The following is a 144,179-nucleotide window of genomic DNA, read 5'->3' as shown; positions in this document are numbered from 1 at the left end:
AAGGTAACAGATATGGAGTGAGTGAATCAGAGGATGAAGTGCTGGAGGACATGTTCTATAACAACCCACCCCCATATCAACAGGATTCTGCAATGGTGACGCCAAGTGCACCGCCAAAGGAAACTGTAACAAATAAAAGGTTTGAACTAATGCCGAATCATTTTCAGAAAAATAATCCATTTAATGATTCAGAAATGTCACAGACGGTAAGATCTGAAAATGAAAAGTCTGCTGAATTAGCTAGAACAACACTAGAATTAACTGAAAAGATTAGGGAATTAACAAAGAATATGGAAGCAGTGACTGTGCCTGTAACTATAGGACCAGTGATACCCGTTTTTGATAAACAAAAAGATAATGAGCATTGTTTAACAGTCCCATATAATTGTGGTATGCAAAAGAAGAAAGAAAGGAGTAGTTCAGGAGAAAATGAATGGAAGGTTACTGCGGGAATATCAGGATTAAGTACACCTAAAAATGTAACTGTAAATCAAAGTCTAGCAAGTAAGATACCTATGGCAACATAATCAGCAATGGAAACCCCAGAAAAAATGGCAGATAAAATGAGAAAAGCGACAACCCCTATAGGACCAACATCTGAAGAATTAAGTGATTGGTTAAGACGTTTACAGAAAAAGGATACAGAACCACAACCTTTAGATGTGGCAAAATTAAAAGTAACTTTAGAAGAGTTAATCATAGGAACAATTCCAACTGAGAAATTAAAAGCATATCAAGATGAGGAATTAATGTTTTTATGTAAAAGCATTACTTGGAGAGCAAGGAAGTTGCATGAAAAGTTAGAAGAGACAGCGAGTGAAATGGGAATAGATTTTGAAAAAATAAGGTCATTGTAGCAGCCATACAGAGTAGATTTTACTGAGAAAGACATTGAAAACTTGAATACGGCAGGAAGGTTGACCCAAATTAAATAATTAATTGCATTATTAAGAAAATGGGGTGATGTGGATCGATGGAAGAGTAGAAGGTTTAGAAGGAGAGAGGAAACTACAGACAAAGCCTCTCTAGCTTTCCCAATGAGAGAAAATGAGCCAGTGGTATCAGAATGTTCCATGAGAGAAATTCCTGGAGGAGGATATGTACATGTTTCATGGACTAGGCAGGATATTTTTCATTTACAAATGATTTTCCAAGGTTGAGAGAAAAACCAGTTGAATGGTATATACAGGTAAATAGGTTTTTCAAACGTTTAAAGGTAGTGTGGATAGATCTGAATGGTCTTTTTGATATAATAGTGCCTGCAGATTTATGGGCAGAATGTCAGATTACTATAGATTGGCCAACACAAGAGTATCCTAGGGATCCCAAGACGGGAGCCCCAGATCCAGAAGTAATGAAAATATATGATCAGGTAATTACTTTTTTGAAAAATAAAGTACCTCTGAAAGAAACTGATTGGTAAAGATTGACAGAACTCACCAGGAGGCTAAGGAATCAGTGCATGCATATTACGAAAGGTTACTGTTAGCTTTTAAACAATATAGTGGAGACGAGAAATTAAGTGAAAAGGATTTGAGTCATTTAGTTTACAGATTTGTTTATGGTTTAAGGCAGTGATTCCCAAACTGTGCGCCGCGGCGCCCCGGTGCGCCGTTATCAGTAGCCAGGGGCGCCGCACACGATGTGGGAAAGATAGCGTCTGGCCGTTTGTAGACAGTAAAATATGATGTGTCTTTTAGAGGCCCTACCATGGCCTGAATGCAGGATGAACGTATTCCAGCTTAGCGCAAGATACGCAAAGTATGGGGGAGTTACAAATGCCACCTGCATAATGTGGGTACAATGGTTTGGCCCAAGAGCGTTCGTACGTGCGTACGTACGTGTTTCCGCAGACGTAGCCTCCGCGCCATTACTGGCATACGCAGCTCGCCCTCCCTGTTCTGCCGTGCCTCGTGGGACCCTCTTCAGAAGTTACAAATAGGTATGCGGTCAAGTCAGAGAAAAAAAAAGTTTATAAATAAGTGTGTTAATACCTTTACGCTAGCCTTCCTCTGTCTGACCAAAGAGACCTGGTTTTTACATCCGGGCACCTCCGCCATCGTACACTGCTAACATGCTGCCCGTGCGCCCCCCCACCCCCATCACGACCTACAATCCATGGATGTTCTCCGAGAGCCCTTGCCAAGTGCTTTTGACATTTTAGACTGTCCTCCTCCCCCTCTTGCTTTCATTTCTCTTTTTCATTTTTGCATCTATTTCTTTGTTTTCCGCCTCACTGCATTCTTCACATATCGGTCCGATGTTTCCCGCTTTTTATACACTCTTCTCTTTGACTCAGTTTCACTCTTCCCCTTTTTTACTCCCTCACTTCTTACCTTTGGCTCTCCTCCTTCAAAGATTTCAAATGGGTCCTGGTCAGGTCTAAGTAGCTCACCTATTCCTTGCTTTTCTTTTAGGGGAGTGCACTTTTCTACATAGAACTGAAAATGCAAAGGAATGCTGCATGAATTAAATAACTATTCACACCAATGACATGGGGCAATTTCACCAAGTGATAATAAGCCAAAATCACATTGAGGATCAAAAGGAGAGCTGAAACCCACCGCATTGAGTAGGCTTGCAGCTCGTTTTTGGAGCCTCTGCACAGCCGATGTTCATTAGGGGGGAGGGTGCAAACACCGACATAAGCGGCAGACTTACAATCGTTTGTGAGGCGCTGGAGAAATACGCATTGTTTGGCACAAAGTCTCCTACCTAAGACCGCCCCTTCCCTCACATGGCGAAAAATGATTCAAAATTGGCAAATCAACAAAATAAAGTGGCAGATAGGCAGGGGCACTGCGCAACACTGGGCCTGCATATGAACGGCACATCAGTGGTGGCACTTGAATGACACTCCATAGAGAGCAGGTGCTCTGTAGGCACTTAAAGCATTCTAATGCTTGACACGGGTAGTCGTATTCTGCCATTTGGTTATTGTCAGCGATTAATGATCTCTCCCTGCACACCTGCAATATTTCTTATTTTTGCGATTTGTGCTGCAGTTCTCGCTCCTCTTCTTGCAACATCTATTGCTAACACCCCATGTGTAGTTCTTGGCACAACACACCCAGCTGCAGCTTCTGCTTCAGGTCCTGTTACACTCATTGCTGAAACCCTACTATAGTTTGTTTTTGTTGAGTTCCTCCAGCTGCATGGTCTATTGCTGCATTCCTGCTGCATCTCTTGCTTCAGCTCGTCTGCTAGCAGTCCTGTAATTCTTGACTTAGCAGCTTCTCCAGCTTCAGTCAATAACTAGCCTTCTATTGGATTTAAAGCTGTACCGTTGGTTTGTTTGCTCCAGCCCTCTTCCTGCAATTCCTGGCCCTACTGTCTGTTCATCTTGCTTGTGACCTCTCCTGCTGCACAACTTTTGTATTTCTTTTGTTCCGCCCTTCATACCCCCACATCTGTAGCATCCACCGATGCTCCTCGGCTATTGCATTTATTTGTTACAAATAGCAGCCAGACTCGGCTTTCATGTGTGAAAGTTTGAAAATGATTAGACCAGTGGGCTCTGCCAATATTTATCAGAGTCTTTGGCATGGTCCAGCAGGTAAAATGCAAATCTTGAATAAAACATAAAAAAAGAAACTTGCTGCATTGAGGATAGAAAAACAAAAAGGATTGCTTTGACCACAAAATGCATGTATTATGTTATGAAGTACAGATTATTAATCTGTGTGCTATGGAGATTTAAAATGATCCCTCCTACATTCCAGTGCACAAACTCCATATATAAGGTGAAATGCCAATGGCATGAGGTGGGAGAATGTGCTCTGGGTGGGCCACCATGTCAAGTCAACCCAACAAATACGTGAACCACCGCAATGACTAAAGGTCTGCTGGTAGTTTGTGAATAGATAGCTGCTATCCTTTTTATCCCCTTTCCATTGCAATGCTATTTTCTTCTTGGTTAAAAGCAGTGTAGAATGTTAAAATCCTAACATGAGCTAATAACTGTCATTCAAGAGCTGCATGCAAACAGTCAATGTATGGATTATTAGAGCACTATGATGTCTTCCTCCATCTTTCATTGTAATCTGTTTCAAAAAGGGTTCATTTCAGTAACAAAAATTCCTAATTATTAAATGGAACCCCCAACCCAGTTTAAATTCTGAGTCTGTGCCTCTCCAGACTAAGCACACTTACTGTCTACCTACCAGTATGGATGACATGTGACTTACCTTGTAGTCCTCTGGCTTATGAAACATTTCCTATACACTAATTTACACACATATGATTGATTGTCTCTGCTCTGTGTAATGTGTGTGTGATAAGTGCCCTGACACCTTACACTGGTATAGGTGGCACTATATAACTGATTCAATATATCTGAGAGAGAGTGGTCATGGAGACTTGAGGGGGCACTGCTAAAGGGTTTTCTATTGTTGGTTCCAACCGCTGGGCTAAATTGCAGCAAACTTACAATTTGCCATTTTATTTGACCTTAGACTTCATTAGAAAACTGAATGCTCTTTCTGTCTGTGCGGGGTACCAATAAGAATAATAAGTCCAAATGGTCAGTATCATCATGGGCTACTATTGCAAACTAACAGAAATAATAGATCCATCATTAGGCAGAGAATAACTTTAGTTCTACTTATACTTGTCTTACCTGGATGTTTTGTACTTCAGGCTTATTATTCCGTGGAGACTGTGGATGACACCTGGAAGAAACCTGGAAATACTTCAGCAAAGGAAAAGAAACGACGACCAGGGACTTTACAGATAGAAAGACGAGAGGAACTGATTCCCATCTTTGTGATTGACAATGAAGAGATTTCTAATGCCAAGTTCAAGTTCGTCTGAGCAAAGTGAAGTTGCAGGTTCTTCTGACAAAAAAGACGACGGGAAACGAAAGGCCAAGTACAGAAAGTACGATGACAGGTATTTGGATTATGGTTTCACGTGTGTTCGGGTTAATAACGAGGACCGTCCTCAATGTGCAATCTGTTTAAAAGTTTTGGCTCTGGAATCCATGCTTCCAAGTAAACTTAAGCGACATCTTGAAAGTCTTCACCCAAATGTGGTCGGAAAGCCAAGGGATTTTTTTGAAAGAAAAGTTGCAGAAGCCAAACTACAAAAGTCCACTTTCTCAAAACAAACCAAAACTAATAGTAACGCCCTCCTGTCTTCATATAAAGTGGCCTATCTAGTTGCACAAAGTAAAAAACCCCACACAATTGCAGAAGAGCTGATTTTGCCTGCTGCTGTTGAGATGGTAACAATCATGATCGGCGAAGATGCGGGTAAACAGCTGCTGAAAGTGCCTCTTTCTAATAATACTATCAGCCGGAGGATAAATGATATGGCTGAAGATATTAACGATCAGCTCATCTGTAATCTAAGAGGCAAAGACTTTGCACTCCAGTTGGATGAGGCAACAGACAACCACAAAGACACCCATCTTATTTGCTATGTCAGGTTTCTATACGAAAAACAAATTGTTGAGGATTTGTTGTTCTGTAAAGAAATCAAAGGTGGAACCACAGGTCAAGACTTTTATGCGGTTGTGGATGATTTCATGCAACTGAATCAAATTGACTGGGAGAGATGTGTTGGAGTTTGTACAGATGGGGGCCGTTCAATGGCAGGATGCTACCAAGGACTTCAAGCTCGCATACGATCTAAAGCTCCTAATGCTGTTTGGACACACTGCATAATTCACAGAGAAGCACTGGCAGCAGGAAACCTCAGTGAAGAACTGCATGGTATTCTGAAAATTGTCATCAAAGTGGTAAATTATATTAAAACAAGACCATTGAAAGCAAGATGTTTTGCTAAACTGTGTGAGGACATGGGTGCGGAACACTCATGTCTCTTGTTCTATAGCAGTTCTCGGTGGCTGTCTCTAGGTAACTCCCTGCTTAGGGTGTATGAACTGAGGAATGAAATCTACTCATATCTACATGGTGATGAACATTGTTTTGCTGACAAGTTTATTGATGCAGACTTTCTAATACAAATGGCTTTTCTTTCTGATCTATTTGAAAAACTGAATGCACTGAACAAGTCCTTGCAAGGCAATAATACTAACATCTTGCAACTGTCAGACAAAGTTTCAGGCTTTAAGAAGAAAGTGATCCTTTGGAAAAGCATCTAAGCAAAGGTGACTATAAATGTTTTCCTTCATTGGACCAGTTCCTGCAGGAGAATGAGATGGCGTTAAAGGAGGAACTGAGGACAGTTTTTGTTCTGTATTTGTCTCAACTGCGTTTTTACCTTGATAAATATTTTCCAGAGGATGAAGTGGAGCCAATAAAATGGGTGAGAGACCCCTTCAACGCTGAGATACCTCAGCATTTCAACAATGAGGAAGCAGAACAGCTTATTGATGTTTCAAGTGACTCAACATTGAAAGTAAGGTTCCAGTCTCAGTCACTGCTTGAGTTCTGGTGCCAAGCTGGAGATGAATATCCAATGATTAGCAAGAGAGCCCTGCATGTTTTGATCCCTTTTGCAACTTCGTACCTTTGTGAAGCAGGTTTTTCAGCAGTTGCAGTGATAAAGTCTAAATATAGGGCAAAAATTCACCTTGAAAAAGAAATGCGTGTTGCAATCTCAAAAATAACTCCAAGATTTCAGGAGTTATGTAAGGAAAAACAAGCACATCCATCTCACTAGGATTTGTAAGGTAAATTTCGGACTCTGTTTTACCTGTTCATTGAAAAGATATTTTATTATATAGAAATTTGCGAACTATTGTTGTGTGGTTAGTAAAAGTTGCATGGAAACATATTTGGCTATTAATCTTGTATCGTTTCACACTTAACAAAGTTTTATTAAACAGCTGTTATCTTCGTATTTTGTTACAAATATGATTATACTACCTTCATTGCATCCCAATTAATTTAAGGAAGACAACAGGAAGTACTCCCGAGGTCGGGCTTACATCCCCGCCCACCCGTAAAAAAATGTTGGGGAGCCACGGCCAACTGCCAATTAGGTCAAGGGAGCCATGGGTCAAAAAAGTTTGGGAACCACTGGTTCAAGACCTGAAGTTAGTGAAATGATTAAACAACATACAGTAGATTGGCAAAACAAAAAGATAGACGAAGTGTTACGACATGCAAAATATTTTAGTGATGAAATTGAAGCCAAACAGCGTAAGTTGAAAGAAAAGGCAATGTGGGCACAGGTTAAGGTAGCGGAGCGACAAGAAACCCAGTTAATCGAACAAGCCAATGGAATAGGGCAAGCAAGACCAAAACCTAATATTGGAAAAGGAAAAGGACAGATTAGCATAGATGAAGCTAAAAAGAAATGGCCATGTCATAGTTGCGGAAAATTAGGGAATTGGAAATCCGAGTGTAAATTGCCACCGAAAGCTAATGGTGATAATTCATCATTGAATCCACAGGTGCAGAATGAGGTGAGTTGCCAACCGCCGCAACAGCAGAAGGTTGTTACCCAACAGTGTCAGGTGCCAAAGCCACTTTTTCCACAGAACGTAAATCCTCAAAGATACAGTAATGAGACAGGATTCTACAACGAAGAACAGGTAACAAAGCTACCGTGCGCTGGTGCCATTTCGCAGTATTGGCTGCAACGCGATGAAAATGAGTCAGAAGAGTTATTGACGGTGCCTAGGAGAGGATGAGGAGTGCGTACTTGGCGCAACTCTGGAGGTAGACCAGACGGGTCCCTTTGTGGATGGAAAGGTGAATGAAGTAAACGTTACTTTCCTAGTGGATACTGGTCCTACTCGTTCAACTGTTAGATCAGCTAAAGTGCAAAATCTTCCTCTCTCGGGTGAGACAATCCAAGTGGTTGGAGTTTCTAATAAACAGATAAAAGCTTATCTTACTGATCCTGTAAAGGTTAGAATAGGGAAATTTGCTGATATGCATCATTTTGTAGTGTGTGACACTAGTCCTGTAAATCTGTTAGGAAGGGACTTACTTTGTAATATGAACTGCACCATCTTTTGTACACCTGATGGTTTAGCCTTTGAAACTCCAGACGATGATGTACTGTATAGAATGACAATGGCTAACGTAGAACCAGAAATTACTGAAGCATTTGTTGTATTTGATCCAGAGGGATTACCTCAGGAGTTAAAAGAAACAGTGAAAACAGAAGTGTGGGATTTCACAGGAGAAGATGTTGAATTAATGATAAGAGTAGATCCTGTCAAAATAACTGTAAAAGAAGGAGTAAATTACCCGAACATTCCTCAGTATAAATTAACACCAGAAATAGTTGCAGGAGTAATGCCTATAATCGACAGAATGATTGAACAAGGAATCTTGAGAGAGATAATGAGCCGTCCATGTAACTCTCCGATCATGGGTTTGAAAAAGCCAAATGGGAGTAGTGCAGGATTTGAGAAAGGTGAATAAAATTGTTGCTCCTTGCTGTCCCATTGTACCAAACCCTTCAGTAATTCTATATCAGATTCCCCATGATGCAGAATGGTACACAGTCATTGATTTGTGTCATGCTTTCTTTTCTATTCCATTGCACCCTGATAGGCAACAAATTTTTGCGTTCTGGTTCGGCGAACGTATTTTGGCATGGTGCCGTATCCCTCAATGGTATACAGAGAGTCCTTCAATATTTAATCAGATCTTAAAGAAATCGCTGGAAGATTTAAAGATGCCAGAAAGTTCAGTGCTTGTTCAATATATCGATGACCTACTAGTGGCATTGAAGACGCAAGAAGCATGTGTGGTTGACACAGTGGCTTTGTTAAATCATTTGTCAGATGGAGGACTTAAGGTATCACCATCAAAATTGCAGTTTTGCCAGAAAGAAGTACAATACTTAGGTCATAAGATTGAAAAAAGCCTGAGAAAAGTAACAATGGACAGAATTAAAATCATTAAGGGAATGAGAGCCCCAATGACACAGAGAGAAGTCGGAATGTTTCTTGGAATGGTGGGATACTGTCATCAGTGGATCAGCAATTTCTCGTTGATCGCAAAACCATTGGTACGTTTGACAAAGAGTGATGTGAAAGATCCACTTGAGCTGAATAAAGAAGAGATTTAGGGCCTTATGTAGGTGGGCTGGCATTTACCACTTCATAAATACCGAATCATACCGATTCGGTATTTATGAAGTGGTAAATGCTATGTAGGTAATTGGTCGGTAAATATTACCGATTCGGAATAATTCGGTAATTACCGAATCGGTATTTACCGAATCGGTAATGAGGCATACCTTCCCATTGATGGGAAGGTATGCCTCATTACTGAATCGGTAAATACCGATTCGGTAATGGGGGAGCACATGCAAGGGTGGCAGGGTGTCACATTGACACCCTGTTGCACCCCTGATTCGGCCATGTGTGCACATGTGGCACACATACATGCCCTGAGGGCATGTGTGTCTGCCACATTGCACACATCTACGGGCAAAATAATGCATTTACACACATATTCGTCATTTACCACCAACTATTAGTTGGTGGTAAATAACGAATCCCCACACACACCACACAGTCCCCCTACATCTGATTTCTGTATTCGGAATTTACCGAATCGGTAAAATTACCGAATCGGTAATTTTACCGATTCGGTAAATTCCGAATACAGAAATTCTCCCCCTACATCTCAAAAGCCAAAATACCGGTCGGTAACGGTATAATTACCGAAAATCGGCCGTTACCGACCGGTATTTGGCTACCTACATGAGGCCCTAAATCTTTTAAACAATCGAGAGACAGCTTGTGTGAAGCACCGGCTCTTGGAATGCCTGATTATGAAAAAGAATTTGAGCTCTATTGCAGTGAGAGAGATGGATGTGCTCTTTCTGTGTTAGTACAGAGACAAGGAAGATTGAGATGACCGATTGCTTATTTTTCAGCGATACTAGATCCAGTGGCTGTAGCATTGCCTGGATGTTTGAAAGCAGTAGCTGCTACATGCAAAGGTTTAGAACAAAGTGAAGGAATTGTAATGGGATATCCTGTGGGAGTGTTTGTTCCCCATGATATGGCGATCCTTTTGACAAGAAGTAAAACACAGTTCATGATGCATAGTCGTCTAACTAAATATGAAAAGGTGATTTTGGGTGCTACAAATGTGAGTCTAGTAAGATGCACTAATGTGAACCCATCGACATTACTGCCTGATGCTGTGAATGCAGAAGTGAAAGATGATGTTGATCATGATTGTTTGGAAGTGCTTGAATTTGCACCAAACCGCGTCCAGATATAAAAGATGTGCCTCTGAAAGAGAGTGACAATGTGATGTTTGTGGATGGGTCGTGCCTAAGAACTGGAGAAGGGATTTTGAGTGGTGCATATGCTGTGTGCACCGTAGCTACTGTTTTGGAAGCATCTTGTTTGAGAGGAGTATGATCTGCTCAAGTTGCTGAGTTATTTGCATTGATTAGAGCATGCAAGTTGGGAAATAATTTGCGAGTCACTGTGGTTACTGACAGCCAGTATGAGTTTGGAGTGGTGCATGATTTGGGGCAAATTTGGTCCCAACGAGGTTTCTTGACGTCGAGTGGAACTCCAATTAGAAATGCGGAAATAGTTGGCAAATTACTTGAGGCGATACAGCTGCCTAAACAGATCACTGTTATAAAATGTAGCGCACACAGGAAAGGGGCAGATTATGTGTCAGCAGGCAATGAATTTGCCAATGACCTAGCTCAACACTGTGCACGAAATCAGACTTCATTAAATCGTAACAGGAAGAAGGAAATGGATTTATGTCCCTTGCTTTTTACTAACACCGTAAGTACATGGGATGAAGTGAGACAGTTACAGGAAGAAGGAGGGGAAGAGGAGAAGAAACAGTGGATAAAATCAGGATGTACACAACGAGAAGCAGACAGAATTTGGGTTTACAGAGATGGAAAACCAGTAATGCCTGATAGTATGATCTCTACCATGGCACGGATGTACCATGGGCAGGCCCACATAAGAAGGGATGCCATGATTAGACTTTTCAAACAAACTTGGTATACTGCCAAGTTCCGGCTTATAGCTGAGAGCCTTTGTCAAAGATGTCTCATATGCCAGCAATTTAATCCAGGAAGGAAAAATGTGGTGAGCTTGGGAACCATAGGACGGAAGGGAGGCCTTTTCACTCGTATGCAGCTTGATTTCATTGAAATGCCCTCATGCAACAGGTTAAGATATGTGTTGGTGATTGTTTGTCTGTCTTCTCGTTGGGTTGAGGCTTACCCGACCAGAAGGAATGATGGAGTTACTGTAGCGAAACTCCTACTGAGGGAGTTCATTCCTAGATTTGGTTTTCCAGTAACAATTGAAACAGATAGAGGGACACATTTCCAGAATTAAATTATACAATGGATTTGTGAAGCATTAAATGTACAACAAAAATTGCACTGTGCCTACCGACCAGAGGCTTCTGGAGTGGTAGAACAAATGAATGGCACCATAAAGAACAGATTGGGAAAAATGTGTTTGGCCACAGGTCTCAAATGGCCAGATGTCTTGCCTCTTGTCTTAATGAGCATTAGATCAATTCCTGATAGGAAGACTGGTCTGAGCCCCCATGAAATTATCATGGGCAGGGCAATGAGACATATTTTCATTCCTGTCAACAAACTGCTGCCTATATCTGATGACTTCGTCTTGGATTATTGCAAAGGATTGGCTGATATGGTACATTCTGTGTTTCATCAGGTTGGACCAGATGCGACCACTCTTAAAAAGAAGCCAGCTCATGACTTGAGTCCTGGAGAATGGGTTCACGCAAAAGTACACCGAAGAAGAAATTGACTGGTTCCACGCTGGGGAAAACCACATCAAGTGATTCTGACAACAACAACTGCTGTGAAGTGTGCAGGAGTGAAGAACTGGATTCATGCCAGTCACACTCTTCGAGTTCCAAATCCGGAAGATTAATCTGAAGAAGAACATCGAGAAGTATCAGATACCAGTTCAGAATCAGAATCAGAAGAAACGAGAACAAGACAAGAACCAGAAGCAGATGAACAAGGTCCAAGTCAAATTGCGCGACAGGAAAATGTACCACTAAGAAGACGTCCTGAAATTTCTGATACTAGCTCTGAATCTGAGACAGAACAAGCAGGAATACGAGAAAGAACAAATCATGAAACTGAAAAAACTGAACAAGTAATCTTTGGAAAAGAAATCCCGAGTACAAGCACAAGAGAAATTCCCCCCAATGTTATAGAGATAGAAGGTGAGGAATTAGATGCAGAGAGTGAGGATGAAGTAATTGCAGAAGACCCCAGAGGAGGTTTAGGGACACAACACACACAGGTAGAAAAAGGGTCAGATAGACAGAAGGAAGATTGTGTGGAAGAAACACGAGGAGGGAGAGATACAGATAGTGAACCCGAAATATTGAGGATAAAATTAAAAGAAGGTGAAATCCAGATGGAGACAGAATCAGAAGAAAGTGAAGCAGAAAATAAAGGTGGAAGAATTTTGAGGCAAACCAAGCGAGAAGGGAAAGGATCTAAATTGAAAAGCCCTTTGAAAGAAGATATTTGGCCCAACAAAATCAGGAGGTTGAGATACCGACTGACCAGAATAAAGCATGATAATGCTGAATAAGTGAATGAAGTGTCTAGTCAAGAGAAACAAAAGGACACAGATCAGAAGCACTTGCAAAGCACAAAGAGGATAAAGAGACCAAATCCGAAGTACAAGTTACCGGAATGGACATATGTGTCACTTCCTGATATATACGAGGAAGCTGATAGCCAAGAAAGTCTAAGAGTGACTGTGCAGGAGGTGGACAAGGAAGAAGAAGATTCGGAAATCCTGAGAGTTATCTTGTCTGACATTAGAGAAGAAACGGATGATCAGGAACTTCTGAACAAAGACTGTGAACCTTTGGACAAGGATGATTCACACATGAATTAAGAGACAAAAGAACTCGGAAAGAATTGAAAGCCCGGTCAAGACACATGACCAGAAAAGAACCAAGTAGGCAACTAGAGCCTTAGGTTTAGACAAAGATAAATTGTTGAAGAGGCTAAGTCAAAAGACACTGATCATTTACAAAATGGCAAACAATGGAAATAGAAATCCAACATGTGGATTTCTCCGGAGATGGTGTAAAATGTGTTTTTGTTGTACAGGATTATTAATGCTTGTTTGGATTATATTAGCAATAACAGTTTCATTTAGAGTAACGTTTGAAAATGTAGGTGGAAACACAATAAATGGAACTAATAATGAAAACTCTGATGACAGTCATGTCACAAAATTAGTCGATAGAACAGAATTTCACAAAGATAAGTCCAAAAATGATTTTTCTAAGAATGTTTTTCCACAGTTATTATATGCGTACATAAAAACAATGGATGTTAGAGATTGTTATGTATGCATGCAGTTAACTGCATCTGTATCAGAAGGGGTCACTTATCATCAACTTCCTTTGACATATGGGATAACTTGTAGTGTCCTAGCCAGTTTGTTTTATGAAACAGGAAAATTGTAATACTATTACACTGATATAGATAATATTTTCTCACAGATTCCTGTAGTTCCTGAAATAAACAAGGTGATTCCTGGTAAACCTCTTGGTGAATTTTTCCTGGAAACAAGAGAATTAACTTTACAAGAAGTATTTAAGAATAACCTTACTTGTAGTTTAAGAAAAGAAGAGAAAACGTTCCTGAACATGGTAGAGGAGAGGAGAATTAAAATGCAAAAGAAGGTGTCTGGGGAAAAGATGGAAACAACATTTTGGGATGCTGGGAAGGAAAATCATTTAAAGGGAAAAACAAACCTGGCAATGGCTTTAGATTGGCTCCAGAAAGGGAAGTAATGCATAAGTAGAGATAATACTGTATATGATAATTATTTTGTAGGTGCAAGTGAGTGCCATGATTTATACAAAATCATGGGAGGATGGGGATTTAAAGGAGGAAAAGATTCGGTATTCCCTGGAATATATTACATCTGTGGGAACAGAGCTTATTACAGGTTGCCGGACCATTGGTACGGGACTTGCTACTTAGGCCTGGTCTTTCCAAAAATATTTCATGTGGAAAGGGGAGATGACGGATTGCACGAAATAGGTAGACAGGTAACACGTAGAAGAAGGGAGAGTTGGTCAGAAATTATTGGTGATATTTTTGAAACACTGATACCAGCAGTTGGAATATCTCTGAATGCACATAAAATTAGAAAATTGTCTACAGTTGTGGATCGTTTATCAACAAGCACAGCTGGAGGGTTCTTAATGGTAAATACTGAAATGGTTGCCATAAGAGCTATGGTAATGCAAAATCGACTTGCCCTTGACATTATATTGGCAAAAGAGGGAGGAGTCTGTGGAATGCTGAAAGTACAACATTGCTGTACTTACATTCCTGATGAAAGTCAGAACATAAATAAATATATTAAGAATATAACTGAATTGCATGAAGAAATTGTTCCAATGGAGGTTGAAGGTGTATGGGAGAAATTTGGTAAGGGTTTTTCCACTATTAAGAATTTATTAACAGAATTAGGTAGCTCCTTTGTGGGAAAAATACTGATACCTGTGACTTTTGTGATTATTTTAGTGTTAATATTTAGATTAGGATGTTTGTGCATAAAAAGAAGAAAATTACAAAATAAGATAAAATAGAGAAAACAAGAAAAATAATGAGAAAGAAATAAGAGAAAGAGAGATAGAAGAAATAGAAGTAGAAGAATTTCAAGAAAATATGTACAAGAAAACAAAAGAGAACAGTATGGAGAACACTATGATTTAAACTAACAAATGCAAAGCGGATTCGAATAAAACCATTTCCTTAGTTAAATTTAATGAAATTAGTGAGTAGTGGTGATGTTTAAAATCACCAAAGGGGGGATTGATGGAGCTGGTAAAACAAAATGTTGTATACCTCCTCTAATTGCATGAAATAAATTATGTAATCATACTAAAATTAATTTACATAACTTGTTTGAAGTGGAAGTAATACTAATTAACGTTTGCACCTTGATAAACACAAATATACAGGGGACTAAAGTGCGAATTGCATGGCCAAATTAATTAATTAACTATGGTACGCAGACTAACCTTAGATTGTGGTGAAATAGTAAAATTGCATGATTTATGTTGCTTTGTGATTGTTTTGTGCTTTAAAACTTATCAAGTGGTAAGTATTATTGCTTTAAATGTTGCTACAGCTAGGAAAATACTAATATATATTGGGATTAGTAGGGGTTTGAACATCAGAACTTTCATTTCTATATTTTAATTGCTGTTATGTCTATTTCTGCTTAAGTTGACATTCGGGCCTATTAAGCCGCAGTACCCAAGATGGCGTGTTCTGAAGCAGATGCTACCATGTGCGCGCGATGACTTCTGCGCATGCCCAGATGGCTCTTGAAATCACGAGGTAGCTTTAACTCCTGACATCGTGTTCTTTGCCAAGGACAGAGAGTTGGGAACTTGACCGCAAGCCAGAAGATGACAAAATGAGAGTCAAGGAAAGGACAAAGAGAGAACCTGTCAGTAGGACTCTTTTTACCTTGAAAAAGATACAAATACTGTTTCCCCGCCTGGGAACTGAAAGGATAGTGACAATTTGAGAACTTTGTGAAAAGTCACTATGGAGAACCAGTTTGTACTGGGAAAAATTCAATGAACTATTGATAACCCTGAACTGTCCAATCAGAACATTTGGTGTGCCCCTAAAGTTGCCATATCTAAAATGAAGTAAGGCGGAAAAGGGTATAAAACCCTCTCATCAATCATTACGTGTTAAGAGGAAGGGTTGGTTGCAGCAGCGTTCGTTCGTTCGTTGGTTCATTTGTTCGTTGGGTTGGAGTTGTGGCTGCATTTGTCTGTGGGTTATTACTTTGTGCTTCCAAAATTCTATGCTAATCAGGCTGAGTGTGGAATTGGTCCATGCTCCGGATTGATGTTCGGACTTTGCTGAAATTCTGAACTTTATTACGCTGCATCCTGTATTTCGCACGACGGTTTGATGCTTTGGTGAGCGTTGGACTGCCTGTTTCAGGGAGCCTTCATCTGAGAATGCAGATAACTCCCTATTTGATCTGAAGCTATCGTCATCTGTCAATTGGTAATGATTCAATGTATTTTCCGTAAATCTATGTCTAAGAGTAATTTCTGAATGTTTATATTTTTCTCTTTAAAAACCTAAAGATTAAATAATGAGCTGTAGACAATAAATGCAAGATTTAAAAAAATATATATATATATATTTTATTGAAATTAAAATTAAAGACAATCATATAAACATTGCCGATTAATAAGTTGACTGGTTACTCATATTGTTAATACATTTTACAGGGGTCATAAAAACAACTATGTTAATTGTGTACATCTCTGTTGTGTACATATCTCTACGCAATTCCAACTTTACCATTGGGGATATACAAATGTCACCACGATAAGCATTCCATTTGGACCATTTCCAGTCCCATTTTTTGGGGCATCCCCGGGATATGAAAACTTCTTTCTCAGCTACCCTGCATTTGTCTAATTCTTTCGCCCACCGAGCAGTGGAAGGTGGAGTCTTTCTCCCCCATCCCTTCGCCAGTTCCCATTTTACCAATGTGTATCCTAATGTCACTAGCTGTTGTTCAATTTCTGTAAGGTTAGTTGCGGCCCATATGTTCAGTAATCCCATTTTCGTGTCAGTATCATCTCCTTACCCAGTGCAGTCTGTATGTGATTGGTGGCTTCTTCCCAGAGATGTTGAATCGCCAGGCAATCCCAGATAGTATGATAAAAAGTGGCTGGCTGTCGGCAACCCTTCATACAGAGGTCGTCTGATCTTGCGCCTATTTTAGCCAAGGTTATCCCTGTCATATAAGACCTGTGTAGAATCCTAAATTGTATTAATCTAAATCGGAGTGTGATGGCTGCTTCTCTAGACATAAGAGCCGATCGCCAAACTTCCTCATCCATTGATCTCAAGTCTCTCTCCCACTGTTCCCTGAGTTTACCAAAGCTATCTGGCAAATTGTTGCTAAGTTTTTTATATGTTAAAGATATGGCCTTGGAGTATAGTGGTCCATCTAGTAAGCAATCCTCTAGCGGTGATGATTCCGGTATGTCCTCGAAGTTAGGGAATGCCGCTTGCAAGGCATGTCTTATTTGCATGTATCGGAATATTTCCCCTCGGGCCATTTGGTGGTGCCTCTGGAGCTCCTCAAATTTGACAATCGAACCCTTTTTAACCAGATCCTTTACTATTGAGATCCCAATCACGTCCCACTTGTCGAACCCTGGTTGATAACACAGCATGCCTAATTTTGGGGTGTACCATAGTGGCGTTACTTTGGTAAGGGTGTTAGTCCAGCCCAGCCTGGAATTCACCTGGCGCCAAATCCCTATTGTGTGCGAGGTGGGTCCAACGTATCTCTTTTCCCTAGTATGTGAGTACAAGGCCCCCAAGTAGCTCGAGCTGTCTGGTATCTGTCTAGGGCATAAGCCGGGTCTGTGGTATATCCAATGATTCACCGCCACTAGTTGCGAGGCCCAGTAATAAAGCTTGAGGTCCGGTAATGCTAAACCTCCGTCATACCAACTTTTTGTCGGTTTTTTCAGTGCCACTCTAGGGGCCTTACCATCCCATAACAAGGCACGGACCTCACTCTCCACTGCTGCGAAATAAGTATCAGGAATGCGGTTTGAGCAGTTTTGAAGAATATATAAAAAATGCGGAAGCGCCAGCATTTTAAAAAGGGCAGCTCGGCCCACCAAGGACAAAGGCAATGACCTCCAGTGTTTTACGTCTGATCGCAGCCTAGCCAACGGGGGTGTCAAGTTAAGATTATAGAAAAGGGCGGGGTCTAACATAATAAAAACTCCCAAATCCCGGAATCCCTCCCTAGCTATTTCTATCGGACAGTTTGCAGGAAGACGGGGGAGCTGTCCTTGAAGCACGGACAACACTGACTTGCCCCAATTGATCGCATACCCAGAGTATTTCACGAAGTTTGTAAATATGTTCAGAACCGCATGGATTGATTTAAAGGGGGAGGAGAGATATAATAGTATGTCATCGGCATACAGAGATATTCGATCCTCATGATCCCTCGTCCATCGCAAGCCTCGTATCATTGCGTCCCTACGTATCCACGCCGCCAGGGGTTCCAACATCAGAGAGAATATCAGTGGGGACAGAGGACACCCCTGTCTAGTGCCCCTCCGTAACTTGAACGCGCGAGACGTATAGTTGTTCACTCTGACTTGTCCCTGGATATCCGTATATAACAGTTTCACCCAACCGATACATTTGGGACCCAGTCCTGCTCTTGTAAGGACTTCAAATATGTATGGCCATTCTATGGAATCAAATGCCTTAGAAGCATCCAGGGATAATATAACTGCGTCTTCCTCCAAAAAGTCTCTGTGTGCCAGTACATTATGGAGACGGCGTATGTTAAGAGCCGTATTTCTCCCGGGCACAAATCCAGATTGATCAGGGTGCACTAGGGATGAGATCATGTCATGAGCCGTATGGCGAGAACCTTTGCTATGATTTTAGCTTCGCCGTTGATCAGTGAAATTGGCCTATACGAGCCACATCTGTCTGCCGGTTTCCTGGGCTTACAGATAACAGCAATAGTAGCTAGACGTTGATCTGCTGGCAACAGTCCCGTCTCATAGCTCTCCTCATACATGGCTCGTAGATGCGGGGTTACTTGGGAGGTAACAACTTTACAAAATTCGATGGGGGTGCCATTTGACCCCATCGCCTTCCCTGAATTAATTTGACCAATGGCCCGTTGAATCTCCTCATCTGTCAAGTCCCTATCCAGGGAGTCTCTGTCAGAGTCCGAGAGAGTCGGTACATCACTGTCCGCGAGGAGCTGACGTGAGTCTTCCGCCGTGTAAGTGGTGGAAGGAGAATATATCTTCTCTAGATGGTCTGCGAATGCCTCCGCAATGTCCCTAGGGTGTATCTTTCCCTCCGGTAGTTGCACTCTGGGTACCCATCTCGTGCCCTGTTCTCTTTTTTCCAATCACGCCAGGGTCTTGCCAGCCCTGTCACCTAGTTCATATAATCTGTGTGGAGGAATAGCGATGTTTGGCCATCATGTGTTCTCGAGCTTTAATTCTATACTCGTCTTGTTTTAGGGTCAATCTGTGATGTGTGTCGATCGAGGGGTTGCGTGCTTGATCCTCCTCTAACTTTTGGAGGTCTTCTTCTATCTGAACTAATAACTGTCGCCGCTTTTTGATATACCCAGTTTTTAAGGACAAGGCCTGTTCCTTTAAGACCACTTTATATGCTTCCCATATCGTTTGGGCAGAGTCCACCGATCCTACATTTTCTTTAAAGTAGTTCCCTGTTTGTGTGCGCAGTTCCTCTTTAATATCAGGTATGGTCAGCAGCCATGGGCTAAGGATGATGGTGGTGCGTGTCTGTTGTTCCCAGTGTGTGAACTCGATCCTGACTGGGGAGTGATCTGAGATAGCTCTGGGCAAGACCTGGAAGTTCCTAAAACTGCCTACCGAGGCTGTGTATGTTAGAAAGTAATCGATAGGGGATAAACTGTTGTGAACGCTAGAGAAATACGTGTACTGTGCATCAGCCGGTTGTAGTTCTCGCCCCACGTCTGTAAGCCCTAGTGCCGTGGTGAATTCTGCCATACGTTCATTCGGTCTAGCTCCAGGTCGCTGTGGGTGCCTGTCCGTCCTTTCGTCCATTGTCATGTTATAATCCCCACCCATAATTAAAGTGCCTTCCGGGAGGCCAGTAAATACGTTGCCAAGGTCCACCAGGGCTGTCTTACCCAGTGCTGGCGGTAAGTATAGTGAGATAACATTAAGTGCTCTCCCCTCCCCTCCCACTGGGCTTCCACTACGGCAAATCATCCTCCAGGGTCTGCCCATGTCTTGAATACAATAAGGGGTGTACTTCTTTTCACCAAAATCCCTGTACCCCTAGAACCAGTGGTGTAGTCTGCATGTACCAGGAGTTTGTATCCCCACCGAGTGAGGGATTTACTTTTGCGACCCACCAAGTGAGTTTCTTGAAGTAGTACAAGGTCCGGAGAATGCCTTTTCAGGTATTGTTGGATAATTCCCCTCTTTATTTTATCGCCCATGCCATTTACATGCCAAGATAGGACTGATAATACTTGCTCTCTATCAGCCCCCATCGCATAAAATGTTGTAACACACAATGCAGTAGATTAATGGTAGTAGATACTTGTCGCATAATACCAGTTTAACATGAGTACTTTCTCTCTGCGTGTTTTCCCCGCTTCTGAGACTAATGTAGAAATCGGCATATACCAACTCACAGTTAATACCTTTCAAATCAACAAAACAATGGGTAAATGAACACCCCTCCCCCTTCCCTTCCCCCCTCCCTGCCTGTGGATGTAAAACTACCCATTCCCCAACTAGGCAGAGTGCCTTGCTCCCCCCAACATGCTGAAAGAGCGCAGGCTTAGCTAGTCCCATCCCCACAAGTTTCACTTTACATTTTGCCTGTCGCATTTCAACCTTTGTCCGTAACTATTGAGTGTTCCAAGAGGGTCTCCCACAGTGAGGTGTGAAATAGATAAGCATACATTAATCAAATTTCAACCAAAGATGCGTATAAGTCCTGATAACATATTCCCCCCCCTTTAGCAATACTTGCGCTTCTGCAGAGCTTCCGTCCGATATTCAGTATCTCCAAAGTCTATTCAGACTCCGTTGTCTTCTCACTTCTATCTGCTGAGCCACTCACCGGTGATTTGTCCATGATCCCCCTCTGCTGTCTAGGTCCATTGGTACAATCTCTTCTCTGGCCACCAACCCTTCTCCATCCCTCCAACCAGTCCCACGCTTCCTCCGGCGATGTGAAGAACCACGTTCTACCATCAGATTCCACTCTTAGTTTAGCCGGAAAGAGCATTGTGTATTTCACTTCTCTGTCTCGGAGTTCCTTCTTTACTGCCTGGAAGCTGCGGCGCTGGGCCTGTACTTTCGCCGTGAAATCCGGGAAAAAGGTAATCTCGCTATTGTCGACCTTTAGTGGCGGGCTGGATCTTGGCGTCTGCAGTATTATATCCCTGTCACGATAGTTGAAGACACGGGCGATGAGGGGTCTCGGGGGGGAGGGGGGGAGGACTTCATCCTACCCCCTGGCACCCTATGCACTCTTTCTATTAAGTATCACAAAAGGGTCTTGGGTCGCAAATGTGTAGTTATCAACTCTTCTGCGTACAAGTCAGTTGCTGGCCCCTCAGCTCGCTCCGCTGGTACCTCCGCCTTTTCCATTGTATGTGTGTCTCTCTCCCCTCCCGCCTTGTTCCAGGCACATTTTGCAAGTTTGTTCTGTGCGTTGGCCTTAGGGCCCCTGCCCGATGCCATGTGTGCACCTCGACGTCTTACAGGTCAATGTTCGAATCCAGGAAGATCCGAGGTAGCCCCCGCCGCCTACCCAGCGAGCCGAAAGGACTCGTCGTCGGCCTGTCGGTTTTCCCTCAGTTCCTTATCTCCAATTGTCGCCAAATCTGGACTTCTCTCCGCCCGGTGATCTCCGCTGCAGTTGAGCGATGCATGAAAACTGGGGAAGGGCCACAGCCGTCTGTGCTATATTCACCTACTTTTCCGAACGAGCTTCGGTGTGCAAGTTTGTTCAGCTAAATCCTCAGTCCCGCCACTCCATCCTCATGTGCACATCAGACGTCCCTGGGTGATCTCGTTGGCGAGGGCAGGGGGCGGGCAGGGCCCCACTTCTATCCGCTACAAAGGCTGCTGCAGGTGATGGCACTCTGCTATACCCGCCTCTCCAAGTTACAATCTACTACCTGCCCCGAGTCACCGCCAGCTTGTAAGACTCAACTCCCCGGTCTGCTGTGTACACCCGTGTGCCCAATCACAGCCAGAGAGACCACACTGCGCACTTATTCTCCAGTGGGTGACCTAGTGCCCGTGGCGACAGGGTGACACTTAATCATGACGCAGCCGATTTATTCAATGGCCCCCTGTGGTTGCGTAGGTGCCCAGAGTCGATGTCTTTCCCGATCCGAAGTGGGGAGAGGTGCCTGGTTGTCCCCCCCCAGTGGCCTCGGTCTGCACCTTTATCGCCTTATGAGTTCATGCCCCCACCTCCGTTCCTCGCCTTGCCTTGGAAACTTGCCAACCTTTAGGTTGAGTGGGGCCTAGTAGGCCTTCATCAGCCGGGGCCTCAATTTGTACTGGCCTCCCCGAGGCGCCCGCCCCAACTTCTCCAGGTCCACACCACTATGTCCAGCGTGCCAGGATATTTCTCTGCTGGGGCCTATGACCTGCGACTGTGTCCTTACGGAGATCCAGGCCCCTCCTCCGCTCTCTGCCTCCTACCTTGGCTTTATTGCCGCCGTAGTCCGGGTGGGGCCTGGCTGATCTGTAGAAGCCGAGGCCTTGATTAGGCGGAGCCGCCCCGGGACATTCACCTCGTCACCCCAGGGCTTGCTCCGGACCGGTCACCACGATTGCCTCCTTTCTCGTCCCCGCCGCAGTCCCGCGCCTCCTTCCGCAGCCCGCTCCCACAGGAAGACCGCTCCGTCAAATTACAAGGCGCCGGACGCGATCTGTGGGTCCTTGGGATGCCGCCATGTTTGGAGCCACCATCGTCGGTCCGCCCTTCGCTCAGGAACCACCGTTTGGGCTCAATTTCCTTGCATTCGCCCTCCACTGGGTCCCCACTCCTGCTGCACTCTCGGACCCGATATTTTAGGTAGTGATGGCACAGGATTGTTTCAGGATAGCAGGCTGGGATGCGGGAGCTCACTCAGGCTGCGGCCAAACTTGTCGGCTGCTAGCCAGGCTCCCAATAAATGCAAGATTTAAGAGTTTAATTAACGCTAAGATAAACAAAATTTAAATAAAAAGAAATGGGTTTGTGGTTCTTAAATTAATTACAGAAAATATCAAAGGTTTCCTAGGCTTTAATTGTGTCTTAGCTGGTTCTAATTCACCATCAACCAGTCCAACTAGTTGGTCCATCGACCAAACAGTGGAGTGCCTTGATGATAAAGTCAGGATTCTCGAAGTTGTATAAAATGTGTACATGAAGTAGTGAGAAGTTAATCCTGATAGGTAATAAGGTACCCACTTGGTCCAGCAGCCTTTCTCCTGTGTACAGATTCGAGAGAGTGTGTATGAATGAGCAGCGTGTTGGTGTTATGGGCCCCACCAATGAATGAGTGTATGAATGAGCTGTTGTGAATAAGAATCTGTGACATAAGGAGAATATGTAAATGTTGTCCTCTGCGCTGGATCAGCAGTCAAGGGGAAGAATATAGTTGGGTGAAAGGACCAAGCAAAGATGAGACTGTATTTGGTACCGGGTGATGACGAACCTATAAAGATACTGGAACTATCTGTGTGTAGTGTGGATGAAGTTGTAAAGGGGGTTAACCAACTATTAACAGATTTTAATATGGTATTGAGAAATCAAGTAAATAAATAATAAATAAATACCAGCATTTGTAAAGTGCACAGCTACCTCCGGAGAGGAGTCCCGCCGCTGGGGGCCATCGGGAAGATTAAGCGAGTTATTGCCCAGAGACACAAGGTGCTGGGCTAACCTGCTGCCGGCACCGGGGATCGAACCGTGAGCCCCTGTGTTCCGGAGACAGCTGCCCTGGCCGGTGCACCACACCTCTTCCAGAGTAGATCTAGTGAAGGGAGTGGAGCACAGGATCAAGCTGTTACCGAATGCACATCCGGTGGCACACAAGGTATGACCGGTTCCATTGAGTGTAAGAGAGGAGTTAAAGGCTACACTTCAGGGATTATTTACTTAGGGCACTATTCAACCTATCGAGTTGTCACAGTGGGTGGCACCCATTATGGTGGGTCAAACAAAACCAGGAGAGATTAGACTGTGTGCAGACCTTCGTGGCCGTAACAAAAATATTGTTGTGCACTGCCACCCCCTGCCTAGGATCCAGGAGCTTTTAGCAAACATTGGGGGAGCTAAGTGATACTCGTTAATAGATTTAAGATCAGTCTATCACCAGGTGCCGCTATCGAAGGATTCTCAGGAGTTGATGACGTTCGTAACACCTTTTAGGATATATAAATTCCTGAGACTTCCATTCGGTCTGGCCTCAGCGGCCAGTGTGTTTCAGAGGCTCATGGACTTGTTATTTCGAGACACTAAGGGGGTGCAGGCATATTTGGATAATATCTTGATTTTTGCACAGAGTTTGGAAGAACATAAATTTTTGAGGAAGGTGTTATCTTCACTGTGTGACTGAAGGATGCCCATAAGGGCTGATAAATGTAAATTTGCGGTGAGAGAGTTGGAGTATTTGCGACATACTGTGTTGGAGGAGGGAATCAGACCTACGTTCTCTGTGATTAGAGCTATAAAGGATGCAAAGGCTCCACAGGACAGAGATACCCTCTGTTAATTTTTGGGTCTAGCAGAATTTTATGCTATATTTGTAGAGAATTATGCGCAAACTGTAGAGCAATTATGTGCACTTCTTAAAAAGGGACAAAGGTTTAACTGGTCTGAGGAACTTGGAGAGGTGTTTGTGAAGGTGAAAGAGCTAATTATATCGGCACAAGCTCTTTAAGCTTTCCAGGACTGCACCTCAATTATAACGGTGTATGCAATCATGCATGGGTTAGGGGCGGTGCTCAGCCAAAGGGTGGATGGAAGGGAGCAAACAGTGGCATTTGCATTGAGATCGTTGAAGCAGTTTGAATGTCAGTACAGCACAATCGAAAGGGAGGCAATGGCTTGCGTTTGGGAAACTCAGATATTCTAAATATATATTTGGGGTCGCAAGTTCGAAATATGTACGGATTACAAACCGTTAATCTTCATTTTTAGTAATGTTAATAGTAATAACATGTCAACCAGACTCACTAGACTTGTAAAGGTTACAGAACAATTTCGAAATAAGGCACATCGCAGGTGGGAAACATTTCCTGGCGGATTGCTTATCAAGGATGCTGATGGAATAAGATGATGATAAGGATCTTTTGAGGAGGAGGTGGAATATGTAGCAATGGTGGATGCTGTCGCAAAATGTAGTTATGTTGGAAAACGATTGGAGGGAGGCGTCCAGAAAAGATATCACCATGACTAAAGTTAGAGAATATACTACGCATAAATGGCCAGAAGTGAGATGTTTGCATAGGGACTTGAGAAACTTTGCACAAGTGGCAGATGAGTTGTCAGTGAAAGATGACATGGTGATGAGAAGGGATCGATTCATTCCTCCGGCAGATTTACGGGAATCTATCATAAGGGTTGTTGTAGTATCCTCCCATCTCTTCTTTTCCTTTATGTTCCTCCTTTCTCGCTATACCTTTTGTCCTTCGTCTCTTTCTATCCTTTCTCTTTCATTCTATCTACTAGAATCCTTCTACGCTCTGACTATTCTATTCTTTGGCTTCGCTCTGAACTGATGACTTTGCTGTGGGTCCTGTTACATTGTATTCTGTTTGAGTCCTGCTACCGAGTAAAGAAACCACAGGACTGCTACTAAGTCTGCCTCGTCTTCTTTCCATCGCTACATATTTTGGTAGCAGGAGCGGGGGAAAGAGAAAACAAGAAAATCCTGTTTCGTTTTCCAACCGCCATCTGCCACCCACGTTACACCTCCTGCGACGCCAGCGATTTTACTGCCAAGTGATTTTCTGGACTCTGCCGCATCTTTCTTCATAAGGACCCACATGCGTTCAGGTATGTTTACTTCATTTCAACTTTTATCCTTACGGCCTTCTCCGCAGGCCTCAACCGTCTTTGCCTACTTGCTTGAGTCAGCGCATTTTTCAACCTCTGCTCGCGAGTTATTTATGACGCTTCAGTCTTCCCTGTGTCAGCGTCTCCAAGGCAACCAGCACGGCCCTACGTCTTCAAAGGAACCAGCACGGCTTTGCTTCCATGGCAACATTCTGACAGGCGCTTCTTCTCGCTTTTCATTGTGACGTTTCTTTCATTGTGATGCTGCCTACATTCCTTGCATCCTAAGGATTCTCCTTTGGGTTCTCCTGACTGTGACGCACTCATTGTTGCTTTCACTCTTCCTGGAGCCTGGCTGTGCTGTTCATCAATCTACTTTTTTTGTCATAAAGTAAATAACACTCAGCTAACCAAAGTGTTTTTTTTTTGTTTTCTTCAGCCATTCTACGCTGATTATCACTAAAGCTCTTTTGAAGCATTCCTGTTTGCTGCATTCTACCATTATTTTTGGGCTGTGGGAGCTTCGCTCCAGCCGTGTTTTACCTCTTCTTACAAAGTTGTTGTATTTCTCAAATAGTTGTGGGAGTTCCACTCCAACTATATAATTATTATTCTTTTTTTTTTAATTGTACAGCCCTTGTACGAAGGCGAATGTTGTATTTAAGTTGTTGTGGGAGCTCCGCTCCAATTACACCTTTACTTCTTCCTGATTCATTTTGTGAGAGCTTCTTTACCTTTTCGTCATGTCGTCTACCGACAATGCTTTGCATCCTCCTCCATTTCTACCAACTCCAGGCAAGCCTGAGATTCTTTGGAAACAATGGATCCATATTTTTTAAAACTACCTTATCGGTATTGATGGCTCAGAATATTCTTCAGCAAGAAAGAATGCTCTACTCTACAATCATCTGGGTGTTGGTGCACAAAAAATCTTCGATAACTTACCTAATTTTCCACGATCCGCTGGTGATGGCTCTTGGAATGTTTATCTTGAAGCCAAAGAAAGACTTAAAAAACAATTCTCTGAAGAACCAAACGTCCTTTCAGAAAGACACAGTTTCTTCAAACGCAAACAGGGCAGCGATGAATCAGTCGAAGAATATGTTGCTGCTCTACGTGTTCTTGCTTCTACCTGCGATTTCTTAGATTCCACAGACATTTGCATCAGAGACCAATTCGTCTTTAACTGCTTTTCTAAAAAATGCAAAAACGTCTTCTGACTTGTCGTAACCCTTCTTTCAGAAGGTGTTGATATTGGTAAGTGTATTGAACGTTCTATCATTTCTTCCCAAGCATTATCAGGTCAAGAAGGCCATTCTCCCATATCCTATGTTTCGGAAAATTCAGATTTTTCTTCTCCCATTTCTGCCATCAGAGTTAACAAAGAAAGTGTTAACAAAAAAGCATCTAAACACTTTTGCTATCGCTGTGCCTCTAAAAACCATATCGGTAATTTTCCTTCTTGCCCTGCCTCGGGAACAAAATGCACTAAATGTAAAAAAAAACAGGGCATTTTCAAGGAGTTTGCAGGTCTCGACGCACTCTTCAAACTGTTAGATTTCATAATGTTGAACTGCAGAATCCAGACTACAATTCCTGTCTCTGACTGCACCAATAATTTTTCCAATCTCCTTCACTCCATTGACGAACCTTTGAGTTCCATAGAAATTGAGCGTCCCCTTTGCCGAGCTCTTATTAACGATAAACCCTTAGAAGTCATGGCTGACTCGGGAGCTCCCATTACTGTATTGGCTGACACCACCTTTAATACCTTATGGGGTCATTACATTCCCCTTTAAGCTCCCTACATATCTCCCAAAGCTTTTGGTGAGAAGGATATTGATCTTCTTGGTTTCTTCGTTGGTTCTTTGCAAGTTTTGGGAAGGTCCACCCAAACCAAGGTATACGTAACAGTCAGGGGCAGAGATTTAGTAGGTTGGAAAGATCTTGCCAAATTGGGTATAATTTTAAAACCAAGTCATAAGAATCCTATTGTTTCCATTGACAACGGCAATCTTAATGATACTGACCTTCTGACCTTGCTCAAAAACAAATTTCCTTCTGTTTTTAGCAACAACATTGGCACCATCAAAGGATCTGAGTATGTCATTAGACTTAAGACTAATGCTACACCTGTCACTCACAAGGTCAGATCTGTTCCCATAAATGTCAAACCTGATCTTAAAAAACTATTAGAGTCTTTGACTAAAGATGGCATTATTGCTACTACTGACTCTTCTGAATGGGTTTCTCCCATTGTTCTTGCAAAGAAAAAGAATGGAGACTTTCGGCTCTGTGTTGACCTCAGGTATTTAAACTGCAATATTATTGTTGATTGCCATCCCCTTCCCCATATTCAAGAAATGCTTTCCAACATTGGCCATTCTAAATACTTTTCCACCATTGATCTACATTAAGCCTACCATCAGATAGCTTTGAGTACCGAGTCTTAAGAACTCACCACTTTTGTCACTCCCTTTGGAGCGTACAAGTACTTAAGGCTACCTTTTGGTTTGGCTTCCGCTGCCTCAGTGTTTCAGAAGGCCATGGATGTTCTTTTAAGGACATTTCCCACGTTCAAGCTTTTCAAGATGATATTCTTGTATTTACTGAAACTAAAGAAGCTCATTTAGACACCTTACATGACGTTTTTTCCATTCTCATTGCCAGAGGTATTACTATTCAACCAGAAAAATGTAAATTTTTGGTTGAACAAATCGATTATTTAGGACATACTATCACCCCGGAGGGTATTAAGCCATCATTAAAGCACATCCTCCTCCGGACAAAGATGCTCTAAGGTCCTTTTTGGGTCTATGCGAATATTATGCTCGCTTTGTACCTGACTACTCTTCTTATGTTCAACCTTTGAGATCACTTCTCAAAAAAGGCACTATTTTTGTTTGTACTGATGATAACACTGCTTTCACACATATCAAAACATTGGTTATCAATGCTCCTGCATTAAGTCATTTTGTTCCAGGGCACCAGTGTGTTGTTACAGTTGATGCCGGCCTTAAAGGTCTTGGTGCTGTTTTTGGTCAGTAGATTCACAACAAGGATCAGACTATCGCGTTCGCTTCAAGGAGTTTATCCGATGCGGAGTCCAAATACAGCACGATAGAGAGGGAAGGTTTAGCTTGTGTCTGGGCTGTTACCAAATTTAAAACCAACCTTTGGGGCAGCCATTTTGTTATCTACACAGATCATAAACCCCTTGTCTACCTATTGCAGGGTGACGGTTTAGGCAAAGCTTCTGCCCACTTGGTACGTCTTCTCTCCAAGCTACAAGAATACAATTTTGTCATTAAATACATTCAAGGCGGCAGAAATTTCAGAGCGGATTGCCTTTCTCGTTTGCCATTGCCTTCAACTGATGATTCTATTGATGATTTTGATTATGTTGTAGCTACCATCGATGCCTCTTCTTCCTCCAATGGTATTATCTCCGAGAAAGAATGGCTCGATGCTTCTGCTTGATCCCACTTTGAAAAAAGTATGTAAATTTATTGTCAAAGGTTGGCCTCCCATTCTCAATTTGTCTCAAGATCTGAAACCTTTTGCACAAATTTCCTCTGAGTTATCTATCGAAAATGATCTCTGCATCAGAAATGGCTGTTTTATTCCTCCTCTTTCTCTAAGAAATAAACTCATTTCCATTGCTCGTGATGTACACTTAGAAGTCACAGCTACATGTAAAAAGCTTAGAAAAAATTATTGGTGGCCCTCTTTGAATTCTCAAGTCTCCTCTTTTATTGATTTGTGTCCTGAATGCATTGTGTCTGATAAACATTGGAGAACGACACAGAATCCTCTTCACCATGTCCCTCTACCAGATGGTCCCTGGATGAAAGTTGCCTTGGATTTCTCTGGCCCTTTCAATCTTTTGCCCAACTCTTCAAAGTTTTTATTGGTACTAATTGACTACTACTCCAAATGGATTTACTTTTCATTTGTGGATTCTGCTTCCACCCTTTCTGTTCTACAATTTCTTAAAAATGTTTTCTCCCTAGAAGGTCCTCCAAGGGAGTTGGTCACTGACAACGGCACTCATTTTGTCTCCACCACTATGAATAACTTTTTGGCAAGTTTTGATATCAAACATGCAAGTTGCTTTGTATAGCCCATCTGCCAATGGTTTAGTAGAAAGAGCTAATAACTTTCTCAAGGAAGGCATCCAAACTGCTCTTTCCTCACATTTAGATTACAAGCTCTTTCTAAAAGACAAAGTGAATGCCTACCATAATTCATCACATTCTACCACTGGTTACACTCCTTTTGAATTGTTGAGGGGTAGAAAATGTTGTTCCAAACTCCTACCCTCTTGGTTGGAGCAACATTCTGTTTCTCCTGGCACATCCAATCTCAATCGAGATTCCATTCTACGACACACAGTCTCCTCAGCACAAAATAGACAGAAATGTCATTATGATAATCTCAAACATGTTCACGACAAAGAATTCACTGTTGGTGCTTGGGTTCTTATCAAGAAACCCTTTGGAGTAAAAAAAAAAAGGGGGGGTCCTCTTTTACTTCTCCTTGTAAAATTGAAAGGGTTAATCTAAGTGCTTGTTTGTTGCAAGATAGGGGTTGGTGGAACAAGGGAAGACTTGTTCCCATTTCTGACTTGCAAGCTGACATTCACAGGAAAACTGATGTACCTTGTTTTTCTGATGATTCCATTTAGTTTGAGAATACTGTAGTACCATCTGTTGTTACATCTCATGCTTCTGTCTCACAATCTGATGTTCATTCTCGCATAAGTGATCTTCATTCTCAATTGAATGTTTTTAATGCATCTTCTTCCATTGTTATTGCTCCTTCGTCTGTTTCTTCTGTATCACCAGCAAGAAGAATTTGCAGATTACCATTACGTTATAAGGATTTTATTATGTCTTAATTTGTTTGTAAAGAAAGGGAGGTGTGTAGTATCCTCCCATCTCTTCTTTTCCTTTTCTTCCTCCTTTCTCTCTATACCTTTTGCCCTTCGTCTCTTTCTATCCTTTCTTTTTCCTTTTATGTTCTAGAATCCTTTTACGCTCTGACTATTCTATTCTTTGGCTTCGCTCTGAACTGATGACTTCGCTGTGGGTCCTGTTACATTGTATCCTGTTTGAGTCCTGCTACTGAATAAAGAAACCACAGGACTACTACTAAGTCTGCCTCGCCTTCATTCAGTCGCTACAGTGGCACATCAGGGACACATGGGGGTTACTAAGACTAACATGAAAGTGAAACAGCACTATTGGTGGCCGGTGGTGGATGCTCAGGTTAGGAAGTTGATAGCTGAAAAATCATTAAAAATGCACTAGACCTGCAGGTCTAGTAACCTACAAAATCTCCTTGACCCAACTGAAATGCACTTGACCTCTAATCTGAAAGCTGAGCAAATGTGACATGTTAACAAGATTTAAAAGCATTTTTATTGCTCATTTACTTTGTGAGCAATAAAGATGCCTTTACATCTTGCTATCTTGTCACATTTCCCCTGTTTTCAGAGGCAGAGGTCAAGTGTCAGTTTGTATTCCTACTCGCCAGTAAGGGCGAGTAGGGCATAAAAATACCTCGTCCTGATTTAATCTAACGCGCAAATGCGAGCGGTCGAGTGAATTTGTCGAGCCCTGTGTCCTGAGTGCTTGGTGTCAGATAAACACTGGAGTATTGTCCAGACACCATCGCATCCCACTAATTTTCCTGAGGTTGCCTGGGAAAAAGTTGGTTTGTATTTCTCAGAGCCATATGCCATTTTACCAGCAGAAATTAAGTATTTGATTCTGGCCATGGATTATCATTTAAAATGGATGTATTACAAATTTGGGGAAGCACCCGATACGAATAATACCATTGAGTTTTTAAAAAGGTTATTTTGGTTGGAAGGGTCTCCTTCAGCTGTAGTCACTGACAATGAGACACACTGTGTGTCCAATAAAATGTGCAAATTCATAGAGGGACGAAATATTAAGCTACTTAAAGTGGCAATATATTCGCCCAGTTCGAAAGGTTTGGGGGAGCGAGGTAACAAGGTCTTAAAAGAAGGGATTCAAACGGCGATTGCAGCAGGACTGGATGTGGAGAAGTTTCTTGAGCAGAAGGTGTGGAGTTATAACACGTCACCACACTGTTCCATAGGTGGGGCACCTTTTACACTGCTGAGAGGGCTAGCACACACAACTTTATTTCCATCTTGGTGGGAGTAGTGAAGAGTGAGAGAGTAGGTGCAGAGTTAAGTGAAGATAGTGTGGCAACCAGGGTGAGAAGCAGTAATTGATGAAGAAAAAAATTTGACATGAAAGATTATCCTACGAACAAGAATGTGTCAGTAGGTGATTGGGTGATAATTAGGAAACCTCTTAAGGTAAAAAAAAAAAAAGAGGACTCGATATTTTCGATACCAGGGCAAGCTAGCAGGGTCAGTAAAGGACCAGCTTTTGTAGATGGTAAGAGTAGGTGGAACAAGCAGCAGCTGGTGAAAGTAAAGCAGGAGCATGCTAAGTTTATTAAGCACAGGAAGGGCAGGTGATGGATCAGGAGTGGACACATTGGCTGCAAGATGGGGCGGCGGGTGAAGCTGTGACATAAGGAGGTTTGGATGTAGGACCTCAGGGGTCAGACTCTAGGACCTATGGGTCCGAGGTGGGGTCTGCTTCCTTGAGGGAAAGGCCTACCGGCTGTGTCAGAAGGGTTCCTATTAGGCTCAAGGATTTTGTTAGGTATTAGTTTTTTTTCCTTCTGTTTTTCCTTCTGTCTATAAGGTTTCTCTCGAATATAGAGGGGGGAGACAAGTATTGGTGAAGAAGTTTATAGGTTATATTATCTTCGTTTTGAACAATTATTTGTATTTGCGGATGTACATGCACATCAGGCACTCCAGGAATTTTTATTTGGGTGGGCCAAGGGTGCATTTGGGTGGGCCACTGCGGGCTCGATTTGTCGCATATATGTCTAGGCAGGCCTGCTTCAAGGCCCTCCTTTATCTCTTCTTAGTCTTACAAGACCCAGTAAAACGCACTTTTACAAATCTCTCTCTAAATATTATCACTCTCAAAAAGTGTTTTTTCCATGTAATGTTCCTTTGATGGGAAGAGGAGGTTTCTGAGGTAGGAGTATCAGGCAAGGGACACTTCTCTGGCTCCCTCTGTGCGAGCCTTCAGGGAGAATCCCTCTTCATTACTACCTCCTTCTGACCCCAGACTCTGCATCGCACTCCCTTACAGGCTTGATTATCCACTACTCCTCTCCAGTGCACCTTATCTCACAGCTGAACTAGGGCCCTAGCCCCATATCAGGCACCATCGGGCTCCACTTTAATTTTTCCTGGTAAAAACATTAGTAAAATCACCTTCAAACTTAAAACATTGAATATAGCAGTAAATATAATTAGCGGGGGGCGTGGCCAGGCGCCGAACGTAATGGCCGCCTGATTCCAGAGCTCCGCCGGGACCGTCGGTGTCCTTTAACATCCGCCATCAATTCGAGCTGTGGGGCTGGCCAGTGAATGCCCCCCGGCTCCCCCAAGGCCCAGTGATCCAGCGGAGCGTTTTTGCGGCCCACGAGGACCCCCGGACGGCTCGACGCGGCTGCCGCGACTGAAGGCGGCGGCCGAGTGTCTCGCTCCGGAGCTGCGGGGCCGCCTCTGTGCTACCTGAGGCCCCGGCTTCGGCCTGACGCGCGCGGCGTGCGGAGGGGCGCCGCCGAGGACGGCGCTGTTCACCTGCGGAGCCGAGGGGCCGTTGGCCTCCAGCTGCCTGCCATCGTTGGCCGAAGGCCCCCACAGCCACTGGGGGCCGGACAGAGAGGAGCGGAGTGCGGCGGCGAGGCCCTGCTTTTCCGGCGCTGCGACAGGAGGCCCAGTGATCCCAGAGGTGGGCCGGCTGCCTTCCGGACTGCTTCAGCAGGGGCTAGGACAGGAGACCAGCCGGGGCTGCTGCTGTGGTGTGACCGGTGTGGCCCGCCGACTTGGGCCCTTGCTTCACGGCCGTTGGTGCGGCCTGGGCGAATCATAACCGGCGGCGGGAGGCGACTGAGGCTCCGTACCATACAGCGGACGCGCAAGGTTCGATTGGGGGGGCCCCCCCGCCCTGAACTTCGACCAAGAGAGTGCCGGCGGTGCCAGGGTTGCGCCCGACTACACGTGGGCTGCCGGAGCTGTCGCGGCCCCCTGCGGGCGCTTCCGAGCGAGGGAGGAAGAGGGGACACTGTCCCCAGAGGTACTGGCGGCGCCATGCGGCCTAAAGGAGGAGCCGCGACCCAGTCGAACAAACTTGACAACTACACGGTGGCCAAATCAGCGGCGCAGCCTGGAGGGACGGCGAAGGAGGCGGCAGGCCAGGCGGAACCCTCCCTGACGTCCATAATGGCCGCAATTCAAACCCTGGGCACCAACCTGGAGACGAAAATGGATAAGATCACAATAGAAGTTAACTTGCTCCGGGCGGACTTAGGGACCACCACCGACCGCTCTAAAACCAATGCAGCTGACATCGTGACCCTGCAGGAATCCGAGAAGCGGCTCGCCGGGAGGGTCAACTAACTCATGCACCAACAGAGGCTGATGGCCTTGCGGCTCGATGAGCAGGAAGGCCGGGCCCGGAGAAGTAACATCCGTGTGGTAGGTGTGGCGGAAGGACTTGAGGGGGACTGTGTGGAGCTCTTCATTGAGGATTTGATCCTTCAACACCTCAAACCCAAGAGACTGTCTAAGCTGTTCACGGTCGAGCGGGCGCACAGGGCCCCGATCCCGAAACCTAAACCAGGGGCCTTCCCGCGAACAATCATTGCTAAAATACTAAACTATCGAGACCGCGATGCAATTCTCCAGGCTGCTAGACAACACAGTGATTTGAAGTACGAGGGCGCCACGGTTCGCTTCTTCCCGGACTTCACGCTCCAGGTTCAGCAGGAGCGGCGCTCCTTTCAGGGGGTGAAGGCGGCGCTCCGGAACCGTGGGATTCGGTACATGATGTTCTTTCCCGCCAAATTGAAGGTCATAGCCGGTGGCAAATCCCATTTCTTCACATCGCCTGCGGCAGTGCAGGAGTGGCTGGACTCAGAGGATACGTCGGGGGACCCACGGCGAGATGGTGTGCAGTGGAGAAGCGCGGGGAACTCCTCCCCGGGGTCAGCGACAGGGCGAGTGGACAGGGGCGAGCAGAGCCAGCGGTCTTGGCGGTCAAGATCCAATAGTCCCCGTTGGGACACACCAAGAGACGACGACGTTAGATGAGCCACGGACGCTTGACAGAGAAGCCATCGGACAGTAATGTATTAAAGTTGTTCACTGTGAGACTGGCTTGGTCCATGAGGTGCTTAGACTTTATGCCCGCGGTTGCTGAGCCGGGCTCCTTATGTAGCAGATGTATCGTGGGCCTGGGGGCTGCGTTAACTGGGCACCACGGGCGGGCGGTCAGGATGGGGCTGGCCCACGCACTTCCCACGTAGGGTTCCTCGGTGGACTCTCATCGGGGTAGGGTTGGGCGACAGGCGCTCTGCTAATTGGGGCGGTGGGTAGTTTTGAACCCACGGAGCAGGGGGCAGGGAGGGGGGGGGGTCTGTTGGGCAAGGGGTGGCGGGGATGTTGGGGGTTGTTGAGGTTGGGGGGGGGGGAGGGGGGAGGGTGAGGGTGGCTAGGTCCCGGATTGCGGGTGTTGAGGGCCCTGGCGGGGTGGAGATCGGGGAGGGGCGGGGAGTTGGGGTTTATTTATGGTCGCACGAACTAGGTCATCACTGCACCAGCCGGAACATTGGGGTGGTGGGACGAGGCACCCTGCGGAGCACAGGCAATGGATAGCCGCTGGGAGAAGAGTCTAAAAGTCCTAAGTTGGAATGTTAACGGGTTGGGGGACAGGCTTAAGCGCACAATAGTCCTGCAATTCCTCAAACGGCACCAGCCGGACGTGGTGCTGCTGCAAGAGACTCACTTGATGGGTAATGTCTGTCAGGCCCTCAACAGGTATGGCTTCACGCTGGCGGCGCACTCTGGCTTTACGTCTGGGTCCCGGGGAGTGGGGATCCTCCTGCGGCGCTCACTGCCCTTCCATATAGACCTTATCAAAACTGATCCGCAGGGCCGCTTCACGGCAGTCTCTGGACGGTGGGAGGGACGTACACTTACCCTGCTTTCTATATACATCCCGCCTGGCCTCCAGGCCCGGGCCTTCGCGGACCTGGGTGGGCTGCTCCTTTCCCTTCCCGGGGGTCAGTTGCTGCTGGGTGGGGACTTTAACGCCGTGGTGTCGGGAACCAGAGATAGGCAGCCCCCCCGCGACCTCCCTCGAGGGCAGGGGTGGTTGGCGGAATTTCTTGACAACTTCGGTCTCACAGACGTTTGGCGACTGCTCCACCCTACAGACACCCACTTTACCTTCTTCTCGGGGTCGCACCACTCATTCTCAAGGCTAGATTATATCCTCACCCTCCTGCACCCGGATATGACAGTCCGGGAGACAGAGCTCCTGCCTAGGGGTATCTCCGACCACTCACCTGTCCGTACACACATCGTATTTGGTGCTCACCGGGAGGGAGGTATAGTACCCGTGGACGCTTGGCAATTGAAACATGAGGACACCAGGAAACATGTGTCCGACGCGATCTCCCAGTACTTTGATGACAATTTGGGCTCCGTAGACTCCCCGGTCACCTTATGGGAGGCATTTAAACCCGTGATTAGAGGGGAGGCGCTCTCGGTCATAGCGGCCAGGCGTCGGGAGCGGCGCCTGCAGGTTACTACGATTGAGGCGGAATTGGAGGTTCTGGAGAGGGAGGCGACTGAGGGTGGGGACCGTGAGGCTAGGCACAAATTGCAGATGAAGGCGGCGGAATATAGGGCTCTGGTTACCCAGGAGGCTCAGACAGCGGCTCAACACAAGCTCGGCACGATCTATGACCAAGGCGATAAAGCCGGGAAATTGATCGCCTGGCTGGAAAGGAAACAACAAGCCAGTAAGGTGGTGCCTGAAATACGCACCGAGTCTGGGACTGTAGTGACAGAACCCCGGGAAATAGTTGGCCAATTCGCGAGACACTTCCAGCGGGTCTACCGGAGTGAGTCGGACCGGCCGGAGGAGGACTCCAGGGTCCTCTTAACGGATATTCGCTTGCCTTCCCTCTCTGAAGAAGATCGTGAAACTCTTGATAGCCCGATCACCGAGGCCGAACTGCAGCGTGCAATAGGGGAACTTCGCCCTGGAAAGGCTCTCGGACCCAATGGCCTCCCGATAGAGCTCTACAAACTCCGCCCGGACGTCACTAGCAAATACTTGAAACTCATGTTCGATCGAAGCAAGGAGAAGGGGGTCCTGCCCCGCGACCAGCGCATCGCGACTATAGTGGCACTCCCTAAAGAAGGGAGACCCAAAGACTCCTGTGCCTCCTACAGGCCAATCTCGCTCCTCAACGCGGAGCCCAAAATACTGGCAAAGACGCTTGCCAACAGGCTCAAGGCAGTGCTTCCTTCGTTGGTCCATCCGGACCAATCAGGCTTCATGCCCCATCGTAACACGGCCCTTAACATCAGACGGTTGCACGGCGTTCTGGGGCAGCGCCACAGACTGCAGGATGATGCGGTGGTGGTCTCCCTAGACGCCACAATGGCCTTCGACACCTTGGAGTGGCCTTACATGTTCGCGGTCCTGCATAAATTCGGATTTGGCCCTCACTTCATAGCCTGGGTGCGTCTCTTGTACACCGAGCCCCTAGCGCAGGCACTGGTCAACAACAAATTGTCCGAGGTGTTCCCGCTTGCCAGAGGGACTAGGCAGGGCTGCCCCCTCTCTCCTCTTCTCTTTGCCCTCTCCCTTGAGCCGCTCGCGGCCTGGATAAGGCAGGACGTAGATCTCCGGGGTATAGCGTGGACGGAGGGGTGGGAGGACAGAATATCCCTTTATGCCGACGACATTCTCTTATACCTTTGCAGGCCGCGCAGGTCACTCATTGTGGCACTCGACATATTTGCGAGTTTCGGGCGTAACTCTGGCTTCCGGATCAATTGGGCCAAATCACATCTTTACGTCTTGCGGGGCGACCCCCCGAGGCTCCCTGATGCGTGCCCTATCAGGGTGGCGGAAGACGGTTTTCGGTACCTGGGAATATTCATCACGACTGACAAGACCCTGATGTACGAGCGCAACCTCAAGCCACCGTTGGTTCGGTTGCAGAGGGAGGCCAAGGCCTGGCAGCGCCTGCCACTGTCTTTGTTGGGCCGGGCAGCCTTATTCAAGATGCTGGGGTTGCCACGGTTCCTGTATGCGCTACAAAACTATCCCGACTTAGTCCCTAACACCTACTTTGCGGCGATTGATGCAGCGCTGCGGGACCTCATATGGGCGGGGTCGCCCCGAATCTCGTTGACTAAACTCACATTGGGGTGGTACGATGGTGGTATAGCCCTCCCCGACATTCGTAAGTATTACTGGGCGGCCCATCTCACAGCGATCAACCACGGGACATACGGCGACGGAAACGACCCAGCGTTCGGTATGGATAGATGGCTGCTTCCCGGCGGGAACTAAGAGAGAGCACTCTACTCCAAACGAGGTACACATGGCCTCACGGGTCCTACCCTTCATTCGGTACAAGTCTGGCGCATGGCCCAAAGGAAGCTCGGATGGGCGGGAGTCCTAACGCTAGCCACACCACTCTGGGCGTCTGAACAACTTGGCAATCTTGGACGCACGAAGGGCTTCCGCAACTGGGACTTGATAGGCATCTCCCAAATCAGAGACATCTGGGGCCCCACGGGGATCCGCACGTTCGCCCAACTGCAGGACACATATGAGCTGGCACACACTGAATACTTTCGATACCTGCAGGTGCGGCACTCCTTACAGGCCAACATTACACCCGAAACTAAGCCACCGCCAGCCTCCCCGTTGGAAGATAGGTTACTGGATGGGTATCTCCCAGAACACGCCATCTCCCTCAAATACAAAAAACTAATTAACAACCCCCCCGATCTGCTGCTGCCCCTCAGAGAAAAGTGGGTCGCTGACGGGCTTGAGATAGACGACGAGGAATGGCTCTATGCGTTAGCCTCCCCTAGGGAGGTCGCGATATCTGCCCGGCTGCGCCTGATCCAACTCAAGCTTTTACACAGAATTTATTTCTCCTGTACTAGGCTACACAAAATGGGTAGGGCGGACACAGTTCTTTGTAGGAGGGGATGTGGGGGTACGGGTACCTTTTTCCATGTGTTGTGGGACTGCCCTCAGATTCAACGTTATTGGAGAAGGGTGGTAAAGTGTATGGAAGAGGTATGGGAGGTGGAAATTCGCCCGGAGGCCAAGAGGTGTCTCCTTAACATATGGGAGCCAACGGACCTGCCACCGAAGGGAAGGCTTTGGGTGACGCTTGGTCAAATGGTGGCAAAAAGGAACATTGCCAGACTCTGGGGAAGCCCTACTCCACCAAAACTCTCGGACTGGCAAGGCGACATGGATTGGTGCATGCTGCGAGAAAAGACTGTATATATGGCAAGAGGGTGCCCCAGGAAATGGGGGGAAGTATGGTCCAAATGGAATGACTTTAGGGGTGGCATTTGCGAGCCGCCTGCCGTCGAGCAGGATGACGCAGGGGCTATATAGGACTCACACGATGTTGTTGCTCCTGGTGCTGAAAGCGGGTGCCGCGGGCGCCCATGGGTACGGAGTGTTTATGCGGTTCGAGTGGTGACTGGTTTTAGGGAGTTTGGGGGGGAGGGGGGGATTAGTTGATCGTTAGGCGCTGGCGCCATTGGGGGTTCTCCGCTTGTTTATGGCTGCACACAGAAAAATGAGGCCTGCATTCTCCTTCCCTAACTGGTGATACTAATGCACCTGCTAGCGCCGCCGTACCCCCGGGTTGACGGCAATGGGCTGTGTTAAGATGAGACAACGTACATGTATGCAACTACGCGGCCGACCCGAGGGGTTGTAGGCCAAAGCTGTGTATTGGCAATCACAACAATAAAGGTCTTTTAAAAAAAAAAAAATATATATATATATATATATATAATTAGCACTGATTTTAAAGTATGTTCCACAGTAGCCCTTACGACCCGACTGCTAATTAAATAAACAAAAACAGAAAGGCCATGACAGGGCCTGCTTCAGCGCTGATGCGAAAGTCTTTTTTGGCGCCACACCAATAACCTCTTTCTCCGTAAATACCTTTACTACCACCTTCCAACGGTGCCCCTCATCCCTCCATGGCCCCCCCTATTGACCTCCTCAGATTTCCTCACTTCCACCCTCCACCAGTGCACCTCATCTCTCTGTAGCTCATCCCCCTCATGACCTCCTCCTCAGACTCCCTCACTACCACCCTCCAGCAGTGCCCCTCATCTCTCCCTAGCTCCCCCCTCCACCCCATGACCTCTTCCTCGGATTCCCTCACTGCCACCCTCCAACAGTGCCCCTCATCGCTCCATAGCCCCTTCCCTTATTGACCTCCTCCTCGGATTCCCTCACTGCCACCCTCCAACAGTGCCACTCATCTTTACGTAGCCCCACTCTCAAATGCATTTCATTTTTTTTCCAGCGCTACTCATATCAGTGTAGTGTGTGTCAGTACTGTACACCACGCACACATTATACAGAGACAATGAATCATACAAGTATGTAAATCAATCTACAGGGAATGTCACATAAGCCAATTAAGATTACAAGGTGTATGAATCACATGTCATCCATACTGGTGGGCAGTATATTTTAAGAGGGTTTGGTCTGGGGAAACACAACCTTAGGATTTCAAGAGTATTCCATGGGGGTCAGCTTTACTGATAAAAATGTATATCTGCCCAAACATACTCATTTTAGCAACATTAGAATAATGAACGACTGGGGAAGTTCTAACTATATCACAAAAAAAGAAAACGAAGTTCTAACTATACCATTCGGGTTTGCATACTGCTCTTTGATGACAGTTCATTGGTTACGGTCCTATGTTAGGATTGTATTGTTGTCCTGCATCGGCCATGATAATGACAAAAACTGTTTAAATGAAGCGCACACAAAGTATGTGTCCTGCTGGGCCTGTGCAGATTTTAAAAAGAAAAACGAAAAACAAATAGTAACACATTCTCTTACCTACTCCATTAGTCAAACTTAGTGTCACAGCCTGATGTGATAAGCAGCTGCAGGGGTCAGGAAAGGTGAATAGGAGTAAACAAACTTATTTTCTCCTGCACTGCATAGAAAAAGAAATATCCACGCAGCAGGACAGTAGGCAAAGTTTACCCTTGTCAAAGAATGCCGCTGCCCGCGTCCCACGCAGTGGGACATCAGCAGGGCAGCTCTCTAGTGGCCGCCCGTCGCAGCCTTCCCCCTCCTTCTGCCTCGCGCGCGAGGCCACGCCCAGGGAGGAGATCTCCCAATGAGTGTGTAGGTGGAGGCGGGCCGTTAGGGGGGGCGAGGCTAGCCCCCCCTACATAGGCGTCCCTCTCGCCCAGTTCCTCCTCTGCTTCCTGCGCGGACACGCGTATTTACTGTCGTCTGCACCACGTTGCTGCGATCGGCCGCCCCCCCTCGACGTCGTCGTGCTCTTCGGGATACTCGGGATACCAGCAATTCGGTGAGTCTTGCTAACCTCCCCCACCCCGGCCCTGTCCCTGGGCATGACCAGGTGGACGGGGCCCTGTGGCCTGGATGGCCATGGGTGTGGGGGGCGCAAGCAGCGCCCGCATTCCTGCGGGGCGATGCGGGTGTCGCTGGGGGGGCATCTTTCGTGGTGCGACTGCGGGGTGGCAGGGTAGCGGGGCGGTCCTTTGCAGGACGGGGCGGCAGTGTGCGAGTGTGTCCTTCGGGCCGTTGTACGGGTGTTGCGGCCATCTTGTCTAGGCTTTGTGTTTAGGGTCCAATGTTAGTCTTTCGTTCCCCGGCGCGCAACAGTTAGCGCTTCACCAGGCGGGCGGAGCCTCGGAAATGTGTCCCCCAGTATCGCATTGTTGAGAAGGTTTCGAGTCGGGCCCCTGCAGGGCCGCAGGAGGACTCTGGGGTCGAGTGCGGGCTGGGAGAGGAATGTAATCCGCCGGCTTCAAAAACTTCAGACTTTGGCGCAGGGAAACAGGTTCGTGCCCTCGAGGTCGCGGCCACATTACGGTGCGCATGTAAGCGCTCCAATACCTCCGGGTCGAGTTCGCGTCATAATAGATATGCAAACATTTGCCCCCGCTTTACGGTGCTCATGCAAGCGCTCCATTATCTCTGGGTTAAGTTCGCGGCATAATAAATATGCTAACATTTGCCCCGCTTTTCGGTGCTCAGTTCAGCGCTCAATACCTTCGGGTCGAGTCCGCGCCTAATAAATATGCAAACATTTGCCCCCGCTTTACGGTGCTCATGCAAGCGCTCCAATATTCCGGGTCAAGTTCGCGGCATAATAAATATGCTAACATTTGCCCCGCTTTTCGGTGCTCAGTTCAGCGCTCAATACCTTCGGGTCGAGTCCGCGCCAGATAAAGATGAAAACATTTTCCCACCCTTTACGGTGCTCATGCAAGCGCTCCAATATTCCGGGTCAAGTTCGCGGCATAATAAATTTGCTAACATTTGCCCCGCTTTTCGGTGCTCAGTTCAGCGCTCAATACCTTCGGGTCGAGCCCGCGCCAGATAAAGATGAAAACATTTTCCCCCTGCTTTACGGTGCTCGTGTAAAGCGCCCCAATACCTTCGGGTTGAGTTCGCGCTATATAAATACCAATCAATTTTGTCCGGCTGGCGCGCAAATTCCTACCGCCCCCTGCATCCTCTCCTGACGTGCAGTACACCCACGGTAGGTCCGCGCGTCCTTGCTGCCCACCTCTCCCCGTCAGCTCCTGCGAACCGATGCTGCTTCGGGGCCCCCTGACACGTGTGTTCGCGCCTGCTGCCGCCTAAATACTGTTCTCTTTCTGCTGCTGTTTCTGGGCCCCCTGACTCGTGTGTTCAAGTCTGCAGTCGCCTAAATACTGTTCTCTTCATGCCGGGTGTATTAGGTGGCAAAGGCTTCTCCAGTGGCGTTAACGCACCGAGGCTGCCGGGCAGCGCTCCTCGCATTCACCCGATAGTTAAGGAACGGGTCTTTAGAGAACTGCGCGGTTCAAACCGGATTGCATGGACACTACTGACATGCATGGCGGGCACATTACTAATTCGCGTGCTCGCACACACAGCTGCCCCAAATACGCAGACACCTCGGAGGCGCGCGCACAGTTCCCAAACATGTACTACTGCCCTGCGCGCACAGTACTAGCACACAATGCTGCCCCCAATATATAGACACCACTAATACGCGCGCACTGTGAAGGTATATTGCTGCCAGCCTCACACATTATTGCACAGTTGCAGGCTGTAATAATTGGATTTATAAAGCACTTGGGGGCGATACGGGTATTCGTCTTTTGCCCATTAAGCACCAGCCATGTCCGGCCCGAGACCGCGCGCTGCTTTCGCTCCACTCCTGATTTCCGCTGATGTTTACAACGTTATTGATACATAGTTGAGGTAGCAGAGAACGTGCCTGACACATCATAAAGGCGCAACATATGTGCTGTGTTCGATACCCTCCGATCCTTCCTGAGTTCAAGCACAAGGTTTTCCTGGCTGTGCCAGGGCAAGGGGCTGGGGTAGGTCATTTACGTTGATTACCTGGCCCTTCACAGATGCTGTTATCGTTGTGCCATAAGAGGGCAGATTTCCAACTTGGTTGGACACAGGCAACGCGGCGCATGAGTGTGTCGGGTTACCAGCTGTGTAGTTATGGGTATATTTAGTGCATTGCTTCTCCCATCGTTCTAACTCCGCTCCTTTCCCCATCTACAGATCCGGTGAGGGACAGCCCGCAAACGTAGTGCCAGGAACCAAGGAGAAGGCGCAAGGGGGACGCGCGCTAGCTGTGATTTCGGAGTAGCCCACCCGCAATGGAGAATATCGGGACACCGGGTCCACTGTTCTCCCAAGAGACGTCGGTCGAGGAGACGCAGTCGAGCGCACCGCAAGAAGGGGTGTGGGCGGACTTTATGGCGTTCGCCCGTGAGAAGGGCACGGCGTGGGCCCAAGGTTTCCTTGAGGGTCGCAGGGTGGAGGATTCGGGCGTGGTCGTAACCCCCCCCCCCCCATCCGAGGGCGTCCAAGGCCTTTCGGGGTCAGAGCCCTGGAGGTCCACCAGGGTGCGTAAGCCCAAATCTAAAGACATGCCCGAGGCCCTGCCGGCCAGGAAACGACAAGCGACCGCACCACGTACCGTCCTCCCGGCAGTTGCAACACCACCGCTGCACGACTCTGCCACAGGAATCACTGACATGGCCCAGATGGGCAAAGCCATGGACCACATGCTTAGCCTCATGTCCGTCTTTCAGAGCCGCTTGGACGCATTAGCTGCACCGCCACAGTTGCCCACAGCGTCGGGGCCCGCACCAGCCCAGGCACCCGTGCTCCAAGTCTGGGCCGGGCAGAGTACGGCCGTGGAACAGCGTGATGGTGAGCCTGGGGAGCCCCGGGGTTCTCACCTCCAGGGAACACAGGTCCCACCGCAAGTACTGCAGCGAGTACATCCAGTGGCCAGGAAGAGGATCAGGTATATAAGGGGCAAGGGGAGGCAGTCGACAGAAAGAGGGATCAGTTTCCCAGGCGCCCCTTTAAGCAGCCTTTTCGGGGTGGCAGAGGGCGGGGGCAGCGGCAGGGCAAGCGCTTCAATTCAGGCACATGCCGCCTTTACAACAGGGGAAACTGCACCTGGGGGAGGTCATGCAAATTCTCACACAGCTGCAGCAAGTACGGCGCACAACACCCTGCTACTGCTTGCCCCCCCAGCCAGGGCGCGCCACAGCCTGCTGCACCCAACAGGACAGACTCCCAACGGCAATGAGACCACACATGTACCACCCCCCCGTCATTCCTCCCCACCAACTCCACCGCCCCCTGCGTTCCTGGGTTCACCGCAAAGCGCCCCAGCCCCGCGAAGGGTCCTTTCCCCATCATCCTGGAAAATATCCTCCCGCTAATTAGGTGTTATCCACTGGTGCAGGACAGGGCCCTACTGGCGGGTGGGTTCATTGATGGTTTTAGGATTCCCTACAAGGGGCCGCTGGAGTCCAGGGATGCACAGAACCTGAAGTCAGCTAGGGACATGCCCGGGGTGGTGGACCAAAAGGTACGAAAGGAGTTGTCAGCAGGAAGGGTAGCTGGGCCGTTTAGTAGCCCACCCATGGACCATTTCCTGGTGTCACCGCTGGGAGTGGTACCGAAAAAACAACAGGGCGCCTACCGCTTAATTCACCACCTATCGTACCCCGAGGGAAATTCTGTGAACCACTGGCTGGACGAGGGGATTTGTTCCATGGCATACTGCTCCCTGGACATGGCCATTGACTTGGTCAGGAGAGTAGGGAAGGGGGCGTGGTTGGCAAAGGCGGACATTGAATCCGCGTTCCGCCTGCTGCCGGTGCATCCAGCTAGTCAGCATCTGCTAGGCTTTAAGTGGGCGGGACAGTTCTTCTATGATCGCTGCATGCCGATGGGTTGCGCTGTCTCCTGCGCCTACTTCGAAGCCTTCAGCTCGTTCCTTCAGTGGGCCTTGGGGGACCTTCACGGGATCACGCAGGTGACCCACTACCTGGATGACTTCCTATTCTTCGGTCCGGGTGGGACAGATGAGTGTGCGGTAGGCTTGAGTCGCTTTGAGGAGCTGGCAGAGTTTCTAGGAGTTCCCCTTGCCCCGGGTAAGACCGAGGGGCCGGCGCAGGTCTTGACCTTTTTAGGCGTGGAGCTAGATACGGTAAAAGGCGAATTGAGGCTCCCCGCCGATAAGGTACTGGGCTTGTTGCAGGACATCCAGGCGCTGTTGGGCAAGGACAAAGCGACCCTAGGGGCTGTCCAGAGCTTGATTGGCAAATTGAACTTTGCAGCAAGAGTGATTCCAGCGGGCAGGGTATTCTCAAGGAGGCTGGCAGGGGCCACGGCAAATGTAACTCAGAAGCACCATTTTGTACGATTGACCGCCGGCTTGAAGGCTGATCTCGCAATGTGGGCAGAATTCCTCATTCGTTTTAATGGGACGGTGATTTGGAGGGCCCCGTGGATAGCCAGCCAGGAGCTTTGCTTGTTTTCTGATGCGTCTGGAAGGGAAGGTTTTGGGGTGATCCTGGGGGAAGAGTGGTGCGCAGAACATTGCGGTGTTGGAACTCTTTCCAATTCTTGTAGCGCTGCATCTCTGGCGGGCCACACTGAGCAACATGAAGGTGGTCTTCTGGTCAGACAACATGGCGGTGGTGCACGCCATCAACGGCCTTACTGCCTCGTGCCCGCTAGTCCTGAGTCTGCTGAGGGAGTTAGTCAAAGAGGGTCTGCGCAGCAACATTGAGTTTAGGGCGCGGCACATCGCGGGTGTACGGAATGTGGCAGCTGACGCTCTTTCTCGCTTTCAGTGGCTCCGGTTTCGAGAGGCCTGGCCGCGGGCAAGGGCGGAGATGACACCATTCCCGGACCACCTGTGGCGCTTGCTTCAGTGGGGGAAAGACTGAGGAAGATGGGGGAGAGGTCCCTGGCGCCAGCGACGCGGAGGAAGTACGACTCACAGTTAGCAACGTTCAGAGCAGTAGTGGAGGCGCTGGGTTGCTTAGCCTTGGGGACCGAGGATCAGGTAGAGGCCTTTGTGGTGTGGGCCAAGGAGAACGGCAGATCACACTCATGGATTTGTGGTCACCTGGCAGCCGTGCGCCATGACGCCAGGTTAGATGGGAGTGTCGACCCAACGGGGTCATCCAAGATTAGGGCGGCCCTGAAGGGCTGGGCCAGGGAGGAGGTTAGACAACCTGACACCAGGGCACCCATTGAATTCATGGACCTTCAGCTCCTCCTGGACACGGTACCTCTGATTACTTTCTCCCCGTTCGAAGCTAGGCTGTTTTCAACGGCATTCTGCCTGGCATTCTTTGGCGCATTTAGGGTTAGCGAGCTAGTGGCAAAATCTAAGGCTGACCTGTCTGACACAGCGCTGGGGATTGCGGATGTGGCCCTCAATGTATCGCTGGAGCTCCGGATTCGCAGATCCAAGACAGACCAGGCGGGGAGGGGGAAGACAGTTGTTCTACAGACCCTAGGGGACAACAGGTACTGCCCGGTTCACATGGTCAGGGAATACCTGGCCTTACGCCCAGCGTCCCCGGGTCCCTTCCTGATTCATGCAGATGGATCCCCCCTCACCAAGTTTCAGTTCGACCGTATTCTGGGTGCCACCCTGTCCAAGGCTGGCCTATCGGGGAGTGGGCGCAGATTCTCCTCGCACTCCTTCAGAATTGGCGCTGCCACTTCAGCGGCGAAAGCCGGCCTGGGCCCAGAGAGGGTGAAAGGGGTGAGGCGTTGGGAGTCCGATTGTTTTAAGAGGTATGTTCGCCCTTGATGCTGCATGTGCAGCTCCGACTTTTCCCGCCCTGGGTTTGTTCCTTTTGGATGAATGTATCTAATTTTGTGTGTAATAAAGATACAACTACCTAAAAGCTGCTTCATCGTTTCATTGACAGGTCACCAGGTTTGGTTGATGGGACACTCCTACATCACCAGGCTGGAACGCTGGGCAGCACACAGGAACTGGTCGCAGAATTTTGCTAACACACAGTTCGTGTGGTTGGGCTCCCCGGGGATGAAGTGGAGTGAAGCCCGGGGCATAATTGAACAGCGTCTGGCTGTTGTGGGGGTTCAGCCCTCGATTATTATCTTACACCTAGGGGGTAATGACCTGGTTTCCAGGGGAAGGAGGGCCCTGCTCATGTCCATGCAAACTGACTTGCCAGCCATTAGCCAGGCTGGGGGGTCATGCGAAGTCTGGTGGTCGGAAATTGTGCCCCGCAGGATTTGGAGGGGGGCCAGGTCCCCGGCAGCAGTAGAGTGGTCACGTAGAAGGGTCAATAGGTCCATGCAAAAATTCATGGAGCGCAGGGGCATGGGCTTCATCAGACATGCATTGATCCAAGAGAAGGTTGAGGGGTACTACGAGAAGGATGGGGTGCACTTGTCCAGGGTAGGGATGGACATGTTCCTGCTCGACGTGCAAGAGGCGCTAGCTAGCAAAGGACATCAGTAACACCTATGGAGGGAAGGGGGGGCTCTGGCAGCGACAGTAGCCTCCCCAGAGCTGTGACGGAGTTACAGGGCGATCTGGAGGCAGACGGGTACAGTAAGGGTACCTCTGCGACAGGCGGTACAGTAAGGGTACCCCTGTCCGGCACAGTAAGGGTGCCCGAGCCAAGGTCCAGGAGCCGAAGGGGGTTCTGGGAAGACCGCGACGGCGCCCCGTTAGTCCTTCGGGCGGTTGGGGGGCCTGACCAACCGGGGGTGTGCCACAACACGCTCCGCCCCTGTCAGAAGGGGCGGGAGTAGGAGACAGATCACGTGACCCAGTGGATGATCTGAAAATAAATATGTGCCGCACTGCCGGGCATCGACCCACCGTGCGTGCTGGCTCACCAGGCAGGCGGAGCAGCGAGGGGCTGCTTGCCCTGGATCGCCCGTAAGATAACCCATTTATCGTCATACTTATGTTGTATGAAATAAACCTGCAGCAGTTCTTCACCCACAATGAAAGTGTCAGTGTAATCCTTGGGTGACGTCTGTGCATGCGTGTTGAATGAAGCGGATGACGGTGTGGTCACTATGCCGCTGCCCGCGTCCCACGCAGTGGGACATCAGCAGGGCAGCTCTCTAGTGGCCGCCCGTCGCAGCCTTCCCCCTCCCCCTTCTTCTGCCTCGCACGCGAGGCCACGCCCAGGGAGGAGATCTCCCAATGAGTGTGTAGGTGAAGGCGGGCCGTTAGGGGGGGCGAGGCTAGCCCCCCTACATAGGCGTCCCTCTCGCCCAGTTCCTCCTCTGCTTCCTGCGCGCCGCTCCTGCCCGGACACGCGTATTCCCACCCATTCCGCTTACCCTGCGTGGCAGAGACAGCGCGTTATTGGAATGTTTTAATGTTTTTCTTTTGCGTTGCAGGCGGAGTTACAGGGCGATCTGGAGGCAGACGGGTACAGTAAGGGTACCTCTGCGACAGGCAGTACAGTAAGGGTACCCCTGTCCGGCACAGTAAGGGTGCCCGAGCCAAGGTCCAGGAGCCGAAGGGGGTTCTGGGAAGACCGCGACGGCGCCCCGTTAGTCCTTCGGGCGGTTGGGGGGCCTGACCAACCGGGGGTGTGCCACAACACGCTCCGCCCCTGTCAGAAGGGGCGGGAGTAGGAGACAGATCACGTGACCCAGTGGATGATCTGAAAATAAATGTGTGCCGCACTGCCGGGCATCGACCCACCGTGCGTGCTAGCTCACCAGGCGGGCGGAGCAGCGAGGGGCTGCTTGCCCTGGATCGCCCGTAAGATAACCCATTTATCGTCATACTTATGTTGTATGAAATAAACCTGCAGCAGTTCTTCACCCACAATGAAAGTGTCAGTGTAATCCTTGGGTGACGTCTGTGCATGCGTGTTGAATGAAGCGGATGACGGTGTGGTCACTAAGGATTTGTCGCCTTTGCCTTGTGGAGATGAAGGGGTGGAAAAATAAACAAAGCCTCGTTCACATGTAAATGGTATTTTAAAGACCTGTGAAGTACTCGGGTGCGGCTGCGATAATCTCTAAAACTCTGTGTGTGCACCCGGGAATCTGTCTCAGCCTGGGCTGACACACGACGGGGTGGGGAGGGGGGGCGGGGGTTGAAGCACTTTGAGCCGCATGGCGTTGCGCGCCTGCCTTAAAGCCCTCACTGCGAGGGCCAAGGCTCCTGTTTGGGTGGATCAGGCTCATGTTTGGGTGGGCCTGGCCCACCCGCTAGAACCGGGCCTGATGCCAGGCGCGCAACACCCATTGGACTCAAAGGGCTTCAGCCCCCCCCCCCCCCGTCGTGTGTGGCAGCCCGGGATGAGACACCTTCCCGGGCAAAAAAGCAGCCTCACCCGAGCACTTCACAGGTCTTTAAAAGACCATTTGCATGTTAATGAGGCCTTGCTGTTGTTTCACCCCTTCTAAGAGCCCCTGCAGCTCCACTCTGCCTATTGCTTAAAGTTCAGCCCCCCCCCGAAATTTTTGCTCAGCCCCCCCCCTCTAGTTGCGCCTCTGCCTGATGCACATATATTTCGAATGTGATGAGGGTGTTTTGCGTTTATGTTGTGTAAGGCGGGAGGTGTTGTACTATATGTATAATGTGGGAAGTCAGTGGTGCTTTCCCGTGCATGGGGAGAGGATGCTGGAGAGAAAGTTCGATGCGCAGTGGCGGTTCGACCTCCTGTCCAGAGTCGCTCCATACCGTGGGTGAAGTTATTGAAGAATCCAGACGGAATCGAAGTTGTGTTGTTTCCTTTCACTAACCACAAAACGACGACTACCCGCGCCTACCCTCGACCCGAGCACTCTTACTCCCTATCATCACGGGTACCGTTTCCAATTATACCCTAAGACTGAAAGGCGAGAGACGAAAGCATCCACCGTTTCAGTGTTACTCGCCGAGTTGGAAAACGCCACCTCACGCGCACCAGTTACCACGGAAACAGCCTATCACACCTGTTACGGAAGCCGGAAGTTACGTCAGAAAGCTTTCTAGTCGATGTTCTGCTCTCTATGGTATCCCCTCCCTCTAATTCTTCGCCTCACGTGTACATGATTGGAGCACGTGACTCATGACGTGAGGTTGTCCTAGTGTCGCTCAGAACAGCAGGCTTCAGATAACGGATGGTGTAAACTGGAGGTAAGCGCCGGTCAGGTATGGGGGACGCGGGACCACGCAGGTAACAGAGCCACATCACGTGTGTGGACGGATCGTGTTAAAGCAAGGAAGAGAACGAAGTGATGAAACACAGGAAGGGTCGCAGTAGGTTCGAGGTGGGCTTGAGCTAAGAGAGTGTGCAGGGAGCCCACGGGAGTACGAGTGGTTGCGGGTAACAGCCGGAAGATTGCAGAGGTATCGCGGACGGTATTGTTCTAGAAGGTCGTTCCTTCCTTGTACACAGAGGTTGAGGCAAGCTGTCAGGTCGTTATTGAGACGTCTGCGACCATGTCAAATGACTCAATGCTGCTTGGACGCATTCGGACGCCCTGCCTTTTTAACTTACACCCATTACATTTGGGGGTTTTACGTTTCGCTTTTGACTTTGATAGTATGTACTGCAACATCCCAGTATGCATAATGCTATGGACTGAAAACTCGGGCTGTCTGGAGCACTCAGACATGGTATAGATGCCCAGGGTAGCTATGGAGTTTCAGCAGTCATTTGAGACGGTGTTTTCACTACAGCTGTAGCAAAAAGTAGACTGTTGTTGGGAGCAGTAAGTGTTCAAAAAACGTTTGTTCCAGCCAGAGTGCAACGAATGCTTTGACAGGTTCAATGGGATTTTCGTCATTGAGGACACAAATACGATGGCATAGCGACCAAGGACTCCCACGCAATAGTAGGCGCTGAAACACATCAGTCAGTAGTTATATAAAGTTATTGACGTTTGTATAGCGTACAGTCTACCATTCGATGGCCTTCTAGCGCTATTTATTAGTTTTCTCGTTTACCCTCTACGCAGCACTATTATTTTCTTCTCAGGTCGTGCCTGAAACTCCCTGTGATAACGACTCTTATGAGATTATGGTCGCTGGATTAGTATGTGAAGTATCACCCAGTGAGTATGCAAGAAGCATGTTGTCAAATGTTGGGCAATTGTTCGTGTTAAAAAAACACGACTTTAGAAGATATTGGGTTCTGGACTATAAAGAGTATGAAAAATGGTCACAAATCGTAAGTGTGCCAAATAACCTGCCTATCTTGTAGTGTGCACTAGACAACAGGCTGTAAAAGGGCACTACCAAGTTTGCTGAGTTGAGATGTGAGAAGAGGTTCGGCTCAATGTTATGGTTCTTGTAATAATGTTTCAAAGCAGTTATACCATCATGATACACAGGGCTATGTTGGCATCGAACATCTGTGTTACAAAATGTTGTGAGTATACTTCTGTACTGCCCCTGATGTCTGTTGTATGACCAGTGTACCTATAAAAAAGCCTCAATATGGATGGTTTAACTTTTATTTTTAAAGTGTGCAGAGTAGGTGTTGCCAGCTTTGAGTATCTACGTAGGAGAGATGTGTAAAAGGGTCATTGTCAACAGTGACTGCTTTAAGGCGATATGGAGAGCAGTGAATGTGCCACAGACATTGGCTTTGATATGTTGGTAAATAAGACCTTTGTAGCCTTGATATTGAATAGCATATGACATCAGTGAAGAATGAGACTATGGATAATAAGGGGTGTCCAGTGCCGCCATATTCTGGGTGGACTGGTTTATAGGGCAGTGCCCGATGGGCTGGTCTAACATATCAGTGTGAGGGCAGGTTTTTAGCAGTTTTGGGCCAGATTTATGGCCCTGTGGGCCGTTTTTTACTGCTTCCCATATATTTCCACTTTTTTAACTATATCCTTCGCTAATGTGGGCCACTTTTATTTTGATGCCCGGGCCTATTTTATGTCCCAGTCCGACCCTGTCCATAGTGTGTTACAGTGGCAACAGTTATTGTCTGATGGATTGGCAGAATTGAGTGTCCAGTGGTAGCATGTGCTAACATGACTGTACAGAGGAGAGACGGGCAAAAAGGGAATGTACAAATTGGCCCGGGGTTGCAGTGGATTGAGCATGGGTAGTGTTACATCTGTGCCAAGAGTTGTGAATGTGAATACACTTGTTCAGGAGAAGATGGAGCATTCTTGGCCTTCTTACTACTATTTTTGCTTCTGACTTCTACTTTGGTCTTTTGAATATTCTTGTATGGCTCTTTCTTGATGTAGGAGAGAATTTGATGCCTTTCTAGCAGCTTTGGGATTAATCTTCCTCTTCAACCAAGACCTACAATGTTTCTACGGAAGTAGAAAGTCTTATTTTGGATCATACAGAAATGATCTTTTGAATTATTGCCTCTCCCAATTACACTTCTGATTTGTGGAATTCCTTGGAGAAAGAGACCTAATCTGTGTGTCACTTTGTCTACTGAAACAATATCTTTGTTGTCACAGATTTGTCATGCTATTTGTTATATTTCAGGATGGGTTTAAATCGCCACATGATGAGTTAAGACAGCCAATTTAATTGTTGCTAATCTTACTCTGTGCCATTGCACTACTATGCTTTTTCTCCATTTGTTCTAACATTAAAGTTTGATCGCTTCCCTAGTAAAGTAATTTTGATTGCACAAAACCAACCAAACCTAATACTGTTGTTCCTTTTGGACATATTTATTATTCAGCTGTACAAGAGAATTGTCCAAGTTTTTTGATTGTACCATCTCCATCACTTGCTGGAACATCCTTGTTTTATGTACCCAAGAGAGAGCAATGTTTTAACATTGTATAGTCTTTAATCGGATCACAAGGATTGATGTACTTTGCTTCTTATAACTGACTATTTGGAGTATTTACTAAACTTGATTTTTAAGGTGCTTTTCATGTATTGTGCTCAAAGAATCCAACAGATGGAAACTGACTTTCCCTGCACCATTTAGGTATTATGAATATCTTATAATGCTATTTGGGATGTGCACTGCTCCTGTAATTTTCAACATTTTGTAAACTCAATATTTTTTAATGTCTTGTATATTTTAATGGTTTTTAAATACTTTCGCATAACATCAAGAACGTGTGAGTTTGATGCTTTCAAGACTTAAGTTACATCATTGGTCTTTCAAACCTTAAAAACGTGAATTTGAGAAGGAAGACATTGAGAATATTGGATTTCGAATGATTCCTTCTGGCCTTTCAGTGGAATGAAGGTTTCCATTGTTTTGGACTGACCTTCACCTAATACTGTTAGAGACCCAACCTTTCCTGTATTTATAATCTTTTATCATAAACTTAACTACATTTTTGCATCACTCGTTTTTAAAAAGGAGAGTAGGAAGAGGTGTATTTACTGGGATGAGCACATTGGAAGAGCTTTTGATATGCAAACAGATGTTTGCTCAAGAACCAATCTTCTGCCATCCTGATGTTTCAAAAAAAGTATTATGGAAATAGACACCTATGAAAGAGCGCATGGGGTATTTCGGTTATAAAAGCAAGATGATGATGACCAAGAACATCATGTCTCTTGTTTATTTCCTGGCTTGTCATTCTGAATAGAACAGCTCAGTTTTTGAAAGATAATTTTTAGCCATAAAGATGGCGTGTACTGAACAGTCCTCTTTTGATGTGCAGTAGAAAACTATTAGAAACCTGAACTGATAATCTGAATGTGGAGTGTTCATGAAATCTTAAATCTGGGAATAGTTGTCAATTGAGATGGGTGTTTTTTTTGTTGTTGCATAGTATCATTTCGCTATCCCCTGATTCAAAAAAGTGTCGTCTATTGCTCTGACCCATCGTTATCCTATGTCTTTACTTATGATCAACCTTTAATTCACTCTCATCATCGTATTGGGATCATTCAGTCTTTTTAGACTATCAAGATGGCCCAGGAGCAATGGGGTCCAAAGGATTTTGAAGATTTTCATCTAAAGGCCCTGTAGTTTGATGAAATTAATTTTATTGCAGCCAACAAGCTGTTTTTGTGCCAACTAAAGAATTACAATTGCATGCACTGAAAATGTCACGATTCAGCCATTTCTGGCCATTGAGGAGTTAAGACTACATTGGTTTTAGTTTTACAATAGTATTTGGGTGATTTTTGTTGGCCAATTGCTCATTCTGATGTTCTTTGCCTGCCCTTTTTGTGCCCAGCATAAATTTAGTTTTATGATTATTTTGTTAGCCAGTTGTTCATTCTGATGTTCCAGTGGCTCCTGTACATTCCCATATCATTTATACAGATTTGATAATGGATCTTGTGCCTTCAGAGAGATATAGTAGTTACACTTCAAGAGACACAATAGAATCAGAGTGGCTGCGGCTTCCGTGCATGTTCAAAGGCACGTGCAGCTATGGAAAGTCAACATGGACAGAAGAAGTATACTTTTTAGGTGATACAGTGAGTTCAGGTGATATTTGGGTAGCACTAAATAAACCCTGAAGAATTTGGTAGTATTAAGTCTTCACTAGTGCATGTTAGCAGTCAGCATGCAAAAAGATAGGTGTTGTGTATGTAAAAGGGCAATATCCAGCAGTACATGTGCAGAATAGAACAGGCAGTTGTAAGTGTGGAATTAGGACATGAGCTGTGGTGTTACATTTTATTGTAAAGAACTTTCAGCACTCTTTGCGAATTGGTGAGTAAGTAATTACCCTTTATCATTTATTTAGCACGCTGTAAGTATATGTGAAAATATGGCACAGACAGCAGGGTTTTGTTGAATCCAACTGACTATTGCCTGAGGCTCAGTTGGGTTTTCATAGAGGCTTATGCACCAAAACTGACTTGGCCAAAGCAACCGAAGATATTAGAAACATTAGGGACAACAGTGGAGTGGTTGCCTTGGTTTTTTTAGGCCTACCTGCAGCCTTCAATACCATCTCACTCACCCCGCTTGGCAGGCGGCTAGTGGAAGCTGGGATCTCAGGCAAAGTACTTGATTAGACCTCATTTAATGGGTTGGGCCCAAACTGTGGCCATTTCTGTCTATAGATCCTTGTCCGGAGTCTGTCAGGGCTCTGTACTGAGCCCAATCTGTACGTGGATACCTTCGCCTCATTAATTGAATCGTTTGTCATTTCATTCTTGAATTATGCCAATGACACCCAGATGATGATCGTCAGACTAAATGAGGAATCTGCTGAGGGCGCTAAGAATTCCAGACATTGTCTCCAGGATGTTGCCAGCTGGGTGAGCCTTCACTCCATATCCCTAAATGGGGACAAAACTGAAAATATAGTATTCATTCCAGCCACGAATTGGACCGCCGACTGGTGGCTTGAGTTTCTGGAAACCTCGCTATCTCCCTCGCTTAATGCTTTCAGTTTGGGAGTAGTGATTGGCAAAAATCTGATTTTTGCAGAACATGTCCAATCCATCTGTTCCACAGGTTTCCACCTCCTAAATATAATTAGGCAGATCCTCCATTTTATACCATTATCCGTTAGGAAGGACCTGGTACAAACGCTTAAAATCCAGAATGTATTCAATGGCTTGTTTTTTGGCCTACCTAACCATTTCGCCCAAGGCTTGCAACTAATTCAAAATGCTGTTGGGAATTTTGGTGTTAAGGAGAAGCGTACCTACTACCCAGCATATGTAAACACTAGATGGTCTGCTAGTGCATAAAATATGTTACTTCAAAGCTCTGTGTCACAAGACCATTTATAATTGGGATCAACATCCGTACAAAATTATATTGGGTACACACCAAGTGCAGTCAGTCATGCTGAACTCGCTGGTTCCCCATGGAGAGATTAGAGTTAGTTCTTGTTCGTTGCAAGAACCCCTTGCTGTTAATGTCTAAAATGTACCCAACGGGGACACAGACTATTAAACGTTTTTTCAGAGGAAATAGCCTGACATCGCCTGCAATGCGGGTGAACAATCCTCACTGCTTACCGTTACTATAAAAAAAAAAGTGGAGGGTGGTTTTAGGGTGCAAAATAAGATAATGATCTCACAGCCTTAGGTCCGTACCTGGGGAGGGAATGAACCGACTACGAATGCATGAGGACTACAAGGATCAGGAACTAAGAAGCGTGTTTCTCGTGCTTGGGTGAATTGAGAGGGGTGATGTTCAGTGGGATGACGATCCTGAGGAGGGTAAAAAAAACATAGGTTCCCTCACAGGGGCCTGTGATCTGTTTTAGCTGTCAGCCGTTCCCAAGTATATGTCCCATGTGTCACGTTGTGGTAGGTCCCTCTTTTGTGTACTTAACAAGTGCTGCGTTGTGCCTTATGCTGTCGCCTACTTAAACGGATCTCGAGCCTAAGCTGCCCGGAAGGTGAATCGTGGGATTTCCAGGCTATGTTGATTGTTTTGCTAACCCATACACCAAGTTGAGAAATGTAATGGTATACTTGTGCGTGCGCGATGTGATCCCTAGTTAACACGTTGAAGGGTCAGCGGGCAATGTATGTCCAGTAATGTCCAAGAGCATAGATATTACCACTCCCCACAAGTGCCCAATGACTAGGCAGGTCCACACCAATTGGTTAAAGTCTGCCTCTTGATGGGGGCATGGTGGGCACCCAGAGATTGTAGTTGGGAGCATGTAATGGATAGGCATGGGTTTAAGGTAGGTCTGACAAAGGTAATTGAATTCAGTGTACTTCATTTGGGCTTTCCTATTTAACAGTATTTTTATTGGGATTTATAATTATACACTTGAACAGTTACATAAATTCGAGATGTACTGGCTATTGTACACATTATAAGTAACCCTGGGCGTAGTTTGCTTAGTAGCACTACATGTAGCTACGCGAAGTACACTTTGAACTATGCTCAGCTACTCAAACTGCGTAGTGCGTAGCTGATAGCACTGTGTGCTTGTCTGCTCCGAGCAATAATTGCAAACAGCATCTTGCACAGTGAAAGTTATGATAAAATAAGTATGTCTTTATATGCTAAAATGCATATAGTCATTTCAGAAAAGTGAAAATGATAAATTAGCAAGCAGTGAGAGAGGTGGTGATTTTGGAATCCTCCCTAACCTAGGGAGAAAACCAACCAGATGCCTTGAAAACAAAAAGCACATCTTCTTGAACGATTCAGTTGTGGTCCCATCCTCTTAGGACCACCCCAAGCACAGTTATTGGCAAAAATACAATCCCAACCAAAGGCCCTGCAAAGCATTATGGGATGAGATTAGCAGTGGGCAGTGAATATTATAGTATCCAATATCAAAATAATTCTACAAAGAGCTGCAGTTCAACTAGTCGTTACTAGATGTCCCTCACAAGTCAAATGCAAAAGCTTCATGAAAGGGTTTCAATGCTTTTGCATTTGACTCGGGAGGGACATCTAGTAACAACTAGTTGAACTGCAGCTCTTCGTAGAATTATTTTGATATTGAACACTATAATATTCACTGCCCACTGCTAATCTCGTTCCATAATGCTTTGTAGGGCCTTTGGTTGGGATTGTATTTTTGCCCATAACTGTGCTTGGGGTGGTCCTAGGAGGAAGGGACCACCACTGAATCGTTCACCAGCATGATATGCTCTTTGTGTTCAAGGCATGTCCTCCCCCTAGGTTAGGGGGGACCCCAAAATCATCACATTTCTCATTGCCTAATATTTACATTCACAGTTCACTTTTGTGAATTGGTTATATGCTTTTTAGCATGTAAAATTGCTTTATCATAGCATTTGTGGCTATTGTTGATACTGCTGCTACGCTACGTGTTGTAGCACAGTTTTTGCACTGTGCTACGTGCATTTTGCGTAGTAGTGCAAACTACGCATTGTCCGTGAGCAAAGCGTAGTACTATGCCCAGGGTTAATTATAAGTAATTTCTGTCCGTTCGAACAGTGGGCCTAGGACTGACAACGTTCCATATAATACAGAGGTAATCAGGTGATCAAACGATACAATCAAATGTTACACATGTTGGACTGTGCACCCCACCACAGTATGCGGATGGGCCAAGTCCATTCCATCTATTGGTTCAGTCACGCCTATACCAAGTCTTTTCGCAATCCCTGGGGCCTGACCAGCATCTATTTGTAATGTGCCATCTTTAACCATTCTCATTTAACGCCAAGTTGTGTGCGCCATTACATAAGAAACCTATTAAACTGTAACATGGAAAAAACAAAAGCAGTCTACCTATACTTAGTCTCTTTTACTACTATTCTCAATGCGGTGGCCTACGACCCATCATGGTCCAAACAGGGTGAGGCAGTCTGTGACATCAGGGCCATCCTCAAGTTCGGTCAATAGTCCACGTCTGCAGGGGGGGGGGGGCAGGCAAGGAGCCAGGAAGGGCCTCCACAGGGGAAGAGCGCAGCGCAAGCATGTCTGGGACGATCCATGTATATGCCAGGAGTTGTGGCGTTGCCTCTCCAGCGATCTTCCCGCCCACCTCCCTGCGCAATCCAGTAATGAATTCCCCTTTACTGGGGCCGTCTCGCCCTCCTCACTGTTTGGGCAGCTCGGGTGTTCCCAGTTGAATAGGACCTCGTTCCAAGCTTCGGAGATTGGGTGCTTATGTAATCACTTCAGGTACTCCCTATGCAGAGCCCTGCCCTCGGCCTCCGGCCAGCGTGGCACATCCAGGGTCCAAGCCCCAATCTGTGGCCACATGGCTGATTTTCATGAGATCGTAATTCGCCTCTTGGCCTGGGCCATGGACAGATCAATAAAACTGCTCCTGGCTTTGTGCTTAGGCGGTCTGGGATATAGCCCCAGGAGACAAACCTCCACTGAGCGGGCCAGCGTGCTGCCCAATATGTCATTAAGTTTATTCTCCACCGCCTCCCAAAACCGTTGTAATGTTGTATAGTTCCTCATCATGTGGAGGAAGTCCGCATCCAATTGCCGACACCTTAAGCATTCCCTGGGCTCACCTCCAAATGCAGCCTGTATGCTGTGTGGGGTCATATGTCATATGGACATAGTTAAATGTAAAGTATTTGAGGCGGGAACTGCAGGAGATCTTCTTGGGAGACTCTAAAACACGCTTCCGTTCTGCATCAGTGAGCGTCTTGTTGAGAGATCTCTCCTATTTCCCCCGAAAATCTAACAACGGGGACAGAGATGCCTCCAGTAGCGATGCGTAGAACCACTTAATTTGATGCTCGGCTGTGCCCAGCATAAGCACGGAATGGAGAACCCATGCATCGTCTGTTCGTCTCGACCTGCACCCCACAGTTGTTTAAACATCCTCAGCCGCCTCTCATACAAGAGGAACTGGCCAGGCGGGAGTCCATAGCCCCCCACAAGCTCTACAAAGGGAAGAAAGTATTGGTCCTGGAAACAGTCCCCGGTCGTTTCGATCCCTGCAGACGTTCAAGCGGACAACTGCTCTGTTCCCAGAATCGCCTGGGGAACTACATGTGGCAGCCCTATTAGTGGCAGCGCCAGTCTGTATCTCGGGCCTGCCGGTAGCCGAACCATACGTCTTCTGCAGCACTGTAAGGCTGTGATCTGCAAAGTCGATGCATAGGGCACTTTTGTGGCCCTGTTCAGCAATTTGGCCAATAATAATCGTGGGTATTGTCCTGGCTCTACTAAGTATGTTCTTTCCCGATAGACTCCTTCCAACCACTGCGCCAGCCACTGCAATTGCGCAGCCAGTTGATAAAATTCTAAATCTCGCACTCCCAATCCTCCCTCTCTCATAGGACGCTGCAGTGTCCGCAACGCAACTCTGCATCTCCTATCTGCCCATATAAGGTCACGCACTAACGCGTCCAGTGGCTTAAACCAGCCCGCAGGCATCATAACCGGTAAGTTGGCGAAGAAGTCTAACCAGCGAGGCAGAATGACTATCTTCGTCAAGGAAATTCTGGTCATCAAGGGTAACTGCAACGAGCTCCAAAAGACCACACAAGACCGCGATGAAATACTGCCCTCCCCAGGTTACCCTCCCTCATATCCTCCAGAGAGTAGTAGATCTGAATACCCAAATACCGAAAGGAGTCCGACGTCAAGTTGTGCTTGTCCGGAAGATCCTCCGGTCTAGGGGAAGATCCGGGAACAAGTATGTCTTGCAGCGGTTCACCTGTAAGCCGGACAGGCTACCAAATCCCTCAAGTACAGCAAAAGCGGAATCTGCCCCCTTATCAGCATCATTAAGATAGATCAACAGATCATCGGCATACAGAGAAATTATATATGTTCTCCCGTTCAACAGTTTACCCAGCCCCTCGCCTCCTGTACGCAAAAGTGCAGCCAACGGCTCCACTGCCAATGCAAATAGCAGCGGGGACAAGGGGCATCCTTGTTGGATCCCGCAGGTTATTGCGTACTCTGGGGAAATGGTGCCGCCCGTCTTGACCCAGCGCCGTTGGGGATGTATATAACAGCTGGACCCACTTCTGCCAACCCACACCCAGTCCCATCTTCTGCATTACCTCCATTAGTCCCAATTGATGGTATCAAACGCTTTTTCCAGGTTCACTGGGAGAAGCGTAGCTTGGGTCAGGTTTTTTGCCTCAGTGGTACAGAACCGAATACAACCGATGTAGATTATACGATGTGTTATGGGAGGGTACAAACCCGTTCTGATCCAAGTGAATCAGATTTTTCGTGTAGGGGAGCAGTCTGAGCGCCAGGATTTTACTAAGTACCTTAAAGTTGGTGTTGAGCATAGTCAGAGGTGTTACAGTTGCGGATCGTGTAGAGGGCGGCAAGTGTCCCATCCGAAGGGCTTAATTATACATGGTTACCAGGCGAGTGGCCAACACGATTCCATATTCTGCATAAAACTCAGCAGTCCGGCCATCTGGGCCTGGAGTTTTGCCTCCAGCCAGCAGAGATATGGCTCCCCTGACCTCCTGAAGAGTGATTGGACACCCAGTTCTTCCACAGTGTCTTCAACCTCCGTCAGGGCCAAGACAGAAGCAATCTTCTCCCGCGAGGGTCCCAGCGGTGCCATGTACAGTGTTTCATAGTACGCCTGAAAGGCACTGTTTATCTTATCCGGGTCGTACTCAGTCTTATCCTCCAACATTGATCTGGGCAATGTGGGACCCCCTAGATTCCGGCCAAATGAGCCACCCCAAAAACCGCCCGCTTTCCCTTCCTCGCTCTGCACTTTGTCTATATATACTCTGTAATCGCGTGATCGGAGCCTTTCCAAAGCCTCATCATGCTGCTTCCGCTTAGCCAATAATTGATCCCGGGCTCAGGGATCCAGCCCCTGCATATTTCCAGGGTCTGCAATTCCCCCTCAATCTCTGTGAGCTCTTTATGGAGTTCCCTCTGTATTCCAGTGGTTTGCCCCATGCAGTCCCCCAGCACCACTGCCGTTAAAAGCCTCCCACTCAACTAAGGCCGTAGATGCGGTGTCCACATTCTCGTTAAAATATGTGTCTAGTACAGTGCTCATCAACTCCGCAAACGGCACATCCTCCACAGGGCTGAGTCGCCATGCAGGTATCTGGGGTCTATGCCTTTGGGGCCGGAGAGTCAGCAGCAAAGGGCTGTGGGCCGAGTACATGCGGCCCAGGTATTCGGTAAAGTGGGTGAGAGCCAATAATTTGTGAGCACCAAAATGTGTCGATTCTCATGTGGAGGTGGGGCAAGTGCGAGTAATAAGAGTATTCCCTGTCCGCACTGTTGCAGGTGCCATATGTCGTGCAAATCCCAATGTGCCATCCACTCCCGCAACCCCGCTGCAGTCCGGTGCGTCTGTGCTCCCGCCAGGGGTGGGCGAAAATGGTCCAGTTGTACATCCACTATACAGTTAAAATTTCCTCCCACCACCAACTGCCCCACCGCTATGTGCGCAGAAAGGGATATCGAGTATGTCAATTGGTTGTGATTGGGAGCGTAGCAGCAACAGTGTTAACTCCTGCCCCAGCAGTCGTCCACCCTGCACATACCGACCGTCCGTATCCACTAAGGTGCAGGTCACTGCGAAGGGGACCCCTGGACGTGCCCATATCAACATCCCCCCCCCCCCCCCCCCCCCCCCGGGCAAAGGCAGAGTATTTAGTGGCATAAACCTGCCCCCCCTCCGCAACCGACCCACCTCGTACTATGTCAAATTCACTCGGGCTTTCCTAGATACATTGCGTGTTGTATGACCGGTATTGTTGCTCTTCCAGTGATATGAAATTCCTATAGCCCAACGCCCAGGACATATTGTTTGGGGTCAAGGACAAAAGGTTTTTATGTTTATTTTGTGCCATGGGACAAGTAGGCCCAACGCCCTGCAGCACAAACCATTTGGCTGCCAGTTTACAGTAACACATTATGGATCAGAAACCGCTGTATGGGTGGAAAGTTCTGGACTTATGGCGCTACAGTTGTCAGGGCCCAAATTTACATGTGGCACAGTCCTCGTGAATGGCTACACCCAAGAGCCATTGAAAGGGTAAGGTTGAGAAATGGTGGAGGGTAGTGCCTTCTTAATTGGTCCACGTCAGTGGAGAATCCACGTCAAAAACTTTGTTCCAATTGAAAATGCTTGTGATGTTTTTATTACTAGTAGACAATGCAAATCTAAATTGCGAAAGAAACAGCAAACAAGCCGATACGTGTTTCGCCCATTGGCCTTGGGCTTTTTCAAGGTGGTTTTCAGTAAAGAGCAAGGTCTGCCTGCTAGTGGATAAATCGGTCTCTGCGGTCTCGGAGAACAAAGCTGTCAGAACCCTTCTGACAGCTTTGTTCTCCGAGACTTAATTATTAAGGTGAGCACTCAGAGGAAATGTTGTAAGCTCGTTTTGCACTACTGACAGTGGTTCCAGTATAAAAATGAGCACACGTTTGCCAAGTTTAACAATATGAAGCTACGTGTAATGCTCCCAAAATGCTCTCTGATAAGATGCAAATATCTGTAGAAGCATGGTTGTGAATTTAATAAAATATCTTCTTAAATCTACTTGTCCTGCAACAAAATCCACTTGTCCCTTTGGTGCCATATCATAGCAGCAATCTCATTATATAAGAGCACTGCTAATAGCCTCTCTGATTGTGTCATAAGGTCTGAATAGTAGCAATTGCATTATTTTGCCCCCTTTCCGCAGATCTGCATACTGGGATTTTATGTAGCGGTAAGCAATAGTTCCAGGGTTGGAGTGCCCTTTTGAGGCCGTTCAAACCTACTAATTTGCATGTTTTGGGGTTCTCTGCAGCTCTTCTCAAATCTTCTCCCACACTGAGAACGGTTGGAAATTTACTACTTGACAAGGTAAGAAGTAAACCTTCTTCCAGGGTTGGAAAAAAAGTGGTTGGAGGGAAAGTGAACTTGTAAATGCTCAACAGATTTTTGCATGAGCAAATCTACACATGCATATTTGCTCGCGCTAACCTAAATATTTTCCAGGAGTATGATATCCAGGCCTACTTGCGTAAATTTGTGTGAATCCATGAAAGCTGTAAATTGCACTAATGCAGGGCACATACCGTGGATGCACCTTTGTGATTTTTCATTAAGAATTGGGCCTCTAAGTAGGTCTGGTGCTAACCAAGCTCTTTTGTTTTTATTGAAAGTTTATCTCTTTCTCTATTGGCTGGCTTCACTGTGACAGCATTCTGCGCTTTTGCAAGAAGCATATAGTCACACAAACTTTTATTCACTGCCGGGAACTGCTGTCGCAATCTGTGCTTTTTCAGACCCAAAAATATTTTTGTATTTTGCCAATGTTTGTTATTATGGCAAGGGCCCAGCAGCTCCTACAATCATAAAGTATTACAAAATTCATGTCAAAACAAGACTAGCATTGCAAAACCAAAAGGCTGACCACCAAGGCCAGGTCTATTGGTGTTACCAACGCTTGTTTATTTACATGTTTCCTATAATCCTGTTGAAACTGATTATACTAATTTTACATTATGAATATGTTTTTGGGAAATACTAGCATGTATCAACACATTTTACTAACTGATGCTTTAAGGAAATCGTACCTAACATTTTCAGTTATTTTCTGCATTTGTTTGCGAATATTTTATTTTGAAAGCAAAGAATCATCAATCTTGCTTTCAAGCTTCTGCAGATATTTGCATCTTATCAGAGAGCATCCTGGGAGCATTATATGTAGCTTCATATTTGTAAACTTTGCAAATGTGTACACATTTGTATACTGAAACCACTGTCAGTAGTACAGACTGAGCTTACAACAATGTCTGAGTGCTCACCCTAATAATAAAGGCTTTTGTATTAATGAACCATGAATGCAAGTTTGAATAGCATTAACATAGGGGTACAATTCCCTGATCCATAATGTTACTGTAAACTGGCAGCCAAATGGTTTGTACTGCAAGGGGTAGGGCCTAATTGTCCTGAGGACAAACTAAACATAAAAACCTTTTGTCCTTGACCCCAAACAATATGTTCTGGTCGTTTATAGGAATTCCACACACCAATCAGTAATCCGTATTTAGGAGGGATAGCTGTCTATAGAAGCGCATCTCCAATTGGGTCCTTAACCTGCTTTGGTAGGATTACTATCATTGCTTCCCCAAAGGCTGCTGGGAGGACACCCATGTTATGGGGTGAGGTGGACTAGATCTCTGCTGGGAGCCGGTCTATCCCACAAGTTTAGTTTCATGCTTTTTGGTCAATCGTGGATTTTCTCCACAGACAGCGCCCCATCTACGGTATGGTGCTGTAGTCTGTCCAACTACTCCCATAGTGTGGGGGCCTCATAGTCCGCCTCTGCTTTGTAGAACAAAGTGTAGTAATCAAAGAAGACCCTGTTAATGTTGGCCTGTGTATTCAACACAAGGCCCGCCAGGGATCGAATAGCATTCACGGTGGCTCTGGGTACCTAAAACCTCAAGAGCCATGCCAGTACTCATCCAGCCCTATCCCCTTCTGCATGTTGCCTAGCCAGGCATTCCGCATAGTCAAACTTCCTGACTCTAGCAACCACTGCCCTGTTCCCTTCTGAGGGGGAGGGGGTCACTCCTAGTTTTTCCATGTGTCAGTTCCTGCCCATATCCCTGCCTCCCATATGGCTTGTTTGAGTATCTGAGTTTGCAGTACTGTTTACCTAATATGAGGTTCTGATGCACAGACCCCGTGTGACCGCTTTAAAAGTATCCCACTGAATCCCTGTCACAGTGGCAGTCCCCTCATTGTCAATAAAATAATTGATGTGTGCGCCCAAGGTGTCTCTAAAATCCATGTCTTGTAGTGCTGGACTGTACACTTTCCAGGTGGATATCGGTGCTTTCCATCTGCCCCACTCTATTGTCATTTTGAGGGGGGTTGTGATCCTAAAGTGTTTGGCCCTGGTACTCCGTGGCTGCGTCTGGGATACCATATGGGAGTTGCACAATAGCAAGTCTGTTCTGGTATGTAAAGGGTGGACTGGGGAGAAGAACAAATACCCTCTTGTACTGGGATACATGGAGCACCACATCTCAATCAGTTGCCCGTTTGTAAGCCAGTTCTATAGGGCATACCTGTTCCTGACGTCGATCCTCCTTGCAGGGGAGGTAATGACCTGTCTAAGGTGATAAAGTGAACAGTATTGAAATCCCCTCCATCGTATTCTAGTTGCTGTCAAGCTGTGTATCAACTTGAAGGTGAGGTTTGCTAAAACTGTTGTGGATTATTGTTGGGTACATAAAGCGTCAGCAGGGCGATCTGAGCCCCATTCAGTGTCCCCTCTACAACCACAAATCTGCGTTCAGGATCCACCCCTCTGTGCGTCAATGTTTGCAGTACTCCTGGAGCCATCCAGACGAGGACTTCGCTAGTGTATCCAGAGTAAGCGGTGCCAAAAATGTGGCCTCTCTTTCTACTCTGCAGTTTTTGAAGTTCTGTGGCACTCGTGCGTTTCTTGCAGGCATGAGATGTGGGTCTGCCTATGCCGCAGGTAGGAATATATCAGATGGAGCCCTCTAGGGATAGCCCATCCCCAGACATTAAAGGTGATAACGTTTGTAAGGACGTTTTGCAGTGGGCGCATTGTCATAGTGCGTCACTGAACCAACCCATAACCCCCTCCGCCACCCCCCGCTTGGCCTGCGGGATTGGCTTCTTGAGCGCGGATGTCTCCCTCCAATTGTGTGTCACGGGTAGTCAGGGAAACACATTTAGAAACCAGGCATCCACCGGCGACCTAAAAAGAATGTGTTGGTGTCATCCACAATCAGCAGTTTGGTTGGGAACACGAGAATATTTCAGTCCCATTTGGCACATCTTTTGTTTAACTGGCATGAATGATGCCTTAAGATGTGAACCTCTACAGTATAGTCAGTGTAGATGTTCACCAATTCACTTTCAACCCGCCAGGGGCCCTCGGTTCTTGCGACTTGGAAGGATGTGGTCACGATCGCAGTAGTTATAATGGCACGCCACCACAGACCGAGACTGGGACTGTATGGTCTCTTTCTTCTGAAAAGACAATAGCTTGTTTACCGCCCAGTATCTCAAGAAGAAGCCAGTTTTCCAGGTGTTTTCCAGGAGCCTATGGGCTCCCTCTGGGAGGCCAACCAGACGAATGTTATTCTGGCGTGATGGCCCTCTGCATCCTCAGCTCTGTCTCGCAGTTGGGAGACTTCTACTTGTAGTGCTTTTCTGCAGGACTGCATCTCTGTCAGTGTGGGGTGCACTCCATCAACAGTAGATTCGTTTGCCTCCACCCTTTCTCTGAGGTGAGCTGGGTCAGCTCTCAAGAGGCCCTTTTTAAACCCCAGCACATCTAATTTAGACTCCAAGGTGGTTTTCACATCTTTTATGGCACGCAGTTGCTCATCGAAGCGTTCCCTCTGTCTGTCGGGTGGTGGGAGAGGCACTCGACACTGGGCACATTTGGAAGAAAGGAAATGGGCAGTAGTCGCCTCCCTGGTCCACACCACTTTTAGCAGGCTGTTACTTTACCATCTTCTTGTTGCCAGCGAGCAGGTGGAGTGAGGACCGTCCACACTGGGGCAGCAGGAGGGTGCCACAGCAAGTCTGGTAGTCCAAGGTTGTTTGTCGTGCAACGAGGTTGCTGTGAAGCAGGGGCATGTGTCCCCACCAGCCTCCCGCTTTTTTTCTCGCCCAGCAAATAGGGTGTTGCCTAGGTAATATTGAAGGACATGAGGTTGGGAGGAGGGCTGCAGGTGGAACACCAGCCAGCCATGAAAAGCACTGTAGGGGCGGGTGGGTTTGCCATAATGTCCGTGCAGGACCCCCACGCTGTTTGGTCTGGTCGTGAGCCATACTCGGGGGCAATTCTATGGTTTGTGGGGGAAGCAATGCTTGCTGTACTTGTGCGCTGAAATCCAGAGGCCTACTATCCCACCCAGTGTACTGAGGCCAATATCTGGAGCTCAGGTGAATCTTGTGCAGTATAAGGGGCGTTGCTCCCCTAACCTTCCCCAGTCAGACAGTGAATGGTGGGCCCCCTGCGGCATCTCCACTGAGGCTGCTACAGATAGTCCCCAGGTAGGCATTGTGGGACTGATCACCCCAGTCTGATCACAGGCTCCCGTTGTCCAGGTGGCCCTGGTGCGTCCTTCCTACTTGAATACCAGTCCGCAAAAGGAGAGCCTCACTATGGATGCAGCTGCTGCCAACTGTCTTTGGGGTGAGCGCTGGATTCAGGCCCTCACTATCCAGTTGCTCTGCGTTCCTCTCCCCTACTGAAGTAGTAGCTCGCAAGGAAGAAGTGGCTCGATATGGTGCTGAGTCACAAGGGGGAGGCTGTTTCTGTGGTGTTGCTCAGGCCCAAACAGCAGAGGGTCGCCTCTCTGATTCCCCAGTCTCTTGGTGCTGCAGCCAGGCATCCACGAATGGCGTTGTTGGCGAACATGCCGGGTTAGAAAGGACCGTTGTGGGTGGCGGAAGCATTCCGGAGAGTGTGCTGCTTGTAGGCCCCATCTCTCATGGGTTGGGTGTGTTACTCTAGGCCACGGCTTTTGGCCTGGATGGACCATAGCCCTTGGACAATCAGCTCTCTGTTGGAAGCACCTCTGGCAGTGCTTTGCTTTGTATAGCCGGGTCAAAAGAGCCTGTGGCGACCGCCACTGGCCTCCACGTAGCACGAGAGTCATGAGGATGGTGTCAGGCTGTCTTTTGGTATGGAGCTCCTTCACTGCACATTCTCTCTGGTAGCCATCTTTGCCATGCTTCTTTTGTTTAGTGTTAAATATATATAGTAAATAATGAATAATATAATTTAAAATAAACTTATTTGAACATTGAATATTGTAAATATTTGTTAAAACAAAAGTAATTTAAATTCTGTTGATAACCTTCAGTAAATTAAAATACATTTTTATTGTAGGTGCTATGTATTGATTTTTCTTAAAAATATTTATAAATGAGTTTTAAATTATTAATTTAATATACGTGTAATGTTCTGTACCATTTTATTAGTTTTAGATTAAATATAAATATTTTAAATTGTTTTTCTTCTTTATTTATTAAAAGGTTTAATAAACGTTCTAGATTTTCCCTATACTTTCCAATAGGGAGACTTCTTCTTTGTAGAAGTAGGTCTTCGCCTATGTGAAAGTTGCAAGTAGTAATTTAACACTCATACCTACTGGAGTAGTAGGAGCTACCGGATGGCGAACATATGTATGTCTTCACCTGGGAGTACTTTTAAACTCCGAAATGGTGAATAATAGTTTTAAAAAAAAGTAAAGTTGCTACTATGCGTAGTAAAATATATACACGATTAAATATACACAGGTAGAGGGCCCATGGTGTATAAGGGATAATGTCTTTTTAAATGAATGCAATACCCAATGAGATGTGCCTAAATATATTTGGTTATTTCGATAAGTTTGAACTTTTAATGATTAGGTGACTTTTTTTTTATTTTTAATTTTTTTATTTTTAAATAAAACCCATTTATTTATAAATTTATATCGCGCTAGAATCGACTCTTGCATAAGAGTATCACTGCGCACAGAAAAACAGAAGAAGAGAAGTTGGCAGCTACAGGTGACGGGAGAAAAGAAGGCACACCGCAAATACAGCGAGTTTCCAGCTAACGTAGTGAGAAATTACTAAAAAAAAAACGTTTTGAGTTTTTTTTTCGAAAACTCAAGAATTCGGAACATTGCCTTAACTCATAAGGAAGATTGTTCCATAGGGTCGGGCCTGCCACAGATAGAGCTTTCCCCCCTTGTCTACTCTTCTTAATGGTTGGTACTTTAAGGTGAAGTTTACTGCTAGATCTGAGGAGTCGAGTAGGAATGTAAGGGATGAATTTATCTTTCCAACAAGGAGGACCAGTGCCATATATGGTTCTATGGATAAGACAGCATGTCTTGAACTTGATCCTTTTATAGACTGGGAGCCAATGTAGTTTGTCGAGAAGAGGTTTAGAAGGAGTTCTTGGGGGGGCGTTCATCACCAGTCTTGCCGCAGTGTTTTGTATTACTTGGAGTTTAGCTAGGACTCCCTGATTGGCCGATAGCAGGAGTCCGTTGCAATAGTCCAAGCGACTCAGCACTAGAGCCTGAACCAGAGTTTTTCTGATGGAATCAGGCAGTAGTGGAAACACTTTACGTAAGAGCCCAATAGTATGAAAGCATTGGCCAAAGACCCAGTTGCCATGTTGCTTGTAGGTAAGTTCACGGTCAAGACGGACCCCTAGATTTTTTACGGCCGTTTTGGGTTCAGGTACTTGTCCCAGTTCACTTGGCCACCACTCTGAGGTCCACAGATTTCTAACCTCCCCAAAGAGCATTACTTCAGTCTTGCTTACGTTGCATTGGAGATAGTTCGCTTTCATCCAATTCGCAACAGCTTTCATGCCGTTTGAGAAGTTCTCCCTCACTTCGTCGGTCAGATGCTTGAAAGGGAAAATAAGCTGCGTGTCGTCAGCGTACGAGACGGGTACAAACCCGAATTCTCTCAATATATTGGCCAGGGGTGCCACGTAAATGTTAAACAAAGTAGGGCTTAGACAAGAGCCCTGTGGCACCCCCTTGGTGATATGGGTTTCTGTCGACCTAAATGTGCCCATGCTGACAGTTTGGGTGCGGTCAGACAGAAAACTCTTTAGCCAAGTTAACGCTGTGCTTTCTATTCCAATTGCGGTCAGACGTTCGATTAAGATGTTATGTGATATAGTATCGAACGCCGCCGATAAGTCCAACAGTACCAGGATCGCAGAATACCCTCGATCCTGGTACATGTGAAGGTCATCTGTCACCGACAGCAGAGCAGATTCAGTACTGTGTCGGGGTCTAAAACCGAACTGAGAACTGTCAAGCTTGCCATGTAGTTCTAGGTACTGAGAAAGCTGCTTATTGACATGCTTCTCTATGACCTTCCCTAAAAAAGGGAGTAGCGAGATAGGCCTCAGATTGGATAAATCAGTCCAAGGAATGGAGGAGTTTTTTCTAATAGGCCTTACCAGTGCTTTTTTCCATTCCTTAGGAACTTGCCCATCGGTCAGAGAGAGGTTGATGAGGCTTTGAATCTGAGGACTCAAGCTTTTTCCTACAATCGGAAAAATTCTTGCTGGAATAATATCAGAAGGGCTTCCGCTTTTAATTTGCCCCAGATAACCTTCTGTCTCACTCAAGGAGATAGAGGAAAACGATTGTAGGTTTGTATCTGCTATCTCTTTATCCAATTCTATAGGTGATAGAGTATCATCTATAATGGGTGGCTGAGAATTTAGGATATTATCGTGAATCTTGTTTATTTTGTCGTTGAAGAACTGTGCTACTTCATTACAGAGTTGTTGTGAAGACAATTCCAAAGATTCACAAGCTGCTGGTTTCACAAATGTTTGTAAAGTTTGGTATAGTATTCTAGAAGAATTTCCTGCAGCTAGGAGAAGGGCCTGTAAGTGGGATTTCCGGGCACTGCGAATTTCCTTGTGATATTTAGAAAGGGCTGCCCAAAAATGATTTTTATCCGTATTATCCTGGGTTGATCTCCACACCCTTTCTAATTTTCTTACTTGCTGTTTGAGAGCTCTCAGATGTTCTGTAAACCATACCTCTTGTTTCCGAGCTCGGCAGGGTTTATAGGTTTTTATAGGAGCAATCTTATTTACCACCTGGAGTATCGTCTGATTATAGAAATCTAATGCTATATCAACGTTCTCTCCAAGTGGGGTGGGGTATCTAGCAAAGGATTCTTCAAATGTTTCTGGAGTAATCTTGTGCCATGGTCTACGCCTAATAGGAAGGACTAGTGCCTGGGTGGAGGCTTTACCCAAGTATGAGGAAGAAAATTTCAAAACAAAATGGTCTGTCCAATTAACCTGGGTAGAGGAATCAAATAGCAGGGTATTAGGTTTATTTGAAAAAATAAGATCCAAAGTATGCCCTGCCAAGTGGGTAGGACCAGTATTTATTAAAATTAGACCCAGCACGGACATATCAGTTAAAAATGATTGTACCTCAACATTGTCCTTGAGGTCACAATGCATATTAAAATCTCCTAATAGTAAGAACTCATTATCAGGGTCGATATGCCTAGCCAGTACCTCCAGCAACAAGATATTGAAGTTGGTATAGGGTCCAGGGGGACGATAAACCAGTGCCCCTTTATAACCAATATTCTTTGAGAAATTGATTTTAAAAACCAGAATTTCTAAATCTGGGTTACTTATTTCTTCTAGAATGGTTACTGATAGATTATTTTTGTACACAATGGCAATGCCTCCTCCAATTTTGGTAGGCCGATCGAGCCTGGCTATTTTATAGCCCTCTGGAATCCCTAGTGTGATAGCAGGAACGGAGTGTGGTTTTAACCATGTCTCTGTCAAATAACAGAGTTCAGGCTGCGATGAAGCTATCATATCCCACACTTAACTGTAGTGTTTAGATAATGATCTAATGTTACAGAGGAGTTGACGACTCTTATGCGAATCATCTAGGAAGGTGATCACAGGGGGTACTTCAAGTGGAGTGATTTGCAAACAATCAGCAGAAGTTTGATATTTACAATTTCGACATGAGAAGGGACCCTCCAAAATACACCCTTCTTCCCTCATGCAATCCTGAAGTGCCGGCTTACGAATACACAACAGCTCTTCTGAAGAATATTTTACCAGGGGTTTCATACCAGTCATCAGTTTGGTAGCGTTCATGGCCAAATCCTCTAGCCCCTAGCCTCGTCCAGTCGCGGACAGGCGCAGACGGGCTTCTCTTTGGCTTGTCTTAGGCGCGTTCTTAGGCACACCCCTGCGCGCAACCGCTGCGCGCTTGGAGTGACGAGCACCCTTTATCGTCTTGCGAGTGCGAAGCTAGAGCGCTAACCACCCCTAACCCGGAAGTAACAGGGTCTGCCTGTCCGCCCTCCGCTCAACGGTGATAGCCACCGAGTCGGACCGAGGCGTGCAGGCTGTCAGCTGACCCAGACTTTCTATCGGCACAACAAGTGAGTGGGGGGGGGGATTGACGGTATTACACTGCCCTATGGCCGTTTAAAAGAATTAGTGCGATTTAAAATTTACAGTAAAATTGTTTAGCAGAGAACAGCGTGTGTTGCCAAAATTAGCTTACGCCTCCTGTAGCGTTTCCAGCAGCCTGTGTAGACGCTGCCACCGTCCACACTGAGCCGTTTTGGTTTTGGTAGACTAAAAGTGACCTGGACAACAGCGAGTGTGCATAGCGATTCATTGGCAGCAGTGTTGCATGTTAGCAGGCAGTGTGCATATAGGTGCATGCACTGCAGTAAGCGTACAATGGTAACTTGGGAAAAGTGTATGTATAAAGGCGATATAGACTGTACTGAGTTTGCTACAGTTACATAGGCAGCAGTTTGTGTGCAAAAGTGATGCTAACCATCTCGGTGCCAAGCAAGCAAGAACCGGCATGAATATGCAAAAGGAGGCATGTGCAACAATGAATGAATGAATGAATAATAGTAGTGGTTAGTGTGAAAAGGAATGAATGATCTAGAAGGAGGCAGACGGCAAGTGGACAACACTGACTGTACAAAGTTTTAAGCAGCAGGTACAGGTAGTACATTACAATAACAAGCAGTACTAAGCTTTGCAGTAAAGAGGACAGCTAGGCAGTGTGGATATGTGGGCTCACAATTCACATAGCTATTTGTGCATGTAGGTTTTGCTTTGGTTTGCAGATACTTTAGGTTAGAGGACAAGGTCACATTCTGGAGTCTTATATCGTCACTAGTGTGAATTTGCACGTATAAATGAGATATGCCACACAGAGTTGTGGTGGAATTAGCCTGTGAGGAAATTTGCTTTCATGCTTGGTCTTGTGAGTGTTCAAAGCCCCGTCCAATTGTAAGAGCTGGTGAACATCCACAAACTTTTATGTTGTTGGATGAATACGATGGATAGGGAGCAGCCCCAGCATTTATTTTAACTCTAGGTCAAAGCGCGTAATTGCAGGGAAGAGCGAACTCCCTATGGAAACAAAAAATTACACCGCTCATATGCTCTTTCGCCTATGTTTCCTAATGCGCAAATGATTTTGCATATTTGAGTAAGGGTGTGCAGCTGCTAAAGTCGCAGCTTCTGTGAGTCCTTTTCGGATTTTTGAACGAAATTATATTAATGTAAGAAATATATTTGTATAAGAGTAAGTCTACTTGTGTATATTTCTGGCTTTCCACCATTTGTGAATGCCGCCCATAAAGCAGAGCAAACCTTGCTTCTGTACATAGAGGACTGCCATGGCCCCCGAACGGCTGCGTTACCTTGTTCAGTCTTCCATGCTCCTTATCTGCTGCTAACGCACCTGAGTGGTGCTTTTTGTTTCATGACCATTTCCTGCTCTCAAATCTTGTTTTTGTGAACCAAGCCCTCTCATTGCTCATGCACCCTGTTGGCTGTTGTGTTATGCACTAGTATGTTTTCGGAACATGTGCCTTTGAGCACACGTGACCGGAGGCAAAGCCGCACAGTGAAACCACAAGAAGGGCTTAGATGTAACCAAATACTCTGTCTGTGTAGTTCACCTCTTGATTTGCACTTCATGACCTCCCAGCCACTCACCTGGGCTCATTCAAGTACTCCATTTTCGCACTAATCAATGATATCATTTTCTTTTTCAAAGCCATCGTGAGGATGTGAGCTGCTTGTCTAAGGTGTTTTTCCACTGAGTCATGGAGGGGGAGCAACTCTCCGCGGGAGCCCATAAGAGTCCCAAGAGCAGGCTGAGCAGGCTTCCAGAGATGAAGCAGCGAGCACTTTATCTTGGAATGGCAACTGCTGAATCAGATAAGGACTCTGGGTTTTCAGGTTAATAAAGCTAAACCAATAAATATGTGTTTGTTCATGTTCACTGGTACAATTTGTTGTATTTGGGGGGGCCGATGTGGGGTATACGGTGTATTTCTGTTATGTTGAAGAGGTGGTTGCCGTGTTTGACCAGTCTCCCGTCTGAGTTAATGCTATTTTCAGAGTCTCCACTGGTGTTTGAGGTCTGCAAAATAATTCTCAGACCGTTAAATGCAAGCATTTGCACATTGTCTAAGTTCAGAAGTAAATCTTTTATACACTGGATCTACCTTTAAGCCTATTTAAAATGTCCTTCCATAAATAATCTATTGGATATATGAGATAAATTCAGCGAACCTGTTACAGGGCTCCCTGAAGCCTGTTTCTAGAGTCATTTGCCTGCATTTTTTCATCTACCCAGGTTCCTAGAACTTGCGTCGACCGGTGTGCAAATCTGATTAATCACTTTTGTGGCAAGAGAAGTATCCAAGTCATGGGTAGTCACAAATATTTTTCCAGGGGCCACAGAGTATGGTCTGTGGTGTGACCAAGGGCCGCACTGATACCAGCAGAGTGGCGGTCAGGAGATATGCGGTGTGTAAGGTGGGAAGCAAACTATGTACATGTAGTGGCTGGATTGCTCAATGCAAAACCAGAAAACCTGGGCTCAATCCTGCTTCCCCACTTGGCCAACTTGTGTGATCCTAGGCAGATTTTTTTTCCCCACTTGGCCTCCCTTTTCCTTCTCTTGTGTTTGATTTAATAAACTATAATGTTGTCCATTTATAATACTAATCCAGACCACCAACAGGGTGCACATGACCACTGACTTGCCTCTTAGTTCACTATTGGCATTGTCAAGGTCGGTGAAAGCATGAGTGGTTTTAAATTCATGTTTGAAATCATTCATAAAAAAAACAAATACCTCTTAATACAGTGATATCATCGGATGTACTAAGGTGAAAAGGTTCTGTATGCCAATTAAATACACATTTTAGAATTTTGAAGAGGCTATAATTTTTTACCCGTGGTAAAATGTTTTTATGTGGAGTGTAAGCGCACTAGAAATGGTTTCAGTTTGAAAAGTTCACTAGCCCATCACAATGCTGGTGCCAGACTAATCCGGAAACATTTCCCCAAGCAAAGCACTCTACTGTTGCCATGTGGTGCCATTGGGTTTTAGCAGTGACTCCTTTTGCTAGATGTGACCACATCTGGGTATATTAGGCAACAAAAGGCACTTTGGAGTTTTCCTGTTATCAGTGTTTTATTGAAGAAATGCCTCTGCTTTCAAGAGTGACTAGGTCAAATGTCTCCTAAGATTTCAGGATGTAATCACTGTTGCAGATACTGCAAGAAGATGCCCTTGTCAGACCCACATGGCATCTGCATGTGCGGTCTCTGATCCAGTCCCAATCCCTTGGTCAGAGAATCTCGTTCCTTTACCCAAAGGCAGTCAATGAGCTATTTTCCATCAGAGCCCTCAGGGACAGGCCAAAGTGGTCCCACTTCTCCTCTAGGTAAGTCTCCCAAACTGGAACGGTTTCCATAATGATGTCCCACCCACGTTGTTTTCCTTGAGAAAATGGTTCAGTTCTAGAACCGTTTTTCTCCATACAGCATTCCCTGATGACTGGACTCTTCCTCATCATCAGGGAAAACCCTGACATTAAAGCAGAGTAAACTAGAATTTATGACTCCATGGGCTGGGCTTGCGCAGATCAAGGACTTTCGGCTTTCCATGCTGGATTTGCACTAGACAACTCTAGAACCTTTGGGTTATTGTCCAAGGGCGAGCCTGGTCCTGCAGATGTAGTGACTGTCCCTCGAGGGGTTTCCAGCTTGGTACCTAAAAAGCAGTGCTTTCCAAGGTGAAACTGCCCGGTTGGTCTGTGACGCTAATTCAAACTCCACTCGGAGCTGCTGCGGCATTACCTTCAAAGTCCGCTTATGAAAAGCGCTAGGAGAATCATCTTCTGAGGGTCCGGCAATTTGCCCCAATGGAGGAACAATTTTGATTATGTGACCATTTTTAAAAAGGAGTATTGAGAGACGATTATTACATATCACTGAGTCTTCCAGGTAGCCTGCAGGATCAGTGCCCTATCCTTACTGCCCTCCATTCACAGGACGTGCTCTCTGGCACATGCCTCTATTTTGGAGACTGGTGTTCATGCCCTGCTGAACAAGGAGGCTATAGAGGTGGTACTCATGGGGGAAAAATTATTTTATTTCCTTTATTATGTCTCCGGTGGTCCAGCCGTGTGGGAAGATCGGCAGATTGGCAGGAAGGATTGTGCTCAAAGCTGCCATCCAAGAGTATGGTTCATCAGGCAGCAGCTGGGGGGAATACACTACCCGACTCCACTTGCCTTGTCTCTCCTGGAGTCCCGGTGCCTCCTTAAGACATTCTGTACTTTTAATAGAAACAAAAGACACACTACTCACCCTTCAAAAGCGCATTTTACTGGACAGTCATTCATGCGTTTCTAGAGCAGTGCTGAGTTTTGTAAATTGGCTTTTAAATCTAAGATGGTGACTTAATTTTTTTTAAATATTGTTTCCCAGGAATTAAGGGTGACTGGCCATGTGGTAAGCTTTTAATTTCCTGTTTGGCTCTTTAAAAGGATGTCCTTTCTTTCTGAAGCTGCATTCCAACTCGGCCGCAACATTTTTCTGCTTTTCATGGCTCCTTTCATTTTTGAACTAACCATTTCCCTCTCCGTGTTGCTTGCTGACTCTGATCCCTGTGTTTTTTGGAGTAGTTGGTGAAGACTCCTGGCTCAGAAGGAATAGACCATCCATGTGGTTGAAGGTGTTTTTTTTATTTTTTTTTTATTTTTTAGGTCTTTCACTTTTTCCTCCTACTGTGACCTTTCTAGTGTACACCTGTTCTTCACGTCAAATAGCAGTATGTTGGTATTGAGGCTTCCGGAAAGCGTAACCCTTACCTCAGGCTACCGAGGTCACGGATCAAGAAGATTGCCTTTTGTCCAGCCTTAGACAGGTAGCGACGCCAACATGCTTCACTAGTGGGTCCAGAGATGGATCGAAATTTAGATACAGCTGCGATTTTGCAGCAACAGAATCAAACATTGTTACAGTTTAGAACTGAAAATGTGGCACAACGACATTCCTTAGCTTCAAGGTCCAGTGGCATTGTAAGTGCCCATCCCAGTACTTCTTGTTTCTCAGGGGATCAAACTAAAGAAAATGGATTTTTGGATGGGCTAATAGATTTGCCTTCAGCTTTAGACGATTTGCTACTGATAGAGCCTGGGTTGGCTGTATTAACGTCTGCCATGTATGTATTTGGTGTCTGCAAAACCCCAGTTGTTAAGCAGTTACTCAGATTTTTAAAAATAAAGTTTAAAAGAAGGTTCAAGAGGCTAGATCATGAAGTTCCCACAGAGAAAGCCTTGTTTGATATCTCCCATAGAAATTCAGATCTCTTGGTATACAGCATGGTTTTTCAGCTTTTGGACACTGATGCTTCCTGGGTAGAACAAACCCAGATGCCTTTAATTTGAAAGGGTCTTAAGAAGGAGAGAGGTCAAATATGCTGTAACCTCCTGCCCAACCTATTCTTCTGAATTGATGGACCAAATCTTGTTAATTGAACATAGACTTCAGAAGAGAAGGTTAGAGAGATGAAAATCTTGAACTCTTCAGGCGCATTGAATAATTTTCAGACTCTGCTGTATCCTCAGAAGAGGAGTCTGTGCAATTTTTGGTTGCCAGGGAACTCTTATTAGAATCTAAGGACTGAAGGCGCAAAGCTGATCTTTGTTTGTATTGTGCTCACTCTGGGCACTGGGTTAAAGATTGTACAGTAAGACCAGGCTGGGTTTTGGAGGAAAAAAAAAAACCGGTCATGTCATATATAATGGAGGAAAAGGATGAGTAGCTCATATAGATATAGATATATCTCCGCTCCAAAGCACCAGTTGGGTGCACTCGCACGCGGGTGCTTCTCAATACGGGGGTGCTCCCGCATAACAATTGCAGCTTCAACTCTCCTCCTCACTCTAGACTCTCATGGGGGAAAAATTATTTTATTTCCTTTATTATGACTCCGGTGGTCCAGCCGTGTGGGAGGATCGGCAGACTGGCATGAAGGATTCTGCTCAAAGCTGCCATCCAAGAGTATGGTTCATCAGGCAGCAGCTTGGAGGAATACACTACCTGACTCCACTTGCCTTGTCTCTCCTGGAGTCCCGGTGCCTCCTTAAGACATTCTGTACTTTTAATAGAAACAAAAGACACACTACTCACCCTTCAAAAGCGCATTTTACTGGACAGTCATTCATTCATTCCTTTCTAGAGCAGTGCTAGACATTTCAAGATGGCGCGGCTTAATTGGAGGAAAGGTGAGAGACATCGCAATGTGCGGTAGTCCCTCATTGATGTTTATGCTAAAAGATGAATGTTTAAAATCGTGGCTCGTTGGCGCTTCGGTAAACATGGAGAAAGGTCGTTACCGAAACGCATCTGTTTGTTTGTTGTATACGTGCAATAGTTTCCGGTTAATAAAATTAAGGAAACGGCCCCCTGTGAGTGCTCTTTCTCCAGAGAAGTCTAGAGTGAGGAGGAGAGTTGAAGCGCTATATATATATATATATATATATATATATATATTCACTGAAAAAACCATAGGTTTCACACACGTTATAGTTACGAATTAGCATTTAAAAAACCTTGCAAATTCACTTAAAAAAACCATAGGTTTCACACATGTTATAGTTAGGTGGACATTTCACTCGTAAAAAACCAATGAAATTCCCCCGTTATAGTTACTGCAGGCAACTATAACTCACGCGACCGCAATCCTCTGCTGATGACGTCAGATATTATATCACTGTATTTAGACACTTATTTACCCATGTCTTCTTCCATTATTCTTTAGCTATACATATATTACAAATATTTATTTTTCAGAAAGACACATATGTCATCAGTGATGTAATATCTGACGTCATCAGCAGAGGATTGCGGTCGCGTGAGTTATAGTTGCCTGCAGTAACTATAACGGGGGAATTTCATTGGTTTTTTTCGAGTGAAATGTCCAGCTAATTATAACGTGTGAAACCTATGGTTTTTTAAGTGAATTTGCAAGGTTTTTTAAATGCTAATTCGTAACTATAACGTGTGTGAAACCTATGGTTTTTTCAGTGAATTTGTACGGTTTTTTAAATGCTAAGTTATGTATTTTTATTTTTTTATTTTTTTCAGGTTTTACACCGAGCGCCCACGGTTCGCAGTGCGCGCAGGGTGCGCGCACCTCGCGATTTAAAAAAAATAAAGAATTTTTTTTTCTCCATTGGTTGTCCTTCTGTGACCCCCTGACCAAGGCTAGGGGGTCAGGAACTGTCCACTCTGCCCCCTTTTCACGTTCTCCACTTTTGTTTTTCACTCCCTCAGACTGCGAGAGACAAAATGGCGGCCGACACTTCCTGGTTTCGACCGATTCGAATGTTTACCGACATCTAACAACCAATCAGAATTGCGCTCGCGCACGGCCGGGTGCGCGCACGGTGCGCGCGTATAGATATTGATATGCTTTTAAATGCTATTTTCTCAGGAAATACTGAACAGATTTACACCAGACCTGCAAAAGGCACTTCCTTGACCTTATGGCTACCTCTCTGCCAAATTTCAAGTAATTCTGTTCAGCCGTTCGGGCTGTAGCTGTGTCTAAAGGTCCTATGGAAAAATGCATGGGAAAAACGCGTTTTGGGACCCCCCTTTATCTCGGCCCCCGCTTGACGACTCCCCCCGAGACTTTCAGGGTAGGAGCGGAGCGCCCCATTAGTTTTGAAAATTTCGCGAGGATTCGTCGACCGGCGCCAAAGTTATTCAAAATAGAATGTTGCGGTTTTCCTATGGAAACAGGGTCCTAACTATAACTACCTACTGGCGACCGCCAGTAGGATATATATATATATATATATATATATATATATATATATATATATATATATATATATATATATATATATATTTATTCAAGGCCTCCTGTAGGCCGAAACGCGTCATGGCGGCTGTGTAAAGTTCTTGTCCGAAAATAAAGACTTTCAGCACTTACTTTAATAACGTCATCTTGCAAACAAAGGAGTATAGTTATACGGAAATTGAGGATCCCATGCCCTCGCTCATTCCCCAACGACCACACACCGTTCCAAAGACCCTGCCACGGACTCCTACCCATATCTGGTACAATATATCATTCTCTATCTTCAGTTATGAATCTGTCTGGTGGCAGGGTACAGATATTTCCTCTGAATTTATTCCATCCTCCCCACACCCGCTCCCACTTCTTAGCCTCTGTTAATATACACTGCTTTTTCGGCCACCATAGCCCTGTCCATGTCATTGCGCCATTCTGCATACGTTGGTATCTCCTGCGCTCCCAAGCTCTTATATTCTTGCCTAATTTTCATGACTCCTCCAAGTTCCAAATTTTAGATTTCCTTTCTTCAGAATCACCTTTGCCTTGTGTATAAAGCGTCTATCTCAGTGCTTGTACGGGTACTTGGGCCTCCCACACGAGTGAGGCACCGTTTTTATCGGGATACCCGGCGGAACACTGGGTGGTAGGAAATTTGTGTCAGCCCGGTGATGCCTCAACTTTCCCACACAAAAATGTGTGAAAAAGGTGATTTTTTTCAGCTAAATTTGAGGTTTGCAGGGCATTCTGGGTAAGGAAACGTTGGGGGAATCCACGCAAGCCATACCTCCCTGGAATCCCCCGGGTGTCTAGTTTTCAGAAATGTGTGGGTTTGGTAGGTTCCCCTAGGTGGCCGCCGAGCACGGGGCCAAAAACCCAGGTGACTCCCCTTGCAAAACCAGGTCGTTTTGAGGTAGGCAATTTTCATGTCTCCTCAATACGTTTTGGGGCCTTGCCTGTCGCGGGTACTTGGGCCTCCCACACGAGTGAGGCACCGTTTTTATCGGGAGACCCGGGGGAACACTGGGTGGTAAGAAATTTGTGTCAGCCCGGTGATGCCTCAACTTTCCCACACAAAAGTGTGAAAAATGTGATTTTTTTTTTTTTCAGCTAAAATTGAGGTTTGCAGGGGATTCTGGGTAAGGAAACGTTGGGGGATCCACGCAAGCCATGCCTCCCTGGAAGCACACGGGTGTCTAGTTTTCAAAAATGTATAGGTTTGCTAGGTTTCCCAAGGTGCCCACAGAGCTAGGGTTCAAAAACTACAGCTAGACATTTTGCCAAAAAAGGGTCATTTTTCACTGCGAAATTGAGGTGTGACCACGTTGCGTTTTGCCCCGTTTCCTGTCGCGGGCACTAGGCCGTCCCACACAAGTGAGGTACCGTTTTTCTCGTAAGACTTTGGGGAACGCGGGGTGGGTGGAAATTTGTGGATCCACGCAGATTCCGGAACTTTCCACCACAGAAATGTGTGGAAAATGTGTTTTTTTTTGACAATGTTTTAGGTTTGCAAGGGATTCTGAGTAACAGACCCTGGTGGGAGGCAGTCAAGTCACCCCATCCTGGATTCCCCTGGGTGTCTAGTTTTCAAAAATGTATAGGTTTGCTAGGTTTCCCAAGGTGCCCGCAGAGCTAGGGTTCAAAAACTAGAGCTAGGCACTTTGCCAAAAAAGGGTAAATTTTCACTGCGATATTGAGTTGTGACCACGTTGCGTTTTGCGCCGTTTCCTGTCGCGGGCACTATGCCTACCCACACAAGTGAGGTACCATTTTTATCGGGAGACTTAGGGTAATTCAGTTTTGTAAAGGAACTGTTATTATCTATTGACTTTCGATGCATTTCTGCCTTCCAAATGAAAGATATTGTGTAAAAAAGAAGTCATTCTAAAAAATGACTGATAATTCTCATGCTAGTATGAGTATCCCCAATTTCAGAAATGTGCAAATATCTACTGTTTCTAAACTCTATATTTTGTTCCCATTTCAGAAATACATAGGTGTCTTTCATACCGATTTTTCCATGTACACATTTTTACAGAATAATGACTATATACCCGGTACATAATAAAAAACCATTGCAAGTTGCTGCTCAGTTTTTGGCTCTGGGTTCGTCTGGTTCTTGGTGAACCTACAAGTCCTATATAGCCCCACAACCAGTAATGTCCAGCGGATGTAATGGTATATTGCTTTCAAAGAGCTGTCATAATTAGAAGAAGTTACAGGTAAAAACGTTGACGCAAAAGGCTTTTTTTTTTTTTCAACTAATTTTCAATTTATCCTATATTTAACTGTTAGTTTCTATAAAAAAACCTTGATGGATCTACACAAATGACCCCTTGCTGAATTCAGAATTTTGTCTTCTTCTCGAAAATGTATAGCTTTCCAGGATCCATTATTGCTTTTGTACCCATTTCTGGCATTAACTGGCAGGAGGTCAAAAGCACAAAAAATAGCAAAATTAGGCTATGTCCCAGAAAAATGGCAAAACTGTGTAAAAAATTTTGGGTTTCTGACAAAAGTCTGGTATCCCCGAAAACCTGGGAAAATGGTGATTCCAACCGCACAAACCCTTTTTTGATAACATTTGCAGGGAAAAACCCAGATGCTTTCATTTGCAGCCCGTTTTTCCAATTTTTCTGAAAAACCCCCAAAATTTTGCTGTATTTTGGCTAATTTCTGTGACCCCTCCGGGAGAATCCACAAACCCTGAGTACCTTTAGAATCCCCATGATGTTGGAAGAAAAGGACGCAAATTTGGCGTGGATACCTCATGTGGTCAAAAAGTTACAGGGGTCTAAGCGCGCACTACCCCAAATAGCCAAAAAAGGGCGTGGCACAGGAGGGGAAAAGGCCTGGCAGCGAAGGGGTTAAAGCCTTTTTGTATTGACAAACTGTCCATCGGGGCATAGAAGTTTATGTCAAATCCTGTCCTATTTGTTTCCAAGCAAAGAGTGACTGGAATGACTGAAATAATTGCTGCCACTACCAGTTTCACCTGTAACACAAATTAAACTTGTTGATTTACCCTCTCTGATGGTTCCCCGGTAAGCATAGTCACAGTAAATATTTTTTCCAAGTTGGCACATTTTTCACTTTTTCGGTCTCTTTTGCAACCAATATAGCCAAACAATTCTTACGTGACATTTTCCAAATACATGGCTTGCCTGACAGTGTCTGCCAGAGGATCCCATTACATCTTACTGTTTGCATTCTGCCTGTACAAACAGGTGCACCTTGCCACATTTGCACACCCTTGCAAAATGGCCTCATTTACCACACTTTCAATTATGACCATAAACATTCAGGCTACTGGACTGGTCCCCCAGGCTGACACACTTGCAGCATTCAGGTTGCTGATCTCTCCCTAGATTTGGTTTCACGTTTTCCACAATAGCTCTCTGCATCCTCCAGTTCACCTTTGGACTCGCACACTCCACCATGTGTGGCCTCTCGGTGAGGACCGTGGACAGGTTAAGAGATTGTCTTATCTACTGGGGGTCACAGAGGGCAGTGACCCGGAGAAAGCCTGCCAATTTCAAGGACTATATTCTTCATGGAACCAAGAATGTTAGTGGGTTTACAGTGGCTGGTACAAATGTTCCTGAAGTGTTCTGTTGTCCCAATCCTAAACTGTCCATTTTTTTATATTTAGATTATATGCTATGTCCCTTGGCATTTGCTATTTTTCTTTGTATGCAGGGTTTGTTGTCGATCATTCATGGTACGTTTTTTCCCCTTGTTTGTTCATTGTAATGGTGAAGGATGTCCCTGGAGTCTTTCTCTGCTAGTATTATGTATCATGTCACTGTATTTTTAGTTGAGCTGAGATTCTTGTTCAGAGCCGCTCGTGCCAGTATCTTGATGGCATATCTTGAAGCCTTAAACCTAAGATAGACAGAGAGAGAGTTAGTTAGTTGAAGGTCAAGTCAACAAAAATATTTATGGACAAGTCTGGCACCTGGTGGTTAGTCGTCAGGATAGGAATCTGCAGGGAGAATATGTATTCACCAGAAACAACGTTACCATAGAGACGCAACTTTTTCTCTTGTACCAGTTTCATTGAGGTGAAAACCAAACATTACCCTTGGTAAACTGAACATGACTCCCCATCAAGGATAGTTCCAACAGCGTATTTGTTATTTTTAGTTAAAAAACAAACAAATCTTGAACTTTTGTCAAGATCTAAATAGTGCATTAAATACCATTTATATCCCAGAGGCCTTTCAGAATTAATTTTGTAGTTCTTATTGACCTGATCCTTGCTCTGGACGCTTGGTGTTTAAGTTTTTTTCTCAGAAGTATTGGGATTGCTTGATGGAGGACATAGGGAGGCATATAATTGCTGCATTATAATCACACTGCCTTGCTTTATGCTATAGTTGACCATGTTCCTTACTATTCCCTATGAATGTGTCAGTTTCAAAACTGGATTAATGGCCACTTCATGGGAGTTCATATTCGGAAACCATACAGTGCTAAGCCCCAAACAAAGAGCACACAATAGTGTACCAACCAATCAGTCTACACTTCTTGGAATTTCCTGGGGGTTTTGATACACTACTCGTCCTGCTTCCATACAGTGTGTCATATCCACCACCCACATGTTTGATGGGCACCTAAGAGGTTCCCCACTGTTTCGTTATATCTCTTGTCACCACTGAAAATACGAATATGCAGAAAATGAATTCTCTCTGGTAAGACCGCACCACCTGGGATCCTAAAGAGTATCAATTGCAGGTTAAATGAGACAAATGCCTTGTAACTGCTGTGAGTTCCACAGTAATCTCCTGCCAGTAGTGACATACTCCGTCCCGTCATCACATCTCAGACATTGGCGTGGAGGAGGAACTGTCCTTTTGAATAAGCGGCTATGATCATAGTATACCCTGATTTATTAACCTGCATCTGAAAGAGACACGTTAGTTAGATTCCTCACCTTAGAATATCCCAAGGCGTCAGACTGGATCCGGAAGATTTTTTGTCAGCAATACCCCTTGTGCGTCGCTAGGCGTCGTCTGCGGCTCCGCGTCCGTCGTCAGCGTCGTGCGCCGGAATGACGTCGTCGGAGTACTTAGACGCCGCCCTCGCGCGCTGACGTCAGTTCTTCTTTTTTCCACGCCAGTAAGCGCAGATCCGGGAGAGCTACCCCTTTTAGTCTTTTTTGACTAAGTTTTTGATCCTTTTTGCCGGTAGGATGCCTGGTTTCAAAGCCTGTGCTGACTGCAACCGCTTGATGTCGGTTACGGATCATCACCGCCGGTGCCTTTACTGTTTAGGCCTCGACCACGACGCGGAGTCGTGTTCGGACTGCAAGGCCCTGACCTCGAAGGCTAGACGGGAGCGGTCCCGTAAGCTCCTCGAGCTTCGCCACTCGGCTCCGCGCCCCTCTCGATCCCCGTCCAGGAGGAGGTCCAAGGATCGGTCGCGGAGCCGCAGCCGACGTCATCATCGCTCGTCTGGCTCCAAGTCTTCGGGTAAGTCGAAGCACTCCAAGAAGTCCAAGAGGCGACACCGCTCTTCGGACTCCCCTCTTCCGGTCGCGGGTCAGGGTGGGTCCACCCCCGCGGCTCAAGCGGAGCCGCAGGCGCCGCGGAAGTCCCCATACCCGCCGGTCCCTGGGACTGACGCGACGCCGGCGGAAGTCAGTGCCTTCCTCTCGGCCATGAGGAGCCTGGCTCCGCCGTCGACGTCCGCTGGCGCGCCTTCGGGCCCCGCGGACCCGACTGGGCATCCTTGCATGCCGGCGGCCCCGACGCCGCAATTCCCGAGGGACTCGTCCCCGCCGACGCCGGTCGACCTCGTCACGCCTCCTCCGCCGGCGTCGACACCGGTTCCACCTCCGACGCCGGCTCCGCTCGGCGTCGAGCCCCAGTTCAGCCCCGCTCCGGATCCGGCGCCGTTACGGCGTCTATGGACGCCGCGTACGGCGCCATTAGAGACACATTATGTCTATCGTCCGGCTCCGATCCTTCCTCCTGTTTACCAGGAATCGGATGACGGGGGCGAATGGGAGGGGTCCGAGGATCCTATGGCCGTTCAGGCTCAGCTGTCACAGGACTGGGCAGATGAACTGGGGGAGGCCAGTGGTCTGGATACCTCACCAGACACTGGATTCATCTCTCCTCCGACTGTGGCTTCGGAGGAGGGTGCTGCTTTCTCTGTGGTGCTGCGCAAGGCGGCCGCAGCCCTTGGGCTCGAGCTGCCTGCCGTGGCTGTGAGGACTAACGTCCTCACTGAGGTGCTTCAGTCTGCAGCAAGCTCCACTGAGCCTCTGCTGCAATTCAATGAGGCCCTCATTGACGTTCTGCAGGGCACCTGGTCCAGGCCCTCCACAGTTCCTCCTGTAGACAGGAACGTCGCCAGGCGCCACCGCCCTGCTCCGGGCGACCCCAGTTTTCTGTCCCAACACCCCACCCCCGAGAGCCTGGTTATCCAGGCTTCTACCTCCCAATCCTCCTTCCCGACCGCTCCGCCGGACCGGGATTCCAAGAGACTGGAACAGTTTGGCAAAAATCTGTTCTCCTCCCTTAGTTTGGGTCTGCGGTCCTTGAACACCGCCTGTGTTTTGGACTGTTATTCCCACTCTCTGTGGGATACGGTGGAGGACGTGCTGCCCGGAGGAGGCCCAGACACGACTTACCCAGGCTCTGGCCGATGGCAGGGATGCAGCACGACATGCAATCAGATGTGGGCTTGACACTACGGCCTCGCTGGGTAGGGAGATTTCAACCACGGTGGCGCTTAGACGTCACGCCTGGCTGCGGTCCACGTCCTTTTCGGGAGATGTCCAGAGCACTCTCATGGACATGCCCTTTGATGGCACTCGCCTTTTTGGTGAGAAAGCGGACAGTGCGCTGAATCGCTTTAAGGACTCCCGGGCTACGGCCAAGTCCTTGGGCCTCTCGGCCCCGCAGTCGCAAACTTCCGCCTTTCGCGGCCAAGGAAGGGGTGCCTCCTCACGTCCGCCTAGCCACCAGCCGCAGAACCAACCTGCGCACGGTCGCGGACGTGGTTTCCGCCGAGGCGGTTCTGGAGGACGACGCGGTCAGCCCACATCCACCCCGGCAGCATCCGCCTCAAAGCCTTCCTAGTCCGAGCTTTCAGGCCCATTCCACGCCAGTGGGCGGCAGAGTTCGCCATCACCTGCTCCACTGGCGGTCCATCACATCGGACAGGTGGGTGCTGCAAATCGTCCGAAGGGGCTACTCCCTCCCCTTCGGGACGACCCCTCCAGCCATGCCACCGCAGCACCACCGTATCTCGGGGGATCATTTGAATCTTCTCCACGAGGAAGTTTCGGCCCTCTTGGCCAAGGGGGCCGTCGAGCGCGTTCCGAGCCCAGAAGTAGGTCATGGTCGTTATTCCCACTACTTTCTGGTTCCCAAGAAGGGCAAAGGGGGGGCCTACGCCCTATCTTGGACCTCCGGAACGTCAATACTTTTCTCCAGAAGGAACGGTTCAAAATTTTAACTTTGGCTCAGGTTCTAGCTGCCCTAGACCCTGGAGACTGGATGGTAGCGTTGGACTTGCAGGATGCATATTTCCACATCCCCGTCCTGCCGGCCCACCGGCATTACCTGCGGTTCACGGTGGGTCAAGAGCACTTTCAGTTTACCGTGCTCCCCTTCGGCCTTACCAGTGCACCTCGGGTGTTCACGAAAGTGATGGCGGTGGTCGCAGCTCATCTGTGCAGATCAGGGGTTCCAGTCTTCCCCTATCTCGACGACTGGTTGTTGAAGGCGGGCTCGCCCCAGGCAGTCGTCTCCCACCTCCAGACTACGGCGGATCTCCTGCATTTGCTGGGGTTTTCCATCAACGTGCCGAAGTCACACCTGAGTCCCTCTCAGAAGCTCCTCTTCATCGGAGCGGTTCTCGATTCGGCACAGTTCCGGGTCTATCCGCCGGAACAGCGGGTCTGGGATATTCAGGCCCTGATTCCCATCTTTCGGCCTCTATCCTGGGTTTCGGTCAGGCTAGTGTTGCGGCTTCTGGGGCTGATGGCCTCCTGCATCCTACTAGTGCATCACGCCAGGCGGCGCATGCGGGCTCTGCAGTGGGACCTGAAGTTTCAGTGGGCCCAGCATCACGGCAACCTGTCCGACCATGTCTTGATCTCGGAGGGCACTGCACAGCAGTTGCAGTGGTGGCTCACGGACCGCGATTGGGTCACTGGCAAGAGCCTCTCCCTTCCCCAACCGGAGCATGTCGTAGTGACGGATGCGTCCCTCCTAGGGGGGGGTGGCCATATGGGAGAGGCGGAGATCAGAGGCCTCTGGTCTCCGGCGGAGTCTCGCCTCCACATCAACCTGTTGGAGTTGAGAGCGATCCGACTTGCACTGAAAGCCTTCCTTCCCTCTGTCAGGGGAAGTGTCGTGCAGGTGTTCACGGACAACACCACCGCCATGTGGCATTGCAACAAACAGGGCGGGGTGGGGTCGTGGACCCTTTGTCAGGAGGCTCTGCGCCACTGGACGTGGCTGGAACACCAGGGCGTCACCCTAGTGGTTCAACATCTGGCGGGCTCTCTGAACGCCAGAGCAGACGAACTCAGCCGCTGGTGCATGATGGATTACGAATGGCGTCTGAACTCCGAAGTGGCGCAAGGTCTTTTTCAGCAGTGGGGAGAGCCTTGGTTAGATCTCTTCGCCACCGAAGAGAACGCGCAATGTCAGCAGTTCTGCGCGTTGGAATTTCCAAGGCGGCACTCGCTCGGCGACGCTTTTCGTCACGAGTGGAGTTGCGGTCTGTTGTACGCCTTTCCGCCTATACCACTTCTGCCCAGAGTGCTGAAGAAGATCAGGCACGACCGGGCCCAAGTCATCTTGGTGGCTCCGGATTGGGCACGAAGGTACTGGTATCCCGAGCTACTCAGTATGTTGACCGATCCTCCGATACGTCTGCCCCTTCGGGAGGATCTTCTGTCGCAGCAGCAGGGGACGGTCCTCCACCCAAACCTGTCCAGCCTCCACCTCCATGCGTGGAGATTGAGCGGCGGCAGTTGATACCATTTGACTTGCCTCCTGAAGTCTGTGATATCATTCTGGCAGCCAGGCGTCCCTCCACAAAGACGGTATACGCCTGCCGGTGGACCAAATTTGTGGCATGGTGCACAGCAAAGGCTGTGGATCCCCTTTCCGCCCCTCTTTCTGAGGTTCTCCTCTTTCTTCTTTCTTTGGCCCGGCAGGGCTCTGCCCTGGGCACCTTGAAAGGTTATCTTGCTGCCATCTCTGCCTTCCTGCGGCTTCCTGATCAGCCTTCTCTTTTCAAGTCCCCTGTAGTTACACGCTTTCTAAAAGGCATTACTCACACGTTCCCTCCTGTCCCTTTTGTAATGCCTCAGTGGGACTTGAATCTTGTTCTCACATTTCTGATGTGCGCTCCCTTTGAGCCTCTTCATAATTGTCCTCTTCGTCTGCTGACGCTTAAGACTGCTTTTCTGGTAGCCATCACCTCGGCTAGACGGGTGAGTGAGCTCCAGGCTTTATCTTCAAAGCCTCCTTTTCTCTCTGTTCATCCGGACAAGGTTGTCCTTCGGCCTCGTCCCTCCTTTCTTCCGAAAGTGGTGACCCCCTTTCATCTTGGGCAGTCTGTCACCTTGCCCACCTTCTTTCCGCCTCCGCATCCTTCCAAAGAGGAAGAGAGGCTCCACCGTCTGGACCCAAAACGTGCGCTCTCCTTTTATCTGGACCGCACAAAACCGTTCCGGGTGGACGACCAACTTTTCGTTGGATACGTGGGTGCTAAGAAGGGGAAAGCTGTGCACAAACAGACCATCTCTCGGTGGGTCGTTTTGTGCATCAAAATTTGTTATTCCTTGGCAAAAAAGGACCCTCCTGTTGGGCTGCGCACCCATTCTACTCGGGCCACGGCGGCTACTACTGCTTTGGGACGGGGTGTCCCTTTGCAGGACATCTGTCAGGCGGCAACGTGGGCTTCGCTACACACGTTTGCCAGGCATTATTGCCTTGACAGCCAAGTCCGGAGGGATGGCTTCTTTGGCCGTTCTGTCCTCCAGGACTTTCTGGTGTGATTTTAGTTCGCAGAGCCACCACCGGGGATGGTATTGCTTGGGTATCTATTCTAAGGTGAGGAATCTAACTAATGTTTCTTTCAGATGAACAAGTTACTTACCTTCGGTAACGATGTATCTGTAAGAAACATTAGTTAGTTAGATTCCTCACCGACCCACCCATCCTCCCCGTTCTGCGAACTGACATCTAGGGTTAAGGTTATCCTTTTCAGGCCCCTAGATTTTGTTTTTGGCACCAGTGTCTGTCTCTTGCATGGCTCTGCGTTCCTGGCGCGGAAAGCTATGTACAAGAACTGACGTCGGCGCGCGAGGGCGGCGTCTAAGTACTCCGTCGTCGTGCGCCGGAATGACGTCGGACGCGGAGCCGCAGACGACGCCTAGCGACGCGCAAGGGGTATTGCTGACGAAATATCTTCCGGATCCAGTCTGACGCCTGGGGATATTCTAAGGTGAGGAATCTAACTAATGTTTCTTTCAGATGAACAAGTTACTTACCTTCGGTAACGATGTATCTGTAAGAAACATTAGTTAGTTAGATTCCTCACCGACCCACCCATCCTCCCCGTTCTGCGAACTGACATCTAGGGTTAAGGTTATCCTTTTCAGGCCCCTAGATTTTGTTTTTGGCACCAGTGTCTGTCTCTTGCATGGCTCTGCGTTCCTGGCGCGGAAAGCTATGTACAAGAACTGACGTCGGCGCGCGAGGGCGGCGTCTAAGTACTCCGTCGTCGTGCGCCGGAATGACGTCGGACGCGGAGCCGCAGACGACGCCTAGCGACGCGCAAGGGGTATTGCTGACGAAATATCTTCCGGATCCAGTCTGACGCCTGGGGATATTCTAAGGTGAGGAATCTAACTAATGTTTCTTACAGATACATCGTTACCGAAGGTAAGTAACTTGTTCTGTAACGCTCTCATTAGTTATACTATAGTAGTTCTGAGTTGAGTTTTTGTATCATTTTTGTGTAGTTATGTGGTTTAGCAAAAGTGCTTTATAATTTTAATAAATACATAAATGCTGGTTTAAAAGTGCAACCATCCACGTACAGAACCCTTCTATTCACTTATTCTTACTTTTCACATAATATCTGACTTGCTGATAATAAATTGGTTAGGAGATAGACTACCTGTTACAGACCACACTAATAACAGGCCTTAGTTTCTTTTAGACACTCTTTTGACTCCATCCTTCCAGTAAACTGGTCATTGTTATTGCGAATACAGAGCTGCGTGTTAGGTGTCCTTCCTCTAGTAAACTAGATGTTGAGAGAGCAAGACCTTCAGTTACACATCTCCTAATCAACAGCCTCTGGCTTCTTGTAAGAAGTTATTGACTGTAAGCGAGCATTTAACAGAGCTCAGTATTTGGAGTTTCTTGCTTCTCTCAGGCTGACCACAGTGGAAGACCACATCTTGCGGAACTCCTTAACAGGCCGTTGATACTACTGTGTGTTAGCTATAGCAAGAGGCTTATTTTGCAGATGTTCTTATTAACAGGTGCTTGACCTGTGGGCCTGCTACAAGGGAAGACTTGATAGAGTTCAGTAATGATACCCAGTAATGATACCCTTTTTCTCCTTATAAGGTTTTTCTCAATAGTTGGATAATACTTCTTACATTGCTTCCTATGAATTGGCACTTTGTTAATGGAAGCTATTTATTGAACAAGAAAGATATTTTTTACATGCCTTTATATCGTTCTCTGTTACCAGAGTTTTTCTGTTATTAAACTACTCTTGCAAGACAGATCACAACTTTTCCAGAACACCTGCTAACTGAGTTTTACATCTCCTAGATGGGGCTTCTGACTGCCAGAGCTCCTTGGAGCCAGTGGATTCAGAGGACGTGATGGGTGTCTTGTGCTGGAGTGCCAAGGATGGAACTCGCCAGACCCCTGGTTCGAAGAATGGTTCTTTCACTGGCCTATCACCTGTGCTCATGATGAAGAATGTATTTTTCAGACAGGTAAGAATGAAGCAGCAATCGTGTATTTCAGTTCCCTGCACCTCAATTCCATTTTTTATAGTTTTCTTTAATGGAATTTAAGGTGCAGCATCAGTTTATATCTCGTGTGACCTGTTACTGTAGAGCTGGCATACCAAACACTGTAGTAGTCTTTGCAATAAAATATCTGAAATCTTTTATCACTCTACATTCTGTGATACGGTGTAGACGTGAAACACTATGCGACTGGACTACACAGCAGTTCAATATCCAGTAGCGACCCCGCCAAAGTGTGTGGGGGGGGGGTGCGGGCCAGAGGAGGGAGGAGGGAGATGAGGAGGGTTTGAAACAAAGAAAATATATAAACTTACCTTGCCGCAACAATCTACCACGCATCGCCTCGTCCTTTTTCTGGCCCTTGACACAGTCTCCCAGCAGCTTCAGGATTGGCCAGAGCGCCGGCAACTTGCGCTCCTAGGCAGACAAGGAGCCTTTGCCTGCTCTCTCCAGCCCCAGCAATGCAGCTGGGCTGGAGAGAGCTTCACTGCGCATGAGGGGTTTGGCTGGCCTGAAACGGCTGGCAACACCTCGTGCGCAGTGGAGGGAGTGCCCACCACTCCCCCACCAGCAGTGTCATCCCCTGGACCTGCCCCCAGGACTCATCCGAGTCCTGGGGGCTGGTCCTGGAGATAAAAAAAAAAAATGATAAATACGTGATATTGTAGTTTTATTGTTTCGCTTGTGGCCGGGAAGAGGGGGGGGGCAGCGCTTCTCCGCCCTAATGGAGCGGCCGCTCCTGTCAAGAACACCTGAATGTTTAAGGCTATCCAAGCTTTCTCTTTGTATATAGTGACATTGCATCTATTGAGACTACGTACTCCAAGGACAAAGATCCTTACAAACGCAATATACATCAGACGGAAAAGTATCCAGATTCCTGGTGAACTTTGTTGCTCTCCAGCCTTAACTCCCCCCCACCTCCATCTATGTTGCGGTTTCATACCTAAACCAGATACTGTCTACCCCTGGTTGCAGGCTTCTTAGAAGGAAACGTTCAAAATTCTTCTTGCTTTTTCACGCAAGATTTTTCTGGCAAGAGTCTCTCTTTTCTGACTTTTAGGGTTCCTGATAAACCATCGCTAATCAACCATGATTCCTGTACAGTTTACAAATAGCCCAAAAGGGAAAAAAACACATTCGCTTTTAGTAAGCTATTCTCATCATTGGGTAAGAACCAAACTCTAGCCAATCAGGTGACAACACCTTCAGAACATTACCCACAGAGGATTCACTGCATCCGATATCTACTGCACATTGTGTGAAGGGACTCTCCCTGAGCTCTGCTCAGTTATCCAGGATTTTCACATAGAAAGATTGATATATATCTATATTTTCCAGACCAGCACCATTTGCTGTACACACCTGACTAACTAGAATGTCAGATTCAAGCACAAACACTTTTCAGACCTTGTGGGACCTGTGGCAAGAAAATGAGGATCTTCACAGAGACTGCATTTACTGCCCCCACCTCTCTCATAAGGTTAAAGACTATAAAATGTCCTGTACTTTATCTTCAAAAACACTTACAGGCAGAGAGGGGAGGCTTTTGTTATGGTTTCAAAAACTTAAAGCCAAAGACTCTCCTCGTTCGGGGGAGGAGAATTAAGATTCTTCAGAGACCAAGAGGCTTCAGAAAAGAGAGAGACCTGAAGGCCAAATGCCTCATTAACCACCTAAGAAAGCTTTAAAAAAAAAAAAAAAATCATCATGGCTGAGCTAAGCAGCACATTTAGTCAACTGAAGGCTTGCATAAGCATTCTAAAAAGGATGTCTCCTCAAAAATATAAAAATCTGAATTTACAACACGGTCTACAAAGTTGCCTTTGCATTTCAAGAAACCCTTCTCCGTGCCATCGACCAAAAAATAGACTTGGGTGAAAAAACAACAGACCATAACCAAGACGAAGGTGACGCCGTCGACTGTCAATACTGTCAATGACAGTAATGGCATTGTTGATGGTGATGATACGAACGTAGTCAACCACAACTACTATGGCTTTCTCACCTATGGAGAGCTCCACGAGAAGGCTGTCAACAACTCCGTCAATACCGGTTGTACCATCAATGACAAAAACGCAGATAACGCAGACGATGTTGTCAACGATGACTTAGTCAACTACAGCATTGATACATTCTCAGTCAGCTTTACTGATTCCAGAGCACACCTCTCCAAATAAAGTTTCACAACTTCTACCAACTCATTTGGTAGGGGAGGAGGATTCAGATGACGAAGGACCTGTTTGAACAGCCCTTCGTTCTTCAAACTTAAATGTACAATATTAGAAAAATTGAATGCTTTTGGGTTACTAGCCACTCCTATGAGGGGATCAGGGGCACTTTGGTAACTGTAACAAACCCATTTCGTTATTCACAGTATCACACACCCACTGCACCAAGAATGACCACGTTTAAGTAAAAAGTATTTATTACTACAGGAACAACCGGTTTGTCAGTACATCTAAAACAACTAGACAGGATATTATAAAAACAACAAGAAAGTACATTATAACGAACGAGAATATAATTAACATATCGCCTACTTCTGTGCGCTACACTAAGAGCATGGAAGGAAGAGCAAGTTCAGTCTAGAGTCTTTTGAGAGAAGAGACGCACTGCATGCCTTGTTGACAGCAAAGGCGCTCTATCAGCAGAGCCCTGAAGACAGTGTTCCCTGCGAGGGCGCAAACATGCTGCAGCAGCGGACTCTGCTTCATCTTCTTCAGGTGAGATCTAGCATCTGTGAAGTGTGCTGGCAGTAGGTGAGACCATCTCTGGTAGAATCTCGAGCAATAATCTGGTTGAAGGACCTCCTGTCAAGTGGCAGACCTTATAGACTAAATCTTATCAGAAATTGGAATTTCTGACATAAGTTTATGAATGTCTGGCATAGAAAATGTACATCTAGGTGTGCGTCCCAGATGTTTCTTTATGAACATATAACAGACTGCACTATTTCGGCTGCATGTCTGTATTTGTTCTTAGTTAATCTTGACATGGTGGAAAGTAGACATTTAACCCAGACAAATGTTGCATCAGGTATTATATCTATGTGATCAGTCTAATTACATGACACTTTCATAGTTCTGAGAAAGATACCAGCAGATGGCATCTGCATCAACTGGCAGATATGACAATGATTCTGTATAACTAAGGGAATATGACGACTTCTATTGTCTAAGATTGAGAAGATGGCACCCCCCATTTTCTAAGATGTCGGGCCTACATAAAATAGAGTCGGACCTTGGGGACTTTATACCTTACAACCTCCAGCTTCTAAATCACAGACTACATGACAAATCTACATCTCCAAGATGCCAATTTCACATCCCCCTTTCACCCAAAGCATCGACAATTCTTAAGTTTCAGAGTATCCAGCATTCATTATCAGTTCAAAGTCCTCCCATTTGGACTTCAATCGCCGACCGACCCCACCCCCCCCCCCCCCCCCCCTCCCCCCGCTTTTTCACAAAATGTCTAGCTCCAGTGGAAGCTCATTTAAAACAGAAAGATTATCAAATATTCCCATACCTTGATGACTGGTTGATAAAAGCTCCTACTTGTCTGAAGGTGACCAAAGGAAAACTGCCTGCCTAACTCTATTCAGAAAATGAGGCTGAACTCTCAACCCACATAAATTGTCACTTTCCCTATCAAGAACCATAACATTTTTGGGAGCCATTTTAGACGCCATTTAGGACAAAGCATATCTTACAGAGGACAGACGAACCAGCCTTAAGCTGTTAGCAGAGAAGCTGATTCAAAGAAAGTCAGTTTCAGTTTGCCTCTTCAAATCCCACAGGGGGTGAGGGATGAGCGAAGCTTGGCCGGTGACAAAGCTGATTCCCTTGCGCCAAAGCTCCTGTTTTTCATGGGCCACAGGAGCTGTTTTTGGCTTGTATCCTGCAGTGCCCCAACCTCCCGCATACGGGGGCTCTACACGGCGGCCTCGGAGGCTTCCTTTTTGCCGTGTGGAGGACTTGGCAGGCCTGAGCGGCTGTGCCAATCACGTGTGGGGTGTTGGTGTGAGAGCGGCCTCCCGGCCCATCTCAGCTCACTGTCCGACCTGCCAGGGCCTTGGAGCCAGCGTACCTCCTACAGGGGCGGCCTGCCCACGTCTTCCTGCATCTCGGTCCTCCATTATCACAGTTTCCTTTCGCAGCTGTGTTGCCCTCTTTCAGGCCCCTGAGGGGGTTGCTGTTGTCTGCCAGCTGTGGGGCCTGTTCGTGGGGAGCCAGCATGGGTGCGGCACTGCCCACTTGACATCACACATGCTGCCTTTTTTTTATGGTACCCCTGAACCTGGACACTCCATCGGCTCTGGGCCCGGCCACATCATCGTCTGAATCTGGGACCCCGCAGACAGCGGGCTGACCAACCCCAGCAGGGACCTCCTGCCCTTCACATCGGGCCCTCTTCCAACCCCTGCGGTATAGGGGGGCCCAACCAAAATGACTGTTTATCTGTGACCACTAGGGGCGATGATATCCTCATGGGGCTTGGGGCCCGTTGTGCCAGTCCTGTTGGCCCTTGCCATTTTATGGCTGTATTTCCTGTAGTGTGGCGCAGGGACCTAACTGTGGACACGAGGGACAGCCCAGCTGCTGATGCTCGGCGGAAGGTCCCTGTTCGGCCTATTAGGGCTGGAGCCCCCCCATGACTTCTCCTTTCCCGCCAGTTGCTTCTTTACTAAGGCCGTGGCCCAACACAAGACCCCTCACGGCCGGCCCCACTGATGCCCAGATGGACCGCTTCTTGCAGAAAATCATTGTGGTCTGCTGGAACTCTTGGATGCCATGATCACTAAACTCAGTAAAGACATGAAATCCATCCGGGCGGAAATAGGGTGTTCCAACATTGGCTGAGTGGTGAACCAAATCGAAGTGCTAGAGTTTCTGATGAATGTTGTTAAGGTCCGTGAGTCTGAGAATTTGAAGCCTCTGCTGCAAAGTCACTGACCTCAAGGACAGGTGCTAGAGAGACAGCATCCTTTCTGCAAGCTTCCTGGAGGGGGTAGAGCAGGATGATGCGGGTCAATTCCTTTGTGACATCCTTATGGGACTATCCTTCACTCTGACCCCCACCCCAATGTTTGATAGTGCTGTTTTTACCTGTTAGGAGAGACAACCCCTCCTTGCCCTAGCACCTAATCTGCCCAGCCACGCTTCCCTCCTCACTTGCTGTCCCCCACCCCCCATTACTGCCTTCTTCCAATCTCCCCTTCCTGGTTTTCACCCCCTGCCTCACGCCCCAGTGCCATCTCACCAGTCTGATTCTTTTCTTCTCAATCCTGCTGTTCCTTGATGTCTTCGGCGCCAGTCCCCCTGAGGGTCCTGTCCTGGCACATCTGTGGCCTCACCCATTATATCAAACGGGAGAAGGTCCTGGATATCTGAATATACAGCAGGCGGATATTGCCTTGTTGCAGAAGTCTCGTCTCACTGGCCCGAGTCTGATAACCTCAGGCACGATTGGGTCAACAGGGTTATTCACAGAAGCCTTGCCCCTCGATTGCCCCAGGGATGCCCCCTACAGCACAAAAGCAGGCTTGCCATCTTGCTGCACCGCTGTCTTTTCTGCACCGTTTTGAAGACATGGATGGACCTGAAGGGGGAAGTACTTTTTAGTCTGCCTCTGGATCTTGGGACAGAATTGTTTGTATGAGTTCGATATAAGCCCCTGTAGGGTCCAAGGCACTGTACTCCTCCACCTCAACCATGTCGGTTGTGGCGCTGCACCCATACTGCTGGGTGGCGACTGGAACTTGGCTGTGGACGCTGTGCTTGACTGCACCGGCCCGATTGATCAAGCGGCTTAAGCGGACACTGCCATTGTGCGAGACATCCAGAAAGACCGTTGTCTACTCAACATCTTTCTTTAAGCGGATGCCACTTTGCTGATGCTCGGGGACCTCTAGAGATCCCTTCCAGCTCTTTTTGTCCTCGTGGACAGGTATGCACTGATCGCGGTATACAAGATCAATTAAGGGAAGAGCAAAATGCTGCCCCTCTAACAGTCCACCACGGTAGCTTCTGTTCAGAGCTACTGCTTTTGTTGGATGCCGTCCCGCCTCAAATACCTGGGCATCCTTGTTAGTGGAGGGGCTAGAGCGTGTGACGAGGGACAACATTGTTCCGCTGCTGGAGCGGATGCACGTGAATTTTTCAAAATGGACACACCATCTCTTGCCAAGGGGAGACTACATGTACATGTTGGGTATGTTGCTGCTCAAGGTCCTGCCTTCCCTGTTCTGGGATATTGGCAAGCTTATTAAGGGATTTATATGCGGTGCTGGCAGGCCATGGCTGTCGATCCATAAGCTGGTTGCCCACAGGAAGTGCGAGGGTCTGGCCTTGCCCTCAGTGAAACACTACTCCATAGCGCTCCACCTGTCCCAGCTGGTGTTCATGCAACGAGTGGTGCCAGATCCCCCTCCCACCTCTGGTCCTGATAGAATGGAGCTTGACCTGCAGCCCATCCGACCTCCAGTTACTCAATGCATTTGGAGCTCGTAGGTTCTGTTTGGCCAACCTCGTGCTCCGTGTAATGGCTTCTGCCAGGTAGCGCGCCCATGGTCTCTTTTCAGTGGATCCTTACCTGCATGCCGAGCCCCCCCCCCCCCCACCCCCCCCAACCCTCAGAAGGCTGCCATTCGCATGCCACCCGACTCGCCACTTTGACTGAGGGCGGGTATCCAGATGCTCTGCTAGATCCTGGATAATGGCTTTCTTAAGTCTTTCATGGTCCTGCAGGAGGAATTGCATCTCCCCTGACCCAGTCCTGTTGGTACCTCTAGCTCCGCTACTGCCTCTGCGGTAGTATGGGGATGCCGCCATAGGGTGTGTCATCCTCTCCCATTGTCGCTTAACTAGGATTATGTGGCTGCTTCCGTGGAGTGCTATGGGGCCTGTACAACCTTCTGTTGCAGCACAAGTATTCTACGGGCAGGCGAAGCTGCATGCCTAGTAGGAGGAAGAGGACTTGATGGAGCTCCTTGACGACCTAGACCGTGGGGTGTGGTAGTCCAGGATGAAGTTTTGCCTCTTCAAGACAGTGCAAGACTGGTACTGGATGCCATCCAAGCTGTACTGGGCTTGCATGCAACCCTACTCCCTCTGCTGGCAGTATGATCAGCTGGGCTGTCACACTAGTCATGTTTTGTATGACTGACCTGCCATCCGGGAGTTATGGGCGAAGGTGCCTATCACGTTGAGCTGGACTTTGCCTCTTCACTCCTCGCTTTCTTGCCAGGCAGTGCTGCTGCACGACTTCGCTTGTGCCTCCTTCGATGACGCACTATGAGCGCCGGTTCTTATCCACGGCTCTGAACTCGGTGAAACTCTAAATTCTGCTCAGCTCATGTTCCTTCCCACGCGGATTGGCCCATGACAATGTTCCGGATAGTGTCTTATGAGAAGATCATTTACAATCGTTCCAACAAGCTTGATGTTGATCAGCAGGTTTGATGAACGATTCTTGATGAGGCCATGCTTTGTCCAGCCTGTTATTCCCCTGGACTCTTTGGTGTGCCGCTTATGGGTGTCCTTTCATGGTGCCAACACCCGCGTGGTTTGGTGGTGCCCCTTCTCAGTGTGTTATTGCCCCCTTCTCAGTGTGTTATTGCCCCCTTCTCAGTGTGTTATTGCCCCCTTCTGTGTGTTATTGCATATAAACCCTCCCCCTTTTCTTTAATCTCCCTAGCCGTTGCCCTCCCTCTCCCTTTTAGTTTCTCTTTGTGTTCCTGAGTAGTTGATGCATCTGGGCTCCCCATTGGCCCCCTTCTGGGTTTTTGTTGCTCCTCTTGTTTATTTTCTCCGGTGCCATTGCTCAATAGAGCCTTTTTTTGTATCTTCTATTTTTTTTCTGTGCTCCCTCTGAAAGTGTAAAAAAAAGGTTAGGATGATGTCTTCATGCTTTCCTCTGGTTGCTTTTTGCCAGCTTCAAATGCAAACTCTTATAGGAGGAGTTAGACAAATGGCTGCAAACTAGTCTTTTCAGAGGACATCATCCAGATCACTCTAGTCAGGATTCCCTTCCCTGTTGGACTCATGATAAAAATCTTTCCCTAGAATTAAGCGTCCTTCTTCAAATAACCGATTTTTGTGGTGACAACTGATGCCTTCCTAGAGGGATGGGTTGCTCACCTTCAAGAATTAAAAACCAAGGGAAAGTGGTCTCTGCCCCACGAAAGTCTTCGCATAAATCTTTTGGAACTCAAGGCAGCAACATTGAGTCTACAGTCTTTTCTCCCCAGGATAAAAGTATCATCAGTGCGGATACGTATGGACCGTACCACAACTATGCATTAAAACAACAAACAGGGAGGCAAAAGATCTCAAGAGCTGTCTCAAGAAGCTCAAAAGATTTGGAAGTGGCCACTGAAACATGAGATGCACGTAATGGCTGGGCTCTTTCCAAGATTAAAGAATGTTATAGGGGACACGTTGAGCAGGACCAAGAACAACTGCCACCAATGAGAGCTCAACCAAGTTGCCCCAGACAATATGTTCGATCTTTAGGGCAGACCAAATCTAGACCTCTTTGCGACTCATCAGAATTGAAAATGTCGGTTTTATGCAAGTTGTGATTTGCTTCCGGGATCGTGAGGGGAATGCGTTTTCAATCTGATGGTCAGGGATCTTTGCTTACGCTCCCCCTCAGATCCCATTGATCCTGAGGCTTCTCAGCAAGATGAAGTGAGAACTATGCAGGATGATTTTGAGAGCCCCGAAATGGCCAAGGCAGTATTGGTTCACCAAACTGATCCTTCTTTCAGAGAAACCTCCTATTCGCCAGAAATCCTTTCCAGCTTTATTGACCATGGACTACAACCAAATACTTAATAAGTATTGTGCATTTAATTGCTGTGTTTGGAACAAAAGCATGGATCTCTGGTTCAATGCCATTGTGCTTGACAAAGAAACAGAAGATTATAAACTGCTCGATGTAACTCACCACTTAATAATAGTAGAAACTTGGAAGTAGACCTCGACACTCAAACCAGTTCAATTTTGATTCATACAAAAAGTTTTTTATTCACAAAAATATACATCAAAAAATGTGTTTACTATTAGGTGTACTTTGGCACATCAATCAAATAGATATAAATCATATATTTGAAAACCGACAATGCGATATTCGCGCGTGAAGATTTGCAATACATATGGAACATTCTTGAAAACTCTACCAATACCTTTTTAAGGTATTAAATACTCTCATAGTTTTAACTGTTACCACTATTGGGTTCTCTCTGTTATTTCTGTGCACCAACATGATCTTTATGGTGCATAACACTTACGGTGAAAGTGTACTATTGCTTTCTTTGGGTCTTTTCTATCAACTATATAAATCTGATTATATGAGCTCTATGCACGTTGTGTATTATACCCTTAGTAAACACTTTCTCTCTCGGTTTCCTCTGGCTCTACGTCCTTTTACCATCACTTATGAAAATAATCATTGGATTGCACTACTGCATGAATATGGCTGTTTAACGCAACACTCGTCACACATTATAAATGGATGGTCTTTTGGATTTTAAAAGGAGAAAAATAGTTTTAAAAACTATATATATATATATATATATATATATATATATATATATATATATATATATATATATATATATATATATATTACCTACTGGCGATAGCCAGTAGGTAGTTATAGTTAGGACCACGTTTCCATAGGAAAACCTCAACATTCTATTTTGAATAACTTTGGCGCCGGTCGACGAATCCTCGCGAATTTCTCAAAATAGGTGGGGCGCTACGCTCCGCTCCTACCCTGAAAGTCTCGGGGGGATTCGTCAAGCGGGGGCTGAGATAAAAGGGGGGTCCCAAAACGCGTTTTTCCCATGCATTTTTCCATAGGACCTTTAGAACGAGCTACAGCCCGAATGGCTGAACAGAATTACTCAAAATTTGGCAGAGAGGTAGTCCCTAGGTCAAGGAAGTGCCTTTTGTAGGTTTGGTGTAAATCTGTTCAGTAGATTCTGAGAAAATAGCCTTTAAATCAATATATATATCTGAGCCAGCTTACGGTACGCTTACCGTACGCTTACGGTAAGCGTACGGTGGCGTGCGCGAGCGCGATTCTGATTGGCTCTTAGATCTTAGTAAACATTCGAATCGGCCGAAACCAGGAAGCGGCGGCCGCCATTTTGTCTCTCGCACTGAGAGATTTTTAAAATCGGAAGCCCAAAAACATGTAAAGGGGCTGTTTTGACAACTCCCTCCCACATAGTCATGTTGAGGGAGTCCCCAAACATCCCCCAAGTGCAAAAACGGTTTTATTTTTTTTTCGGCAATTTCGCGGGGTACGCTTACCGTACGCTTACGGTAAGCGTACGGTAAAAAAATAAAAATAAAAAAAACACTATCCACACTTACCCCACCCCCTGTGCTTTTGGTGGCCGAAGGCCACCAAATGTGCTGGGCTTATTACAATGGAAAAAAACACTATCCACACTTACCCCACCCCCTGTGCTTTTGGTGGCCGTAGGCCACCAAATGTACAGGGCTTATTATAAGGGAAAAAAACTTAGCATTTAAAAAACCGTACTAATTCACTGAAAAAACCATAGGTTTCACACACGTTATAGTTAGGAATTAGCATTTAAAAAACCTTGCAAATTCACTGAAAAAACCATAGGTTTCACACATGTTATAGTTAGTGGAAATTTTACTGATAAAAAACCAATGAAATTGCCCCGTTATAGTTAGCGCAGGCAACTATAACTCACGCGACCGCAATCCTCTGCTGATGACATATGTGTCTTTATGAAAAAAAAATATTTGTAATATATGTATAGCTAAAAATGTATGGAAGAAGACATGGGCAAATAAGTGTCTAAATACAGTATTAGCATCAGCAGAGGATTGTGGTCGCGTGAGTTATAGTTGCCTGCGCTAACTATAACGGGGCAATTTCATTGGTTTTTTATCAGTAAAATTTCCACTAACTATAACATGTGTGAAACCTATGGTTTTTTCAGTGAATTTGCAAGGTTTTTTAAATGCTAATTCCTAACTATAACGTGTGTGAAACCTATGGTTTTTTCAGTGAATATATATATATATATATATATTCACTGCAAAAACCATAGGTTTCACACATGTTATAGTTAGGAATTAGCATTTAAAAATCCTTGCAAATTCAGTGAAAAAACCATAGGTTTCACACACGTTATAGTTAGCTGGACATTTCACTCGTAAAAAACCAATGAAATTTCCCCGTTATAGTTAGTTAAGCTAACTATAACTCGCGCGCCCGCAATGCACTGATGATGACGTCACATATTACATCACTCATGACATGGTCAGTGACATCACTCATGACATCACTGATGACATCTCAAATGACATCACTCATGACATCACTGCTGACATCATCCAGTGAATGTGTGTTTTTCTGAAAATTACATATGTTTTATATATGTATATCTCAAGGTCGATGGAAGAATAAATGAGTATATAAGTGTCTAAATGGATGATTTGTTTTTGAAAAATTGAATGTATTACTGACTGATTTAGTGTATCTTATTGAATACATGGCTAAGTGAGTCATGTTTAAATGTGTAAATACCTGTATCAGTCTCTCACTTTGTGTATAAGTGGCTGCATTGGTTGGTGACTAGCTACATGAGTGTCTATATAGGTTATTAGTTGGTTTTTTGAGTATCAGTGTCTATATGGTTCGGTGGGGGGTATTACGTAGTGCATAGGTGCATGAATGAGTGACTCACAGTTTGTATGTGTTGAAGACAGCATATGTGCAGGACTGTATGGGTGGAAGAGTGTGTGTATGGGTGTGTTAGTGAGTGAATGGCTGTCTCAATAGTGTCTTTATGAGTAACTACATATGTTTTAAACTAGTATATGTGACTATTGGTGTATATAAGTGAGTATATGTGAGAGTGAGAGATTGAAAGAGTTCCTGTATGAATAAGTATGTGTTTCTATAAGTGATTGTTTAAAAGACTAAGTATGTGTAAGTTTCTGTAGAAGTAAGTGTGGTGGTGTGTGTATAACTGTATATGCAAGTAAATGTATGTTTCTTTCTTTATTTTCATGAGTGACTGTGTGTCAGTAACTCTGTGGATGAGTGGCATTGTGTAACAGGATGTATTGGTGTATGAGTACATATGATGTGTGAGTACACGAATGAGTGACTGTACAGGACTGTTGGTAAATGAGTGGATGTTTATGTGGTTCTTAGAATTATTGAAGAGGTTGTTGTAATTGGTATTGGTATGTCCATTTTTTTGAAAATTTCAGTCTCTATTTTTGAATGTGTGTATCAAAGGTTATATTAGGGTGAGAGGAGATCTGCCACTCCATCACATGGATGATGTCATCAGTGATGTCATCAGTGATGTCATTTGAGATGTCATCAGTGATGTCATGAGTGATGTCACTGACCATGTCATGAGTGATGTAATATGTGACGTCATCAGCAGTGCATTGCGGGCGCGCGAGTTATAGTTAGCTTAACTAACTATAACGGGGAAATTTCATTGTTTTTTTACGAGTGAAATGTCCAGCTAACTATAACGTGTGTGAAACCTATGGTTTTTTCACTGAATTTGCAAGGTTTTTTAAATGCTAATTCCTAACTATAACATGTGTGAAACCTATGGTTTTTTCAGTGAATATATATATATATTTTGATGTCCCTGTTTCCTTTACTGTCCTTTTGGACATAAAGAATTGTTGTAAACATTGGGTTTCTCTTATGGCATCTATTACGGCCTTGAAAAAGTTCCATGGGAACGAAACACGTGTTGGCTGCCGGTTCATCGCTAAAGTGGAAGAACTAATGTATCAAGATTTCCATCAATGCAACTACAACATTGTCGGTTTTCAAATATATGATTTATATCTATTTGATTGATGTGACAAAGTACACCTAATGGTAACACATTTTTTGATGTATATTTTTGTGAATAAAAACTTTTTGTATGAATCAAAATTGAACTGGTTTGAGTGCCGAGGTCTACTTCCAAGTTTCTGACATTTTCACTAGGTCTGCTTGAACCGTAGTAAACCACACTTTAGATAGTGAGGTGTTAATTTTTGACCTTGAGGGGCACCAACACTGTTTAGTCAATCCCAATGCACATAGAGAGTGATGTGCTACCAACTAGACCACTACTACCATCTGTAAATATTACTTAATAATAGTAAAACGAGCCAAAGAGGCCTCTCCCCGGGACTAGGAATTTATTAATGGTTGCATATTTTTCTATGAAGTACAAAAAAGTAAGATCATTCCATACTACCTTATTCCTCAGTGGATCCTGTAGAAGTTTGATCATTGAGAGAGGCTGGCAGTCTGATATGTTACTTGCCTCAGAAAAAGGTTGTCAAATATATTAAGGTAACCCTGGATGTGCATTTTCTTTGGCATTTGGGGTTCTGAAAAGGAAAGCTGTGCACATGTTGGATTAGGAGTCCCATGTATCACTTACTAAAATGTGGAATGGCCTTATGAAATGGTTGGCCGCTTAAAGCCTATGTTTCACCTCCCTCTGCATCTTTCAGAGTTCCCAAAATAATCTGTTTATTTCTCCTCAAATACGATTTTTAATGCCTCAAGATTTCAGTTCAGTGGTTTGTAATCTGAATGTCACCACAAACGAGTGCTTGGTGAGATGAATAAAACAAAAACCAAGTAATAAAAGAAAATGTTGAAAGACACAGTAAAACAAGAATCTGTCTTTTTAATTTAAAATTATTTACATATGAAATTCACAGTTGATTTAGAAAACTAAAATGCTAATAGACCTAATTCAGAATGAAAATAGGATCCAAACCAATATTCTGTTTTACTTCCCTTACTTCCCTAACAAGCTTTGAAGTTCAATGTTAGGCTTAAACATATTTGGAAAGCATTAAAAGGTGAAAGTAAATGTGTTTCTTTCAAATTTCATGTTAACAAAGTAATGTATAAATCAAAGATAATTAAGAATGGCCCCTTACAAATGTTGATTGCCTATTGCGCTATTAGTAAATAAGTAGATTATTCTTTCCCAATTCAATTAATGGGCATAAAAGCCATCTTTAATTTCCCAATCTTGAAAACCATGCCATGGCTGCGGACGACAGAACGGATACCTTGCCGATTATGTGAACAAGCATTGGCATAGCCAATAGGTCTCGCTTTTGGGGCCTTATAAGTATTTAGTTATGCCGCACAATATCCTTGGTGCAACAACATCAACTGTTGCATGGTTAAACACTTACAAGGTCCCAAAGGCGAGACCTATTGGCTATGCCAATGTTTTTTTTTTTTTCTTGTTGTAGTGGGAGTTACAGTACACCGTGGGAGTCAGTGGGGCACACAACTCATGTTTGCTGCGAAGCATAAACGGAAACATGTGACGCAGGCGAAATAGTCAAAACCAGATGTCTCACAGTGAAGCGCCAGAGGCCAAGATGGCATAGGTTCAGTATTTGCAATGTTGAGGCTGACAACCCCACTGACACTCCAGTTCGTTAAAAAGCAAACTGCAATAATATGCTTGCCTTTAAACCAGTGCTCTATTTTTATGAAGGCTCCAAACATTTAATACCGTTTAAATTAATAACTGCTGTATTTGCGGTTATACCATCTCAGAATTAATTTCAGCAATCTTATTCATACCTGCGCTTGTGGCTCCTGTAGCAGTGTTTGTAAGAAGATCTCCAAAAGGTTTCTCTCCAACAGGTTAAAAATATTGAGGAAAGAACCTCATAAAAACAGTCCAGGCTGTAGGACATTTCTTCTATGAATAAAAAGTAGGCGTGGTGCCGGTCAACCACAGTCATACACAAAAGCATCTCAGTTTGCACATGCACATCACATATTTTATATTTTTCTCATGGAGAAACCTTTCTCTAAATCGCAGCACCACTCCACATCCAATAGGCGATGCTGGATCTATTGTCATGACCCAGTGCACCAGTGACCTTTGGTGTTTGCAGATCCTATTTAATGTGCTCAGATTTACCGGGTTGACTATGGAATACTTTAGTCCTTTGTGTTCTTATTAACACGTCTGTGTTTAGTTTGCAGAATGATGAATTGTGCCAAATATTATTAAAGTAACATCGCAGTAAATTCACGTGGTAAAATGCACGCAGATGTCTTTTGATGCATTTATTTATTTTGATGTTAATAAAATGACATTACACTGGAAAGGAGTCCTCATTATACGACATAGGCGGGCACTCACAATAAGGTTGTAAAAGATGAGTAACTATTCAGTCCATCATACTTTGAGAGCAATTAAATGACTGCTATCTAGAAATGCACTCACAGCTGTTTTCCATCAGGTAAGTGGTAACACATTTAAAAAAATACAAAACATGTGTGAATAACGGATATTTGTGCACATACGGCCAGTCCGTGAAGTTTAGTTATTTATACATGAGCGGTTCACATTTCTGTTTTAAGGGTGCAGAGTGAAGCCTTTTTGGTACATGTTGGTGGCATTTCACAACTTTGCCTCATGTAAATATTTCCAGTCTCTCTCCTCGTGTTTCCGTCTTAACTCTTAAACGGGCAAAGCTTGTGAGTAAAGGTAATTTACTCCAGTATTGGAGCTTTCATAGATTCACATGCCTGAATCATTCCCCGTCGTCGAAACGGGAGTCTCCGGTACATAAAAAAGCATTGCTTAGCAGTATAACCAACAGAAAAAAGGCCTAGGCCCATTGTCCTTTGCAACCCATAACCATCGTTATGTAAAAAAGGACTAAACTTGTCTCTGAAACAATCAGAGCCTCTCACCCTCTAGAACCCTCCTGAGAGAACCTTCTGCCCCTCAGATTTTCTACTGCACGTTGTGCTAGGGAGTCTCATTTGAGCACTGCTCAAATTCTACAGTTGGTTCTAGATTGAAGAGTTTTTTCAACTGATTTTTCTTCATCATCTTCTGGAGAATGGCTGACAAGGAGAAGAAGGGTTTGTTTAGAGCCTGTGCCACCTGTTCAAAGAAGAGGTTGTATTCTGACGACCCTCATAAAGATTGTATATACTGCCTTTACCCACACCATCAGGCGAAGGAGTGTAAGGTATGGTTCGAGGCATGTGGGCTGCTGAATTCATATCTGTGCATAGATCGCCGCCTAGTGTTGGGTCCGGATGTTTGCACGTTGTTGTCCTGGAAGAGTCTTCGAAGTATCCTTGGATAGGTGACTCCTCCCCTGGACTACAGTGCGCATGGGCATCCTCTCCATCCTCAGATTGTTTTTTTCCGCCATTGGGTTCGGATGTGCTATCTTAACTCCAGTTAGGAAAAAACTTTGTTGAGGCCAAAAGGCCTTTAGTTCGCGTCGGTACTGTTCACTCGATCGGTTTCGACTCTACCTGTTAGCTTACTAACTTTGGAAACAACTTTTCGCTTTCTACCTGACCATCGACGACACCGACGATGGAGCCGAGGACACCATTCAAGAGGTGCCCGGTATGCAATGCGAAATATCCCCATATTGACGTCCACCCGGTGTGCAACAAATGCTTGTCGCCGGACCACGACGAATCGACATGCATGGCCTGTGCCCGGTTCCGTTCCAAGAAGACTCTACAGAATCGACGAGCGGCGAGACTCGAAGCGCAGCACGCGGCACCGGCCCCGGCAGACATCTTCAACGCCGAAGATGTCGAAGAATTGGAAATCCTACCCTCCGATCCCGTTTCCGAACATGACTCCGGTTCGGACGACGTCGACGAATCACTCTTTCGCAGAGATGAAGACAACACCGAGGTAGGAGACGGCGATGAGGCCTTAGGGGCCGAAGAGAGTAGCTCCAATGACGAGCAAGGCCTACCCGTTCAGACTGACGAGAGCCCAGTGCCACAGTCTATGGCTCCGGTCGAGGGATCGCCTTCGGGCCTTACCCGAGACCTATCCCGCAGTTCTTCGGCCCCGCCCTCGGGCCCGGCCTCGGACGTTCAGCGGCAGCCATTATTACCTAAACCGGCTGGTTTCCCTTCTACCAAACCGAAAGCTGCACTGGTACAAATGAAACCGAAAGTGGCGCTAGTCGGATCGAACCCTTCCACACCTTCGACGCCAGCGACACGCGTCGGCACCGAGCGCAACAAACGAGACTTCGGTGCCGAACTTGAAGCGGCCGACGTCGGAGTCGGCATACGGAAAAAGGCCCTCGGTGCCATCAAACCTGCTCGGCTCGCGGCGCCGACTCCATCGACTCCTAAACCAAAGGTCATACTGCCTGCTGCGTCTCACGTCGCTTCCACGGCAACACCAAAGCCTCATGCATCGAAAACGTCGACGGCCATTTCCGCCCCTCGACCCGATGACCCACCGGCGCCGAAAAAGTCCACGGCCGCCTCTACAAACCTGGTCGGCGCTAAGGCCTCGAAAGCGCTTCAAGTGCGAACCGTTGCAGCACAAGGCAGCAAAACCCAAACGGTCCTCCAGGACACATCGGGCTCCGGCCCACCAAAAGCTCAAGCAGCCTCTTCGGCGCCAGCCAACATAACTTTTGGCCTGCCGCCATCCACGATCCCGAAAATGTTCCAACTCAGGACACGGGTCACCCACACCACGGTTACACCTGCTGAGACGTCTCCGTCACATTACATCGACGCCAACACCGGCAGGATGATTATCCATGAACGGAGGATAACTTCGGAGCCACCTTTGGACCCTTTCAGGATCCCACTAAAAAGAAAGCTGCCTGTGGACTCAGAACCTGTGCTTTGCGAATCTTTTGACTCGCCCTACCAGGATCCACTATCATTCTCTCCCACACACTCCGACACGGATGCGTTGGCAGACTATATGGATGACCAAGTCCCTTACCACGTAGACATGGACCCTGATGACCAACAAGACCCTGATCAAACTTGGGGCGACCCTGCAGACCCCAGTGCACCTCTAGATGCACAGGACCCACAACTCTATGGAGCGAAAACATCTCCCACAGAGGATACTGCAGCGTTCAACGCTCTTATTGAACGTGCTGCGAATAATCATGGAGTGCAGCTTCACTCTGACACCGTGGAGGACGACTTCCTTATGGACACTTTCGCTTCCTCAGAAAGGCATGTAAAGACTCTGCCCATGTTGAAAGGGGTCCTCAAACCAGCCAAGGACATCTTCAAGGAACCCACCAGGGCAAGGGTGATAAACCCCAGGATCGACAAAAAGTACAGGTCAGCACCTGGGGACCCTACTTACATCAGAGGCCAATTACCTCTCGACTCCATTGTCGTTGCGAATGCTCGCAAGAGGGCACACTCGCAAACGACAGGTGATGCTCCTCCCCCGGACAAAGAGTCCAAGGTGTTAGAGACCTCTGGCAAGCGAGTTGCCGCCCAGGCTGCCAACATATGGCGCATAGCCAACACTCAAGCGCTCCTCGCTCGCTACGATAGAGCGCACTATGACACATTGGAGCAACTACTCCAACATCTCCCTGACCCGTTCAAAGAAGGTGCAGAAATTCTTATCAGAGAGGGACAGCTACTCACAAATGCTTCCATCAAGTGTGCACTAGATGCTGCAGACACGGCTGCCAGGGCCATAAACACAAGCGTCATGCTGCGACGACATGCCTGGTTACGAATCTCCGGGTTCAAACCTGAGGTGCAAAAGAATATACTAAACCAACCTGTCAACCCCGACTATTTATTCGGGCCGGAGGTTGACACAGCCCTTGAGAAAATAAAAAAGGACACGGACACTGCAAAGTCCATGGGGGCTCTCCGGACTCAGTCCTTTCGGAGCAGCTCCTTTCGTCGCCCCGGAAATAGAGGAGCAGGTAGAGGACAGGGGTCACAGCAGACATACAACAAGGGCAATACCCAAACCACCTACGATAAAAACACCCGGGGTGGATATCGTGGCTCCAGTACAAAGGGCAGAGGACGCGGCTACGGCAACACCAGGTCCTCCCCCAAGAACAAGCAGTGACGCCCTCTCCCTTCCTCCCGACCACATAACACCTGTCGGGGGAAGGCTACAAAGGTTCCTGTCCACGTGGAACTCCATCACCACGGACAGGTGGGTCAAAGATATTGTCAAATACGGTTACTGTCTAGAGCTAACCTCCACTCCACCCACAATACCTCCAAGAAACCGTCCTATGTCCTCAGAGCACTTAACGCTCTTACAGCAAGAGGTGCAAAGTATGCTTCTAAAAGGCGCTATAGAGGTCGTACCCGTCCACGAGCAGGGTACGGGAGTGTACTCCTTCTACTTTTTAATACCGAAAAAGGACGGGTCACTCAGACCTATACTAGACCTAAGACCCCTGAACCGGTACATTCTTTCCGAGCACTTTCACATGCTCACTCTCCAGCAAGTCCTTCCGCTTCTCAAGCAGGGAGACTTCCTGGCCACACTGGACCTCAAGGATGCGTATTTCCACATACCCATTCACCCCTCACACAAAAAATACCTCAGGTTCACTGTTCAGGGACAGCACTATCAATTCAAAGTCCTGCCCTTCGGCGTAACAACAGCACCCAGGGTTTTCACAAAGTGCCTAGCTACTGTGGCGGCACATCTACGGAGGCAGCACATACACGTCTACCCCTACCTGGACGACTGGCTCGTTCAAGCGAAGTCAGCCCAGCAATGTGCCAGCCACATGTCCCGCACCATTCACCTCCTTCACAGTCTGGGATTCTCACTAAATTACCCAAAATCCCATCTCCAGCCCGCACACGTACAACAGTACCTGGGTGCGACTATAGACACTCTGGCGGCCACAGCTCAGCCAAATTTAGTGAGGATCAACAGCATGCAAATGCTGATTTCCAAGTTCAAACCCCAACACTCCCTTCCTGCGTGAGTGTTCATGCAGTTGATAGGCATGATGGCCTCCTGCATTTTCATAGTCCCGCACGCGAGATTACATATGCGCCCGCTTCAGGAGTGCTTAGCACGTCCGTGGAATCAGGCTCAAGGACAGTTGAAAGACCTAGTGTTGGTGAGCGGTCGGGCATACACCTCTCTGCATTGGTGGAATCCACGAAACCTTTGCAAGGGCCGACCGTTCCAAGAGCCTGTTCCACAAATAGTACTGACAGCGGATGCGTCTCTCCAGGGATGGGGAGCTCATGTACTCCACTACACAGTGCAGGGACTATGGACGACACAACAGAAGAAAATGCACATCAACCTTCTGGAACTGATGGCAATCTTCCTGGCCATGAAGGCATTCAAAGTACATCTGTGCAACAAGGTCGTGCTGATCCGGACGGACAACATGACCGCAATGTACTATATACAGAAGCAGGGAGGAACGCACTCTCCACAGTTGTCTCATCTGGCTCAGAGCATGTGGAAGTGGGCCATTCAGAGGAACATGTTCCTCATGGCGGAACACCTCCCCGGCAAGGACAACCAGATGGCGGATCTGCTCAGCAGACACAGCCACCAGATGCACGAGTGGGAGTTACACCCATCAGTACTCCAGCCGTACTTCCAGCAGTGGGGTCATCCAGAGATAGACCTGTTCGCCACAAGCGAAAACGCAAAATGCCAAAGCTTTGCCGCCAGGTTCCCACATCCGCAGGGCAATGCGATATGGATGAACTGGTCCGGCAGATTTGCGTACGCTTTTCCCCCAGCGCCGTTGATACCGCTGGTGGCTCGCAAACTCAGACAACACTCCCTGACACTCGTCCTAGTTGCTCCTACGTGGGCACGCCAGCCATGGTACACCACCTTCCTCGAACTTTCCGTGGTGCCGCATCAAAGGCTGCGGATCAAACCCGCGCATTTGACGCAGAACCATGGAGAGATTCAGCACCCAGATCCGCAACAGCTGAACCTGGCGATCTGGCTCCTGAAGTCCTAGAGTTTGGCTACCTCAACCTGCCACCTGACTGTATGGACATCATCAAGGAGGCCAGGAGGCCCACTACAAGAGCTTGCTATGCAGCCAAATGGAAAAGGTTCGTCATTTATTGCGGTAATAATGACATTAACCCGCTGGACGCATCCATCCAAAACATCATTTGTTACCTCCTACACCTATACCGATGCAATCTGGCGTACACCTCTATACGTGTCCATTTGACCGCAATATCAGCCTATCTACAAACCAGGCAGCACCTCTCTCTATTCAGAGTGCCTGCCATCAAAGCATTCTTGGAAGGACTCAAACGAGTCATTCCACCAAGCCACCCACCGGCTCCAATGTGGAACCTCAACCTGGTCCTCACATGCCTGATGGGTCCACCCTTTGAACCTCTCCACTCATGCGAGATTCAATTCCTCACCTGGAAAGTAGCTTTCCTGGTAGCGATCACTTCTTTAAGAAGAGTTAGTGAACTCCAGGCACTAACAGTTCAAGAGCCATTTATACAGGTTCATGCCAACAGGGTCGTACTACGTACCAACCCCAAATTCATGCCCAAGGTAATATCGCAGTTCCACATGAATCAAACTATTGAACTGCCCGTTTTCTTCCAAAACCCACAAACTGTCGCGGAAAGGGCACTCCACACACTAGATGTCAAAAGGGCCCTCATGTATTACATCGACAGGACTAAACCCTTTAGGAAGACAAAACAACTGTTCGTTGCCTTTGCCCCACACCACAAAGGTAACGCCATCTCCAAAGCAGGGATAGCCAGATGGATAGTTAAGTGTATCCAAATTTGTTATCAAAAGGCAAAACGCACATTAACTATTCCCCCACGAGCCCACTCAACACGTAAGTTAGGGGCCTCCATGGCTTTTCTAGGGAATATTCCCCTGCATGATATCTGTAGAGCAGCCACCTGGTCCACTACACACACATTTACCAAACACTATTGTGTAGATGTGCAATCAAAACAGCAGGCAGCTGTAGGACAGGCTGTTCTCAAAACCCTTTTTCAGACCGCTGCAGCTGGCACTGGTAGCCGCCGCTAATAGAGGGCACTGCTATATATTCTATGCACAGATATGAATTCAGCAGCCCACATGCCTCGAACTGAATATGCTACTTACCAGTATGCATCTGTTCTTGGCATGTAGGGCTGCTGACATTCATATCGCCCTCCCTCCTCCCCGGCGCCTGTAGCAGCTGCAGCTCTCAGAATTACTGTAAGCATGGTCATCACTTTCTGTATCTACTCCATCACTGCCACAATGGCGAAAAACAATCTGAGGATGGAGAGGATGCCCATGCGCACTGTAGTCCAGGGGAGGAGTCACCTATCCAAGGATACTTCGAAGACTCTTCCAGGACAACAACGTGCAAACATCCGGACCCAACACTAGGCGGCGATCTATGCACAGATATGAATGTCAGCAGCCCTACATGCCAAGAACAGATGCATACTGGTAAGTAGCATATTCATTGTACCTTTTCTAATAAAACTCTGAGGGATCGTGAAGGTAGACTGTTAATTTGGCTCCAAAAACTTAAGACCAGGAAGGACGTCGTGTCTAGTGACAGTGATGAGGCGTCAACTGCTTCAAGGAGGTCTCAGAAAAGAGGTAGATCTCAGGCTCATACCTCGGGGGGGATAACCTGAGAAGGCTCTTAAAGATCACGTCTCGGTCTTCAGAGCGCAGTCCCTCAAAGTATACAAAAGGAGAGCAAGGGTCATGCTTCAGGGGTAAAACATTCAAAAAAGACGAGTTCAGAGCCTTCAAAATCACCCCTTAAAATTAAACATTCGCTTAAAAAACCAGCCTCTACATCGCCTGAAGAGAAATTAGAAAAATCTACATAGTCGATGGGATCGTCGACGAAGAAAGTAGCATTGTCGACGAAGAAAAGTGAGGTAAAGATCACTATTAAACCTATACCCTCATCGACGGCAGTGTTGACGACGAGAGCGTCGACGACGGCAACAGTGACGACGACCACAATTATGTCGTCGACGGGATCGTCAACGACGGTGACAACAGGATCGATGACGGCAGCGACGACGGTGTTGTCGGCGATTTCGATGGCAATCTCGTCGACCAGTTAGTCGACGAGAGAAAACCCCCCAGAAAAATGGGATTTTGCCAGGAAAATGAAGATTACCCCGGACATTACATCTCCTAGTAAGGTAACACCTCTGGTTCCATCCCACTTGTTGGAGGAAGAAGACTCGCAGGAGGAAGATAATGAGGGTCCTTTTGGCTACGCAAGTAGCCCCTCTCAGTTACATGTTCAATGTCAGGAAGATGACTGGGAGGATGATTATGGGGGTTATCAAGACCGTCCCCAGCAACACAATCCGGAAGAGATGGTGAGTGTTCCATCTTCACTTCTGACTGATTTGCAGTTCATGTTGGATGACTATAAAAGGAGGCATCCTTTACCTCATTCTTCTCTCTGTTCCATGTACACCTTTGCGAAGACAAGAGGTACCGGTTCCCGTGCCTATATCACCATTGCCACAACCGGCTCTAGACACCTCTGATGATGATGAACAGGAAGAGGGGGAGATAACAGACCCTAGTAAAGAATGGGATGATTATCTGATTCTGTCCCCTTCATCTCCTTCACCGAGGCCTGTTGAGTCTCCTCCGGAGAACATCTAGGGGGTTCCATAATCTTAAGGAGAGGGCCGCACAGAGATTTGCGCTCAATATGTCATCGGACAAAACAGAATGCTTCTTATTTGATTTCAAGGAGCCGTTTCGCAAGACAGTTCGATCTCTTGGGAAGAAGGTCTCAAGGTTATGGAGACACCGGCAACGATTACTCCAGTACTTACTAGACTGGGCAAGAAATATAAAGCGCCCTCGGATGCTCCGGCTTGTTTACTAGGCCACCCCAAGCCGGACTCTGTTATAACTCAAGCGGCGCAGCAAAAATCGAAGAATCCGTCCGCTCCAATTTCAACACCTCCGGACAGAGAGGGAAGGCGCTTGGATAATGCGGGGAAGAGGTTTTCGTCCATGTCTGCCCTTCTGGTCAAGGCGGCGAATACCCTGGCCATCCTGGGCAGGTATGATAGGCAAATGTGGTGCGACCTATCACCTTACATAGACAACTTACCTGAGGCTGACAGACAGGAAGCCAGGAAAATCCTCCAAGAAGGTGAAAGGACTTCGGCTGAAGTCATAGATTGCGCAATGGACATTGCGACCACGGCCTTCAGACCTTTGGGAGGAGCGGCTGTTTTGCGCAGAAAAGGATGGCTGAGAGCAACATCTTTTAGGCCTGAAGTCCAGAATAAGATCTTGGACCTTCCCTGCAATGGAGAAGATCTGTTTGGGAAGCATATTGATGAGGCCTTACTGAGTATCAAGAAAGATACAGAAACAGCTAAATCTCTGGGAACATTGCAATATAGAAAATTTCCTTTTCGTGGCTCAAGAGGTAGGGGCCAAGCCTCCTATAGAGGGGGTTACCAACAAGGCCGGTATACTTCCTACTCCACATCATCTCAGCCATACCGTCAACAATATTCACAGAGACAAACAGGAGGTTTCACAAAATCTACTCCTAGAGGTCGAGGAGGTCGTCAAGGGAAAGACACCACCCGGCGACAATGACCGCTTTCTAACTCTGGTGACACCTATTCCTCGTATGTCGCATGTTCCCCTGGGTGGAAGAATTTCCTATCATCTTCAAGATTGGCAGCAAATAACGACGGACCAATGGGTCCTCAACATAATACAATTCGATCATACTCTAGAGTTTCTGGAAATCCCCCCCTTGTACTCCACCAAGATATCAAGAGGTCAAGTATTTGCATCAGATGCGTCAAGAAATTCGGACAATGCTCCGAAAGGGAGAAATAGAACCGGTACCGACTTCCCAGAGAGGAAGGGGATTTTATTCACGTTTTTTTCTGATCAAGAAAAACGTTCTCCAATGGCGCCCCATTTTGGATCTCAGATCCCTAAATACTTACCTCAAGGATCAATCCTTCAGAATGATTTCCCTCCAAGATATTCTGCTGCTATTAAACCCAGGGGATCATATGACCAAACTGGACTTACGAGATGCGTATTTTCATATCCCAATCTATCCTTCACACAGGCAGTACCTTCGTTTCGTGGTGGCCGAAGATCATTACCAATTCAAGGTACTTCCTTTTGGTCTGAAATCAGCCCCGAGAATTTTTACAAAATGCCTGGCTCCAGTGGCAGCGGTTCTAAGGAGACAGAAACACCAAGTATTTCCTTACCTCGACGACTGGCTCCATCGGCAGCTTCAGCCCGGTCTTCAACAAGGGCTTGCGTGGAACTGTTTGCCAGATTGGGTCTGACTCTAAACGAAGAGAAGTCAACTCTTCAACAGTCAAGAAATATCACCTTCTTGGGAGCAATTCTGGATACAGAGGTAAACCGAGCGTTCCCCTCCAAGGAGAGACAGCGGGGAATAATATCTCTATCCCAGGCTTTTAATAAAAAGAAAGTCTCTTTCAGTACACAAGTACAAATCATTGCTGGGAACGATGTCATCTTGCATTCCCCTCGTACCTTTCTGCAGGCTAAGGATGCGTCTGTTACAAGAGCAGCTAGAGCTTCAATGGCATAAAGCGTCAGGATCCTTCGAAGATATACTCAGCGTAACGCCGATCATGGTCCACGCGGCAACATGGTGGACCCGGAAACGGAACATCTCGCAGGGTCTTTCTTTCCTGACTCAACCAGCTCCATTAGTGGTGACGACAGATGCGTCCTTGGAAGGCTGGGGAGCATTCCTTCAGGATCTGTAGGTCAGCGGTCGCTGGAAATTGAGCGAACAGCAATTGCATATCAACCTCCTTGGAGCTCAGAGCCGTCCGCTTAGCATTGTTGGCGTTCCTGCCAAGGATTCAAGGTGCAGCCGTGTTAATAAGAACAGACAACACAAGAGCAATGCACTATTTAAACAAGCAGAGAGGAACAAGATCACTCGCCCTATCTCGAAGCCCAGTTAAAATGGGAATGGGCTCTACGACACGGAGTATCCATAACAGCGGAACATCTTCCAGGGGACCAGAACACCAAAGCGGATACTCTCAGCAGACTGAAGTCTGTCTGTCACGAATGGGAGATCGACAACGAGATTTTGAACATCTTCCAGAAATGGGGAACACCGACAGTAGACCTCTTCGCGACAAGGGAGAACAGAAAATGCTGGGTCTTCGCAAGCTGGCTTCCCCAACGGGGATCTTGGGGGGGAATGCGTTTTTGATGGCATGGTCAGGCATCTTCGCCCTACGCCTTTCCTCCAATTCCCCTCCTGCCGCGGGTTCTTATGAAGATCAAGAAAGAACCATGCAGGATAATCCTGATAGCTCTGAGGTGGCCCAGACAACATTGGTTCATGGAGCTTCTTCTACTGTCGGAGGAGTGCTGGATTTGCCTGCAGCCGATACCGTCTCTTCTGACGATGTTCCAGGGGGAAGTTCTTCATCCGGATCCGAAATCACTGCATTTAGCAGCCTGGCTCCTGAATACTGCGAATTTCAACATCTGAACATCCCAACGGAGTGCAGGGAGATTCTATCTAGAGCCAGAGCGGATAGTACAAACAAAACATACCGGATGAAGTGGAAGAGAATCTGTTTATGGTGCAAAAGGTCTAACATTCATCCGCTGCATTCGGAAGCTCATGAGATTATTCCATACATCTTGCTTTTGGCTAAGTCAGGTTTGGCTCATGCATCTATAAATATACACCTAGCTGCAATTTCACGCTTCAGAAGAACTGCCTCCGGTCCATCTCTGTGGTCTGCTAGAGGCATCAAACAATTTATGAAAGGATTGTTCCGAGTTTTCCCTCCAATAAAACCTCCACCACCTCTCTGGCAATTGAACATTGTTCTTTCCCAGTTAATGAAACGGACCTTTGTGCCAATACACTGGGCAGAGCTGAAATTCCTATCGTGGAAAGTTGCGCTTCTCACTTCAGCCAGGAGAGTGGGGGAAATTCAGGCTCTCGCGGTCCAGGAGCCTTTCTTACAATTCAAAGAGGACAGAATAATACTCAGGACTAATCCAAGATTCATTCCAAAAGTTCCAACTGACTCATCTGAACGAACCATTAATTCTCAAACGATTTTTTCCTCAACCAACAACAGCGGCGAAAAGAGCTCTCCACTTGCTGGATGTCCAGCGTTGTTTAAAGTTCTATTTGCAGAAAGCTAAGCCTTTCCGAAAGTCTTCACACCTTTTTGTTGCCTTCAGCGCACCCAGGAAGGGTTTCCCTTTGTCAAAAAGGGCAATTGCCAGATGGATTTCCAGTGCGATAGAGTATTGTCATCAGGCAGCTGGGCGACCTCTGAATGCACGAGTCCGTGCACATTCGACAAGAGCAGTCTCCACCTCTACTGCTTTATTTGTGGGTGTGTCGATCCAGGACAACTGTAGGGCGGCGACCTGGACGAATACGCACACCTTCACAAGGCTTTACTGCTTTGATACGGCCACAGGAAGAGATGTGGCGGTGGGAGAAGTGGTGCTGAGGACCCTTATCCAGTAACGGTGAGCCTTCTTTATCATCCCTCCTTCCGTTATCTACTTTTGCACATTTTATTGTTCTTTATTGTATGGAATGCAGTTTACAAAGTATTTTTAATTTGTGTGGTTTGGTTTAGAAATACTATTTTGATCACACTCTATATGTTTCCTGGTTTCGGGGTCTGGATAACAAAAAATTTGCATCTATTTACTGCTCGCTATTCTGATTCAGGCATGTGAATCTATGAAAGCTCCAATACTGGAGTAAGAAAACAAGTTACTTACCTGTAACTGTAGTTCTCCAGTATTGGAAGCTTTCATAGATTCACATGCGACCCACCCTCCTCCCCTGAGAGGCTCACCTCGGATTTAGCACAGATAGCATTATGGCACAAGTGCACGAAAATCTGAGGGGCAGAAGTTTCTCTCAGGAGGGTTCTAGAGGGTGAGAGGCTCTGATTGTTTCAGAGACAAGTTTAGTCCTTTTTTACATAACCATGGTTATGGGTTGCAAAGGAAAATGAGCCTAGACCGTTTTTCTGTTGGTTAAACTACTAAGCAATGCTTTATGTACCGGAGACTCCCGTCTTGACGACGGGGAATGATTCAGGCATGTGAATCTATGAAAGCTTCCAATACTGGAGAACTACAGTTACAGGTAAGTAACTTGTTTTCTTATAAACAGGATGACTCATGATGTCGCGTGACATTCCCTCAACTTAAACCAGCATTGGCCGTGTGGAATGCATAGATGGGCAGCAGGAGAGAGAGGCGGAGGGAGTTGTGTGCGAAAGCACTTAATGAGCCATAACTGCTCCCAACTGTAAAACAATGAGATAAGAAAGGCAGATGGTGGCTGCGCGCGTTCACGCGCACATGCATGCAAGCTTTAGGCCAGGGTAGCACTTTGAAATCCCCCTTACTAAAAGTCAAGCTCTAGGCTCGTCCTAAAAAGAGACAGCAGACAGAACAAGAGCTCACCACTGGGCCACCAGGGGTGAGGCACATGCAGGGGCCTGCGGGTGGAGGACGGCCTCGAATTATGAGCCTAGAGTGCAGACCACTACTAGGTGGAGCTGCGCAGTGGGGGGAGCAAACGCACACTGACAAGGTCAGTGAGGCAGGCAGAGAAAGTGTGATGCATGTGTTGTGCACACTGGCCTGCAAGAGCAGGTTACTGGCAGTGCATACATCGAGTTACACAATACCAGGCCCAGTCAGCTGAAGCCCGAAGGAATCGGGTTTTTGCATGCAGGAATGGGGAGGCGGGATACTAGCCTTGAAATCGGTAGTCTGTCGCCTCAGGAGGTTTGGCATATATGGCACTGTAAATTCATTGATCGGACAAGTGATGCTAACCCTCTTTCCCCTCAGTGTGACAAAAAAAGGTCCATCGGAGGACCAAGTTAGCAAATAACTAAAGCAGAGTTAATGATCCAGCCAATGAGGGCCCAGTATCGTGGAATTTAAATCCACAATCTTTTTAAATTTTTTTTTTTTTTAAATCTAGTAAGTAGGAGGCCTAGCAGCTGGAATTTGCTATTAAGATGCTCCTTTTACAAAATGCGCTTTTGAACATGTTCTATTTGTGTTTATATTTACTGCACTCAGACTGTCAGCCACAGATTTGTTTATTTTTCATTTACTGTTGCAAAATGGCAGATGTGTCATTTCCATGAAGTCTAAAGGTTGCACAGGCACTAGGGTGACCCGATCTTGAGAACCAAAAACCGGGACATTTGGGAAAAATAGGAATACAATTTTTCATCCACGGAATGGCGCCGAATGACAGCTGTCATCAACATAGGATCACAGAAAATGTATTCAGAAAGTAAATAAAATGTAATTTTTACAACCAAAATCCTACCTATTAATTAAATTGCTTACTTATAACAGTTGCTAACTAGCAAAGCTTTAGAACACCCAAAAAAGTGCCTCTCACTGTTTTCAGTCAACTGCCTCTAAAAACCGTGACATGAGCCAATATTGCCGAAATCTTCCGGGACAGCTGGTGCAAAACCGGGACTGTCCAGGCAAATCTGGGACGTCTGGTCACCCTAACAGGATCCCAAAAGGCAAGAACTAATTGACTTTACCAACACTTTAAGACCGTGGTAAATTTGATTAGCTGATGTAAGGTGTTGGGTGTTCTACCTTCATATGCCATTTCTTAAGGTGGCCACCGCGCTGTTGACGTTAGTCTGCGATAGGTGGGGGGGGGGGGGGGGGGGGGTGTCATCCAAGGGAAGGCTGGACTACAAGTCCCATCAGTCTTTCATTTCCGGTAACTTGTGAAGCCTTAGACCAACCAGAAGGCTCGGCTAGGAGTGGGGAAACAGTCTTCGCATCAGTGGAGTTGAAAATTAGGGAGTTATGCGTGTTATTATTGCAGACACTGTTTATTTCTGGTGGAGACTGGAATATACTACCCTTTGAAGAAGTAAGAAACTGACACACGGATATGAGCCTGCAGTTAGGGAGATCTTACGGTCAGACAGGATCCGCCTGGTACAAAGAGGTAGGAATCGCAAAGATGAAAAAGAAAACTAGGCAGATTCTCGGTATCTGAGGATCGGAGCTAAAACGGGCACTAAAACAGACTGCTGTGTTAAGAAAAGAAGGTGGGTTAGTTGAATTCCCAAGTGGACGAAGCACTTACAGAGAGTTTGACGTGGCACACTTTCTCAAGTTGTCTGAGAAGGCTGACGAATGTCCACGATAAACTTAACAAGCGCGCGCGCGTCTCGCTCTAAAAGTAAACAAGCGCGCGCCGGCGCACGATAGCAAAAGTAGGCTGCCGAGTGGTGTGCGGTGCTGAAAGCTGGCGGATGCGCGCTCGCGTGTACGCAAGCGCTAGGCCAGCCAGCAGCACTTTGAAAACTCACCTACAAAATGTCTCTCCGAGCAGCGCATGTGCGCTGACTCAGCGAGACCTAAAAAAGGAGAAGAGAGCATTATCCATTTGCTTTGCATATGCTCCAAATTGAAGGAAGAAAGAAGAGCGACGTTAAAGTGGCATTTTAACATCCGCGGAATACGGACATGTAGACAAGCACTTATAAGATGTCTAAAATCTCCAAGGAGAAATGCTTCCCCATCAAATAAGATCAGCGACAAATACAAGTAATCTCGTTGTATTGTGAGTCAACAAGTAAACCGGCTTGCCGGTTTACTTGTTGACTCGCAATACGTTACACACGCCATCGATTTCAGCCTTATCGGGGTTGTCACTCCTCCTGCCTTATTGGGGTGTTTGCTTATTAAAATTGCAATTGGACGTCCGCGTCTTGTATAATCATAAGAGACGATATTACTTGTATTTGTCGCTGAATTTGATGGGGAAGCATTTTTCCTTGGAGACTTTTCGTTTCATAATAACTCGCATTGGAGATCGTCTGATTCCATTGATTCTAATTGCCCTGAAGAAGTCTCGCAAGGGGACGAAACGCGTCGGCTGTTCTGCGTGCTAAACGCCGTGTGTCATCAACGCGAAACGAAAATGAAATAATAAATGAGATAAAGAAAAATAATAACTAACTCGGGAGCTTTCTTTGATGAACTTGGATGTATATAATTTGCCCGTTACTGTGTGTCAAAAATTGTTCACAAGTGGTGCACCTGTGCTTTCTTTTCAAATGAAAATATTCTTTGTGTTTATATTGCCTAGCATTTTTGCTAAATGAATGCATTGCTTAGTCTTTCCTATCTAGCATGGCTTTTCCCTATAGCAGTTTGATCGCCCATTCCACCATGGCCACTACTAGCTTTGATCTAGCTGAAGTAAGCGGAGTAGGAACTGAAGTGATCCTGTTGGAATGATGGAAATGGGAGTATGGTCTCCTGATCCAGCATGTGGTTTACATAGATCTACTTGGGTTTTTATTCTTGATACAAGAATGGTATGTGAATGTTGTATGTTGGTCTGGTCGCAAGAGTGGTTTGTACAGGGAGGAGCTCTACACAACTTGATATTTTTTGGGCGCAAAACAAAAGAATTTCCATGCCCCTTTTGTTTGGCCTTTATTTTGAACAGATTGTCAGTCATCTTGGGACATAAAGGCATATTCCATCTGCAATGCTTAATGGTGCTAAGCAGTAGGTTGACACTCATGGGGGCAATATCGCTGTCTTTTCCTGTGATCCAGAGTTAGCCATATAGAGCATTAATGCAGAAGCCCAAGTGTTTGAATCAGTCTTTGAGTATCTGGCGAATGCTGCAAATTCAAATGTGACCTTCTTAGATGACTGATGTTTAGAACCTGCTGTCTGTTTTGCGAGTCACCAACCCCCTAAAGTGTGAAAGATTAGTCTTACTTCTCTTCCAGAGGATTCTCATCAATAGTCCTAAGCACTGAATATCCCTGCGCATGTGCAGGGACGCCGGAGTACATTAAAACAAATCTATATATCAACAATGTCCACGTCGCTCGGGCACTCTTAACAGCTGGTGCCTGCGGCAAGGCTGGACTGCACCTTGAGATATGTTTATCACCAAAATCGAAGTATAACGCAGCACTCTCCTTGGGCTTTAACTTTTCCTTATTTAATCAAGCCATCTACTCCTTCACCAAAAAGACATCAAGTCCGATGTCAAGGCACCAGTCTCCATCGGCAACACCATGCTCAATGTCCAGGCACCAGTCTCCATCAGCGACGCCACGCTTGAGGTCAAGGCACCAGTCTCCGTCAGCGGCACCAGTCGGTCGGCAATACCACGCTCGACGTTGAGAGTTCGGGCCCTTATCGACGACATCTCAGCAAAATTCGATGCCGGCTCAAGGTGTGCCTGAGGCACAGCGTTGCTAGACGTCGAGGCTGTCACCCCATTCGGAGTCGACAGGGCACCGTTCTCCACTGGCACCGGATTTTCCGAAGTGCACGGCGTTAAAGCATTCCACGTCGAAGAGATGTCCAGTGTATTCAGGACAGTCCAGGGGGTTGACACTGACTGCCATACACCATCGAGGAGGATCCATGCCAAGATCGTAGGCACAGGTGCCTGTGCAGTCGTCAAGTGAGTGCTCCATCTTCCGACAGGCACACACAGAAGGGGACGCCACAAGACACCCAGATGATGGGGGGGGCCTAGCGCTCAACAAGAGCAGCGGGGCCAGAGATCTCCCCCCTCCGAGGCTTCTGTGCACTTGTCTCCCAGATGGTGTTGTTTTCTACTGTCCACCAGATAGGGAGCAGATCCCAAGATTCGTGAGGGATAAAAGTGTGTGGCACCTCTGCTTCCTCATGAAGGTGTCCAGTGCTTCGGCCCTTTTAGGGCACTATGCTAGATCCCTTTGGTATTCCCTGGAGAGATTTAAGGACAAGTTGCCCAAAGAAGATTGGCAAGATTTCGAAGAAGTTCTCCAAGGAGGAGGCCTGGTAGCGAACCAAATGATTAGTGCGACAGCAGATGGTGCAACCCTGGCAGCTCATGCTTGCGCACATGGAATATGTGCTAGATGTTTGTCCTGGCGCTGAGCTTCTGGCTTTAGTGCAGTAAGTCAGAAACGTGTTTTGAACCTGCCCTTTACCAGTAACTCACTCTTTGGATCCCATACAGACGATAAAATGACCAAGATGAAGGCGGAATTCGACACACTGAAGGACGGATGTGCTCAATAGACCTGCAGGATGCGTATTTCCATGTTCCAATCAACCCAAACCATCAAAAATGTCCACGTTTTATGGTAGGGGCCAAACATTACCAGTACAAAATGCTCCCTTTCGGGTTAAAGTCAGCCCCACAAGCCTTCACCAAGTGCATGAACGGGTTGCAGCGGCTTTGTCGTCCAGGACTGTTCGTTTATCCTTAACTGGGCGACTGGCTCCTAAAGAGTTAATCTCCCCAGCGCGCAAAGACCCAGTATCAAACATGTCTAAGTTTGTTTCAGCGGCTGGGTCTCTACGTTAACTTTGGCAAGTCAAATCATCCGCCTACTCAAAGGATACACTATCTGGGTGCGGTACTGGTCTCCAATGCTGAAAATGTGTATCCTTCGGAAAAAAGACTATCATTTATCGCTCTGAAGTGCAGCCATCTTCCCACTCTTTACCCTTCAGTCCGGCAGGTTGCCTCCCTTCTGGGATCAATGGCATCTTGCATCTTACTAGTTTCCAATGCCAGATTGAGGATGCGGTTCTTGCAGCAGGATCAGGTGGACAAATGGCATCAGACAGCTCGATGGGACGACTAGGTCAATCTTTCCCAGTCAGCAAGAGCGTCCATTCCGTGGTGGACTTGTTGTAAAAACCTCCTAGTGGGAGTCACATTCCAACAGATTCTACCAGCACAAACCTTGATCACGGTTGCATCTCTCCAGGGGTGGGCCAACATGGGTCCTCTCTAAACATAGGGTCTGTGGTCGACTAAAGAGCAGGCATATCACATCAATATGCTGGAGCTACAGGCAGTGCATCTAGACCTCAAGGCTTTCTAACCCTCCATCCAAGCCAGCTCCCTATTAGTTCAGATGGATAATACGACCACTATGAAAAGGCAGGCAGAGACCCGATCTCGCTCCCATCCCTGGAAGCTAAAGCGATTTGGCATTGGCTCCTGGCCAGATGGCTCTCCATTACAGCGGTTCACCTGCCAGGGGAACAAAACACTTAGACTCCCTAAGTCGTCACTTCGAAGATCATCTAGACTGGGTTCTGCATGACGATGTTGTGGCAGACCGAGCAATGACCTCTTCGTGGAGAACACCAACAAATAATGCCAAGACTGTACGTCAAGATACTACCGGCCAGGGACAAAGGGGAATGCCTTTTTGATCGATTGGTCAGGGGACTATTTGTACGCTTTTCCACCACTTCCTCTCATCCCGAAGGCATAACCAAGCTCTACCACTCCAGAGCGAGGATGATCCTGATCGCTCTGGGCTGGTCATGACAGTGGTGGTACCTGGACCTCCTACACCTCTGTGTCCACACGGGAGGCTTCTGTGTAGGCCGGATCTCCTCTCCAAACTAAACGGGAGAATTCATCACCCCAAACTTTCCTCACTGAACTTGGCTGCATGGCTCCGGAGTTCCTTCAATATGGTCATCTAGGACTTCCACCAGAGTGCATGAACATTGCAAGAGAATCAGAGACCTTCCACTTGATGTTCTAATGCGTCTGAATGGAAAAGATTCTGTATTTGGTGTGTGCAAAAAGAGTGTCACCTGATTCAAGGGCAAGAGAAGGTAATCTTGCCAGATCTCCTGCACTTGGCCAATTCAGGTTTAAAGTGTGCTTCCATCAAAGTATACCTTGCCGCCATTACGGCATATAGAAAGTCACTCTCCCAACCACCATTCTTCCAGATTCCGGTGGTTAGTGATTTTTTTTTTTTTTGTTGCAAGGGTTAAAGAAAGTCTCTTCTCCAATTCATTCCCCTTCTCCCCCCTGGGAGCTCAATCTGGTCCTCACTAAGCTCATGGGTCCCCCCTGGGAGCAGTTTCACACAGTGACCCTTCAACATCTCACATGGATGGCTGCTTTCTTATTAGCAATCCCCTCTGCTCGTAGGGTGAGCGAGATTGAAGCCCTCTGCTCTAAAGAACCATGCGCAGTCTTTCCCAGCAACAGGATAGTAATTAGAAACCACCCTGCTTCTCTTCCTAAAGTGGAATCTGACTTTCATATTAATCAGACCATTTCACTACACTCTTCCTTTCCTTATCCCACCACACAAGTTAAAAGGTCTCTCCATTCTTTGGACCTTAAGAGTATTAAAATTCTGCTTAGACCAGACCAAGACCATTAGGAAAACTGATCATTTATTAATTATGGTTCCATCAAAACAGGTTTTCCTACCTCAAAACGTTCCATCTCCAGATAGATCGTTTCTTGTATTACACTGGCTTACCAGTTATCCAACAAACTCCTTGTGGCTACACCGAAGGCTCACTCAAAAGGACAAAAGCAGCTACTGTGGCCCTACTGCATAACGTCCCCACCTCTGAGATCTGCAAAGCAGCCACTTGGAGGTCGGTACATACATTCACAAGACACTATTGTCTTGATTCAGATACGAGAAGGTCAGGCCTCTGAAAAATTTATTTCAATGCTGATAACAGCAGCTCTTGATTTAATCATTTGTCCACAGAGGTAGGGGATGGGTTTGCTATTCAATTCAGTGCTTGACTATTGATGAGGATGCCCTGGAAGGGAAGGATAAGTTACTTACCTGTAATCCTGGTTCTCTTCCAGGGGTATCCTCATCAAAGTCATAAGCAACCTTCCCACCTCCCCGGACAAATGATTGATTAACAGGCCCCTATCTTTGGATCTCGCAAACAACAACTGACCTGTCACCCCTGATGCATGTTGGGAGGCTAGGGGTCATGGCTGCCTTAAAGGCATGGTGCAAGTTCTTACATTTTCTATGCTGTTATGTGTTTTTTCCAATGCAGCCTATGGGCTAACAATGCCTATCCCATTACATTTCAGCTTGTGCAGTTCAAATAAATGAGTATGAATGTTTCTTTGCTTTCCTGTTCTTTCTTCCTATAAGTGTAATTTTAGAGAATTAAAAACAGAATATATGTTCAGTGATGCAAAGCAATTTATAGAAGCATTGTCTATCATTGTTTTCATTAAGGCTGCTTTGTCTTACTCGTGGAAAAATGATATATGTATGTATATATTTGTATAGGAATTTATACATAGGAATTTGTGTATAGATATATAACTTTTTTTTTATGTACTCTGTGGTCCCGCACATGGGCGGGAATATTCAGTGCTTATGACTTTGATGAGGATACCCCTGGAAGAGAACTAGGATTTCAGGTAAGTAACTTATCTTTATGAACCACTACCACAGGATCCGGTGGTCCGGATGCATTAAGTGAGATCAGCTACTGATTACAACTATGGGACTTTGTACTATCTTTAAGATGCCTCTCCTCCCAAACTGTTTGAATGTTTGGAGCCATACCTCTATTTTCTTCCAGCTGTATTCTGTCAGCAGGTGGAGTCTACCTGGAATAGTTATACATGAAGCTTTAAGAGGCCCGACAGAGTGATGGGTTTCCTGAAGCGGGGAGGATCGGCTGTACCTAAACCAGGACATTATTATCGAGCTCCTACTGTGCCACTCTACCACCCTCTACTCTACCACCCTCTACTCTACCACCCTCTACTCTACCACCCTCTACTCTACCACCCTCTACTCTACCACCCTCTACTCTACCACCCTCTACTCTACCACCCTCTACTCTACCACCCTCTACTCTACCACCCTCTACTCTACCACCCTCTACTCTACCACCCTCTACTCCATTCTACTCCATTCTGCAGCACTTCTACGCCATTCTTCTCAATGCCGCTCTACGGCCCTTCACTCTACAACACTCCATTCTACTCCACAGCACTCCACTTAAGCACCACTCTACTCTGCTCGAATGTCACTCTGACTCTCCATTGTGCGCCACTCTGCTCCGACATTCCACAGCACTCTACCAAACTACTCCCCTCTATGCCACTTTACTCCAATATGTGCCACTCTACTCCCCTACAGCCACACCACTCAACTTTATTCAACTCTACGCCACTCCACTTTATTCCACTCTATGCCACTCCACTCTGTGCCACTCTATGCTACTTCACTCCATGCCACTTCACTCCAGGTCATTTTCTTCTACATCACTAACTTTTAGCCATGCTGAACAGCAGCCACGCTGATGTAGAACATGGGTAAAACACATTGGAAAGTCAAATAGCTCTCTCGTATGCGAGACCTATTTGCTATGCCCATGCTTGTTTCATTAGCAAATACCCCTCTAGTCATTATGTAGCAAGGCATCCCCCTAAGAGACCCCTCTTCCCATCCCACGTGGAAGCCCTCTTTATTCGTCTTCATTGGTGCAAATAAAGCCAAGAGAGGTGGAAATGCCTGGTCACAATTTACAGACATACCAGACAGCCTATCTGAAAGAAACACCTTAGAATATCCCCAGGCATCAGACTGGATCCGGAAGATTTTTCGTCAGCAATACCCCTTGCGCGTCGCTAGGCGTCGTCTGCGGCTCCGCGTCCGTCGTTGGCGTCGTGCGCCGGAATGACGTCGTCGGAGTACTTAGACGCCGCCCTCGCGCGCTGACGTCAGTTCTTCTTTTTTCTGCGCCAGTAAGCACAGATCCGGGAGAGCTACCCCTTTAGTCACTTTTTGACTAACTTTTTTCGATCCTTTTTGATCTGGTCTCGACTCCGGTGCCGGTAGGATGCCTGGTTTTAAAGCCTGTGCTGACTGTAGCCGATTGTCGGTTACGGACCATCACCGCCGGTGTCTTTACTGCTTGGGCCTCGACCACGACGCGGAGTCGTGTTCGGACTGCAAGGCCCTGACCTCGAAGGCTAGACAGGAGCGGTCCCGCAAGCTTCTCGAGATTCGCCACTCTGCTCCGCGCCCCTCTCGATCCCGGTCCAGGAGGAGGTCCAAGGATCGGTCGCGGAGCCGCTGCCGACGTCCTCATCGGTCGTCGGGATCCAAGTCTTCGGGTAAGTCGAAGCACTCCAAGAAGTCCAAGAGGCGACATCGCTCTTCGGACTCCCCTCGCCGGTTGCGCGACTCGGCCGAGGGTCAGGGTGGTTCAACCCCCGCGGCTCCGGCGGAGCCGCAGGCGCCGCGCAAGTCCCCATACCCACCGGTCCCTGGGACTGACGCGACGCCGGCGGAAGTCAGCGCCTTCCTCTCGGCCATGAGGAGCCTGGCTCCGCCGTCGACGCCCGCTGGCGCGCCTTCGGGCCCCGCGGACCCGACTGGGCTGCCTTGCCTGCCGGCGGCTCCGGCCCCGGCGCCGTTGACGGCTCCGGCCTCGACGCCGCAAGCGCCCGAGGGACCCGTTCCCGAGTCCCCGCCGACGCCGGTCGACCTCGTCACGCCTCCTCCGCCGGCGTCTACACCGGTACCACCGCCGACTCTGCTCGACGTCGAGCCCCAGTTCAGCCCCGCTCCGGGCCCGGCGCCGATACGGCATCGATGGACGCCGCGTTCGGCGCCGCTGGAGACACATTCTGTCTATCGCCCGGCTCCGCTCCTTCCTCCTGTATACCAGGAATCGGATGATGGGGACAACTGGGAGGGATCCGAGGATCCTATTGCCGTTCAGGCTCAGATGTCACAGGACTGGGCAGATGAACTGGGGGAGGCCAGTGGCCTGGATACCTCCCCGGACACTGGATTCGTCTCTCCTCCGACTGTGGCTTCGGAGGAGGGCGCTGCTTTCTCTGTGGTGCTGCGCAAGGCGGCCGCAGCCCTTGGGCTCGAGCTGCCTGCCGTGGCTGTGAGGACTAACGTCCTTACTGAGGTGCTTCAGTCTGCAGCAAGCTCCACTGAGCCTCTGCTGCAATTCAATGAGGCCCTCATTGACGTTCTGCAGGGCACCTGGTCCAAGCCCTCCACAGTTCCTCCTGGGGACAGGAACGTCGCCAGGCGCCACCGCCCTGATCCGGGCGACCCCAGTTTTCTGTCCCAACACCCTACCCCCGAGAGCCTGGTTATCCAGGCCTCTACCTCCCAATCCTCCTTCCCGACCGCCCCGCCGGACCGGGATTCCAAGAGACTGGAACAGTTTGGCAAGAAGCTGTTCTCCTCCCTTAGTTTGGGCCTGCGGTCTTTGAACACCGCCTGTCTCTTGGACCGTTATTCCCACACTCTGTGGGATGCGGTGGAGGACGTGCTGCCCCTGTGTCCGGAGCAGGTCCGGACACGACTTACCCAGGCTCTGGCCGATGGGAGGGATGCAGCGCGACATGCTATCCGATGTGGGCTTGACACTACGGACTCGCTGGGTAGGGCAATTTCTACCACAGTGGCGCTTCGACGTCACGCCTGGCTGCGGTCCACGTCATTTTCGGGCGATGTCCAGAGCACTCTCATGGACATGCCCTTTGATGGCACTCGCCTTTTTGGCGAGAAAGCGGACAGTGCGCTGAATCGCTTTAAGGACTCCCGGGCTACGGCCAAGTCCTTGGGCCTTTCGGCCCCGCGGTCGCAAACTTCCGCCTTTCGCCCCTTTCGTGGCCAAGGAAGGGGTGCCTCCTCACGTGCGCCTAGCCACCAGCCGCAGAACCAACCTGCGCGCGGTCGCGGACTCCGCCGAGGCGGTTCTGGAGGACGACTAGGTCAGCCCACATCCACCCCGACAGCATACGCCTCAAAGCCTTCCTAGTCCGAGCTTTCAGGCCCATTCCACGCCAGTGGGCGGCAGAGTTCGCCATCACCTGCTCCACTGGCGGTCCATGACATCGGACAGGTGGGTGCTGCAAATCGTCCGAAGGGGCTACTCCCTCCCCTTCGAGACGACCCCTCCAGCCATGCCACCGCAGCACCACCGTATCTCGGGGGATCATTTGAATCTTCTCCACGAGGAAGTTTCGGCCCTCTTGGCCAAGGGGGCCGTCGAGTGCGTTCCGGGCCCAGAAGTAGGTCGTGGTTGTTATTACCACTACTTTCTGGTTCCCAAGAAGGGGGGGCCTACGCCCTATCTTGGACCTCCGGAACGTCAATGCCTTCCTCCGGAAGAAAGGTTCAAGATGTTAACTTTGGCTCAGGTTCCAGCTGCCCTAGACCCCGGAGACTGGATGGTAGTGTTGGACTTGCAAGACGCATATTTCCACATCCCCGTCCTGCCGGCCCACCGGCGTTACCTGCGGTTCACGGTGGGCCAAGAGCACTTTCAGTTTACCGTGCTCCCCTTCGGCCTCACCAGTGCCGCTCGGGTGTTCACGAAAGTGATGGCGGTGGTCGCAGCTCATCTGTGCAGATCAGGGGTTCCAGTCTTCCCCTATCTCGACGACTGGTTGTTGAAGGCGGGCTCGCCCCAGACAGTCGTCTCCCACCTCCAGACTACGGCGGATCTCCTGCATTTGCTGGGATTTTCCATCAACGTGCCGAAGTCACACCTGAGTCCCTCTCAGAAGCTCCTCTTCATCGGAGCGGTTCTCGATTCGGCGCAGTTCCGGGTCTATACGCCGGAACAGCGGGTCCGGGATATTCAGGCCCTGATTCCCATCTTTCGGCCTCTATCCTGGGTTTCGGTCAGGCTAGTGTTGCGGCTTCTGGGGCTGATGGCCTCCTGCATCCTACTAGTGCATCACGCCAGGCGGCGCATGCAGGCTCTGCAGTGGGACCTGAAGTTTCAGTGGGCCCAGCATCACGGCAACCTGTCCGACCATGTCTTGATCTCGGAGGGCACTGCACAGCAGTTGCAGTGGTGGCTCACGGACCGCGATTGGGTCAAGGGCAAGAGCCTCTCCCTTCCTCAACCGGAGCATGTCGTAGTGACGGATGCGTCCCTCCTGGGATGGGGTGGCCATATGGGAGAGGCGGAGATCAGAGGCCTCTGGTCTCCGGCAGAGTGTCGTCTCCACATCAACCTGTTGGAGTTGAGAGCGATCCGACTTGCACTGAAAGCCTTCCTTCCCTCTGTCAGGGGTTAGTGTCGTGCAGGTGTTCACGGACAACACCACCGCCATGTGGTATTGCAACAAACAGGGCGGGGTGGGGTCGTGGACCCTTTGTCAGGAGGCTCTGCGCCTCTGGACGTGGCTGGAACACCAGGGCGTCACCCTAGTGGTTCAACATCTGGCGGGCTCTCTGAACGCCAGAGTGTCAGGTGCCCCACAAGACTTACCTTTGCTTGTGAAGCAATTCCGCAGAGACGACAAGAGCGCCCGTCCGTGTACCAACCTGACCCCCCTTGAACAGGGAACTCAACAGGGATGAGATGGACACAAGGATGGGAGCCGATTAAGGACGTAGGGCGGTGGTATGGGAATGGAGCGTGCAGGGTATCCCGGGGCAGCTGGAAAACAAACAATAACAGGATTGGTAAACTAACCCCAGGCTATTCCGGACTATCCCTAAAACACACACAACTGTTCTCTTGCCGGGACTCACCAGTGCTTCTGTTTCCGGAATCCAGCGAGACTCTCCTACTCAAGGTCATGAGAACCAACGGGCAGAAGGCAACACAGTGATTCAGCAGAAGCCCTAGCTGCAACCAAATAATAGCGCTCCTGCGCGGCTCCCCCAAAATAAACAAGTAATGCGCTCCTGAGCGGTGTCCCAAAATAAACAAACCAAGCGCTCCTGCGCGGTTTTATCAAAACAGATAAGGAATGCGCTCCTGCGCGGTCTTTCCCAAAATGCAAGTAATGCGCTCCTGCGCGGTATGCCCAAAATAAACAAACAATGCGCTCCTGCGCGGTTTCTCAAATAGCAAGTAATGCGCTCCTGCGCCACTCTGCAAACAAACAAGTCAAGAGCTCCTGCGCTGCTGACTTCAAAGAAAGGCGAGTAAGGCGCACCTGCGCTGCTCACCCCAGAACAAGTTCACCAACGCTGCTGCGCTGCTTCTTTGCTGATCGAAATGCTACAGCTGTAGCTTTTCAGCAATGGTGCCAGAACGAGAGCGCTCCTGCGCGAGAACCCCCAACACCATAAGTACCTTCGTGTTGGCAGCGGTCAGAAACGCTCCTCCGTCGCTGAAGCCTCGGAACAGAATTCAAAGCACAGAGCCGGCGGGAAACGCGGTGATAAGGCGTTTACCCCGGAAGTGCTTCCAGGACCAGTCAGCGACGGAGAAGAACTAGACCGGGGCTCAGCTTCCAGCCGGAAGTGAGGATCCCGGCACTGTTGTGCGTGCTTCGTGGGATGTCGGGAAACGGCAATCGCCGAGAACCCGACACAGAGCAGACGAACTCAGCCGCCGGTGCATGATGGATCACGAATGGCGTCTGAACTCCGAAGTGGCGCAAGGTCTCTTTTAGCAGTGGGGAGAGCCTTGGTTAGATCTCTTCGCCACCGAAGAGAACGCGCAATGTCAGCAGTTCTGCGCGTTGGAATTTCCAAGGCGGCACTCGCTCGGCGACGCTTTTCGTCACGAGTGGAGTTGCGGTCTGTTGTACGCCTTTCCGCCTATACCACTTCTGCCCAGAGTGCTGAAGAAGATCAGGCACGACCGGGCCCAAGTCATATCTTGGTGGCCCCGGATTGGGCATGAAGGTACTGGTATCCCGAGCTACTCAGTATGTTGACCGATCCTCCGATACGTCTGCCCCTTCGGGAGGATCTTCTGTCGCAGCAGCAGGGGCGGTCCTCCACCCGAACCTGTCCAGCCTCCACCTCCATGCGTGGAGATTGAGCGGCGGCAGTTGATACCATTTGACTTGCCTCCTGAAGTCTGTGATATCATTCTGGCAGCCAGGCGTCCCTCCACAAAGACGGTATACGCCTGCCGGTGGAACAAATTTGTGGCATGGTGCACAGCAAAGGCTGTGGATCCCCTTTCCGCCCCTCTTTCTGAGGTTCTCCTCTTTCTTCTTTCTTTGGCCCGGCAGGGCTCTGCCCTGGGCACCCTGAAAGGTTATCTTGCTGCCATCTCTGCCTTCTTGCGGCTTCCTGATCAGCCTTCTCTTTTCAAGTCCCCTGTAGTTACACGCTTTCTAAAAGGCATTACTCGCACGTTCCCTCCTGTCCCTTTTGTAATGCCTCAGTGGGACTTGAATCTTGTTCTCACATTTCTGATGTGTGCTCCCTTTGAGCCTCTTCATAATTGTCCTCTTCGTCTGCTGACGCTTAAGACTGCTTTTCTGGTAGCCATCACCTCGGCTAGACGGGTGAGTGAGCTCCAGGCTTTATCTTCAAAGCCTCCTTTTCTCTCTGTTCATCCGGACAAGGTTGTCCTTCGGCCTCGTCCCTCCTTTCTTCCGAAAGTGGTGACTCCATTTCATCTTAGGCAGTCTGTCACCTTGCCCACCTTCTTTCCGCCTCCGCATCCTTCCAAAGAGGAAGAGAGGCTCCACCGTCTGGACCCAAAACGTGCGCTCTCCTTTTATCTGGACCGCACTATGCAGTTCCGGGTGGACGACCAACTTTTCGTTGGATACGCGGGTGCTAAGAAGGGGAAAGCTGTGCACAAACGGACCATCTCTCGGTGGGTCGTTTTGTGCATCAAAATTTGTTATTCCTTGGCAAAAAAGGACCCTCCTGTTGGGCTGCGCGCCCATTCTACTCGGGCCACAGCGGCTACTACTGCTTTGGGAGGGGGTGTCCCTTTGCAGGACATCTGTCAGGCGGCGACGTGGGCTTCACTACACACGTTTGCCAGGCATTATTGCCTTGACAGCCAAGTCCGGAGGGATGGCTTCTTTGGCCGTTCTGTCCTCCAGGACTTTCTGGTGTGATCTTGGTTCGCAGACCCACCACCGGGGATGGTATTGCTTGGGTATCTATTCTAAGGTGAGGAATCTAACTAACGTGTTTCTTTCAGATGAACAAGTTACTTACCTTCGGTAACGATGTATCTGTAAGAAACATTAGTTAGTTAGATTCCTCACCGACCCACCCATCCTCCCCGTTCTGCGAACTGACATCTAGGGTTAAGGTTATCCTTTTCAGGCCCCTAGATTTTATTTTTGGCACCAGTGTCGGTCGTTGCATGGCTCTGCGTTCCTGGCGCGGAAAGCTATGTACAAGAACTGACGTCAGCGCGCGAGTGCGGCGTCTAATTACTCCGACGTCATTCCGGCACACGACGCCGACGACGGACGCGGAGCCGCAGACGACGCCTAGCGACTCGCAAGGGGTATTGCTGACGAAAAATCTTCCGGATCCAGTCTGACGCCTGGGGATATTCTAAGGTGAGGAATCTAACTAATGTTTCTTACAGATACATAGTTACCGAAGGTAAGTAACTTGTTCATTACGACTAGTTCATGATGCCTTTGTACATAGAAGTTGTGTGATGTGCTAGTAGTAGAGTGCACTCTGTGGATCAAACATGATCCAGAGAATCTGTTGCACTATTGAATTGAGGCTAGCTCCTTGTCTGAATACATAGGACTCATGATGTCAATTGCAGCAAACAGTTGAGCTTGTCTTTTTTTTTTCTCCAGGCTCTGTGCTTCAGGCCTGTTAACTCAAGGGGTGGAAAAGTCTCCTTTCCTGAGTAACCCTCAGGAGACAGAGGATCATTTGAACTTTGGTAAAGCGGCAGCAGTTTTGTAAACTGCTTGATCCCTGTTGGAAGAGCCTTAGCTGGTAGCTCGTCCATCACTAGGCCGCTGGGTCATAATGATAGTTGTCCACCCCTTTTATGAGCGGGATGCCCATTGCTAGATGTCCCCTCCTGGGACCACTATGCAAAGCATTGTGGTTCCAGGCGGGGAAATCGTATTGATCCCTGATGGTACAGGGAGAAAACTGCCTGCACATCTGGGCCAAGGCTTGTTGGTTTTCAAAAAATAAACTCCAGCTTTGGTAGTTTTTTTTTCTTGAAAATAAAAAACTTAGGTGAGTGGGTGCCAAAAACATGGAGCTAGCTTTGCAAAGTCAGTGCCTTAAGTGGAGCAATGATAGTGTCTGTGCTGCTGAAGGCACTGAGATCACACCCTGTCTACTGGGTATCTCAAAAATGTTTGAGTCCTCTGCTTATCTGGCTGGCCGGTGGACCTTCAACCATGGTCAAGATGACCCCGCAAGTCTCGGTCACAATTTGTTCCAGTGACTGAAGAGACTTGTACCTGAGGGGAAAGCCCAGTTCCAATTGTGGGTGGTCTCTGTCATCGCACCAGCTTAATCAGGAAGGCCCATCTCCTGACTCCTTCTCTGCTCCCAGCCACCTGCTGAACTGAGAAGGTGGCAGTTAAGCATATTGTGACTATAAAAAGCACAACAAGTAAGCCTACCTCATTGTTGAGTTGCACATTCATGACGCCAGACCTATCTGTGCACAGGAATAAAGACGAGTCCTTAAGAGGCACTGTCCCCTACCTCCCTGGATACCCAGTTGCAGTGGGGGTGAAGAGTAGTTGTTTTAGTCAAGTAGGGTGCAAGACCTCTGCCAGTTGCACTGTAGGTTTATGGGAACACTCGCCCCGTCGGGACATGAGTCATTGTATAGTTAAGCCTCATTAATTGCATTAATAACAGCCATACCTTATTTGAGGCTCTGGTCAAGCGTATCCTCGTTTGCTATACCAGTTTTAGAGTTCTACTTCATCAGCATGGTCCATTTGGATCCATAGCATTGACCGGTGGATCTCCATCCAAATCTCCTGACGCCACTTGCAACGTTCTGTCACTCTGCACCACAACTCAACCAGATCTTCTCGATATGCTTGGCCACGTCTGCTCCCTGCTGAGAGCTCCGTCTACCTGATGGAGCCTCTCCTCCCTCTGTGCCAGTCAGCTCCGCCTCCAGCTAGTCCTAGGCGGCTCCCGGTATGGTGAAAAAATTGTACCCTCATCTCAAGCTGGATGGGGAGTTTAGCACATCCTCCCCTCCCCCAGGAAGTGGCATTGTTCATGTTATTATTTGATTTGGAGGGATTTGATGTTCTGTCTTTGCCCCTGTCGGTCTCTCAATAGGCAGCAAACAGTCCACAATGATCCACGCAGGCTTTGTGTACCACCCAGCATGTACTCGCAGCCAGGGGGAAACGCAAGTGATCCCAGAAGGACAGAGCGATAAGAGTAGATGAGCCGTGCACTACAGCTGGGGCTCTCCGGGGCATGTAGAAGTCTGGGGTAACGCTGCTAGGCAGCCTTCGCAGTGTACTGTGCTGTAGGCCCCAACACTACCATGCTCTATGCCCGAGGTCCGCATTAAAACTGAGGTGGGCATGAGGCCGTCCAAGCACATAAAGGCTCCTCACAAATAAGCGCAGCAGCTGTCCCTCCCTTGGCCGGCCAGCAATGTTGTTTCTGTCCTGCAGGTGCAAGGCCAGTGCTCCACATTGGCTCTGTGCCGGAACAGAGTTTCAAGATCTGGCAGCCCGGTCTCTCTCACACCAGTTCCCTGCTTAGGCCCTCATACGCCCTGCCGACCATGTACGATCTCGCCAAAGAGGTCGCCGCATCCAGTACTTTGCCATCACATCAAACTGGGCTGGTCCCTTCCAGGGGATCTAAGCAGGAGCAGGCAATTCACCGCCTCCACTCTCTGTGGCAGTCGCCACCATGAGTAGTCCCTAGGGAGCCAGACCCCAGGCCCTGCATGATCGTCAGGCGATGCCCCTGCATGTCTCCTAAAGCAGGCCTGGGAGGTTCCATGAGCCTGTATCGGGATGCGGGAGCAGCAGGCATCCAATCGCTCTTTGACAGCACAATGATGGGTCTGTTAGTTTGGATTTAAATAGTATTATAGCTCCTGGTATGGAGCCCAGAGGAAAGGAGTCTAATCGACCATGTTGCTAGGCCACACCCTCCAGTATATTTAATAGTTGTTGACACATTTCCAGACTAACTTTTTTGACCATGGCTCTTCTGTTAATAAAATTAATCATTCACCTCTGCCAATGGCCTTTTAATGGTAATAACAGACCTCAGTGTTTCTGGTCATACTTGCAAGGTAGCTACGTGGGCAAATGATGTGTTTACAGAAATCTGTGTACCATTTGTGGGTCACAGGTTATTATTTTTGTGATCACCTCTTTCTCAGATCTAGAAAACTGCTATCATTTAGTTACTAACACCATGTCTGTATGTTGCTAGAATTCTAAAACGCTGACCGCACATTCTAAATATCTTACTGTAATGCATCTTCACATTACAACCCCAAGCATCCCTTCTATAAGGTAAATCATGTAATTTAATTTGTGTTTAAATGAGATTGCAGAATGTAGTTTATTTTTATTTTGGTCACACCATGGGTCATGAAAGGCCAGGTTCAAGACTTGTTGAACGTTTCTTTATGATACATTCAGATACTCTCTATATTGGACCAAAAAAAGCCCTGTTGTGTTCCTAAGCCTACTATTGATTACAAGAACCCAGATCTTTTCAAATTGGGTTGTGGAGTATCCCCCGGCTTATATTTCTGTTTTACCCCTGGGTTTTTTTTCCAGATAATGTACCTATTGTACTATTTTACACAATGCTGATTGATTTTGTCAGTGAAACTGAAAATATTTCTCATTTTAAATATTCGTTACTTGCTGGTTGTAAAGCATTCAGTGATTTCTTTAAGAGTAACATCAAACTGTAGACGTGATGATTCCACTTAGACTACATGAAATATTGTACTGATATTGCAATAATGTGCTTTTTTCTAACTCTTCCCGTGGTTCTGCCCACGGTTTGAAGATGGCTGGGAATTTTTCATTATCTTGAGGGCACTAAACTCACATTTGAGGACTTGAATATACTTTTGGATGCCAAACACACCAAATGTCTAAAACTGGGCTTTAAAAGACAGACTACTTCTTACTAGGGCATGCAGTTGACTTCTTCGTCCATATTTCTGCCTTTTATCTGCCGCTTCTTTCTGTCCTATTTCTCTAGTGCTCTTTTCTCTACCTCTTAGTCTCTTTTCTCCCTCCTGTCTGTTTTGCTTAATGTGGTTCTCATTGTTTCTTGGAGGCACTTGGAAGCCCCTTTTTCCATGTATGCAAGTTCTACATATTGATAATGCTGACAATAAAATCTTCACATTTCTCCTGAACTGTTGCTCTATCTTTACTGTACAACAGTGGTAATTGATTTGCTGCTTGTCCTTTTACCTTCCAGGCAAATGCCTCAGTGCCACAGACTTGGGCAGTTCATCAACCGTTTGAAATGTCTCAATCCCAGCCACAAATTCTCTTCCTTCCATCGGCTACCCCTACTCTTCTCAACCCTCCCACCTCAAGCGAGCGCCGAGGATATCTGCCCATCTTGAACTCCTATGCGAAGATCGCCCCTCAACCTAACAAGGAAGGTCTTGTTTTGCATGGGAATGAGACCAACGATGCAGATGGCCCCAGCAGGCAAAAACGCCTCTGTGTAGAGAAGCATGGGACAGATGTCCCCGGCACACTGTCCAGCAAGAGTAGCACTCTGTCAAGTAACACTGACTCGTTGCTATGCAACAATGACGGCTTGCCCAGCAAGAGTGACCTTCTGTCACCTAGCCCTGATGCTGTTAATACATCTGCTCAGAAATCTGATAAAGGTGCAGTGTTGCAGAGTTCTTTGGCACCAGTTGCTAATGCTCCAGCTTTGCCGCTAATGTCCAATACCAGCATCAACATGCCCATGGATTCTACCCCAAAATTCAAAGCTGGAAAATCCCAGACATTAAAGTCTTCTAAGAAAGAGTTGCCATCTGCAGCAAAAGTGGCAGTGTACATCCCGCCTTCAGCAAGAGAAGTCTGCAGCTCTTCTGAGATGACTGTACAAGAGCAACAGAGCAAGAGCAAACGCTTTCAAAACACTTTGGATGTCCTGCATAGGTCTGGATTGCTGGAGATAACCATGAAAACCAAGGAGCTTGCCCGTCAAAACCGGGCTACCCAGGCAGAATTGGACCTCTTGAAGGAGCAGATGCAGCTCTTCATGGAGGCGATGCAGAGCAGCCTGCCCCAGTCATGGGCCAAGCTTCATGAGTCTCTTTCAGCTGGTGCCCCCAAAACAGAGAGCAGTCTTGCTGACGGGGGCATCCTGCAAGTGTCTCTTGAGTCGTTTGGAATGTGAGGCCTCTTGTAGGCTTCTTTAGAAGAATGCTGCAGAAAGTTAGTCTGGCCATTTTCTCCCTGATCTAGTTTCCATGTAGTTTGGGGATATGCACTTGGTATCAAGCACATATTGAGCTGCCACAGAAGACAATCACTCCAGAGTGTAGGAAATATGCTCTTTCTTCGATTGAAGGTGTATTTGAAATTCGTCCAATAAGAGCAATTAATAATTCCTGTGCCCTATGCGTAACAAAATGTGCGTTCTCTTCAAGAAGAAATGGCAGGACTGTCCACTCTCGATATGGAAATCTTTTAACCAGCAACTGAACTGCACCGTACAGCTATACTGAATAACCTCCATCCGGAGAGACAATTGATTTAATGACTCAACTAAACTGATGAATGAGTGGCCGATAAATAAAATCAGATTACAAAACAATGCGACCTGTAGACTTTGACCTCTAACCATGATATCAATCTGCATGAGTGCAGCAGTTACAACTGTTGGTACATAACATATCTCCACAGTGGCAAAGTTGTCTATTTGATTCTTGCAGAATTACTTTACTCTTCAATTATGCGGCATCCATGTAAAAGAATCTAAGGCACTGTGTATACTGCTTCTCTCATGACTCTATATTGAATCCTGAAGCCGCAAAAGGGAGAGCACAATGGAGAATAGATGGGTGTGAAGCTGCCAGCCAAATATGTTGCATCACATGGCATTGCTTGGATTGGAGCCATGTGGTTCATGCTGACATTAGTATCCTTAGTCTCACTTCTAATGCCTCCTCCTTGACTTCTTGTCTTGAACCTTTGACTCTCTAACTATTGGTAGGAAGTGAGACTGGTAAGTGCTGGGAACAAGAGTAGCCTTGGTACCAGAGTCTCAAAAGTGCTCCTGTGAGAGTATTCATTGGCTCGTGGTACAGAAGAGGAAAACAAAGTGAAGCACTAAATAGAGCAAATAAATATAGTGCAGACCAACGTGGGAAACAGTGCATCAGAAATGATCGGCTAAACGTATTTCCTCTGTCAACCTAACTTGCAAGTGTACTTTACGTATTCCTTTTTGTATTATTGGGTCTTTGAAAACAATTCATGTCCATTTTAGTTTTCGCTTTCTTCCCTAGTGTGAGTTCTACTGTGCTGAATGTCGCATGTTTTAGGAGGAAGCTGTCATGACTAGTTCATACTGCTAACCTGTCTCTGTAGCCTTACGGACACTTGTGGTCAAGAAGGCAGCAATTGGCCTTCATCTGATCTTTGGTAAACCTGAAGTTGGTCGTTTTGATATCTTAAGACACTTATCGCTCCACTCCACGCTCCAGTAATAACCTTTGCTGAGAAGACCAGCATTGCTTTGTATTTTGAAATGCCTCATTGTGTGACTTTTTTGGTGGTGGCCATAAATTCATCCACCTTCATTTCTTCAGAATTTTCCCATCCAGTGCATCATTGTTTGTGAAAGTGTTTTCTTTGTGGCTAACCGTATCGGTAAGTAAACCAGCAAAGCTTGAGACTGCACGGTCTATTTTAATACCACATAAGGTCATGCTCATTTAGATAGGCAGAACATGGTGCAGCACATCCATATTATGATATTTACAGGTCACAAATGTGACCAACTCTGTGCAAATTAGTCTTCTGCATCACCTTTGCCACAAAGGTTTATTAAGTGGCTCCCACTTCAAGGAGTAATGTGTTTCTCAGACCACCTCCCTTATTTAAGTTACTTTGAGCACTGGCTCCTAAATTACTTCGTGCAGCTAGAAAATGCACAGGGCGAAAGGCCTTTTAAAGTATGTCTATTAACAACCTAACATTATTTGATCTATTTGTATTTGAAACCGGGAAACACTAGTTAATTGATATTCTCAACTGCTCACCATGCAAACTGAAAATGGCACAGGTATTTCTTGCGTCCTGTCCTAGAGCTAAATCAGTATAAATGTACCTGCCATTAACATTATTTGCAAGTAGTTCAACTTTCTGATGCTGATTCACTATTAGTAAAGTGGCTTATATTATGTCATTACCTCACTTTTCAATTTTTGATTCCATTTGTATGAAGTTGTAACCTGTCTAGGCTCCTGTCCGATAGCCATATGATATTGAATTGTAGAACCTGTATTTTGTATGTTTTTTCAAAAGAACCGAAATATGAAGTAAATTTACATACTCTTTATTTTTTGAGCGCCAGTTTATTCTTGGAGACCACAGACCATGCATTTCCAGTGAGGAAACTGCCTATATATTAGTCTGTACCATTCACAGTGTGAACAAATCGTTAGGCATTGTTATGGACTTCTGAGGAGGAGATTGTAACATTTCTTGGCTGTATATTCTATATATCTGAAAGAGACTTCTAGCTGCTAATTCCTCACCTTATAATATTCCCAGGTGTCAGACTGGATCTGGAATTTTTTAAACAATTCCCCTTGCATTCCGATAAGTGGCGGCATTCGACTCTGCATGGCATTGTCTGCCCTTTTAGTGGCTTGCCCTGGTCCTTTATAGGCTCCAACCCAGCACACTGGCCTCAGTTCCTCCTTTTCCATTCCATCAGCGGGGATCCAGATCAAGTTCTCCTCAGTCATTTTTTTCACTGACTTCAAACATTTTGTTGACAAATGTTTATTTATTTTCATTTATTTACAGAAATGTCTCCAAAAAACCACAACAGGCTCAAGCCTTGTGGAGCCTGTCATCGACATATGTGGGTAACATACCCCCTGTGAGGAAATGTGCTCTATTATATGGTGTGCTAGTGCGAACTCACTGTGTAATACTTTCAACCCCTTTATGACCCTGAGGTTTCATCTGTCAAACATTCAGCTCAACACTTCGCAGCTGTTGCTCTGAGCAGCAGCGCTCACCCGAGGAACAAGTGTAAAGCATTTAAATGGCACCAAAACAACTGAAAAATAAATCAACAATACACTAAAGAAATCCAACACTAATTTATAAAAATAGATTTTTTTGACACCAAAACTAAAGTAATCCACCCGAAGCTTCCAGAGCTTTTGAATTTACAAGGTTTATAAAATCAAAGTATTTCCCTCAACTGAACAAATTTGACATTTAGAAATACTTTCACCAAAAAGTTGGGGTAGTTGTATTGTGGTCGCTGTAGGTGACCAGCTTCAGTGGGGAGCCAGTCAGGGGGGACCAGCAAGGTCCCTAATCAAAAGGAGAGTGGACTACATATATTTTACAGTATCTCCAAGAAGATGGTCTAGAAGACCCCCACCACCCCCACGTCTTCACAACCAAT

General features: G+C 47.1%; 1 protein-coding gene across 4 annotated transcripts; it reads left to right on the top strand.

The window, feature by feature from the left end:
• Positions 1-50,070: 50,070 nt before the first annotated feature.
• Positions 50,071-143,090, top strand: CIPC (CLOCK interacting pacemaker). 4 transcript variants are annotated; one of them, XM_085626683.1, is made up of 4 exons: positions 50,083-50,235; positions 73,982-74,166; positions 91,918-92,087; positions 139,977-143,090. In XM_085626683.1, exons 2-4 carry the CDS (start codon positions 74,031-74,033, stop codon positions 140,919-140,921), a joined length of 1,251 nt encoding a protein of 416 aa, XP_085482809.1. In that variant the 5' UTR covers positions 50,083-50,235; positions 73,982-74,030; the 3' UTR covers positions 140,922-143,090. The 4 variants fall into 4 exon arrangements, with proteins under 4 accessions (XP_085482812.1, XP_085482809.1, XP_085482810.1 ...); XM_085626684.1 differs by lacking the exon at positions 50,083-50,235 and adding an exon at positions 50,257-50,275; XM_085626685.1 differs by lacking the exon at positions 50,083-50,235 and adding an exon at positions 51,135-51,155.
• The last annotated feature ends 1,089 nt before the right edge of the window (positions 143,091-144,179 follow it).

Source organism: Triturus cristatus, chromosome 9 (assembly GCF_964204655.1).
Source record: "Triturus cristatus chromosome 9, aTriCri1.1, whole genome shotgun sequence".
In the NCBI taxonomy this organism is placed as follows: domain Eukaryota; kingdom Metazoa; phylum Chordata; class Amphibia; order Caudata; family Salamandridae; genus Triturus; species Triturus cristatus.
This window is presented reverse-complemented; position numbering and strand designations above follow the sequence as displayed.

Excerpts from the sequence above, each read along its gene's own strand:
- CIPC (XM_085626683.1), top strand. The coding sequence starts at position 74,031 with ATGGAGGGGGAGCAACTCTCCGCGGGAGCCCATAAGAGTCCCAAGAGC. Across the intron at positions 74,167-91,917 it reads TAAGGACTCTGGGTTTTCAG|ATGGGGCTTCTGACTGCCAG; the intron begins GTTAATAAAGCT and ends TACATCTCCTAG. Across the intron at positions 92,088-139,976 it reads AGAATGTATTTTTCAGACAG|GCAAATGCCTCAGTGCCACA; the intron begins GTAAGAATGAAG and ends TTTACCTTCCAG.